Source organism: Rattus norvegicus, chromosome 14 (genome assembly GCF_021556685.1).
Source record: "Rattus norvegicus strain SHRSP/BbbUtx chromosome 14, alternate assembly SHRSP_T2T, whole genome shotgun sequence".
Taxonomy (NCBI): domain Eukaryota; kingdom Metazoa; phylum Chordata; class Mammalia; order Rodentia; family Muridae; genus Rattus; species Rattus norvegicus.
In genome coordinates, this window is record NC_141547.1 from 34856039 (window position 1) to 34996102 (window position 140064).

The window sequence follows — 140064 nt, forward strand, 5'->3', positions numbered from 1 at the left end:
ACCAATTCTCTCTACTTAGGCTCCTCCTGTAAAGGAAAGTAAGCCAACCTTCATAGTGCTTGTGTGATTCACGAGTGGGAAGCTCCCTCTCCCTCTCCCTCTCTACCTCCCTTCCCACTCTCCCTTCTCACACCCATGATAGGGGCCCCCTGTGGATTGTAACCTGCACAGCTGCAGCTCTGGAAGTATAGTTCTGACTGATCCCAATGCAGGACTTAAGCCTGAGTCATATTTGGGACTTCCCTGTAAACCTTCACTGCCTAAACATAGGTCTAGGCATTCCATCTCTGGGGATGCCCACAGGTCAGAATTTGAGAGGCTTGAGATTGAGACTATAAAATGTATAAGAACACATCATGCTGTGGCCAGGGCCCTTCCAAACTAAGTCTGGCTAAGATTGTAGACCCTTCCTCTCCTTCTACAAAACACCACGTGTACTCCAGATCTCTGCCTGAGGCACAAGATGGTCAAAAACTATCAGTTACCTTCCCCCAACACACACACACACACTCACACACACACACACACACTTGCACACTCACACACTTGCACACTCACACACTTACTTTATACAGTGGTCAGGGAAAGACCACAATAGAAGTCGTTCATTCATTATTGTTAATTGGGTAGGTCTGGATGATTTTCCTCTTTCTGTTTATTTATATTTTCTACCTTCCTCCCCCCTCCTTATATAATATATCTTAATTAACGTTCCCCCTCCATCTACTCCCCTTAGGTCCTCTCCACCTCCCCTCCCATTTGGATCTACCCCCTTCTTTCTGTCTCTCATTAGAAAACAAAGAAGCATCTAAGGGAATATAATAAAAATAAAATAAGATGAAGTAAGGGATTTGATAGGGGCATCCCATTTAGGGCTGAGGGTTCCAAAGTCTTTCACCCTCTACCTATTGTCTGCCTGTGGATCTCTATTTGTTCTCATCTGCTACAGGAGGAAGCCTCTCTGATGATGATTGAGCAAGGCACTGGTCTATGAGTGTAGCAGGATGTCATTGGGTGTCATTTTTATTGCTGTGTTCTTTTAGTAGAACAGTAGTATTTGGTTTTACACTAAGTCCCTGGGTTACCTATTCTCAAGTTCTTGGTCACCCAGTGCATTTTCCCTACTTTCAAAAATATTTTTTTACTTATGTAGGTAGAATTTAACAAGGACATGTATACCTGTACACACACACACACACACACACACACACACACAGAGGGAGGGGGAGGGGAGAGTAGAGGTTGAAAAAAGAGAGAAGAAGGACACTAGAAAAGAAGTCAAGTCCTAACATTTAGTATAGTATCTATCCTCAAGCGCTGGATTAGAGTCTGTGCCTCTCTACCCCTAATATGACATCATCAAAACCTCTTGAGTCTCAGGTAATTGAGAACACCAGAATTGTACTCAAATTCATCCCAGAGTCGCCACTGTAATTATGTGTTAATATTCCCTTCAAAAAGATCAGTAACAAAACACTCGTTTGCTTTTGTGTAACCGGTTGGCCTGAGAGTCGTTCTGTCCTGTGGGGCTTTCTTGAGCTCCTTGGACGTGCTGTGAGCATGCACCAATTGATCTTTCCACAGAAGAGCCCTCATGCCAGGGCTCACACTCAAGTTGGCAATGGACTTGAAAGTTGAACCTCATTTTTCTTTCCATTCAAACTTTAGGGATGTCTTCACAGTGTTTAACTTTTCTCCTCTTGTTTGAAAGAAGATGGAAATTACTTGACCAAAATTAATATGTTTGCAGTGAAAATTTATTATTGTATAAACTTTCAGCCTCAATTTGCCTCCATACATATAGAGAGAAAAAGTCAGGGTCCCATGTAGACTAACACTCTGGTCAAAAGGAAATCTTGACATAGGGCTTTATATTTCGGGCCTTAATAGGGTTTCTCCACTTGGCATCCACTTCGAGGAGAAGGAGAAGAAAAGAGGGAGGAGAGATGGCTCAGTGGGCAAAATGCTTACTGCAAAATTGTGAGCACCTGAGTTTAGATCCTAGCACCCACTTAAAGCCAGTCAGGGAGCAAATATCTGTACCCCAGTACTGGTGAGGAGACACAGGCAGTCCTGGGGAGTCACTCACCAGCCATCCCACTAAGTCAGTGAACTCCAGGTTCAAGTCTCAATCTTTTGAGATCCTGACTCAAAAAAAATTAAAATAAGGTTGGGATGACAGAAATAGACATGGCCATAGACTTCTAGTTTGCACATGTGCACATACACATGCATATGCAAGTGAAAACACACACACACACACACACATGAGAGAGAGAGAGAGAGAGAGAGAGAGAGAGAGAGAGAGAGAGAGAGAGAGGTACAACCTACTCCCACCGCACACACATACACACTAAGAAAATTAAAACAAAGTTTTCTGAAAAAGATGAGCTTCATGTTGGCGAGTAAGACAAAGCAATTTGTCTCTTTTTAAAAAGTCAGAGCTACACGTAAGAGCCACAGGAAGGGCCTGGTTAGGATGAAAACACCATTCTTTGTCCATTCTTGTTTTGTGCTTTTCCGTTTACTGTATTGTACCTAGAAACACCAAGAGTACAGTTCTCAATAAACACTAGCCTTTAAAACTGAGTGATATCAGCTTCCTGCCATGCGACAAGGAACATGGACCAGATTTACTTTCCTGCCTGGAATTACTTAAAAACTAGAGCACAAAAAAATCATGAAAGCAAGCTCTTCAAGATAGCAACACCCAGGTTGAAAAGGACAGTAATCACTGCAACATGAGAAACAAACAGAGTGAGTGAAGCAGAACTCCTCCCTACAGAGCTGGGGACCCAGGCTCAATGTGCAGTCTCCCTGAATTGAGGAGACAAAAGCTAAAGTAGGGAGAGGTCAAAGACTCTAGAGTTTTAGAGCCGAATATCGGGGAAGTACTAAAAGCAATCCTAAGCAAGCCATGGTCCAACTAAGAAAGGCAAAGACAGTTTGCCAAGTAACATAATAGTTAATGGTATGATAAACCTGTAGCCAAATTTGTGAGAAATTAAACAGAGAATACATGGTTTACAAAGTAGTTTTAGGACTATTCAAAGAACAATGAGGGGATATTGACAAGAACTTTATGTCAATCAATCCAACAACTGGGACAAAATAAATCACCAGTGCTACATGGGAAGCAATCCGAATAACCTTGTATCCAATATAACATTTTTATGTGTAGTTTCAAAACACTTCATAAGAAAACCGTAGGGCTAGATGACCTCAGTGGGGAGCTTGCCTAAAGAATATTAATTCTATGCTTCTTGGTTGGTTGCATGAAACCATCATTTCTGCATTACCAACCACAGACATAAGAAAATAATTAACTAGAACTATCTTTCATGAATATAGAGGTAAAAAATCCCAAACAAAACTTTAGGGAGTCTAAACTATGTGCTGAAAGAATGATAGAAGATGACTGAGCAGGGTGTTTTATCCAGAAATGAAAATTGGTTTGACATTCAAAACCATCAAAAATAATTCCCCATTTTTATAAACAGAGGGAAAGTATAGGATTATCTCAACAGATAAAAAAAACTATGTTTAACGAAATTCAACATGAACATCCATTATTAACTGAAACTCTCAACAAACTAGAAGTTTATGGAAACTTCTAAAACATTTACGAAAGTCCATAGCTAGCATCAAACTTCCCGGTAAAATACTGTTTTCCCTGCAAGATCAGAAACAAAACAGAGATGCATAGTCTTGGGTTTGTATCCAACTGTTGTACTGAATTAGCCAACTAAAAGAAATAACTACCATCCAGATGGAAAATAAAGTTCATAAAACTTATTATTCACAGATGGTTCAATCATGAAGTGCTTTAAGCCATGTTAACCTTGTGGAAGAATTCTTGGAGTTTTCACCATTTAGTCATTATGTGACCCTAAAGAAAATGTCTGCTGAAAACTAAATTGTAGTATATCCACACCATTAGGCCATCAAGTGGATTGCACTATTGAAACCCATTATGCACTTAATCTCAAAATAGTTATGCTGAACAAAAGAACCCATATACCACCAGCACCTACAGTATGATTCTGTTAATATAAAATTTCAGAAAGAACCAATAAGTTTATATTAACAGGAAACAAATAAAGGTTTTGCCTGAGAGGATGGGTTTGAGGAGAAGATTATAAAGAATGGGGAAACTTCAGGTGCCTTATAGGAATATCCACTGTCTTGATTTTGATGGAAGTCTCATGCAATTGCACATGTGCCCATATGAATCAAACTGCTTTAAGTGAGTAGAGTTTTCTTAAGGATTCAAGTCTATTCATAGATGGAATCAGTCCAGGTACTCAATGAGAGCTAAGCAGTTAAAATGTGCAGATGACCTATCAAGTATTATTGATCTTTGAAAAAGAAGAAGAGAGAATCCCATCATTGTCAGAGAAAGTGAGTGTAACCGGATCTTATAATGGAGTCAGACATGCAATCAGGGAAAGTGACCTCGAGGACATTATGTAAAATGAAGTACACAGAAGCAGAAAGGCATGCACTCTTTCTCTCATTTGTAGAAACTTTAAAAAATTTTAGCCTGAAAGTAAAAGGTAGTTACTAGACATTGGGGAAGGTACACAAATTAGGATAGGGGCTGGAGGCTATATTTGATCCATACATGCTGTTAGAACCATCACACTGCACCTCATTAAAATGTGGATCTAATGCCTGTTAATAAACACTTACAAAAAGAAAAGTAACTATTTAAAATACCTTTATAAAAGCCTAAAGTTTTTTAAGTGTGCCTGGTAAAAGATATCTCTATCATTTATCCACAATCAAAGTTCTTTAATTAATTAAATTTGTTCTCTGGTGATTCTGTACATTCTGTTTCCTCTCTCTCCTGACTCTCTCATATCTCTCTCCTTCCCATCGTCCCTCCTCACAACAGGTCCTTTTACTGTGCTCTGCTATTTTGTTTTGTTTTACACTGAAGTTATCCAAGACCATCTGTATGGCCATGAGTTTGGAACTGTACATTGGAGCCTTGCTGATGGGTACACCACTGAAAAAGAATAACTCTTTCTTCCTCAGAAACCATCACTATCAAATTACTATGCAGGGAAGGATAGGACCCCATGAGCTCCTCCCTGATCCACAGTGATTAATAGGACCTGCCTTTCACAAGCCCACTCCAACTACTATGAGATAAGGTTTTGGATGTCTGTGTGCCTTAAAGACAGCATTTCCCTGTCTTTGGACTCTTACACTCTTTTTGCTTCCTTTTGCATTACATTCCCTGAGCCTTAGTAGAGACAGTAGTACAAATGTTCTGTTACACTGCCACTAATGCTGAGATCCTTGAGCAGCCATGAATCTTCTGCATCCACTGCCTTTCACTGCAGAGAGCAGCTTCTTTGACCAAGACTGACAGTAGCATTTGTCTATGAATATAAATTCAAATATTTAGAATGTTCTTTGTTCACCATGTCAATTTAGCTAAGCAATACCAGTGAGTTTCTCCCTATGGACTATGACTTTCTGAAACAAAGAGTCTTCCCCTCACATTTACAATACCAGTCATGCACTCCCTTTGGTAAATCAGGCCTCATATCTACTCCGAGAGCATATGTTTATCCCCACAACATATGCGCCATTAGTATACCAGTGGACACATATTGCTTGACAGGTAAAAATTAAAGTTCATAAGGTTCACAGCTGGGTAAGACCATCGATGCCTTATCTCCCAACCTGTATTCCTTTTCTGACACCATGAAAGCTACCCATCTGGAAGGAAGCTTCCAGGTGAGTTCCAGTTTGATTTCACTCTACCTTGAGACTGAAGAGGGGTTCTTATCTAATTCTGATGGGCAATTAAGAAGAATAGCAATAACCTTTGGTGTTTGGAGGTCTACGGTACATCCTTCATCAACAGCTCATAAAGGTGTGTTCTGCACCTGGCACTGGGAATTTTGTTTAATGAATAGTGGCTTTTTTAAAAAATATTTATTTTATTTTATATGTACAAATATTTTTCCTGTGTGCATATATATGTGTACCATATGAATTCCTGGTACCACAAACTGGAGATCCAGATCCCACAAAACTGGAGTTACAAACAGATGGGAGCTGCCATGTTGGTGCTGGAAATTGAACCCAGGTCCTCTAGAGGAGTAGCCAATTCTCCTAACCACTAAGTCATGTCTCCAACCCCCAAACAGTGGCTTTTAATAACAGCATTATTTAGCTATAAGGGCTATCTCCCTTCTAAGTACTTTTTAAAGTGCATGCAGGCACGCGCGCGCGTGTGCGTGTGCGTGTGTGCGTGTGCGTGTGTGTGTGTGGTGTGTGTGTGTGTGTGTGTGTGTGTGTGTGTGTGTGTGTGTGTGCATGTGTATATATGGGAATGTAAAAACCTTTCAGCATGCTCAAAGAATATTAAAGGTAAGGACCAGACCAGTATCCCAGAAGCCTGACCTTGAGGGACCTTTGTCATTCAAATGAAGAACACAGGTTACCAGACATTGGGAACCTACACTGAGTGTAGGTTCGTCTTTTAATCAAAGATGGCCATTCATTTTGAATGCTAGCTTTGCCCTTTGCCATTTAAATAAAATCAACATTTTATTATTCATGTGCATGGGTGAGAGGAATCATCTGTATTTGTATTCATATTCGTAGAAGATTCCAGAAGGATAAATGAATTGGAAAACAGCAAGACAAATGGCAGATGGGAACAAGGACAGTGCTTTGACAACAGTTGAAAATATGTATCAAAGTGTTTCATTACATTTCAAAGTTTTTGAAGCCTCTGCTGAAGATCTCAGAAAATCAAGAAATTTCTGTTGATACTGGTAAAATGAAGCTCATTCAGGAATTTTGAACTAAGACTGCTGTCCACACAACCCCAAAACCAGCACAGTAAGCGTGATAAACTTTAAAGGTACTCTCTCTCCTTTTAGACACTTCCTCTAACTTTTTAGGTATCTGTTGAGTCTTTTTTATTTCAGTTCATTTTTCCGGTGTATCCTGCTGAATTTTCTGTCTTACTGTAACTGTATAATATGGATGCAAAGCCTTAATAATTTTATCCTGAAGATTAAAAATTATTGTTCCTATATTCCTATACAGACAACAAAATAGTATTCAAGACATTTGAAACACATACTTCTGTTTCTCTCTCCTTCTGTCCTTCCCTCTCCCCTCCTTCCCTGTTTTCCTTTCTTCTAGCACAGCATTAAACAGTGATTGTCAAAAATCCCTGGCAGACAAAGAAAAGAAATTAGAAGTTGTTTAAATTGTAATAATTGTTTTACACATGTGAAAAATGAGTAACTTTTTGAACTCCTTAGATGAGAAAAGAAAGACGAAAGACTAATAAAAATCACACACACACACACACACATGCACACACACACGCACACACACACACACACACACACACACACAAGGGAATATTAAATCTCATTTATACTCAAAGAAATCAGTACAGTCTATCTGAAAAACACTCGCCCGTGGTTGCCTGCCTCACTGGGAACATCTGAGCCTTCAAAGAATTTTAGACAATAGATGAACAGCCTCCCAAATGTGATTTAGAATACGTATTTATATGCATATATATTCATATGTTACTTAATGATCCAGGGCATAGATCCATTTTTGTCTAGGATTTAATTTCCTCTGGGTTGCCTTGATCTATCTAATTAATTTCCAGGCCATACACATGCGCAAACTGTGCGGATTTGGCAGAGAGTAAATAGAACTCCTGCTTTCTTCTTCATCCACTTAATCAAAGCTGTTGTTTGTTATTTGTTTCTTTGTTCCTCTGGATCATAAATCTTTCTTATTGGAAAGCCACGTATGACCTAGAGACATTGAATCCAGAATTATGTCCTGGCGATTAGTAATCAAAAGCAAAAAGCAGACTTCCTGGTTATTGTGGTCTTTGGGGAGCTCCTCCTTTGCTATAGAAAGCTACAAGGGAACCCTGGAGCAGTCAACTCCGTGCTGACACCTGCGTCTCGATTCTCTGTGTGAATCTAGTGGAAGAGGCTACATTTCATCTAAGATATCCCTAAATTAAGTTCTGCGAGATCCATTCTGGACAAAACGGTATATTGTGGGACACGCTACAGCTTTTTTTTTTTTTTCCGGAGCTGGGGACCGAACCCAGGGCCTTGCGCTTGCTAGGCAAGTGCTCTACCACTGAGCTAAATCCCCAACCCCTACACTACAGCTTTTACAGCAAGATGGGTTTCTGTTTGTTTGTTCTATCTTACTTACCTTTTTGGGAGCAGGTTGCAAGAGGGTGGATATGAAGGGACTGGGAGAGAAATGGAATTGGGTTGTGTGATATGAAGTTCACAAAAAAATCAATAAAAAAGTTTAAAATGTTAAAAAAATAGTGTTTAAATGAAAAAGTGCATACACCTCATAGAGACTATTAATGGGGACATTTCTGAGTACTACGTATTAGAACACTAAGAATGTTGTGGGTATTAATTAATTGGAACCTTGAACAAAACCACTACAAGGTAAGTATTGTAATAAACTCGACAGATGGAGAAGTTGAAATACAAAACAGATAATGTGATTACCTGGAAACACTATTAATTGTGGAGCCAGAATTAGATGGCAGACTGTCAGCTTAAGACCTGTTATCCTAAGACACTGGGGTCCACTTACAGAAGCCCCAAATTGTCTGGCTTCTGCAGTGCAGCTCCTACCCTGCCCCCAAAACTTAGAAAGCTGTACTTGCTTTGTGACTCTGTTTCTCTCACTTGCGCCCAAGTTTCAGACTCTAAACAACAGGTACGCTCTGGGCATTTTAGTTAGCAAAATGGATAGGGCGCCCCGTTTCATTGACCTACGAAATGTGCCACCCACAACCTGCCTGTGCACTGAAAAATTACCCTCGACTCTTCTGGGAGACTCCACGTTACCTTCAATGCTTTTGATGGGGAGGGGCTGGGGGTTTGTGAGTGGGGGTTTCTGCATCATTTCCTTATCCAAGCCTTTGCGAACCCAAGATCCACTCTCTCTTTTTATTTATTTAAGGTGGCCTCAGCTCCCCTGGCTGCTCTAAAATGCATTTTGCCTCATAAAAGTTGCCCTAGAGACTTCTAATTATTTTGCCTTCTGTCAGGAATGGGAAACTGGCTTCTGAAGACCAGTATTTTTAGGTGGAGATGGTAATAAAATCTGGCAGTCAGCATATGTGGATAAAAACAAAGAAGACAGAAAGGGATTCCCATCTTGTAAGACAAGTCAGTGACTGGAGGCCAAAGCATCAGTGGGCTTCGCAATTTCTCCAAAGTGCTTTTAAAGAGAAGGCGGTGCATGGCTCCTGCACAGGAAGAGAGCTACCCCACTTGACAGAAAGTGCTGGGATGAATTACCAATATAGGTCCGAGAAAGACAAGAAGGATATAACCAGGTAAAGGGAGCACCTACTGTGTGCTAGGTGTTATGCCAAATTCTAGAGGTGCAAAGTAACAAACATGGTGTCCTTCCTTCAAGGCACTGTGGTTTGTGGGACATGGGTTGCACTTATAACTTCAGTAGAAAAGACACGCAATGAGTTCTACTGTGGATCTACAGCTCTAGTTTTAAGGACATTCTGGTTATAACCCTTAATCAAGTGACACCACAGAAGTCTGATTCCATCTGAGCTGTCTCCTCAGGACCATAACAGCTGCCCTGAGATGTCCAATGTCTAGCTTCAATGGCAAGATAGACTTGCCCTTTGCCTAGGCAGCCATTAGGAAGAAAGTCTTTGCTTCTGTTCCCTAAACATTGTCCGTGTCTCTGTGGAGCTGCCACGCAGTTGCAGCACACTGCATCTGGGTTCTCCCCAGATAGAGTCTTGAGGGATAGCATTTCCAGAGTCCTGGACAAATACGAGAGCAGAGTCAATCTCTGTGGCTGAGCACAATGCCATGGTGGGCAAACATGCCCCCTTCTGGTCAACACCACAAGTCATCCACAGATACGCTCACCTTAACAACTGAATGAATGGGTGGCCTTGTGCCCAACTTCAGGTGGACGCATGCCTCCCAGCAACATCAGGTACATCACAGGAGAGGAAGCCTCAGATGCAGAGTCCAAAGCATCAACAAAGTAGGGGGAACCTACATGGGCATTTTTATCTTCTGTGTGTGAATCTGGATGGTCAACATGAGAATCTATATCGATGCAAGGTAAAGAAACCTTCCGATGTTTCCCTGATGTGCACCTGAAGTGCAAGCTCTCCTCAGCTCAGCCCAGTTCCACAAAGGATGCACACGATGTCACACCCAGCAGCCGGGCAAGCAGAGATTGGGTTTTGGCTTGTAAGACAAAGCAGGAGCTATCAGTCTCTCCCCCATTTTAAAGGATTGCTCTCTCTCTTTCTGTCCCTCCCCTCTCTTTCTCTGCCACACTCAAAAGTCTAGTAGGGCTGTTGCATTAAGACTGCCTAGCAATTCTCTCCTCAATTATTCTCCATGCCGTGAGAATTCTAAGTTCTAACTGGTCCGTGCTATTCTTGAGCTCAATCTCACAAGATAAGGAAATTCAAAACCTTGGGACCTACCTATCTCTCTCCCCTGGAAAGCTTCAAGCCATGAAGCTGAAGCAAAGGTTAGGACAGGTCTGTGATGACGAACTCAGCCCCCCCCCCCATCCTTCCATGGCACCGCCTCAATAGAATCTTCCTTCACCCCTACTAGTACATGTCTAGGTTTGAGCTGGGTGTGGTGTTATACATCTGTAATCCCAGCATTCCTATGGTGAGATGGCAGGTGGATGCCGGAGAATCCGCCAGCAGCTCACAGACCAGTTAGCCCAGAGGATGAAGATGAACAGAAACAACAAGAGACCCTTCTTCAACAAACTACTGACTCCAGAAAGCTGATCTCTGACCTAGACACACACACACACACACACACACACACACACACACACACACCGTATACACACAGTTGCAATAATATTCTTGACTGACTCATCCTCTTAAAAATAAGCTATGATTCAATTTCCACCCATTCCGCCTTGACTTGGAGCCAATGAATAGCCAACTATGAGAACTACAGCAAGGCAAGTTCAAGTTCAGTGAAGAAGGCAAGGACCTCCAGTGTCATTTACCCAGAATTCCCCCCTCCCTCCTCCTCATACTGTCTCTTCCTTTCTTCCTTACTGTTCCTAACTCACTTTTTTCCCTTATTTTTTCCTGAGGTTCTATCACTTAGTTTTCATATTTTATCTCTTTTAGTGCTGCAGATGAAACTCTCAGTCTCATCGTGATAGGGAAGCGCATAAACACCGAGCTACAACCCCAGCCCTGTCATGCCTTATTCTTTAAGATTTACTTTATTTATTTATTTATTTATTTATTTATTTATTTATTTATTTGATGTATGTGAGTCCACTGTAGCTGTCTTCAGACACACCAGAAGAGGGCATCAGACCCCATTACAGATGATTGTGAGCCACCATGCGGTTGCTGAGATTTGAACTCAGGATCTCTTGAAGAGCAGTCAGTGCTCTTAACCTCTGAGCCATCTCTCCAGCCCCCTACTTTTTTATTTTTAAGTTGTATATGTGTGTGTGTGTGTGTGTGTGTGTGTGTGTGTGTGTGTGTGTGTGTGTGAATTTGAATGTTGATGCCTATGGAGGCCAGCAGAAGAGGGCACCAGATCCCTTGGAGCTGGAGTTACATGTGGTTTTGAGCCTGCAGACATGGATACAGAGAACCAAATTCCAGCCTCTGAAAGAGAAGCAATTGCTTTGAACTGTTGAATCATCTCTCCAGCCCTGTTACCAGGACTCTTTAACAAGCAATGACTAAGTTAAAATGGAGTAAATTTTAAAAGCATAATTTTTGGATATTTGTTTTACATTTGATATTTGTGTGCAATTTTTGAAGCCTAGGACAAAGCACTCAAATTCTTTAGGAAACCACCACCTCTTTCCTTCCTTCAAAGGAGGTTGACACCCTCCTACCCTCCCATGCTCAGATCACTGTTGACTCTAGACACAAAGTGGTCTGCTTCCCTGAGCCTCATTCATTCATGTGTAACCTTTACACTTTCATCACACCCGCCTACCAATCCCTCTTTCATTTACTTAATGCTTGATTGAAACTCGCTCACATTTTAATCTCAGGAATGCTATAAGTAGTGGCAGCCTTGAGAACATTCAACAGTTTATACTTTAAAAAAAATAAAGGCATCTTAAATATAAAATTTTGAGGTAAAAATCTTGCATCCAAATCAAATCACCTAATGCGATATTTTACAAACAAGGAGCCAGTTCAATCACTCAGGAACCAGTCTCTGTACCTTGTCTCTCTGCCAGAAGTCATTAATTAAAAAAAAATAAGAGAGGGTTATGGTGAGTTTGTTATTTCTGGCTCAGGTGATGTGAGTGGTGGATGTTGAGGTCCCAGGTGCCAAAAGTGATTTATCGTCGCGCCCTCACTATACACCAGATGGAAACACGTCTGAGAGAATCCATTTCAGTTCTCTCTGTGTCTCTCTCTGCCTCTCTTTTTTTGTCTCTCTGTCTCTCTGTCCCTCTCATCTCTGTTTCTGTCTGTCTCTCCCTCTGCCTCTCTCTGTCTTTCTCTTTCTCTCTCTGTCTGTCTCTGTGCATATACGTTTGTGTGTGTGTGTGTGTGTGTGTGTGTGTGTGTGTGTGTGTGTGTGTGTGTGTTGAGGTAAGGCTTTTGTTTTGATTTTTGACCATACCATGTTGCCATTATCCATAGTCCAGCCATTGCCCCTACAGTTCTGATCGGAAATGAAAATATAAATGTTTATAGTTGCTAACAGGACTTCTATGAGATGAGAGACAGCCCATGCTCCACGAGATAGGTCCTTAAGGGCCAGAATGCTCCCCCACTCCCTGATCTACTTCAGTGCATGACAGAATGGCCTCAGTGTTTAGCAGCATCATTATTTACAATGGCTTCTCTTAAAGAGCCTCTAAACCTGGGTGGAAGACTGGAGTGTAAAAGAAAGCGCCTTTTTTATTTTTTCTACAGAGAGTCTCCTTGGAGCTTTTCTTGCTGGTTTGCATAACAGCTTTCCAAGAACAGTTATGGTTTCCAGCCTTCCTCAGCATTATCTAAGTACCAAGCATTTTCTGACGGGACGTCCTACCGGATCTGTTCTCCATAGATACACTTGGGGAAATATTCTAAAAACATTTACAGTATAACAGCAGCCAAGACTGAACCACTGTCTCTCTTCCACTTGGCCTGGACCCTGGTAGCGGAAAGGCTGCCCGCCGCTTGCTCCTTGGTGTTGGTGAAAGGGAATTTCGCTAAGAATCAGACATGCTCAGGCAGAACCAGGATAAACAGGGGGGGCGGGGAGACGCTCTAAGAATCAGCAACTCCCCTTCCACAGGAAACGGAGTGTAGTTCCTGAGCAAGCACATCTTAGATACTGGAGTCAAGAGGGGACAGAGAGCCCGTGCGTGGTGTCTGGAGCAGAGGTAGGGTCAACGCTCACGTACACTCAATAGCTGATGGAATTTGGGGCTTTTTCCTCGGAAGAGCAGACGTCCCACGCTGACCCAGCATGATGAAGAAGCCAAATATTTTCCTACAGCTAAAAATATAAGTCATATAGCGAGGTGGAAAGTTTTCAACCCCGTTTCTTCATAATGCGGGTGGGTGTTTTTCTTAATACTTTTCCAGTAAAATTGCACAGTGTTTCTCCACAGACGTCAATAGCAACCCCAGGGCAGCTGGTGAAAACCTTGGCAGGCAGACCATAAGTTAGAGCATTCCTCCACCTGACGTCACAAAACGTCTAGAGCAGAGTTGAGCCCAACGTGTGCTAATCCCCAGGTGGCTGTTACCCGTTTCTTACAGCAAAAGTTACAAGTTGTGTCTGCATTTCTTGGGTTTCATAAATTGTGGTAAGTAGAAGCCATTTCTTTGTCTTTTTCCGATGCAATTGAGCAACTGAGATCCCTACTCCTGATAACACAGAATAATTACCGACTTGTTGACGTGTATCCTCAGAGCCTGTGACAGGTTTATAAGTCCCTTTCACAGAAGTTCCTGTGCTTTAAGGTCAAAGCAGACTTGAGCGCCTACCAGAGTGACTTTTTAAAAATTCCCTTTGTATTTCTGGATTAAAATCTTAAACTTAAGTGAATTTCAAGTTTAAGAACCCAAACTCTCTGATTAGATAAAAAGAAAAAGTTCCGCCCAGTGGTGGTGGCACTTGCTTTTACTCCCAGCACTCGGGAGGCAGAGGCGGGTGGATATCTGAGTTCTGAGTTCAAGGCCAGCCTGGTCTACAGGTCGAGTTCCAGGACAGCCAGGCTACACAGAGGTCACATCCCAACCACCACCCACCCCTACGCCCACCTCCCCAAAAATAGAGAAGAGGAGGGGAGGGGAGGGGAGGGGAGGGGAGGGGAGGGGAGGAGAGGAGAGGAGAGGAGAGGAGAGGAGAGGAGAGGAGAGGAGAGGAGAGGAGAGGAGAGGAGAGGAGAGGAGAGGAGAGGAGAGGAGAGGAGAGGAGAGGAGAGGAGAGGAGAGGAGAGGAGAGGTTCCATAAATTTGGTCAGGTCAGCTGAGTCTGAAAAGCCTAAGGTTCCTATGTAAATCTCAAAGGAAGAGATAAGCAAACATCTCTGTTATTCTCTTGGCAGATCATCTGAAGAAAGATGGCTGCAACTAAACCCAGGCTCCTTGCAGTATGATCTCACTCAGGCTCCATGCAGTGTGATTCCCGCACCCAGGCCTCTCAAAGTGTGATTTCTGCCCAGGCCCCTTGAGCGTGATCCCCGCTCAGGCCCCTCACAGTGCACTGCGCCTCCTGTCATCAGGAGGAGTGTTGTTTCTCCAGTCCGTGTATCTGGGCTGGGCTTACTTCCTCAGCTGCTGGGATGTATAAGAATGACGGTGTTCTGGACTTTGCACAGTACCGATGTCCTTGTTCCTCACAAACAACCCAGGAAAGTTTGAGTCGATAACTAACTTGGTCATCTTCCTCAGCAGCCGTCACGTTTACATTTTTATATAAACCCTCCCACCCTGACTTCTCATGACTGACACTTGGCATTACTGTAGTAGCTTGGGTACAAGTATTGGTCTACTAGTGAGCTGTGTTAATGACTGAAGTCCCTGGTTCCATTAGGCTCACTGTATTGTACACTGGGCGGTCTTTACCAGATGTATCTGTCTTTACAATATTAACATGGCGCTCTTCCTGTCATCCCTACCCTCCTTCTAATCCCTGGCGGGCACTCATCAGAGGTGTCTCCCTTAACTCTAGAAAAAGCTGTTCCTGTGCTCAGTTTACTGAGAGAATTGACATTAGATAAGTCAAACTACATGTGTGGAGGACAAACAGTAAACACAGAGGCTAGGAAACGTCTGTCTGTCTTACTTTAAGACCTGAATCCTTGTTTTTAGCTAATGTTTAATTTGTGAACTCACTAATAGAGCTCACTATTAGAATTTCATGCACAAATGTATTCTATTTTATCCTTTTTATCTCTCCTTATCTTTCTCCAACTTTTGCTATGCCGCTCAGTATCAACTTCTCTCAGAATCTCCTATGACTCTTATTGTATTTATTATATCACACTTTTAGTCCATTAGTTTCACATGCACAGATTTAGGGCTGACCACTTAGTCTTGAGTAACCAACCTATCAGAGGAGGTCACCCTGGAGAAGATTCCCTCCCCTCTCCCTCTCCCTCTCCCCTTCCTGCCAGCTCTCGATATCTCTCTCTCTCTCTCTCTCTCTCTCTCTCTCTCTCTCTCTCTCTCTCTCTCTGTGTGTGTGTGTGTGTGTGTGTGTCTCTCTCTCTCTGTCTGTCTCTCTGTCTGTCTCTGTCTCTGTCTCTGTCTCTCTCTCTCACACACACACACCATCTCTCAGAAGCTACTGACATCTGTAGCTTTTCACTGTTTTAATGTTTATTTTCAGTTATGAGAGAAGGTTAGCATATTAGCATATGCACGTGAGTGAATGTATTTTTCCTGCAGAAACCAAAAGATCCCTCTGGAGCTGAAGTCCCAGGTGTTTGCGAGTCACCTGATGCAGGCGCTGGGATTCAAACTCGGGTCCTCCAGAAGAGCTTAATTTCACAGGGTAGTATGTGCTCTGCACTGACAAGCCATCCTTCCAGTTCTCAATTAAGGGGGTATGATGGTTTGTATATGCGCGGCCTGGGGAGTGGAATGTCATGGTTTGAATAGGCTCGGCTCAGGGAGTGGAATGTGATGGTTTGTGTATGCTCGGCCCAGGGAGTGGCACTATTTGGAAGTGTGATCTTGTTGGAGTAGGTGTGTCACCATGAGCGTGGGCTTAAGATCCTCACCCTAGCTGCCTGGAAATCGGACTTCCACTAGCAGCCTTCAGATGACGATGTAGAAATCCCAGCTCTGCCTGCACCACGCCTGCCTACAAGCTGCCATGTTCCCCCCTTGAGGATACTAGACTGAACCTTTGAACCTGTAAGCCAGCCCCAATTAAATGTTGTCATTTATAAGACTTGCCTTGGTCATGGTGTCTGTCCACAGCAGTATAACCCTAACTATGACGGGAGGTGGGGGGTGGGTGGGGCACGTGAACTGGCTCCCCTTCCGTGCTGGTTTGGTGCTGAGAGACTGTGAGTGCACCCTTGTCACAGTCAGAAGACATGTTCTTGCAAGAGTCCACCTGGTTCTTTGTAAGGGACAAAGTGGTAAGTCACAGACTACATTGTGAATAAGGGCTGAAGAAGACCGTGGAGTCCTGGGAGACACGTACAAATGAAGGGAGAATGGAATCAAGAGAAACCAAGGACATTAAAAAGGAAGAGCTAGTCGAGTTAGTAAGGCAGACAAGAAGCCCGGATATCACATGGAATGACAGCACAGGTGAGACACCTGAGAGAGCTGGGTGTCTGAACAACCCTGATGGATAAGACGATTTAATATGAAATTCTGTGCTGACTGTGCAGTGAGACAAGGCTCCCTGGGAGGGCCATCAGAACCCCTCGACCAAAGTGCTGCCACAGGCCACACCCGTGTATTTATGATTCCTGGGATGGGCGGCTCCAAGAAGATCTCTCTAAGCCTGTAGTCACATGGGGCTTGGGGTGGGTATAAGATTCAGAGTGCAAAGAAAGACTTCAATGAAGGGGGACAACAGAGTTGGAGGTGAACATGAACTTCTGAGTCTGAGGTGGGTGCTGGCCTTTATTTGACGTTTGGTCCAGCTGCTCCCATCTCCATCCTAAAAGTTCAGGAGACCCCAGATGACATCCAGGTTACATAACCATTGGGTTCAGTCAAGAATTTTCAACTGAAATCTCCCAGCTGGCTCCATTCAACCTGTCCCAGGCAAATGCAAACAAACCGCATATTTGACCCTGTATGAGGGAACAGACAGAATGAATGTGTGGACCCAGCTGCTTTTCCTATTAGAAAAACTTGTAATTCAAGATTTGCATAGTTAGTAGTTATATCAGGGACACTTGTGTCTTCTAGATGAGGATGAAGAACATAGATCCTTCATTTGCACTGAGCCAGCTTCTGCACATACATCTTCAGAGTATTGGACATTTGAATCTCAATCTCTTGTCACCAAGAACTACTTACTACACATTTTTAATCAGCGCGATACTGATATTGATGGATTTTCATAATTCACTTCTCACAGTAAATATTATTAAGCCAATAGTGGAGTTAGGAACTTTGTTCAACTGTGGTAATCTAAGATATGGAAAAAGTAATGGATTGATCATGTAAGAATTTATTCTTCCATGTGAAAGAGGCCTGGGGATGCTGTCATGATTCCAGAAAGTACCTACACCTCTTCTATAGTCCTGCTCCATCGTCAGCTGTGGCACACATCTTTAATGGGGCCACCTCTTCCTGAAGACTGCTGGGAATTCAACCAAGACAAGAGGAGGAAGGAGGGGAAAGGCTTATCTGTCCCTTTTACTGAAACTTTTTTTTAGAAATCTTTTGCCCAAGAAACTAGAGGGAGGGAGGGAACTGGGTGGGAGAGGCAGGAGGGGCAAGGAAAAAGGGGAACATGACCAGGTATTGGTGGGGGGACCAGGAGTGAAGCCCCTGAGGGCCAGCAGAATGAATGGAAATAAATAACCTCAGGAGGTGAGAGGTGGGGAGACCCTCTAGAAAGTACCAGAGACCTGGGAAGTGAGAGACTCTCAGGACTCAAAGTGGGGACCTTAGATGAAATGCCCATCAGTGGGGAGAGGGAACACCTCCAGTAGAAAGACGGCATCAAGTGAGGGATGAGGTTGCCATCCCACAGTCAAAAACTCTGACCCAGAATTGTTCCTGTCTGAAAAAACTGCAGGGTCAAAAATGGAGAAGAGCCCGAGGTAAAGGAAATCGAATAACAGGCCCAAATTGGTATCCAGCTCAAGGGGAGGCTCCAAGGCCTGACACTATTACTGATGCTATGATGTACTACAGGCAGGAAACTAGCATGGCTGCCCTCTAAGAGGCCCAACAAGCAGCTGACTGAGACCCGCAGATACTTATACCCAACCATGGACAGAAGCCGGGACCCCTGTGGTTGAATTAGGGAAAGGCTGGAAGAAGCTGAGGAGGATGACGACTCCATAGGAAGACCAGCAGCGGCAACTAACCTGAACCACTGAGATCTCTCAGATATTGAGCCACCAACCAGACAGCATTCACCAGCTGGTACGAGGCTCCCTGGTGTGAGCCCTCCCAGAGGGCTGCCTGGTCTGGCCTCAGTGAGAGAAGATGCATCTAACCCTTAAGAGACTTGAGGCCCCAGGGAATGGGAAGGCCTGGCAGGGTGTGGGGAGGTTTGGGGGTGTGGGGAGGTTTGGGGGTGTGGGGACATCCTCTTGGAGAAGAGGAGGAGAAATAGGATGAGAAAAATGTCAGAGGGCAGAATAGGAGGGTATAACCGCTGGACTATAACAAAAGATTAAAGCTAATAATATTTTTAAAAGTCTATGCTATTAGAAAAAAAAAAGAAAGAAATCCTTCTCCTGGTCCTGTTACAGATCCCTGGCCAGAGCACAGACATCAGTCTGCAGCCACAGCAAGGGAGACTCCAACACAGACTGACCAACTGGCTCAGGGTTCAGCTGAAAAAGCTGGAAAAGCAGAATGCTTCCAACAACCTGCTGTTGCCACCAGCTGTGGCTCCTGATTCGCTGACTGCTAGCACTTTTCCCATCTTCCACTTTCCTGATGCTATTCCATTAGTACCACATACTTTTTACTTAACTCGTATAGGGTGTGGTAAGAAGTCACGACTGGGTAAGGTGCTTGCCTGGCATGCATGAGGACACGAGTTTGACCCCCAGCTCCACATGGAACTGAGGACGATTGCATGAGCCTAAAATTCCAACACTGGGGAGTAGGTAGGAGGACCAATCAGTAGTTCAAAGTTACATATCAGAGTTCAAGCCAGCCTTAGCTACATGTGACCCCATTGCAGAAAAACAAAATTAAATTTTAAATTCTCAGGGAAGACTTATTCACTCCCATATTTTAGACTATTAGTTTCTACCAGAAGATGGTTTGTGTCGTTGTGAAATTGCTTTTGAGCACATTATCTCTAATAAAGTTGAGTTTTCTATTAACAAATATGGAACTTTATCTTTCAAAAGACACTCTCCCGTGTATTCCATTCAATAGTTTGGATGTTGAAAATCTATCAAAAGTCCATGTGTTGGTTTCATCTAGCAAATAGTACTACAGGGGAGTGCTGTGTGACTTTAGGAAGGGGAATTTTATGGAAGGTCATTAGGTCTTTGGAGGGTGCCTTCGAAGTGGACTATTAAACCTCTGTCACTTCCTTCATACTTTTCCTCTATGTTTCTGTTGTTGGTTGGTTGGTTGGTTAGTTGGTTGGTTGGTTTTGTTCCCTGGCCATGGCGTGAGTAGTTTTCTCTGCCACATCCTCTCACCATTGCTACCCAGCACTTGACTTGAGACTCAAACCATGGATCTGCCCCTTCTTAAGGTGGAACCTCCAAAAGACAAGCCAAAATAAACCTTTGCACTCTGTAAGTTAATTATCTCAGGTGTTTAGTTACAGAGCTGGCAAACAAACACATTATATACAGCAAAAAAAGAGAAAATAATATTTCATGTGTCAAAAAGGACTAGCTTACACATTAATAACTCATAAACACCATCCAAGGTGGCAGAAGAGAAAGTCAGGCTAATCGAACCTCAGGAACATCATGCACCCCAAATGATAGACACACAGACTTATGATGCCCGGTCCATCCTCATTTCAGAACCATCGTGACGAAGAGTTGGGGGAAGAGGGGATGTAAAATACTAAGAAATTATTCTCTCAGACACTGGATCAAACCTAAGTTTAACCCATAGGTGTAAACTGCATTAGGGGCAATCTGCTCCCCACTGATGGGATTGAGAAGTCCTTGGAAGCACATTCATCAATTCTAGGTCAATAGAGAGACTTTCTTTATTCCTATAATTAGAGAGAAGCCAATTGTGGACTTTCCAGAACTTGAAACTCTAATAACCAAAGGGGTCCACACATCCTGCTTACTTCTGTAACAGTTCCCCTGGTGCCTCATGTAAAGTACATCTGGTCGACCTTTCTATTCCCATTGTACAAACAATAAATGAAGGAGTCTTCTGAGTCATAACCTAGGAAGTGACAAGACTGGAAGGGAAGATTTAGCGTCTCCAGGCAGTTCTCTGCACAAAGCCAGTGAATGTTACGGGTCCGGATGCTTCCACCAAGAATTGCAAAACCAGCCTGCAGCAGGCCATGGATGCTGCTCTCTAGGGATACTGCCATCCCACTCCTCCCAAGAGTAAGCACTGGACTGAGACTGTCATCAGGCCAAGCCTGTCTGCCTCTGTGCTCCAGTCTTCTCCCCAAATATCCATTAAGCCCTGCTAAGGCTCCAGGCCCAATTCTCTGTGCCATTTCATGCCAGGGATACTTTGTTGGCTGTTTCCTCCATCCCACAAAGCTTCCCTGTGGCAGCAGTGATGTCTTCCACTAAAATCAACTCTTGAAAAGACACATACTGACTTGACTGGTGACAGTGTTCATTGCTCTTTCTTACTATTTACTGGAAACCCATATTGAAACCTTCATTGAAGCCAAATAGTTGCAGACCCAGCCACATTATCATCCAAAAAAGCATGTGTCGTTTCCTAACCCAGTTACAAGCCAAGTTCAGGTTCACAGGAAGCCCCCAAGGTCGGACACTGTTTCCAAGGCTCCAAGATAGAAGCTGTGTTCCCTTTAAGGTGGACTGGAAATATAGACTTGAAATGATGGTTTCTGAACCCACTCCTCTTAGCCTGTGGGCCCCAGCTGCTCCAGTTTCATCAGGGTGACCTCTTGAAGCCTTCAGATCTTATTTCACATCAGGCTAAGTCTGGTCCTGATTAACATTGTGGTGAGAGCATATGGCTGTCAGAGAGGTGGAGGCCGGATAACAAGCCCCTGCAGGTTCATGGGCGGGGGAGTCCATGAGCTGCCTGTGAGTTCTTCAAGTTGGGCCCAAATAAAACCCAAGCTTGTGCCCTGCCTGTGTTCATAGATTCAAGTTAATTAAATTTTAAATTATTAAAAGAGAGAGCAGCCACACAAAGGATTTGCCAAAGTATTAAAGTATGAATACTATTCAGACTCTGCTGTAATCTATTTTAGGAGGAAAATGAAGGTTGCGGGGCTGCTGTGACTATGCCTATTTTCCTAGATTTTTACATTAGCAGAGTAGAAAGCCTTCAGTGTTTGACCTTCATTGGACTAGACAAAGTATTTGTGCCCGTAAATAGTCCCATTTGATGTCAAAACTGCCTGTGCAGGGAAGAAATGGAGTCTTACTTCCTGTTATCAGAGCCCCAGGCCAGAGCAATCAGAAATGATGCCAGTTACTTGGCTCAAGTACGACGGGGATTCTATAGAAGCAGTCTCATTACAGAGAAAAGAGCTGGTGCATTGAGTTTTGTACCTGGTGTTTGTGAGTTCTTCCTGGCAAAACCAAAAATGGAGAATCCTTACCTCATAGTTCTAAGTTTTTCTTCCTAACTTTGCAAAGTATTTCAAAACAGGGTGATAGGATATGGTGAGATACTCTTGGTATGGTTGGCTGAGGGGAATGTTTGCTTTATTTTTAAATAAGCATTATTCTTTTTTGCTTGTGTGTGCATGTGCGTCCATGCATGCATGTGTGCATGTATGCATGTGTTTGTGTGTGTACATGCGTGTGTGTGTGTGTGTGTGTGTGTGTATGTATGCGCGCGCATGTATCTGTGTTTATGCACCTATGCATAGAGCTACCTACAGAAGTCAAAAGAGGATGTTAGATTCCCCAGGAGCTGAAGTTACAGTTAGTTTTGAGCCCTACATGTGAGGGATGGGAACAGAACTCGAATCTTCAACAAGGGTATCAAACACTCTTACCTGCTGAGTCATCTCTCCAGCCCCTGTTTGTTTTCTTGTCAATCGACATGATAATTATCTAGTTTTATGAGTTCAATGTGATTTTTTAAGACACATATATTGTATAGTGATCAACTCTAACAAATAAGCATATGTATTGCTTCAAATACTTATCATTCCTTTGTGGTGAAACAGCCACAATATTCTCTTTGGCAGCTTTAAGGCTGCTTTCAAAGTGTCTGCTCTCCTTCCCATTTAAAAATTAAGTCAAAACAAAACAAAACAAAATCCATAAAATCCTTAATGCACAATTCTCATTACTTTTCAAAAAAATTCTTCCAATGCATCTGTTAGGAAAACCTGTCTGGTCACAACCTGCACACTCTACTTGTTCTTCCAACAGTAAGACGAGATGCTGACCCAAGGTTAAAATCCTGGGGTGGCTGGAATGCCCATGACAGTCCATGGTCAGGAATGGCAAACCAGAAAATGTAGTGATCCAGAGACAGGGGATGGAGGGCTGTGTGGGGTTTCTCAGGGAAGCAGGGTGCTCAAGATGGGCCTGGTAACTTCCACAGCTGCTGCCCTTAAGTCCCGTGGTTTGTGCTCTCCATGCATATCTTCAGCATATGATTAAATTCACTTCTTACAAACATTCCATCTTATTTATCAAGAAAGATAAGTGTCCTAGTTTACTTTTCTATAGCCATGATAGAAAAGACACCATGGCCAAGGCAACTTATGGAAGGAAACGTCTTATCCGGGCTCCAGTTCCATGTAGAGTCCATGATCATCAGGATATGGAGAAGAGCAGCAGGTAGGCAAGCATGGTGCTGTACCAGAGAGTTTATATTCTGGTCCACAGGCAGGAGTGGGGAGGGAAAAAAGGGAGAGAGGGGAGGGGGAGGGAGGGGGAGGGAGGGGGAGGAGAGAAGGGGAAGAAGGGAAGGAGAAAGGGAGAAGATGATGATGAGAGAGAGAGAGAGAGAGAGAGAGAGAGAGAGAGAGAGAGAGAGAGAGAGAGAACTGGGAATGCTGGGAATGTCAGGAGCTTTTTGATCCTCAAAGTTACTCCTAGTGACATGCTCCCTCCTAATCCTAATCCCTCCCAAACCATTCCAACAGTTGGAGACCACACATTCAAATATATGAGTCTACAGGGGCCATTCTCATTCAAACTACCAGGGTAAGTCTCTGGAAAGTTATTTAATGTCCTTGAGTTCACAAAGAAGCCATGGGCAGAGCCAGGGTTAAATCCTTAGATCTGGCTTAAACCCAAGATCTGAGAAGGAGCCCAAAGATCAAACCACCCGATCCTGGTACCTAAAGGGCAAAGGGTTGGTTCTTATTTAATAACAGAGTTGTATGTGGCCAAAGAAAATGGGCAGATTGGCTGCCATCTCAGAAGCAGAGGCCAGTGTTCATGTCTTTGGTTCTACCAATATCTGCCACTCTTCTCCACTGACATTGTTTAAATATGGTTGAAGCATGTGCCCCAAAGGTCCATGTACTGGAGTTTGGTCTGAAGTACAGTGGCATTGAGGCAGGAGAACCTCTAATATGGGGGACCCAGTGGAAGACAATTGCTCATGACAGCTTGCATCATCATGAATGGCTTAATGTCGTCTCACAAGACAGAATAGGTCATGGGAGTCTGAGAGTACTTCTTGTGAAAATGTTAGCTGGCATATCCCCTTGAATCCTTTTCTGGAATATGTCATCCACCACTGCCACATGTACTCTCTCATCAAGGTGAGGCAATCCACCAAAAGGCCTTCACCAAAGTCCACCAGATGCTGGTGTCCACTCTTGCCGAGCTTTCTGAATTGTAAATCCTTATTAGGTGCCTAACCCCTGGCATCCTGTATCACAAAGCTGCAACACCTACCTGCTTCTCACACATTTTTTTCTCCTTCTCACTTCAAATACATCCCTCCTACCTACCCCTCCACAAGCATTTCCTTTTGCTCCCTCCCTTTCAGTATCACAAGAGGAACCCTCACCTGCTAGTAGAGTTAGAGTTAGAAGAGTTAAGTTCGAGTTAACTTGTGAGAGTTAAAAGAGTCTTCCCAGCTAGAAAAAAACACCAAAAGAAAGAAGAGATAAGAAAGATTAAAAGGGAGTCAAGTTGACCGTACGAATCTGTACAGTGATGCCCTAATGGAGGTGGATGTAGGTCATTTCTGCTCTGTCTCTATCCTCTTGGTTCTGCTATATCTACCAGAGCCCTTGGTACCCCTTAGCCCTGCATGAGATGGTCCTGTGGATGAGACCACTTCTCATTCAAGAACACACTCTGGGAAACAAGGATAGAAGCTCTTGAAACTGGAGATTCTGAGTCTCAGAGTAAAGTCTCTCCTACCCAGTTGAGATGCAGAAAGATCCTAAAACAGTAACCTACCAACCTTTGTCCAGGATTGCCTGAGAACAAAATGCCACTAAACCTCTGACATCCTGGGAGGATTTGTCATCCTCTTAAAGGAATATTGGCACTCCAGGTCTGGAGCTACTGACCTGACTGTTCACAGCCGGAAGGGATCATGGCACCTCATGCCTGAAGCTGTTATCCACTCCACTCGGAAGCCACTCTGGGATGGATGAGTGGCTTCAAGAATCATGGCTGACTAGACTCTGAACCTTCCCTTTTGGACACACAAACTTCTCTACCAGGATACTTCACACATTCAAGGGAAAACTATCCAGAGCAGTCTTTCTGTCATGACAGAGTCCAAGGTGGGCATGCATGCTTTCAAAGAAGACCAAATCCCATTTTGCTTGGGCTGGTCCTGAAAGGTGCTGGTCTAAGTCATGAGGGAACCATCCCTGGGAACAGGCAATATCTTCCCCTCAGTGTACCCGACTATCCCAAGTTACTTGGAAGCCCATGTTCCCTGGGGAGCCTAGGCAGTCTGCTATTCTTAAAGCTCCGAATGAGGGAAAGTGATGAAGTCATACCCAGCTGTCTTCTCTCAAAAAAGCTCGGAGGGGAGACTGTTCTGTTTAACATCACACTATCCTTGTTCCTCCCTCTACGTTTGCTGTGCCGCCCTCTGGGCTCTAGGACATCAAAGTTCAAAGGTCTATAGTCAGGCAGAGCCCTGGGGCTGAAGCTGACAGTGCAGGCAAGACTGTGGGACACTAGGAGCATCACAGAACAAGCCTGCTGGCCCTGGTGTCTGCTATTGTGGTACATGTGCACATTTAAAAGGAACAAAGGAAACACAAGGCATCATGGCAATAGTTTGGAGTTTCTGACAATAAAAAAAATGGGCCTTTCACCTATGGGGGACCTTGGAGAAAGGCCACAGAGGCCTCAGCTTACATTGAGGAGAGCACAAGTGAACAGCTTGTCTTAAGGGGCTCAGCAGACAGACTGTTCTCATGCATTATTTCACATGCAAAGGCATTGGGGGGAAAAGTAAGGTGCAGCCTTACAATCACACACACACACACACACACACACACACACACACACACACACACACACACACACAAACAAGTCAGTCATATCCCTTTACCTGAGCATGTGGGAGGGAGAGACAGGTGGATATCTGTGAGTTTAAGGCCAGCCTAGTTTACGTGAGTTTCAAGTCAGTCAGGGCCACTTAGTCTCTACATTAAAAGACAGACAGACAGACAGACAGACAGACAGACAGACAGACAGACAGGAAGGAAGGAAGGAAGGAAGGAAGGAAGGAAGGAAGGAAAGAAGGAAGGGAGGGAGAAAGGAAGGGAGGAAGGAGAGAAGGGGAAGGGGGAGAGAAGGAAAGAGAGAGAGAGAGAGAGAACACCAGGCTGGTTTGTTTTTCTATCTAAAAGCTTGAAGTACAACAAAATTCTGATGCTTACCCCCACCCTAAACTTACTTAACTACTTCTACATTTTTTACTATGCATAAGTAGACCAAGTGGGTGTCTCTTATCGATAGAAGCCGAAAAAAATTGTCAGACCCCCAAGAACAGGAGTTACAGGCAGTTGTGAGCCACCATGTGGATGCTAGGAATAGAATCCAGACCTCCACAAAATCAACCGGTGCTCCTAATTGCTAAGCCCTTTCTCGAGCACCTCTATTTTTCAAACATTAAACATCAAAACAGAAATGTGCTGGGAGTCCATAGCTGGCATTAAGCATGGATCCTCCATTTGTGGAAAGGGAAAAGGAAGACGTCTTTGGTTCCCACAGCTCTACTGCAAACATTGGCATATTTAGAAATTAATAACTATATTTGATGCATTTAATTCTCTGGGAAAGCGGATCTTAACAGAGAGGTGGCTTAGTGGGGTCTCTCCAAGCAAAATCTCAGACTGTGGAGTGCTAGTGTTAAGCTAATTTTGCTTAAGGCAACATAGTCCAAAAGATACACACTTCAAACACTCAGGCAAAGAGTGTACAGTAGAGCTGCGTCCAGCGGTCACCGGGCTCCACTCTGTCAGTATCTGTCTTTCCATCTTTCCAACACAAGATGTTCTCTTTCAATATGAATGAAGATATTTTACTCAAATAAGAGCCTCTGGCTGATGAATTCCTTCAGTTTTGCTCACTGTTCCTTTAAAAGATTAAGCACACTATTTTTAGAGCAGCCAGTAATGTCAGACTGACAGTTCACCTCCGTGATCAGGGTAGGACCTGAAACACCTCCAGGAATGAAGTGGCAGTTGACTGGTGGGATCCGTGCCTACCCACAGCCATGTCACCAGATATGGGAACTGAGCTAGGCATTGTTACAAACACACACACACACACACACACACACACACACACACACACACACACACACACATACATTCTTTGGTTTCATAACCACAGAGACAGGTTACTGATACATGTTATTTGATCTGGGATGAGAAAAAAAGTCACTTCTTGAGTTGGACTGTTTCTAGCAGGACTTCAAGAACAGACACAAATCACAATAGGTGTCCACCAGCCAAGCCGAGCTGGTTTGGAGACAATCAGGTACATTCAGAGCTTGGAAAACGCATTCCCATATTTCCCTAAGATGTTGACATAGCTCATCATAGATTTAGACCCTTATTTCTTGATACTGCATTAAAACATTACTACTGAGTTTTTGGCATCTAAAGCAACAGCTTAAATTGTCTCATTTGAATTCAAATGCTGATCTGTTAACTTCCCCTAGAGTAAGCTAAAAAAAGAAACAGAATAGAAGAAAGGAGGGAGAAGAGGAAGAGGAGGAGGAAGAGGAGATGGAGATGAAGATGAAGATGAAGATGGAGGAGGAGGAGGAAGAGGAGGAGGAGGAAGAGGAGGAGGAGGAGAAGAAGAAGAAGAAGAAGAAGAAGAAGAAGAAGAAGAAGAAGAAGAAGAAGAAGAAGAAGATGATGAAGATAAAGAAGAAGAAGAAAAGAAAAGGAGGAGGAGGAAGAAGGGAAGAAGAGGAGAAGAAGAAAAGAAGAAGAGGATGAGGAGGAGGAGGAGGAGGAGGAGGAAAGGGAGAGGGAGGAGAATGAGAGAGAATGAATCCTATTGAAGAATTTGGCTTAACTGGGGAAGAGGAGCACACTGTTCTCTTCTTAGGTGAGGCTTTCCAAGAACTTTGAAGATACCATTTAAATCTTTCTTGAAACCTCCTCCTCTCACCCAGGTTCCCTGCAGGCCATTGGATGCTGTGCAGTTCCAGGGCACACTGCTCTCAGAATGGTCTGTCTCAGGCGGTAACACTGCCACAGCTCTCGTGGTTTGGCCGCAGGTTCCTCTCAGCAAGAAACCTCACTCCCAGTATAAGTGGGCTGTGTCCCTAAGCAGCTTGGTGAGGACCGTTTTGCTTTCTCAATTGCAGTAAGACTTCCTTTTTGAAGGAAGTCTATTTTTATTAATACTATGTGTTTGGATGCTATTTACCCCAGTTCGTCCACCTAATTCCTTCCAGATCTAGTCCCCATTTTCTCTGCACTCTGTGCCAAGGTTGTGTCCTGTTTCTTCTTAAATGATCTACCAAGCCTAGTTTGTGTTACTCATAGCCTCATATACTCCGTTGTGCGGCCAATCCACTGAATTGTGATCAATGTACCAGAGCCACACCCCTGAAATAAAAGGATTTTCCCTCCACTAGAAGCAGCCAATTATCAATAGCTCTTCAGTGGTCAGGACTCTTGAGCCTCCCTATCCATGCTAGATGCTGCCTGGCTGGATCTTGTGCATACTTTTTTGCAGGAAACCACAGCTGCTGTAAGCCAGCTCCACATCTGTCCCTGTGTGTGCGTATGTGCCCTCCTGAGTCTGTGTGCACCATGTATGTGCAGATGCCTTTAGAGGACAGAGGAGGGCATCAGATCCTCTGCAACTGGTGTTAAGGTGGTCATTAGTCAATTCTGGGAATGCAGCCCAGGTTCTCTGCCAGACAGGAAGAGTAAAAACTAACATCCCAAGCAGTTCATTGCATGGCATCTTAGCAATAATTCGGGGTTGGTGGTGTTAGATTGAATTTTTAAAATACTAGATAGACAGATAGACAGACAGACAGATAGATATAGATAGATAGATAGATAGATAGATAGATAGATAGATAGATAGATAGATAGATGATTAGTTGATAGATGATAGATACAGAGAGATAGATGATTGATAAATGATAGACATATAGATTGATAGATATTGAGATAGATAATTGATAGACAGACAAGAAATACTCCCACCCTCACCCCTTTTGCTTAAGACATTGCTTCTTGGCCTGGAGAGATGGCTCAGTGGTTAAGAGCACTGACTGCTCTTCCGGAGGTCCTGAGTTCAATATCCCAGCAACCATATGGTGGCTCACAACCATTTGTAATGGGATCCAGTGACCTCTGGTGTGTCTGAAGACAGCTACAGTGCACTTACATATAGTAAGTAAATAAATCTTTTTTAAAAAGAATTTTAAAAGAAGAAATTGCTTCTTGAGCCTTAAGAGGATCAAACATATTCATCCTTTCTGGGGTGCTATGAAATAGTTGAGTTGTTTCGCAGATTTTCTGACAGTCTATATTTTTATCCTGTCCATTCATTATCAATATAAAATATGTTCCAAGTTTACAGTGAGCAGTTAAGCTAGTAATGATGTTGTAGATAAGATCTGAGGGCTGTTTTCTTTCTTGAACCATTACCAACAGCAAGCATGAGACTCTCATGTCCTAAGCAATATTGCCATCTAGTGCCTTCTCTCAGACATTTCCCAGGGAAATTCTGGGCCACTGGCCTGAGTTTCCTTGGGAAATGCTGCCCACTTGGACTTCTGTGGGGCAGCTACTCAGGGGGGAGGAGGTCACACCATGAAGTATTACAACTTGGACATCCTAAACCCAGCTCCCTACTGTATTCTCACGACCGGATATTCAACAGAAAAAGGTTGGAGTCAAGCAAAGAAACATTGAAAAGAGCTGTCATTTCCAGCTAACATTGAGAGCCACGCCTCTCCAAAGTTGTCTCACTCAGATGAGGGTTGCATGTGGCTCTTTCTTTGGAATCTACCGTTCACCACTAAGATGCAAATTCTATTGGGCTTTCAAAGAAGGGGGTGGGGTTGTTCATTAGGGAGCAAATCGAGTTCATTTCTGACAGTTCTGGTGTCACTGATATTTTTTCAAGGTAGAAGTCCAAACTGTTCTATTGAATGTCTGAGGGAATTCCAGTCATGGCAGGCCACCCGTGGGGCCTGATGTTCAGATGTCACCTTCTCTCATTTAGGATTTCCCTCTAGAGACAATGGAGTAATAACAAGCCTGGGCCATCCCGTGAACGTTTGGCTCCCCTCAGCATATGATAGCTGCTATCCGGCTACACTCTCGGGGAGTCATAATCCTAGCTGTGACCCCACACATGTTGAGCACAGATCTCTGCTATGTAAGGGAGCAAAGAGATAGAGTTTTCTCAACAACAACAAAAATTTATCCAACACTATGAACAAAAAATATTAACATGCGTATGGGAAATAAAATGGCATTCCCTCCCAGCCTTCTTTTATCAACAATCTAGATGTGTGGCCTATGATTTGCCGTATAATAAAATATGGTCAGTTTTCAGTGGTGCACATACATCTGGATTGAAACAAGTAGCTGAGTGCACTCATAGTTTTTAGGTTACACAGCCATGGCTGTCTAGAAAGTTCCAGGAAATACATTAGGCCCATCCTATCCTGTTTGAGGGTTAATAAAGCCTGACGCTAGGCCAATATTTCCCAATCTGCCTGTTTGTGCTGACACAAATGCCCCAGAGACCGTTTGTGGGCTTGGTAGGGAGCCCACAGATGGGCCGTCAGTGTGCATACCGAATATTTTGTCAACCATTTGGGAAATACTAGCTAATATTTTCATTGATTTATTGCACCTCTAATGTATCTTTTTTTTCAAATTGATGTTTTAACAAGCCTAAAAATTTTAAAGTTGGAAATATTTGAATGTTCCGTAAAATAAACGCATTATGCGAATCAGGACATGTGTGAATCTTAATGTGAAATGTCATTTGCTGTCTTCAGATCCACTCACATTTCACTTAAAGGTTAGATGCTTATATTTGAGGGAAAATGCATGGGTGTCAATCAGATGAGAACAACCAAAACCGGGAAAAGAGAGAAATTCAAAGAGAACCAGGGAGAAATTAGAAATGAAGATGCAAAGATAGATGGTAAGGGACTTAAACAAAGACATACGCACTGGATAAGTTCTGGTATCAGCAATGGAAATGGAGGGAATTTTATCTTATATGTGTATATGTATGATATATATATATATGTATATATACATAATATATATTGGAAAACAAAGATAAACATGTATAAAACACACAAGAGATTCCTGATTTGGACCTTTTATTGGGTAACCAGTTGTATTATTACATCTTTTCCTACTGTAATAAAATATTAAAGGCAGATTATTTATACTTAAAAAATAACTTTATTGTAGTTTAAGGTCCTAGCGGTCCCTGGGACAGAGTGTGATGGTCTTCTTGCTAACAGAGTCCACAGACAGCACAGAGCTCCACACAGCAGAAGATACTGAGTACGTGTATTCATGTCTCTTCTGAAGCCACCAGGACTGAATCATGCCCCACCCAATAGCACTGTCACCTCCTAAACACCTTAGTAGAACTAAGATTCCACCCACAGAGCACCTCGCAGTGGGAGTCAAATTTCACGAAGCACCACCTTGCAGTATGCACAGACTATAGCATTTTACTAGATGTCCAGTGTGGTTTATTAGACATCGTCACTCCAATATATCAATCTCTTGTAAAAGATAATGATTGCCATTAGTCAGCCTCATATTGAATTGTGGAAAAAAAATGCATCCTAAAGGCTGAAACTTGGTTTCTAAAATGCCACCGTGCAAGAGCTCTGGCAGAATCTCTCCAACAACTGAAAGTTGTGGGCTATCCTGTAACAGCAGCAAATGCTTCTGGAATGATAATGAAGGAAACTTGTTCCATCCCACCTCACACTCATGACCCACAGGGCTGGACAAATGCTGAGGTCTACACATCTATGGCAAGGCTCTGATCTAAAGAGACAGAAGTAGCATGGGGATGCCATCCCTTGATCCCAGTGTCCTAACAAGAGAAATGAGTTACTAAAGGACCTGACTCATCTTCCAACAGCTGCCCAACAATTCCTACGTAGCTTTTCTAGTGCCTTTTACAGCGCAGTTCAACACATCATTTTATTACTAAAATTCTAAAAGCACTATAACTCAATTTGTAACTAAATCTGCAACACACACACTTGTCAGTCACCCGGCAGAAGGAAATAGACTCCCAGCTTTGATGGAGAATCGTAGGTGACAATGTTATCCTTCATGCTAACCCCTGCCGGGCAGCTTTTCAAATGTGAAATTATCCACTTACAGTTCATTTGAAATGAGAAATCTGGTTCCCGTCTAACTCTCAAGGCCTCTGCTCAGTCCTGGGTTAAGGCTAAACTGCCATTCGAAATACCTTTTATCCAGGTGGCTCCTGGGCTCATTGTTCCATGATCTAATGCAGTTTGTGAATGCTAGTTTCTTTAAAGTTCCATAAAAGCTTTACCCTTAATTATATCTATGGAACTACTCGAAGCAATACCACTAAGAAATCTTCCACCAACTCCAACCCTACAGATTGACAGCAGCTCTCTGCCCACCATAGCATAGATGTATGAGGTACCTAGAAACAAAATAGAACGGTCAGCAAATGCCCTACTGTAACTTAAACATACAGTGAGTGGAGCGACCAGCTGTGCTAATGAGGCATGTTCAGACGATGTCCTATTCAGGGTTACAGATTCCAACACTGAGTTCTATTCTCGGGCACATATGACCATACTATTCTACCATTCTACCCTACTTTTCATAGCACTCACTCCACCCCACCCCAGTGTGCATGCGTGCGTGCATGTGTGTGTGTGTGTGTGTGTGTGTGTGTGTGTGTGACTATGTGTGGTATGTGTGTGTGTGTGTGTGTGTGTGTGTAAGTGATGTGTGCATGTGAATGTGGGTACACGTATGTATGAATTGAATGTGGAGGCTGGATGTCTTCCTAAATTTGTCTCCGCCTTGGTTTCCAGACACTCTCCCCACTCCCGCCGACCTGAGCTCACCCGTTCATCTTAGTCAGGTTCTCCGGGAGTTCCTGCAATGTGCCTGTCCCCACCCTCCCAGCACTGGAGTGAGATACAGGATGGACAGCCACACTGAGTACAAGAATCCAAACTCCGATCTTCATATGTACATGGCAAGGACCTGACCGAAGGAGCTGCCTCCCAGCCACTCCATGTTTTTAGAGATACTTGCCTGATAATATTTTTGAATCCTTCATTTGACAGGTAGCATTTCCCTTGCTCTATTACTGGGCCTTACTGTGTGTTTTGCTTTCTGCTTGTTGAGACAAGGCCACCCTATGTGGCTCAGACTGGCCACAATGCACTAGCCCAGGGCTGGCCTCAAACTTCTGGGAACCCTCCTGCCACAAGCCCAGCTTTCATCAGCTTCACGTTTTTATGTGTTCATATCTGTTCTTTATGACAATAAAGTTGCCGAGGAATACTAGACAGGACAGTAAACTCCATGAAAACCAGCCCTTTCCCTACATATCTATTGTATAGTTCAAAATCTGAGAAATAACATGTATTCCCTGCAAACAGGCAACCTGACACAGAGCCAGTGTGCTGTGTACCAATAGAAACAGAAGAAACGAGTAGGTCCTTACTCTTACATAAGTGGCAGACAGACGTTCCAGTCCTGGCTATTGTGGTAGCCACTGCAGTAATGTAGGTAGAAGACAGCTAAGCAGGTTCCATAGGGGGCGTCCTGAAGAGGTGAGAGCAGCAGTGCATAGGGAAACACAGCGGGCAGCCATGCTTCCCCGAGGAGCTGAAGCTATCCCAGGTCAACCTGCGGCAGGGTACAGTCGGAATTTACTTGAATGTGTGGTCGCGGTTCGCTTTCATGGATTAGTGAACCTGGTGGTAGGGGGCACCACCGAACCCTGGAAGGAGTCTGGAAGGAAGAACTCTATTGCGATTTTATTATTAAATGCCAAATAATAACACAAACACTCACGTGGACTCAGAGTACGAAACAAGAGCTTTGCAGCTTTCCGCACCCGCATACCGTGGGGACAGGACAGCCTTCTTTGGGTTTATGGATGCTTTCCAAAGGTTACTTTTGACTATTTGGCTTTCCCTGTGTGGCTATAGTTCAAATTTGATGCTTGGGGAATAGTTAGTGGCTCCATAGGATTCAGAGTAAATAACTGCACTATGTTTCTGTATTGGGTGCCGCTGCAGTTTTAACATGCACTCGGTTGTTCAGGAATGCTGGAGCTGTCTAAGTCGAGTTAGACTGGTTGTCACTCGAAATGTTATCAAGAATAGCCCAGCATCTCAAAAGTCACCGACATGGTGTTTTCCGTGCTGATGTGTAGCACTAGCTGTGACCTCACATGTGGATACTGGGTAGAATTGATCACTTAATGCTTTAATTTTACCTTCAAGGATGGTCCTTGCCCGTTCCTTACTAAAAAGTTTTAATAAAAATCCCTTACAGTCTGTATGGCCATATAGGTTGCACTAACTTCAGTCGATATTCCAGAATATCCAGAGTAAATGCTTTGCTATGTAAAGCAATGAGTCTGTTAAAATTAAAGAGAACGCTCACTTTCACCCAGTTTGCTCTTTCTATTATGAAACTGAGCTCAGAGAGGTCAGGTAACTTGCTCAAGGCGACACACCAAAGGGCAACAAACGTTACCAGGGTACAAAATGTTCCTTTGATCTTGTGATCAGCAGCTCATTCTGAGGCTTGAGTTTTTCCTCTTTGGGTGTGTGTCTGTCTGTCTGTCTCTGTGTGTGTATGTGTGCGTGCACGCATGCACCTGTGAAGCAAGGCCTCCCTAATCATACTGACAGACAGACATAACCATACAGACAGACAGACAGACAGACATGATCTGGGAAACTAAGGCAGAAAGATTATGAATTGAAGGCCAGCCTTAGTTTCCCAAATCATGGGGTTATGGCTGTGTGTCTTTATGATTAGCCAGGGGGAGGAGGGACCATTTGTGTGTGCTGTTATCCTGCACACACGCTCACACACACACACACACACACACACACACACACACACACACACAAAGAGGAAAAACTCAAGCCTCAGAATAAGCTGCTGTTCACAAGATTCAAGGAGCAGAGACTAAAGGAGGTCTCCACTCCCGCCCTCCAGCATAGAGCAAGATGCTTGGAGAGGTTGCATTTTGCATGTTTGTTCCAGCCCTAAAGCATCAGTTGCTGGTTTGTACTCTGACCTTAGACCAGCAAGCCTGTGGCATGTGTGTAAGGCTGGCCTGAAAGGAAAATAAGAAAAATAAAGGAACCTTAGTTATCTGGAGAGAGGAATAGTCCATTTCTACCATGTTTTGGACTCCCGACTACATCACAGAGAAGCAGTGAAGAAAAATTAACTCCAATTAAAAATCGGTAAACCAAGCCCCTTTTGGGGAGCCTTGAGCGCATGTCCTCTAGCCAGAGGGCTTTCATAGGAGGTCTTCGATTACAACTAGGTGGAGGGATGGTGCAGGTAAGCTTTATGCTTAACACGTGCATTAAAACTTTGAATCACTCCTTATTGGTAGAAAACAGCACTTGGTCAACACCAGCCTCAAACTGATATCTGATTGCAGCAGCACTCTGCAGGAAACTCTTACATGGCCCCATCTGGTGCGTCTTTTATTACGCCACATTGATCTATCTGTAGTGTGTTGCCTGCCTATGAACTGTTTCGTTTGTTAATTAAGCCTGCATGTTAGCTAATTGATTACATTTGCTAATTGATTGTGTATCTTACAAGAAAGACATAAAGGGGGAAATATGTGAGGGGGTGTTAGTTCTCAGGCCCTTGAAGCCATAGCTTTCAAATCTGAACTGATTAAATGGCATCTGTAGACAGAGAGAGGGAGAGAGAGAGAGACAGAGACAGAGACAGAGACACAGAGAGTGACAGAGAGACAGAGAGAGTGACAGAGAGAGAGAGAGTGACAGAGAGACAGAGGGACAGAGAGAGAGAGAGAATATCAAATAGAAAACCCACAAGCATTTTTAAAGAGAGAAGCAAGCTAACTAATTCTATCCTTTTAAATTCATGTCTTATTACTGTCTCCACGTACCCTAAGTGGAACTGGAATGACTTTCCAGTAAGTGGTATGGCTGCCTTTGAACCCTTAAGAGGGGATCAGGACACCAACTAAAAGCTTCTTGGGAGGCTAAACTCTGATGTTAACAATGGGAGTGTTAATGGCTGATCTGTAAACTAAAATCTCTTGTCCTTTCTTTGGGAGTCAGCTGAATAATAACTCTATTTTTGCTCCCAGAGTTGCTATGAAAGAGCCCCCTGGTGCTTCAGGAGGGGAAGTCCATACCTTTGAAATGGACTGTGTTCAAATGAATATGATCCTATATGCCTAAATAATCGTTTTTATGAAATTAATGGAATTTGCTCCTATAAAATAAGGTGGACTGCTATGTACCTAGTGTTACAAAGGCCCTGAACCACAGTACGGAATGCTCTGTGAGCAGTGATGCACAGAATGAATTGCCTTTTCATTTCATGTTTAACGAGGTCGGAGGCAGACAAGGCAGGTGGGTGGATACTCTGGGGAAGCTGGCTGGTCCAACTGCGGCAAACGGATGTGGCTGGTGGTTTTAATACCCTAGGGAGAAAAAAAGGACAGCTCATTACTATGGCCATGTACCGCACATTCTTCAGAGCTGCCTAACTGAAAAGAAATAACCAATCTTGGGTCACCGCAGTTAAATCTGTCCGTGGAGGTTGCTCTTCCTGTAACTCATGAGAGCTGCCCAAGCATCGTCAATGAAAGGGCCCAGGGATGAAATGAACGGTGCGAATTGGAGAGAAAAGATATTTCCCAAGAATAACCATTTTTTGCTCCAAAGTGTGGCGTATGCCAGAGAATAATTAAAAAGCAGGAAGTTTCCTCAGCCTTCGTTATCGCACTTACTTGCGAATGTACACCTTATTGGCGAAGGACTTCGACTCCGAGATACCTAGATGTGTAAAAGAATGATGCGGATTACACAAGCTCAGAGCATGGATTACCTAGACTTGCTTAGTTCTTAAAATTAGCTAATTAGTTTCTCTGAGGGGCTGAATGGCATGAGTCTTCCTAGGCTCGATAAGTCAATGCATATATAATTTGATTTAAATTATATTGTTGATTGGAAGTTGGGTTTGATGGCTTAATAGAAGGGAAACTTTTTAACATAATTAGTAAGAACTAAAATTATGACATTAAGCTCAAAACCCTGCCCTACTAAGGAAGGCTCTGGGCATCCAAGAAAGAAACACTTTTCAAATCTCACCTTCACTAAGCAGAAACTACCACCACACTGAGACTTCAAATCCGATACCAGCTACATGCCTCTTTCCTGTCCTAACGTCTCAAACATATTAGGTAAAAGGACAGTGTCCAAGACAAACTGTATTCTGTAAAATTTGAGGACTTATTTAAGCCTGAAAGGTAGACCAACAGTATTGACATTTTATCTTGTAGGTGCCTAGCTTTGTTGAAGGGAGAGACAGAGAGAAGTTGGGTCAGTCTCATCTTTGAGAATATATTTTATGTCCTCATCTACACTTGATGCTATGTCGTTCTCCCAGGCAAAGAATGATAGAGAAGGGGGTTCAGAAATGTCTCATGACTCAATGCAGGGACACTCCCCTTGAATAAAACTTCTACTGAAAGTCCAGAGTTCAAGCCTCCAGGGCCTAGGGGACTATCTACTAACTCTAATATGTAAACTATCCTGTCCTTGTGAAGCAAACACTGGGGATACACAGTCTCCTCTTGGGATAGAGAGATATCCCATCAGGAAGCTCTTAAGGCTCCCTTCTCATTTATCAAGTCACTAAATACATGAGTCCTTCCTTAACCTACTAAACATACTTATTCCTGAATATATGTGGTTACACTTTGTAAAATCTCCAAGAGCAAAAGGACTGCCTCCATTCTGTAGCTTTTCCAGTTCCCTGGCATTTCTTAGGTGGTTTTCTCCCTCTGTGACATCTGTCCATCCTAAAAGACCAAACTAAACACCAGCTTCTGTGCACTGCTTCCTCACCACCCCTGCATCTTTGCATGGTAGACTGTGTCATACCGTGCCACCCCTTGGATCTCCCAACTTGACCTGCATCACGATCCTCTTTGAGAACAAAGCCCAACACAGATACAAATAACCACGTACACTTAAAGGATAGCAGATGGGTATCGTGGTCCAGCCCCACATTTCACAGACATTGATTGAATGTTATTTGGTGAGTTAATGAACAAAGATGGGTCACCGTGATGTTTTTGGGGATATAAATACTGTGAGTTTTCAAAATGATTTTTATATAATTTTTCAAATTTAAATAGAAGATTAGTAATCTTTCCAAGCATTGATACACTAATTTTATCAACTAATTTTTAGCAACTAATTTTATCTTTCCTACTTTGAATTTGGGGACAAATTAATACCTTAACTGTCTTTTAGGAACTATTCCAGTTAAGGATCTCTATGTAATTTCCTCAAATTCATGTATGGATTTCTAAAGGAACTGGGGACCTCTGCTCAGATCCGTGACTCAAGTGCCCCATGTCCACATGTCCAACTGATATCTAACACCTTGCTCAAGGATGAAAAGAATAAAACTATTAGATAAGTAAAGTCTATTATTCCTTGAAATAATGAAATAGGAAAATTGAAGAAAAAAACAAGCACTTCTGTTTCTTTCTAGAATGCTAAACTTCTTGTCATAATGGTGTAAAAAAATAGAATGAAATGAAATCACGTAGGAAGTCAAATCAAGGCAACAGTCTCCCTTTCTACTTATGGATTTGCAATCACCCCCTCTTAGGAAAGCATCATCGTACAAGGTCGTCTGCAGGAATGGTTACACAGGAATGTACCGTGCTTATTCCGAAACGACTACGAGGACAGATGGGACTTAAGCTCCTGCTACGGCATCGCATTACTGGTCGAACAGTGGTCCACTGCAAAAGAGGAAGAGAGACAGAGAGAGACTCATGAGTCTGTGAGAGCAGATGTGGCTTACCACGGGCCTTAGTGGCAGGACAGCCCTTCCCTCATCACCAGTGTGAACAATGTTCCTCCTATTCTTTCCTGCAATGTCCAATATTTGCTGCAGTAAAATCCCACCATAATGAACTCAAGGCTGATTCCCACTCAGGTAAGTATTTCTCAGAGCGAGCCATTAGAAATCACGTTTGGCTTCTGGCTTGGGTGGTACATTCAGTTTAGATCTCTACCACCTCAATGCTACCCTGAGATCATATATATTACAGAAGAAATGTCACTGGACGCACTAAGAGGCCTCAGTTGACTGGCTACTGAATCCATATGAAGAAGATTCTACAGCAAATGCATGTGCTGTTTTAATTGTGAATCAATAAAAGGGTCAAGTGTGGGTGACACACATGACGAGAGAGAAGAGATCGTTGGAAAATAGCTACCCGACTTGAGCATAGTAAGTGTGACTGAGTTCCCTCCCTCCCTTCCAGACTGCACTCCACTAGTAAAAAAATTTCTAACAGAGAGTTATAAGGACAAGAATCCTGTTTCATGAAAATATTCTCTGTAGAGCACACGTTGTCAGAGAGACAAGGTCCGAATTTGATAGGCTCGGCTCTTTTGAATGAAGATAGTTGTCACTACAATGGTATTTTAACTTGTAAAGCACTCACCACTATCCTAAGTTTGTTTTTAATAAAGTGCCCTATCCCCTTTTATGTTCAGCCTCAAAGCAATTCTCTGTCACCCAGTTCAGAGGACAGGAACAGAATCTACCACCCTGGCTTTGTTCTGGGCAGAGGGGTGCCACTAGGAATACATGTGATTCTGTCTAGGAAAGGCTGGAGTAAATATTACATCATGGCATGTGCATCTCCAAGGTTTTGTGGCCATGAATCCCAGCACAGAGCCACACACACACACTCTCACACATGTGTGCACAGGCATATATAAATACATTCACATTCACACAGTAATACATATCACACACACACACTCTCACACATGTGTGCACAGGATATATAAACACATTCACATTCACACAGTAATACATATCACACACACTCTCACACATGTGTGTACAGGCATATATAAACACATTCACATTCACACAGTAATACATATCACACACACACACACTCACAGACACACCACACTCACAGAGACACACACACACACATAGACACATACACACACATACACACACATATAGACACATACACACACATACACACACATACACACACACACTCACTGACACACCACACTCACACAGACACACACACACGCGCACACACACACACACTCACAGACAAACCACACTCACACAGACACACACACACATACACACACACACTCAGACACACCATACTCACACAGACACACACATAGACACACACACACACACACACACACACACACACACACACACACACACACCCCAAAGGCTCCATTTGGGAGGCTGTTTAATTTTCCAAGATGTTCAAACCATCTATAAGCAAGACCTATAGGAAGCGCCCTTCCAAAGCCAAATGACTTTCTTCCCACTTCCTCTGTCCTGCTTCCCTCCATCCTTCCCTTCCACACACATCATACCAAGGAGAAAAAGGCAGAATAAATGTATAAGTTCCCCCAAGTGGATAACTGGGATGTCAACATCTAAGATGGAGGAGGTAAATGAGTCATAGCTAGCTCCACCTTCAGACCCAACATCAGCAATGAAGTCACTGCCGGGGGAATTACAAAGAATTGTGGGACAGCCCATAAATAAGCAGCCATTTCTCCTTCTCCTTTGTATGAGAGCTTATCAAGCAACTCTATCGACTTCTTTTATAGACTCTTTGGGTTTATAAATAGTCTCGAACTTGTGAAGCAAACTCTGGGGATGAACTGTCACTATGCAAGGCCACCGTACAAAAGCCCCTCTCTTGGTGACAGCTTCTCCCTTCATAATGACACAGTCGTTCTCCATGAGAGCAGGCCACACGTGATAAAAGACCAAGGGAGCCGTGAAGTCTGAGTCATAGCTGCGGCGGTACCTGTGGGAACACAAAGAGACCGAAGATAGTAAGAAACTGTTTTGCATACTGTGATCCAAAGCCAGGTGTGGCCGCCAGTGGGAAGGTAAGTGTCTTGTAGCATAACTAGGGAAACCCACCTGAAATGCCATGTCTGACTAAGCTTAGATCTAAACAGTGATCAGGCCCTCATTCCTTGGTTCAGGAGATGGTATGTGCTCTCAGACTGTTATAGTTCCTAACATTTCTCATGCTATTTCTGTGAACAAAACAAAGGAAATCTAAAGAAGTGTTTAAATAGATAAATTGAATTATGACTTGGCGGCCATATCCAAAGATGGGTAATTAACAGATCAATGAGTATCTGAATGAAAATGTTAGGATCTCTCTCTCTCCCTCTCCTTCTTCCTTTCCCTCTCCCTCTCCTTCATTCCCTCTTCCTCTCTCTCTCTCTCTCTCTCTCTTTCTCTCTCTCCCCGTGTGTGTGTGTGTGTGTGTGTGTGTGTGTGTATGTGCAGTTTCTGGGGAGAACCCTTGAAGCTCGGATTACAGTAGAAAAGTAGCCCATGCTCTTAACCACTGACTCATCTCATCAGGCTTCTCCCCAGTCTGATGACAAGTCAACCTGTTTGTCAGTGTCTTGATTAAAACACAATAAACTTACTCAAAGGCAGGCAGAAGGAAAAAAAGCCACAGGTGACAGTACCCGTACCCAATAGAACAGCTCAATAAGCCGGAGCAATAATGCAAGTGTAGGAAGATAATATTTAGTATGAACACATGAGGGTGTGGCGGAGGATAGAAGGTGTGCTAAGCATCCAAACAGAGGAAATACATGGTTTAGTCAAGGCACAAACAGCAAACAATAATAGCGAGCTTAGTTTTACTTAAAATGAGTCCATGATGTGTTCTGAGGCTAATTTTTAAAAAGTACTTCTATAACAGCTAACGTCATAGCTAGGGATAACTAAGGATGAAAAGGAGTCTCTCTCTGCTGCTCACTTCAGCCGGGCTGCCTATATCCACTTCTTTGACCCTCCGTTAAGAAGAAAACTCAGCAGAGAGCGGTGCCCACCCAAGGATCAGAGCCACTTGTCAAGAAGTCTCCAGCCCATTCCATTCGGAAGACTGTGGAGGCATGAGGCTAAGAAAGGAAGTTTGGTGTTTGCTTCCTGAAAAAGGCTGCCAGGTACCAAATGCTTTGGTGTGTTCTGTGACTTCCTAAAGCACACTGTCCCCTTCCTTGTGTCCACAGAGGATTGCTTTGGGACACAACAGACACCATAGTCCACAGATAGTTACATGCCTTGCATAAAATGGTCTCATAGATTGGGTGTGTGGTGTACACGTGTAATTCTAACACTAAAGAGGCTAAGGCAAATGGATTGGGCTTAAAGTCAGTCTGATCTAAGTAACAAGCCCCAGGCTAGTTCTAGCTACAGAGTAAGACTGTTTACAATATGTGTATACTACATACATACATACATACATACATACATACATACATACATAATGCTGTTATATTTTCTATAACCTATGGACCTCCTCCTGCATACTTCAAGTCACATCTAGATTACTTATAATACCTAATACAATATAAATAAGATATGACAACTATTACTCTGTACTAAGGAATGACAAAGAAAAATAGCTTATATGTGTTCATATTTTTTCCTGGTATTTTTAATCCCTGGTTGGTTGGCTCAACAGATAGGGACCTTTAGACACAGAGAAACAACAGTAGAATCAAATTCAATTGTAGTTAGGAACTCTAACTTCAATTGCCCAGCCATCAGGCACACAAGACAGTGGGTTTCCTCTGGTTAAAGGCATGTGATGGAGAGGTCCAACAGTGGTCTGCAAAACATGCAGATTACATAAACCAAAATGGGTGAATATCTGAGTGATACTACCCATATTCTAAAGAAGAAATAAATAAAGATAGAAAGTGGTAAGGGTTTCTGTAAAGAAAAGGATTCAACTTCAGGGCAATGTTCAAACATCCCGTTCTTCCAAAGTGGATATATGCTAAGAACAAAGACCTGAAAGAAACTAGGAATATCAAGAGAATAACTCAAACCAACCAGAAAGCCCATTCCTGTTATGAGACAAAGATGTGTGTCTCTCTCGTCAACAAGCTTGCAAGAATGTTGGCCAGCTACCTACCCTGAACTATGGCTTAAACAAAAACCTGGAGTTCATATTTCCTGAGATCTCACTAAATGCCTGACATCATCTTAATAGCTCCATCTGGTTATCCTGGCTAGCCCTCTACAGATCTGGGGAAGAGGCATTAGTATTCCCCATCCCACCACCTTGAAATAGAGGAAAAGTGAAGGACAGAAAAACAAAGGACTATGTCCAAGATCACAGAGCAACAGGATTCCAAGCTAGGCAGCGTGAAACCAGAGCTGTCCTTCTTAACCACTAGCCTGGCCTATCCTCTCAGACAACTGGTAATCTTGAACTACAGGCAAGACCTCGCCAAAACTCAATGTTCCCTTACTTCAACTTCAGGCTTCTTAGAGGAGTCTTCACCATGGGAAAATTTGGTAGACTGTAATGGTTCTAGACAGGAGTCCAGAGCCACCCTTTGCACACATCATCATGCATGAGTGTGCCTGGTGTTTGTGAACTGCAGCCTCCCGTGCCCTGAGCTAGAACCACTGCAGAAAATAGCAGAGTGTGGTGTAGGTGTATGCATTCTTAGCAAATGCCTGCACTGTACACACCACACTTTGAGAGACCTGGTCTACATTATGCAATAAGAACTGCTCTCTCAGACCACTGACCTTTGACCTCCACAGGAGCATCCGTCTGCACACGTGTGCACACACATTATACACCACACAGGGAAAAAATAAAATGTTAAAACTGTATTGTATTTACAGGGTACATTTTTTTTTTAGCAATCAATGCTCCAACCAGGCCCCAGGTATCTCCTTAGCTCACCACAATGCTAATGTGTTCAGTGAAGAATGAGCCCAAGATGGGGGTCCAGATGATGATACAGAGAAACTCATGGCAGGGGAGTGGCTATTGATTTCTCTACCCAAGATTTTCCCCCTTCATCTTCCTAGGGAGCAGAGACAGTGAGCGTCTTTCTTACTTGGCCTCGTTAAAGACTTCTCCATCTGCCCCAAATGCGATATCAAGGGGTGGCTCTAAGGACTGCATCGCAAAAGCAATACAGCAAATCTCCTGGATGAAGTCAGTGAGGAGGCAGAAGTCAACTTCCGGAGGGAATGAGATCTTGGGGTTGACGTTCATGGCACGGATCACATCCTGAAAAACAAAAGATGGCATCAGTTGGCTGCAGATATGTGACAAGAAGCTCCGGCATCCAGAGGATCCCAGCATCAACGGGAATGGGATGGGCAGTGAGGAAGAGTCTGTGAGTGAAAATATGTCAGTCCAGAAGGGGAGGCAGGTGTGCTACAGAAGCAGGATGCTGTTGCTCGCTTGTAAGGAAAAAAGAGAGAAGACAGAGCAGAAATGACAAGCTAACAGCAAGAGAAATAGCTCTTAGCAACCAAGGACGAGGCTCCTGGTGTGTATTAGTTCATGGAGGAGGGGCACATGTCCATGAGTGTACATATGCATGCAGGCACAGGTGGAGTCCAGAGGTTAATGACAGATGTCTTGATGGATCACTCAATCTACCTATCTCTGACCCCTTATGCTGTGATTACAAATGTGTGCTACTTCGCCCAGATTTTATGTATGGAGGCTGATGTTAAGATTCCACTCTGTGTATTTACAGGTTGTTATGAATGTTCTTAAGGAATGGATGTGCATAGGGCTTTGTATGTTTAGGTGGGCAATTATATCTTATCAATTGGATCAGAGGTTATTGTGTTGTGTGTTCTTTCATGTGGTGATTTAAGTTTAAGAGAGTGTGTGGCAGCTGGGACACTAAGCCGCCCCAGAATTGGGACATGTGTTTCTGGCAAGATAACTACAGATATCACGGGGCACTGTAGTGCTGGATCTAGAGAGGGTAAAAGACAGCATTCTATTTTATATAATTTTACAACAGGAACTTCATGCTTCGATGGCAGGCATTTTACAAGCTAAGCTATCTCCTCTCCTTGCTTTTCTTTTGTGAGTACATGTATGAGACACCAGCCAAAAACTTAGCTAATACCTCCCTACACCACAACATAAGCAAAATAACTTGTTTTTTTATTAAGTGTTTGCAGTGCACCAAGACTTCTGCTAGACAAATGCCCCGCCTCCTTTTATTGACCCCACCCATTATCGCTGTGAGACAAAGACCTCTATGCTCCCATCCAGAGATTAGAAAGCCAGGGCACTAGGGGTCTAAATGCATGCAGAAGGCAACAAAGCAGTCATGTAGCAAAGTCAAAATCCAACCGGCATTCATTTCCCAGAGCCCTCTCTCTTAATAACTAAGATGTTTCGGGACTGGAGAGGTGGCCTGGTTGTTAGAAGCACTGGCTGTTCTTCTCAAGGACCCGAGTTCAGTTGCCGGCACCCACATGACAGCTCACAACTGCCTCAACGCCAGATTCCAGGGACTCTGACGACCTCATACAGAGATACATGCAGGCAAAACATCAATGTACGTAAGATAAAAATAAATAACTATGTTAAAAAGAAGTAAGGCATTTAATTCCCCATCTCAAAGATCCGCCTGAAGGATATGGCTACAAAGCTCAGAACGTTTTCCTGTGAGATGTCTACGTGAGAGTCTAAGGGAGTGACCCAGTGGATAAAGCATCTGCTGCAGGCATGAGGACCCGTGTTGGAATCCCAACACTCACATAAACTCAGGGTGGCCATGGAAGCCTAATTGTCCTGGTACTAAAGAGGCAGGGACTGGAGAGTCTTTGGTTAGCCCAGCTAGCTGAAGGTACCCAAGTCAGCAAGCTCAAATCCAACAAGAGACCTTGGCTTAGAAGTTACCAAAAGAGACACCTGGTGTCAACATCTGGCCTCTACAGATGTGTGCACACCCTCACAGACACATGCAACACCCAAACACTTGCAGATACATGCAAAAGAAAGGAAGGAAGGAAGGAAGGAAGGAAGGAAGGAAGGAAGGAGGAGAGAGAGAGAGAGAGAGAGAGAGAGAGAGAGAGAGAGAGAAAGAAAGAAAGAAAGAAAGAAAGAAAGAAAGAAAGAAAGAAAGGAAGAGAGAGAGAGAGAGAAAGAGGAAAAGGAAACAACAGCCAATAGGGACCAGTGCTTCAAGTAATGTCAAGTATACGAATGGATTCCTGAGTCACCAGTATTCAGTAGCTGTCATCAGCCACATGTCCCTCCTCACAAGAGATGGAAGACTTACATTGACACTGCTTTGAGAGTCATATAGGTCCAGATGACAAACGATATAGTCAGAGACTGCGGTCTCAAAGTCATTGGATCCCACGTGTGATGGCGTCAGCATCTTCCTCACCCGGATCTTGAAATGCCTGAATGCCATTTTAGCTATGTGAAATGCCTCCTGTACAGGAAAACACAGCAGGTTAATCTAATGAGGAGAGGAGATTAAAAGGTTCAGAGAAAGGATCTAGGAAGAGTTCAACACTGCACCATCCTACCAGAGTTCAAATGACTAAGCACAGTTGGTCAAACATGGCTTTGACCCATGAGATACACGACTGTCAACTTTTGAAAGTATGTAGAAATATACATGACAATCCACTAATTTTAAGACAGGTGAGCCTTGGGATGGTAATTCTGAGGGCCATAAGCAGGACAATGCAGACCCATAAGTCCTATCCTATGGCCCCATAGTAATGCCGTAGTGCTAGCCAAGACATTAAGAGAAAACAATTCGGGGCTGGGGATTTAGCTCAGTGGTAGAGCGCTTACCTAGGAAGCACAAGGCCCTGGGTTCGGTCCCCAGCTCCGAAAAAAAGAACCCAAAAAAAAAAAGAGAAAACAATTCATCCCAGATTCCTGTTACAAACTCAGTAAGCCTTTATCCTGTACATGTTATGCAGTGTTTGCTGGTAAGACTTGGTTTCTCAAGGAAAATACAGTCTCTAAATGCATACAGCTTTAACCAAATCAATAAATGACTCTTAGTTACATAAACCAGGCTCTCATGACGAGCTGAACGGTAAATGTATTGACTTCACCGCCTACCACCTCTGTCACTTAATATTTCTACCACAGCCCTTTAAAAGTACAAAACAATCCTTCATTCCTAGTTCTTAGGCACAAGCCAGATGTTCTAGGAACAAGCCAGATGTGGCCCATACTTTGCTGATGTTTGGCATAAATTAATAGAGCCAGGATTTCTAATCTATCTGCTTTCCTATTAACACGATGTTTGGTTTTGTTTCTTCTTATAATGTTTATTGTTATAATGAGATCTTAAGATGCCGTCCACCCATAGGACTTATATTTAAGTATCTTTTAAATTTACAAAATTGGAATAGCCGACATTTGCCAGCTTTGGCAACTCATAAATAACTTAAGTTGAAGGGTGAGTTAACTTATCCTCTGGTTTTCTAAGACTGGCAGAAGATCAATAAGTAATAATCATTTAAAGCAATATCCCTACTGTGTGCTCATGTAGTCATATAGGGCAAAAGGCATGGTATCTGTCAGTTTAACATGGACACATTTGAGATAGTCTTGTGTTGTGTGATGGACAGGGCAGTATATGTCTGGCCAACATAAACGTTAATATATGTGATGTGTGTACGATATTTTTAAATCATGAAAAACCAAATAGTTACCAAATGTATATATAATGGAAGGAAGGAAGGAAGGAAAAGAAGGGAGAAACAGAACTGATAGGGAGACACAGAACTGATAGGGAGATGGGTATCCTCCCTCCACAGTGACTTCAAGATGCACGAGCATTCACTTTATGATCTCCCACCGCCTCAAGGACTGCAGATGTCGCATTTACCACTGTGGCGATGTAAATGATCCGCTGCACTGTCTCAGCCCTGTCGATGCAACGCCGCAGTAGGCACTGTGCATCCAGGCGGGCCTGGGAATAGGCGTCGCTGAATCGGGACAGGAGAGCTGCTTTGCGAGCCACACTGGACATTTTGGAACGGTTTGGGGACGGGCTTCTGATCTTGGCCACTGTGGTGCAGGGACTATTGGATCGGCTGTTGCTGTGGCTGTTGCTGTGGCTGTGGCTGCGGCTGTGGCTGCGGCTGTGGCTGCGGCTGTGGCTGCGGCTACGGCGGCGGCCACGGGGCCCGCGGGGGCCTCGGGGGCCTGGGCTAGGAGACCGGCTCCTGGTCTGCCTATGACTGTGGGGGAACAAGAATTATCAGGGCAAGACTGATTGACTCTTCCCCTCTTCCTGGACTTCCTAAACTAGTATTCCTCTCCTGGTATGCTTCACAGAGGACACACTAGCAGCACACACACCACACATATGAGTGGAGGAGGGGCCTGCGGGGATTATCTCCCCCTCTAAAAGTGGAATGTAGGCAACACTTTTGTCTCCAAAGGTTTCAAAGGCCTCCAGAAATCAGAACAATACCACATATTTACCCAATGAATTCAAATTTACAAAACCCTTTCATTGGGAGCACCTCAATTAATATTTTCAGTCAGCCCGCGTCTCCGGCTTTGGCTGTTGGTCATTTCACAAAAGGGACCGTCTAGGGGCAACTCCTGTAGCGAAGGCCAAAGTTAGCACTCAAGTCAGATGCTAGGAACTCATGCAGCACCCAGGTACCTGCTATCAAGGGCAAAATAAACTGTTAGAACTGTCAGAGCAGCAGCTCCAAGGCAAGCTCCAAGGCAAGGAGATCCCAAAGGAAAGTCTTAGGGGAAAGAACTAGGCAAGGAGCAGGAAAAAGCAGTCAGCCAATCAGCAGACTCTGCGAGAGAGCGGAGAAAGCCGCCTCCCTGTCTGGTATTGCCAATTCCCACAAGGTAAAAACTTCCAGCATTGGCTGGTCAGTACCAGTCAATACCAGTAGAGCACAGAGGAAAGCCTCCAAAGGAAGGACTCAAGGAGCATTTAGGTAACCGGGATAGTCTGGAGCCAGTGCCCGAGGGGTGAGGAGAGTAGAGCAAGACAGGTAATGCAGAGTTAGATGCCTGCTTGGCCCTCACCTAACACTGACATTCTCACCTGCCCCTTGGGTCATGACGAATGAGAGGGATTTCATGAAAATGACTTACACATGGCCATTAACAGAGTGAAAGAGAAAAGAGTACATGCCAGCCTGGTGGTTCAAACTGGAATCCCACCAGTCAAGATGTTGTGGCAGGAGGATTGCAAGTCAATCCCGACTATAGGGTGAGCTGCAGGCTACAACATGAGACTCTTGTCTCAAGAAAAAAAATCAAACAAACAATAACAAAAAAAGACAAACAAAAAAATGCAGTGTAGTGAAATGAACAGTTATCTCTAGTATCTAACTGGACTTCTGGAACATTCTTCCAACAGGTACTAGCCATAGAAGAGCTAGCTTGCACAAGTCTGGTTTCAAAGCTAACACATCCCCATCATAGCTTCCAGCCATTTTTTCTGGATAGAAAGATGCAGTTCCAAAAGGTAACCCCTTTACAAATGGAAGCGTCCCAGGCCACTAGGGGTTTGATTCCACTCTCTCAAACTCTCTCACTGTGCAGAGACTTCTACTACGAACTCAGAAGGAAACAAAATCAAAAGTACCCAAAGGTTTGTCAGACCTTGCCTGGAGACCACTTTTCTCAGCAGACAAGACAGCTATCTCGTCCTTGAGATTTTTCAGGTGTTTCTCATAGTTGGACACCACATCTTGGGGCCGTTCTGAATTTCGTTTGCCTGAAGGCCTTCGATCGGTTCTTGAAATCTCAGCGCGACGATTCTCTGAGGTTTTGTGGCGGGCATCCTCCTGGGCTTGAAGAGATTTGAGCCTAACAACAGAAAACAGACAGATGTGAGAAGGAAAGGGAAAAGAAGAGGGGGAATACTTTTCTAAGAGGTGGGGGAGGGGAACAGAAAAGGAAGAAAGGAATGGGAAAGAGAAGGAATCAAACAATTGACACCAGTCAGCATGTCATCGTCACATAGGAAAACTCTCTAGGCAATATATGTGAACTCATACAGTAGGGAAAGAACAAAATTGCAGAGCCAGGGGTCCTACCCACGTCTACAGCTCCCTGGGGGTTCAGAGGAAACTTTCTGAAGAAAGGCTATTCGGCTCCCCTGAGAACAAAGAGTGTTCATCTTTGTTGAACAAAACTCCAAAATCAATTGACCTTCCAAACTTAGTCCAACACTAATATAATCCCTTACTCCCCCTAGCTCGTTTCTTGAATAGAGAGTGTGAAGGAAGACTGTACAAGGCTAGCTGGAGTTATGGGCTTAATGGAGCAGGAAGATAAAAACGTTGGAAATAAAATTGGCATTCCTCGTTAAGATCCAAAGGGGTGTGACCACTGTAAAACAGAAGCAAAGAGAACAGTAGAAGAGGGGAGGAAAGAGGAGGGGCTGTTTAGGATGGAGAGAAGTCAGAAGCTCTGAGGAATTTAAAGGTGCGTGAGAAACAGCAGAAGACAGCTGGGTAATATTGCTCACAAATTCAAGATTCTGGGTCAACCGGGATGTAAGAGGTCAAAAGGAGGCCAGGAAAGAAAGAAGTGGGAACCACAACCACATCCTGATAAGCCTCCAGAGTGTGTTCTAGAACCAATTAACACTAGAACATGTGTGGATGCTAAATTAAGCCTAAGTGTGTGTGTGTGTGTGTGTGTGTGTGTGTGTGTGTGTGTGTGTGCAAATAAACTTCCTACTTGCTCCTTTGGAGGTGGGAGGGGGCATTAAAGTGAAGCTTCAAGGCAATCAAAATTAAGAAAAGATAAAGGACCTGTGCTTATTGTTCTTCTGTAAAAATAATCAGTAGGAACTTTAGGAACTAGTCTGAAGTCTAAATTAAGATTTAACAAAAGTTCATCCCAATGTTGCATGCAGCGTTAAAAGTTAGTGTCCAAGAAAGCGTTCAACAGGAAAAAAAAAAGATGCCAAAAAAAATTGAAAAGGATGAACCCATTTGAAACTGACATCTGCATTACTCTTTCCTCAGTGATCAAACAAAATCATGTAAAATAGAAAGGGAGAGTCCAAAGCCACAGAGACTCCACACTGCTCTTCGATGTTTCAATCTATTGTTTAGAAGAAATAGCAAGTGGAAACTGTAAGTACACTAGAACGGCAGGGGTCCTTCGTTCCTGGATACTATGCTACACTTTAGAGATTTCTTTTTTTAATTGTAACCATCTTTATTAAAGATACTTTTCATAAACAATCATGGTATTTCAGGCAAGACATGGGCAGACAGTCAACAATATACAAGAACTTTCAAATTCCCTTCTTGTATAGACTACCAAAATCAGAAATCCACTATAAAACCCAATGAAGTCTTCATTCAATGCTTTGAAAGGGGAAGTAGCTTAGAGTGAGGGTTGACATTCACGTTAAGGAAGTTGTTTAACAACTTTCCACAAGCCGACCCTGACTGTCAGGAACTGAACATGGCAGAATCAATCTGAAGATCCACAATCTTTTATAAAAGGAACCAGCGATCTTCCGAGAACACGCGAAGTCACTGCAAAGACCACATCGCCCAATAGACTAGAATACCAATTTTGGGGGTGAGGCTCCAACAGGTCTCTGGTTTTAAAGGAATTAAGTCTGTGTTGATGGTACAGGGGAAGGGAACAGGATGTAGAAATGAATTTAGAGTTTCCCCAGACCACAAGGCCTTTTTTTTTGCCTTGGTGGCCAGATTTCTTATAGCCAGTAAGACATTCTTGTCATGAGAAAAAAAAAACTAGATATTCATAAAAGCCCTACCTCATTTGCAGGGGGAATTCTCATATTGTAATAAATGACTGAAAAGCTAAACTCAATGTCTCAGTAGCAGCTGCAAGAATTCTTATAGGGTGTTTTTTTTCTTACTGTTTTTTTAGCTGATTTATCTCCTCTTCTGCAGCCAGGAGGGATATGGCTGATCCGTTTTTGGTTCCTTCAAGATTCTTTCCACTTTCAGTCAGACTGTAAAATAAAAAATCAGTAACTCAAACCAGATCTTTCCAAATTGGCAGACTTTCCAACTTGAGACATAGGTTATCTAGGGAACGTCTAACCTGTGTTATAAATTCCCCTTAAACAACGTCAGATTCTCAGCCCTCAGACCATTGCAAACATTATGATGGACTCAGACAGAAACATGCTATCGTCCCTTGCTTGGTCAAACACAGATTACAGAGCTAGCCCCTAAAAACCTGTGATATCTATCAGCTTTGCATGGTGAAGGATGAAAAAAGATGCAATTCTTCCCGCCTCAACCCGTTCATGTCTTTCACCCTTTCCATCCAGTCCTTGGGTAACCTCTCTATGTAAGATCTCCAGTTTACACCATACACCAGTTCTTATTGCTGCTTTTCACTATGGGGCTGCATTTATTTTTCTAGTACTTTTTCATCTTAAAAATAGTCACTTATCCATTATGGTGATTAGTTGTGGTGTATCAACCTGACTGTATTAAGAAACACTTTGATGAAGTACATGTTTGGAGAAATGTCTATGGGGATATTTTCAGAAAAGATTTCCTGGAAGGTGGGGGTCAGAGACTGTCCTTTAAATGGAGTCAGGAGCATCCCGTGGGCTAACTATAGGTAGGGAAAGAGAGAGACCACCAAAGGCCAGCACTCTCCTATCCACTTCCTGACCTGTGAAGACTTGACCAAGCAGCCGCCACCCACGCCTTATCCTCCCGTCATGCCTTCCTCTCTGTGATGGACTATAACCCCCTAAACCACGAGCCAACATAAATGTTTTCCACTAAGTTTCATCTTTTCGGGTGTGCTGGTTCATTTTACGTCACCTTGCCAAAGGCCAGAGTCATTTGGGAAGACAGAACTTCCATTGAGAAAATACCCCTACCAGGTTGCTTTTTTTTTCGGAGCTGGGGACCGAACCCAGGGCCTTGCGCTTCATAGGCAAGCGCTCTACCACTGAGCTAAATCCCCAACCCCCCAGGTTGCTTTTTAAAGGCCCAGCTCACTGCAGGCAGTGGCACCCTTAGGCAGATATGTGCTATAGAAAGAAGGTTGAGCAAGCTATGAGGAGCAAGCCAATAAGAAGCACTCCTCTATGGCCTCTGTATCTGTTCCTGCCACTAGGTACCATGAGTTCCTGTCCGAGATGAAGTTCTTCTAGCTGTAGGATGAAATAAACTCTTTCCTTCCCACATTGATTTTGACCACATTTTATCATAGCCATAGAAACCCTAAGACATCAGGCATTTGGTCACAGCACCGAGGAAAGTAACTAACACCAAAAATTAGTCCTAAAAAGTGGGGTCAGTGCTCTGACTGTAGGACCATAGTCACATAGTCATGGAACTGTTTTGTGAAAATAGTAAGAATGTGAAACTGCAGGCTGGAGAAAGAAAGCCCTATAATACTATAAGAGTTTAATAGGTCTCTGGGAGCTCAGAGGACCAGAATGGGGACATGAACAGTGTGGAGTGTGGAGTAGAGACACATGGACAGGTTCTGCTCGCAAGGTTTCAAACTAACAGGACTTCATTGAGAATTGGACTGGAAGTCATTCATATCATTCTGTCAAAGGATATGGCTGCCTTCTGTCCATGCCCTGAGGCTGAGTTTGACAGTGCATAGTTAGTTTGGTAGAGGAAATTTCAGGGCCGAGTACAATCCGGATCACGGTGTGGCGATTGCTAGCCGTGTGCCCCCAGATTTACAGTGAGAGTGGGCAATGGAGCATCAAGGCTCCATGCAATTTGCTAAAGAATGGCGAGAACCTGGTTGTAAGGCTACAAAGAGAAGTGTGCAGTTTACTGGGGGAGGAATTGGAAGCCAGATAAAGTTGAAGATGGGGCAGGTGGAGATTGAATACGGTAGCACCACTAAAGAGAAACTTTGGGACCATAGGAAGGTGCTTAGAAGACAAGATCCCAGCCAACAAGAAATCGTGGGTATGTCGATGCGAATTCATCTGAAAGGAGAATGCCTAAGAAGACAAAACCTTCAAGATAAGGCCCCACAGAAAAACAGCTGAATAAGAACCTGTTTTCGTTTTTAGCTGAGTTCAGCTGGGAAGGCACCTGTGGCTCAAGGGTGCAGGTTCCATGTCAAGACGGTGAGAGAATTTGGTGTTAGCAACATGGTTTGGTTTGGTTTGGTACTGGTATGGCAGGAACTCCAGATGCAAGAAAGAAGGAGGCATGAAGGTCTATACCAAGGATCCAGAAAACCACTGAGAGCAGGCCATGTGTATCAAGGTTGGCTTGTCAGTGTGAAGCTCCAGAGCGCACTGTGCACAAAACTGTGGAAGTGCAGCTTACACGGCAGGGAAGACCCCAGAACATTAGAGAGACCAGGAAAATGGGGCTACCTCCCCTAAAACCACTGGAGCGCAGATAATCCTTCAAGAATGCCAGATGCCACACATGGAGCCTCAGGATTTGGATTGGAACTGCTAAGTCTGTCTTGCTTTTATCTGGCCTTTCTTTTTTGCTATACTTCAGTTCATACCCTTAAGGAATGAGTATGTTTGCTGTGTCACTGCTGAAATCGTTGTAACTTGCTTCTTTGTTTTATATGGGTTAATGAAGTGCCTTGAATCCCAGAAAACACTTTGAACTTGGGCTTCTGAGCAATTCTAGAACTCTTAAGACTTTGGTGACTCTTGGGGAAGAACTGAATTCATTTTGCCCTTTGAGAGCGGCTTGAGACGATAGAAGCAGGATAAAAATCTTATAATTTAAAGTGGTGTGCTTGGGCATCAGGCTGACTAGAATCGGATTAGTGATGGTTGGTTTTTAAAATTCTCTTTTTACAAGTGTGTGCACCCGTCCATGCCACAGTGCACGCGTGGAGGTCAAAGGGCAACTTGTGAAAGTCATTTCTGCCCTTCTACGACGATTGCAGGTATGGAACTTAGATTATCAGGCTTGACCAAAAACACTCTAACCACTGAACAATCCTGCCGGACTCACCACACAATGTCAACTTGATAGACAATGGAGCATCTAAGGTATAGCTCTTTCAGGAGCTTGTCTGTGAAGGTGCTTCCAGGGACCATTAACTGAGAAAGAAGGAACACTAACATGGGCACCACCATCAAATACTCCTGAGGAAAGGAGGAAAAGGAAGGAAGCCAGCATAACACCAATATTCCTCTTTTCCTGCTTCTGTCCCCCAATCAAGCAGTCTTCGGCTTCCACAGGCAGGCATTACTGCTACTACATATTCCCTGCCATGGTGGAAGGCACCACCTTTCCTCCATGACTTTGCCTTTTTGTTAGATATTTGGACTCAGCACTGAGAAAAGTATTTTATGCACCCACATATCCTGAGCATTGGTACTACTCGTTCCCACCACTTTCTAAGCGCAATTTTCTAAACAGCTCAGTCAAAATTAGTATCCAGGACACTCTTGACTTCCATCAAGGCTCATTATCTTTCTCTAGTGAGAGAATTTCCATTTAGTGAGTGAAAGTGAGCTATACAACATTGGCTGAAGACCACTGATTCTCAGTGCAGCTGCCCTGGTACTGGGAAACATCACAGATTCACAGAGGGCCCATGATATCCCTGTCTTACCTTCCTAAAATATCTAGACTATTCCATCACAGCAGCCCTGAGCCTATGGACTGCAAGTCTTCCAGTCAAAGGATAATGGGGGGAAAGCAGTGGGATCCTGTAATGGTTTAGATCTTAAATGTATGCCCAGAGCTCAAGTGGGGTAGGCTTGATGTCTGGCTAGAAGTGCTACTGGGAGCATATGGAGTGTTACTACTTGGAAGATTCTGGAGGAAGACTCAGGAGCATCACCTTTAACGGGACATGAAGACTGTGCTCTCTCTCTCTCCACTTCTCAGCCACTATGAAGCTAGGCATTGTACTTCATGGAGCACTTCCTGTCACGATAGATATCCTACCTCATCAGAGTCCCAGGGTGAAGGGGCTGAGAATGCATGGACTAAACATTAAATCCATGAGCCAAAATAACGTTTCCTCTTTTTAAGATAATTATCTTAGGCATGTTGTCATAGCCGTGGAAACCTGACAAACGCAGATCTTCACTTAGAGAATGAGGCAGACTGGAAAATAATAGGATCAAGAATCCCTACCAACCCCACACATCCCAGGCACTTGGTCACTACCCCACCTTCGATGCCATGCTGTTGCCACCTGACACAACCCTCGAGCTCAGTGTTTTCCTCTCCCACTGAATACCACCTACGTTTACCTCATATTCACACCACAGACTACCAAATACATTTCTCGTCTTTACCCTCAGCACTTCTAGGTCCCCGGCACACGAATCCTTGTGAAAGATGAAATGAGTGAACAGATAGAGTCTAAAGTCTAAACAGTTGCTGGAGTAGAAACGAATTAATATGGCGTTTGCAAGTTGAAGGGAAGTTAGATTGTCCTAATAAAATTCGAATCTGTTACAGATTTTAAAGGCAAATAAAAAGATGATTTTTTTTTAATCAAGAGAGAACTGAAGAAAATGAACAGTAGCCGAGAAAATGGACCAAGAAGAAAAGTGCAGCCATGGAGAGGAAATACGTCCCCTCCTTAAGCACAATGACACACTCACAGACACATGTACTATTTAATATGTTCGGATGACATGAAGCATAGATAAAGAAAGAGCTACATTCTTGAGCTAGAAACTGTTTTAGTCAGGTTAATATATTTTATTTGAATGGTTTGTGGTGGATTGACTTGATTTTTTTTTTTTTGAGCAAATTTCTGAGATAAAAGCTACTCAGACTCCATCCTTTGGGAGATCTTAAATAAAGAACCAAAGAAGTGTTTAAACAAACTAAGCAAGATAGGAACGTGCAGCAGGTATCTACGTGAGTGTGAAAACAAGTCACTCAGAAGTGATCAAGAAAATGGGTGCTTGAGATGAAAGGATGCCTGGGTGTGGGCACTCTCCTTACAAAAATATCCACTCACCAGTGTGGCGATTTGAGTAAGAATAATAAATGCCCTTAGGCTCACATATGTGAGTGCTGAGTCATCAGGAAATGGCACTATTTGGAAGGATTAGGGGGTGTGGCTTTGTTGGAGGAGGTGAGTCACTGGGGGTGGGCTTTGAAGTTTCCAAAGCCCAAGCCAATCCCAGTGTCTTTCTCTTCCTGCTGTCTGTGAATCTAGATGTAGAACTCTGTTATTTTTCCAGCACCACGTCTGCCTGTGTGTTGCCATGTTCTCCACCATAATGACAATGGACTAAACGTCTGAAACCGTTAAGCCAGTGCCAATTAAATACCTTCCTTTATAAGAGTTGCTATGGAGATGGTGTCTCTTCACAGCTATAGAGTACAGCCCAAACGGTTTCCTGGTCCTGTCACTCATTAAGAGTGGCGTGAGACCCATTCAACTCACAAAAGGGAAGTAGGAAATCCCAGCCCCATCTTTGCTGGCAGACATCAAAACTCAACCAATTCTCAAAGTTTTCCTTTATAATTAGAGAAAACATAGAGCCCTCATCATCAGAAGCAGCTACCAGCTAATGTTCCAGGAAACAGAACCAGACAAATCCTGATTCAGAAGTTACCAGTGTAAGACACTAGTGTCCAGAGGGCACCAAGGCCACAAGGACCACAGGGCAACACAAGACTCCAAGTGACTCACCTTCAGGATGCCCAAGAATAGAGCATGGAGAGAGTCCCATAAAAAGCAAACCATCTCAGAAGGGAAATGGCCCTTTGAACTTAGTAGATGCCTTATACAAAGAGGACTATAATAAACAAAATAAGTCTGTGCCACTTAGCAATGGTGAACAGAGGGATCAGCTAACAAGGGTTCAAACACAGCAGAGTCCTTCAGAGGAACTCAGCTTTAGTGTGTACACTTGGCTGCTGCACAGATGTGTGTAGAGGTCTAAGCACCCAGAAGCACGCCTGGAGTCAAGCACGTCAAAATGTTGCCAGAGTGAGCTAACATGCTTTCCCCTTGACATTTCTATTTCTACGTATTTAAGAAGAAAATTTGTATTTTTTTCCACATAGAAAGAGGAAATGGAAATTTCATCAGAGAACAAGATGGAGAGACACATACTATTCCACCCCTGACTTCCTTGCTGTCCTGTCCATGGTAGGAATGAAGTGGATGCTGGGGCTTGAGGCTTTTTTGTTGTTGTTTTCAGTAAGCGTGTTGGATGCTTGCCTTCTTCGAGTTCAGACTCAAAGAGTGAAATTTCTTTGCAGTGTTTCCAGAAGCTTATCCTGATGCTATTATTTCTGCTGCCTGGCATTGCTTAACTTTGTGCGTGCGTGTGTGTGTGTGTGTGTGTGTGTGTGTGTGTTTCCAAGATATAAATGTTCCTTCAAAGAGGATATATACACTGTGACGGTCGATATTGTTCATCATCTTGGCAGGATCTAGGAGATAAGTCGGGTACATGGTGACATGCCTTTATGTCTTTTCTCTATCTCTCAGGAGGTAGAGGTTGGTGGGTCTCTAAGTTTAAGGCCAGCTCTGGTCTACATCTTGTCAGAAGACAATAAAAACCCACCACATAAACCTTGAATGTAAGGCTTGTGTGTGAGGGATCATCTAGCTTAGGGTAAATTCAAGTGGGAGTTAGTACCTGTGGCTTAAATGGAAAGGGAGAAGGGAGATGAGCCCAGTGCTGTCTCTCCTGCTTAGCTGTGGGAGCAATGTGAGCAGCTGCTCCCTGACTCAGCCCCCAGGCCTCCTCTGCTGTGATGGACTGTATTCCTTAAAATGAGCCAAAATAAACCCTTTCTCCCTTACACTGCTTAAACTGTTTCCTGTCAGATATTCTGTCTCTGTCCCACTTACAGTTCTTGACTGTCTGCCTTGCCTCATCTTTTCCCTCCTTAATCTTCCTCCTTCTGCACACTCTCTGATGACTAACAGATTGGTATCTAAAGATCTTTATTTAAAATACGAGCTGTCAAGGGAACACAGACAGATGTGAAGAAGACACACAGTGTATATACACACGCATACACACACACATGCATGCACACACACATACACACACACATACACACACATACACACACATGCACGCACACACAGGCACACACACACACACACACACACACACACACACACACACACAAGAACAATTCTTTTTGAAAAAAAGATAACTTGCATTCCTCTTACTCGTCTTGAACCTGGGTTGGCTGACTCTCTATGAACGAATCACCATCCGACTGCTGTTGTTCCTGATCCAGAGAACTTTGTCTGTTTTTACTTCTAAGTTGGAAATCCTGGAAAGGAAAAAGCAGTAATACAGACCTTGAAAATGATGCAGATAGAAAACAAGAACATGGTGCCAGGCAAAAGAAGCCATACACTGAAGAACACGGCTCCGTTTGTGTGAATTTTTACAGCAGGAAGCCTCAGTCAGAATGACAGAAACCGGAACAGTGGCTGCTCTGGAGGTGGCACAGGCAGGCTAGGGACAGGGGTGGGGTGGCAGAGGCGGGGGGGGGTTGCTGATGATTTGCAGATCTGTACAGGAATGAGTTTTGTATTTGTTCCTTGTTCAAAACGCATCTGCTGTGGGCTTCACTGAATATAAATTACAACTTGATTTTAAGCGAGGACTTCAAAACACCATTCTATACCATCTCTAGGCCCATAATAAAAAAGAGTGTGAAGCATGATCCTAACCTCTGCACCCCGAATAACACCCACAGGAAGTAAAACTCTGACTAGCCTAAGCCCTCAAAAAATACTAATGATAACTGGCATCTCTAGGTAGAAAGAGGTCTTACCGCGTGCCAGGTTCCCTGCAGAAAGAGAGAGTTGTTTTATCTTTGATACCTACTACATTTTAAAATCTGGATCCTACCATTAAATTGGCAGAATTACTGTCCCCTTTTGGCCAGTAAGCATATATAAACATAAAAGTTCACAGCTTTCCCAAGATCTGCCGGGCATACGGGTTTCTCTCCAGTTTGGTTCAATCCTCCAGCTACTGCTTCTTGGTCAGATTTAACTACTTTTTGTTTTTAGAAGGAATCTATATAAACCCATTTAAACCTTTGGAAGCAAAACTACCCCCTGCCATGATACACAATATAGCTATACTGTCTCTCTCAAGAGTACACAGATTAGAAGCTTGGGGCTTGGTGTGGCCAGGTGATAGGTAGGACCTGATGGGAGAAGCAATTAGAATATGGAAGGCCAAAAGTTCTCACAGGACCCTGGCTTGTTCTCAAGAGTTATTGAAGGAGTAAGCCTGGCTCTTCCCACCCTTCGGCTTCCTGTCTTGCGTGGGATCCATACACACTGCCACCAGTGGAAAGCTGTCTCCTGTGGGATGCTCCCTGGAGTCTGTACCATGCTGCTTGGTCTTTCAGACTCCAAAAGTATAAAGTAAATACGCCTATGTGTACATCAGCTACCCTGGAGGGAGCTCATCGTGACAACAGCAAATGAAATATGACGGATGCCTTAACTGTGGTGTATATTGTCTTTCCAGTGAGGGAAATTTAGATGATGTTCTAGAAGCTAACACTGATCGTTGAAAGTTCCCAGTCCCAGGCCCGGTGAGGACACTTTGCTTAGTTGTCCTATCTTGGAACACGGTGCTGTGTGAAACTTGGGCATCCATACCTGTATAGGACGGATCTCGGTCTGAATAATTTTTCCCACGCCTAGAGAGCTGAAGGAAGTCTGCAGCAAGGGCAAAAGGCGACTCTTGATTGTCTCCACACCCTCATTATGTCCCCCTAGGAGAAGGAGCAGGGAAGGTCAGCAGGGGTTGAGGGGAAGGAATCGTGACCAGAGGACACACACACACACACACACACACACACACACACACACACAACCTGCATAAAGCAAACCAAAGAGAAGAAGGGTGGGGGAAGCAGAGGCAGCTTTCACCTTCTTGGGCTGTCGCTGTGAGGATTGCAAAGAGCTGTGCCTGCACCTTCGCCACTTGTTCGATGAGTTCGATGCAACAGTTTAGATTTTGATCACAGGAGTTTGTCTGTAACATCGAAGAAACAGAAGATATCAGTACAATATAGTTTTGGAAGCCACCGTAGATAGACAGGAGCCTGTGTGATCCAGGGGTTACCAGGTTCTGACAGGCTCTGACAGAGACTGCTGGGCACCACCAAAATCTAGTCCCCTGGACACGTGGTCAGGATTGAACTGTGTGGCCTATGTAACTCTAGAACTGAGCTCAATTCACAATCTGGGGAATGGTGTGAACGTACCAGGCCTGGCAGAGAAAAATCACCTGAGGAATCCTGTTTCTAGATTTCCAAATCTGTCAGCGAAATGCAGAGGAAGCATGGGAAATCTCTAAGGGGAGAGACAAGTTTGACCTGACAAACAGTGGCACCGAACTGACAAATGGCTGCGAAAGCTCTTTTGTGGGTGTGTGAGTCACTGAGGTTTGGGGAATTATTTTCAGAGCAATGATTCTACTTAGTAGAGTCCCAAAAGAGAGAAAAAAATATAAATCCCCTTATGAACTGAGGACGCCATTTACACCACAGTACACACTGCTGCCTTGTTTATCTCTTTACCAATTGATTCGTCATGTCCTTAAAGTTTAGTTTCTAACATTGTATGTATATCGTCTACAACTCCTCTAACAGCAAGAAGATATTGTGCTAGGCAAGGGTACAGTGGAAAGCAAGACGATAGGAAATCCATGAAAAACGGTAGTATGAGGGGCATCAAGTCCACTGAAGAGCCACCATCTTGAAAAGCTGGGGAAGAGTTCTGAAGCCTGTGAATAAATTAAATCAACTAGATGGTTTGGGGAGGAACAGGAATGAGCACGGAGCACTCGAAGGTCATGTGGGCCTCTTAGTTTAGATTCCACTTGGACCATTGCTTAACGTTCATAGCTAAACCTCAAACTGATTCTAACACTGAAAAAAAAGGAACAAAACCACAAGCAACAAATCCCGTGGGCCCAAATTACATAGATTTATGTCAGGGCCAGGCACAAGTTACCCAGTCTTGCTGAATGGGCCTATTTCCCATCCCATACAGTAGAAAGGTAATACCCTGCAGAGTGTTAGGAGAAAGAATCTGTATCCAGCCATAACCAGCCCTTCAAGAAGCAGAAGGCAGCTCTGAGATGCTATGTAGCATTGTCAGAGCTTAGGAATCAAGCATCCCTGGGTTCAAATCCCATTCTCCACTAATAGATGAGTTCTTTTAGGAGAGAACATTGAAATGAGATGATCTGTATCCCCAGATTTAGGAAGCAATTAGCTTTTTCAGCTACCTTCAAGCATAGATCTTAAGTTAAAAGTGTGTCCATGGCATCCCACTACCTGCTTTCATGCTGTGCCTGGTGTCTAAAGGGGCATTTGTGCACACAACACAAATATTCAAACAGGATATCCCAAGACATGCTACAACATGCCAGCACCCCACACAAAGCATTGCATAAGACGCTTGAGTTACACATTATCCAGCCAGCTCCACCATCTGATAAACAGAGAAAAGACAGGAAGTAAATGCACTCTGTCCAGAACACGGAGTCTCCGGACTCGTTCTTCATTCATGAGTCCCAGACTCCTAGTCTGCCTAGAGCCTTGGACTGCCAGCCTGCATGCCAAAGTTACTTTTAAAATTAAATATGTTGGCTTGGATGAGTTCAGCAGCTGGTGACGTGGGTAGAGAACAAGAAGCAAATGGGCTGTAGATGATCACCTCAGACCATACCAATCAAGTGTTCTGTGGAGGCAGGAACTAGGGGCTGAATGAAACCACCTCTGAGGATGGGGAAGGGAAAGAGAAGAAGGGGGGGGCATCTCAAGAAAAGGAGCAACAAGCAACAGTAGGGTACCTCTCCAGAATGTGCCACCTTTATTCAAAGACCCAACAGATAGCCTGAACCTGCCAGAAGAAGGGTTCTGGGCTTGATCCATTTATGAAAATACCAACTGGACAGGCAGGTGACCTGACAAGGTCACAGGTGCTCCTTGCTTTACAAAACTCATTGTAGGGACAGATCTCATAGGGTTCACATCAGAGTGACTCTGGAGGAGAGGTAGCGTGTACAGTACAGTGAGTGGGGGTGGGGTTGGAGTAGGAGAGTACAACTGAAGGGATGTCAGGCTGAGGGGTGTTGAAGGATATAACCGTGGAACCCCATTGTTAATCACATCTGCATCAGCCAAGGTCCCATTGATGCCAGCGCCAGCATTACCAAAGGATAATGAGTTTTGGTATTGGCAGTTCAGAGTCCCAGCAGGACCCTCAGCTGGAAATAGAAACGTCTTCTGAGAGTCCCTAGCTAAGCCTCTACACCTCTCAGCACATATTCCTTACAGGATGAGTCTCAAAATAACCCTATACCTCTAAACGATCATCCCAGACTATATCAAGTGTTCTGTGCAAGCAGAAACTAGAGGCCTAATGAAACCAGCTCTGAATATGGAGAAGGAAAAGAGAAATGGGGAAGGGAGGAGAAGGGGAGAGGGATAAAATGCTTTACTACCAGAGACTCATCAAACAGGAAAGTAAAGTTAGGTCATTTGAAGGGAGGATGGCTCACCTGGACTCCACACTGCTTCCCTCAACCTCAGCATGTGAGACATGCTTCATACCACAACTCAGGAGACAGGATTGGGGGTGTGGCTTTGGATGGGGGAGAGTGGAAGCCCATAGAAGTGAGATCATGAGATCACAGGGAAGAGATAAGATGGGGAGGGTGCACGCAGGTCAAGAAGGAGGACCATCAGAAGTGGGCTGAGAAAGAAGGGACAGTAAAGAGCAAAACTAATAGCGACCAAAAAAGGGGAAAAGAGGAAAAGATAAAGAAAGACAGAGAAGCTGAGGGTGGTTCTGAAAGAGGAAGAGCAGGTCTCCACTATGCTGTCCCATGTACTTGCCCTCTCGGCCACTCCTTAGCTGCCTGACGATCAGACTGGTGCCATAAAACTATGGTCATAGGACATTTCTCTTATGGCACCCATAGACGAGATAGAGGTTCCATAGCATGATTCAGTTTGGGTAAGTCTGCACCATGATGCTAACAGTCAGCCAGCCAAGGGTGCCTTTCTCAAAAGGGACACATAACCATGTTTCTGGCAAAGGGATGATGAGTGAGAACTATGTGTCATTTAAGAGCAGAACAAGTTTGCTTCTTTCTCTGCAGCCCTTCTAAGTGACTCATAGGATGCCAGCTACACTCTCACAAAGTGAACCAAGCCAGAGACGAAGAGCTTCCCTGGGATTGTTCAAGAAAAACATCTTCCCACTGAGACTTGGGATTCAAAGAATTGTCCATTCCTGCCACTTGACCTGACAGTAGAGAGATGAGTTTACTGCTTAGATTGCCTCCTGAAGAATGTGTTAGTCTACTGACTAGGGAGTGATTACAATGGGCAGGGAGTCTGTTTGAATCCACCATGGCAACACCGACAGACCTCACCACAAAAACTATTCTAAACCAAACAGAAGGCACGCCTCAGTAAGATCTCCTTGTGTGTGGTGGTATTTAATACCGTGTTTTTGACTATTGTCACTAATGTAAGAGAAGAGTAATGCAGAGAGAAGTCCTATAATACCAACTTTCCCATCAGTCTCACTCACAAATTAAACATCCCAATCTTTCTTGGGGCTAGGGTTCCGTTGATAGAATGCTTGCCTAGCATGCGAAAAGTCCTGGTTCTATCCCTGGCAGCACATAAACTGGGCATGATGGCTCACATATATAATCCCAGTACATGAGAGGAGAAAGCAGGAAAGTTAGAAATTCAGGTTCATTTCTAGATGCATAAAGTTTGAGGCCAGCCCTAGGCTACATGAGACCCTTTTTGTTAAAAAAGAGCAAAAACCAAACAACATTTCTGAATTATAATGTCCTTGTATGTATTTGAAAATACATACTACTACTACTTTGAAAATATCATTTATATAAGATATGATAATGTATGCCTGTAAAGTCAGCACTAAGGCAGTGACTGCAAGTTAGAGGTTAACCCAGGAAATAACAAGACCCTGTCTCAAATAAAACAAAACAAAAAGATTGCCATCTAGCCTATCTTGAGATTAGACTGCAAAGGGTAGCATATCTACCGTCTGCCCCTGTAATTCTAGAACACACTTCTTCAGAGTCGAGTCTTGGCACAAATAACTCGGGTTAACTCCTTAGCCCACAGGACTTTGAGGGGAAACGGAAGCATCTCAGAGGGAAGAGGGATTGAGGCTAGGGCTGACCAACTGAAGGTATTCTAACAAACGGTGAATTTCAGGTGACATCGTCAAGCAGTAATTGTCATTAGAATTCAGCTCTGCACATAGGGTGATTCATGCCTTTTGCAGAAGTGACCAATACAGATGTTGGGCCATAAATTTCAGGAAGTTAAACTGCGTGCTGTCACATAAATCTTAAGGGACGTTCTTGGTGTCTTTCATCTAGTCTGCTTAATATGTCAGGCTGACTCACTTGTACATTCTGGTGCTTCAAGTACCATCTAGCTCTAAAGCCTTTTTCGAGATCCCCTTTCCCCATCACAAGATAACTAGAATGGCCTATATGAAACCTAATCCTAAGCGGTCGTCCTGCGTTGTGCTCTCAGGCTCTCTTTGGCTCTCAAGCAAAGGTTGAACTCCCAAACACACCCCTCAACGCTCTCTGACATCTGCCCAACCCTCCACCTCCTCTCCCTCATCCATTGGAACTAGTCCCAGCCCCTACCAATAATCCTACGTCTTACACATGGAGTTCCCTCTGTCCTTTCTCTTCTGCAGATTGAGGCTCATCGTTAAGATTCAGCTCTATTAGGGATGGAGAGATGGCTTCACAGTTAGAAGCTCTGATTGCTCTTCTGAAGACCCTAGTTCAGTTCTCACCTGACAGCTCACAGCCATCTCTAACTCTGGCTTCAGGGGACCTGGTGCCTTCTTCTGGTCCCTCAAGCACTGCACAAGTGAAACACAGGCAAAACACCCATGCACATAAAGATTTTAATTAAAAAATGTGGCTTCTAATGCTAATCCCCACACCGAGTACAGACAGGCACACCATATGCTCTGAAAAGGGAATGCTGAACAAGTAAGGATGCATTGAAAAGTCAGTGCCAAACTCACCGACTTACTGGTCATAACTATCTGTGGGAGGAGTTATTAAGCTTTTGGTAATTGCTTCTGTCTAGACGGTAAGCAAGCAATCTGAAAGCCATGTATCCAAACTAAGCTTAAGAAGACAATCTTTAAAGACACTTGGGAGGAGGCTTACACTAAGTTTAGCATCACCACCAGAATGGTAAACAGAAGCAGGACCACTTGTTGTTGGTTTCGGTTTTGGGTTTTTTTGTTTTTTTGTTTTTTTGGTTTGTTGGTTTGTTTGTTCTAGGAGATGGTTGAAAAGCACCGTTTTCCTGGAATATTTTATAACACTTTATTACACTGAAGTATGGGTAGGAGGCGCAATTGTGTCCCAGTGCCCGTGTGGCGATCAGAAGACCATGTAGGTGTCTGTCTTCTTCCACCATATGGGTCCTGGGGATGGAACTCAGGTCACACAAGGCTTGTCAGCACAGGATGTTACCTCACGAGCCATCTCATCTAACCTCAAGAGAGTTTTGTTTCTTGCACAACCCAGAAGACTACTAGACACTTTGAGATTAAAAATAAGCCAGTTTTGAGGCTTTAGGGCATAAACTGATATTCGAAAAGAACATCAGCTGTTCACTTAGAAACTGAGGCAGTGATTAGTCGTGGGTAGTGTATAGCTCGTGTATACTCCGGACAACTTTAAGAAATGAATCAACCTTTAGTAGAGATCCTATCACTTCTCCACACACAACCCGAACCATAGCAATTGGTTTTGTTTGAAATGTTTAGTTTCAAACCCGATTCCTGCTGTTGTTCTTGTTGTTCTTGTTGTTGCTGTCGTCGTCGTCGTCCTCGTCGTTTTCCATAGTGGGTAGCTGGCACTGAGGAAGGAGAAGCTGAGAAACTAAGGTGGGTTACACAGTGAAGCAGTGGTGGGGCTCCCCAAATCAAGGCAGAGACGAAGAGGATCAGAGAAGGAAACTTCATGAGGAAAATAAAGGGAAAGCTAAATGAGGTGTTAGCCAGAATCATCATAAGTTGGAAGAAACTTGAATGTGCATTGTTTCCCTCTGGAGGCGTGGCTATAATTGTGTTCATGATTCTAAAGGGTTATGCTTGGCTTGGGTTGTTTTTTTTTTTTTTTATGCTGATTCTAACTGAGCCAATATGAGTACACCTCGCAAAGTCAACCTTCCAAGTCAACTTAAACTTAAACTTAAAGCTTTAAATAAATGTAGTTTCCTACAGCTAAGATTTTAACAACTAGAGTTTTGCTGCGATGAATATACATCTTAAGGTTTAAGTCAAAATTCCCTGGTACTAATAAAACCTCTTTGGGGGATTACAGGACTGTGCTTAGCAACAGATCCAAACTGAATCTACACATAACAAAATATGAGATAGGTCAGATGTAAATTCAGAAACAAGAGGATTTAGATTTTTTTTTAAATGAGATCTAGAAACTAAGTTTACATATTGTTTAATTCAATCCCAACAATGGAACAGATACGGTGCTGAGGCCCAGGGAGGCTTGGAAATGTTATTTGGCTTGTTATGGCCACGTACAGACGAGAACCTAGGCTCTAATTCCCAACAAGTCTCTCTGATGACTGCTCCACGCCTGGATAAAACTCAGAGCCTCCTACTGAAGACATTTCCATCAAAGTGACCCAAGTTCAACATGTGGCTGTTGAAACACGGCCGAAGTGGCATTAATGAAGTTTGGAGTGTGTTTCTGGGTGTGACAGAATGCTGGTGACACAGTAATTTCTTGTCAACACCTCCCGGAAGCTGCTCTGGTACCCTTCTAATTGCCATGCTCACCAGCAGGCAGGCTAAAGGTTCAGCTTTTACAAGTGTCCCTTTCCCTATAATAACACCCACGTGACATTTAGAAAAGTTCACTCTGCTAGGATCCTGGGTATCCCTAAAAAGTGAGAGCCTTGTGGAAAAGCAAGGCGGGGAGGGTGCAGTGGAAGATAATTCCAAAGCAAGCCCAGAGAATGGAAGTGGCTGGCAGCTCCATGCTACCCTTCTGTTGCTAAGGCCGCGGGGTTCCATGGTTACCGAACTCTGGAGTCACCTCAAACCTGGTGAAGTGTTCCGATAGACTTTCTTCTTTGATCTGGGTAGGAGTCTGAGATTCCTGTTAGGGTCTCAAGAGCGATGGCTTTGCGGAGAAACATCACAGAAGCCACCCCCAGTCAAGGCTGTGCAGAGAAACTAAACAGAGTGAGCCCTGGGATCTCCCACCCTGACTCACCTGGTAGTCGTTCGCCCAGAAGCAGACTTTATCCTGCAGCGATAGAAAAGATTCACTTTGGGCCAGCTTCTTCAAGTTCTCTGCCATCGCGCGCTTTTTCGCGCTTCCGACTTCGGGAGATCTAGTAGTAGAGGGGACGAGGGGGTTGGTGGCCTAGTCTGGACGACGGGGTGATGTAGTTTACAAAGATGTTATTTATATTCTACACAGGCTCAGAACGCAGCTGGAGTGTCCATCCTCGCCCTCCGGTCCGACCGGGCAGGTCCCCCCTGCCCGGCGATTTTCTGGCTCCCCAGCAGCCGCTTGCCAGCCAGGCCATAAATACCCCGGCGATTATTAAACAAACCTTGACGTGGCGGCCGGCTGCCAAGGACCCGCGGCTAGCGTCCGAGCAACGCCCCGCCCCCAACTCCTCGCGCCTAGCCTTGGGACCTTGGGGACCCGCCACTACCGCGACCTCCCCCAACCCCCACCGTGGCGCTGCGGGCCCAGGGCGAAGGCATCGAAGCCATCGGAACTCCCTCTGAAGGACATCCAGACCTTGGGGTGAAGGTGGGGGGCTGTTATGGGACCCTGCGCTGGGCTTAGACCAGCCGGGAGAAGAGGGCTGGAAGACCGCAGGACACCTAACCTGGGGCTGCACCGGGCTCTGGGTGACAGTGGGAGTCTAGGAAAGCCAGTTTTGAGTAGAGTTTTTGGCAACCACTTCCTTGGCTCTTTCTTTATTCATCCACCCCTCGTGCCTTTAATTCTCCATTTGTCTTTGTGAAATTGGGACTCTAGTGTCCGTTTTTACTACTTTTATTGTGGACTTTGTTTCCTCCTACTCGGTGGGTCCGTCAGGTGATTTGTACTGAAAAGAAAGACACACACAACTACATGACGGGATCCTTGCCCCGACTGTCAGGTCTTCCTCAGCATGGACAGGTGCAAGCCTGTGTTGTGTGGGAAGTGGGGGTGGGCGGGTGCCATGACACTCTTGTCCTACTGTTTTCTGTGTCCGAACCTGTATTGCTCTTCAAAGGAAACCCAGTTTCTGTTCCATTTGCACGAAATTGCTTTTAAAACAGAGTTTCCGCAACGCTACAATTTCCCAGTCCATGAGTGTTTGTCACGCAAGCTAGAGGGCCTGATTTTGGATTCTCAGGACACGTTTTTCATTTTTGGTTTTTGGTTTTTGGTTTTGTTTTTTTAAAGCTGGCCACTGAGATAGGAGACTCCCTGGGACTGCTGTCTAATTAGTCTAGATAATGCTTGAGCTCCCGGTTCAGGCAAAGATCCTGTATCAAAAAAATAAAATTAAATTAAATTAAAAAAGGTAAAGAGATTGAAATATCTGGCCTCCACACATAAGGAGAAAGAGAGAGAGAGAAAGACAGAGACAGAGACAGAGACAGAGACACAGAGACAGAGCACAGTGAGACAGAGACACAGAGACAAAGACAGAGACACAGAGGCAGAGTCACAGAGAGAGGCAGAGAAATAGAGACAGACACAGAGAAAGCGAGAGAGACAGAGACAGAGACACAGAGGCAGAGACACAGAGGCAGAGACAGAGAGAGACAGAGAGACAGAGACAGACAGACATACGCACACACAGAGAGAGACAGTGAGACAAAGACACAGAGACAAAGACAGACACAGAGGCAGAGACAGAGAAAGACAGAGAGACAGAGACACAGTGAGACAGAGACACAGAGACAAAGACAGACACAGAGGCAGAGTCACAGAGAGAGGCAGAGAAATAGAGACAGACACAGAGAAAGCGAGAGAGACAGAGACAGAGACACAGAGGCAGAGACAGAGAGAGACAGAGAGACAGAGACACAGTGGACAGAGACACAGAGAGAGGCAGAGAAATAGAGACAGACACACACAGAGACAAAGACACAGGCAGAGACAGAGAGAGACAGACAGAGACAGACAGACAAACAGAGAGAGAGAGAGAGAGAGAGAGAGAGATTACTTAATTTTGTCCTTTATGCTTTCTTCCACTTAAACAGAAAAACAACCAACACCCATCAGTGGAAGAATCAGCTGGTTCAGATGGACGCCAAAGGCACGTTCCTCAGCTGGGAAGCACTGAAACCAAGGTTGCCTGTGTAGTGCCAATGCCTGCGTGCATTCTCTCTGGCCAGACCAGAATTATCTTCCTGCTCCATGCCCAGTTTGCCTAAAATACACAGAAAAATGCAGAAATGGTAGTCTTTCACAATTTTATCACCTTAGTAACTAAACCTAACTAATTTAAATACAGAAGAGAAAAACAAAGTGAATATATTGCATTGACCCAAATATCCCCCCTCCAATCCCAACCAAGATTTCTGTTATAATTACTTACACACAGAAGGTACCGCTGCCCTCAACTTTTTCTGCACTACTAGCTCAATACAGTGGCAAATACTCCGTGCTTCGATAACGGCCATTGAAGGGGAGGTCTTAGCGTGCACCGAGACACTGCAGAGGAGTGACATATGGTCAGTGTTGACAGATACCCTTCAGCCTCTCAGGAGAATGACATGGGACAGCATGAAGGCAGTAATGTGGAAATGGATCCTTTTCACACATTTAATAGCACCTACTGGGTTTCCATGGTGACCCACCCATCTGCCTCAGGTATAAAGTGAAGTCAGAATGGCTTCCTGCTCCTTGACAGCACACTAATAGAACGATAGATAGTGATTCCTCCTTCCCTGTCTTCTTGGAAAAAGATGACATTCAGAGACACTCTGTCAGAATGGAGGAGTCTACTAGGAAGAAACAAGAAAGTGGGTGCAGAGAAATAAAGCCACAAGGATAAGAAACAGCAATGTCCACTGTGACTACAGAGTCTGAGGCAGGCCAAGATTAATGTTTAATTCATGGACAGTGAGAAGGCAGCCAGGGATAGAGTCAGAATAATATGTAATTGGTTGTCTTAGAGACTGGAAGAGGTGGGACTAGCCTTAGGAAGAGCTCTTAGGAGGCAGAGAGTGATGGGAATGTGGTCTTCTCTGGGGTATTGTACACTGAGTGTGAAAGCAGATCTATGTCAGAGATGCTTACGACATTTTATATTCACGGAAAACAAGACAGTATTGAGTCGTCAAAGCTATTTGGTATTTATTGTGTATTCGATTCCTTCTGTGATCAGGACTTGGAGTAATATCTAATGATATACTCCACTCAGTTTGAAGGAGCACACAGTCTACTTAGGAGAAAATTATGTTAAAAGCATAATAATACACGATAAAATATTGACTCTCAAGTGGGTGTCATAGTGAACTGATATAATTCCAATTAAAATGAGACTGCTGTGAGAATTTGAGACATTGCAAGCACACAGCACCCTCCAAATATTTCAGATGTCTTAAAGCTTCAAAACAACATGACTAGCACTACCCTTGTGGTTAATTCAATGAATTGGTTCTCTTTTTTAAAAGACAAATGGGGGGAGGGTTGGAGGGATGGCTCAGAGCTTAAGAGCACTGGCTGCTCTGGCAGAAGACCTGAGTTTACTTCTGCACATGTCTGGTGGCTCACAACTGCAACTCCTAGGGGATCTAACACCCTCCCCTGACCTCCCCCAGCACCAGGCATGCAGGTGATGCACACGCATACATTCATGCACAAATAATATCAAATCTTAGGAAACAACAGCAGCCAAAAGACACAGTGGTGATGAGAACGACTGGGTGTCCTGTCAGCCATGCAGCAGCAACAAGGAGAGGAGACCCAGTCATCTTCAGGTAGCCAGGGGGCATCTGACTTCAGAAAAATCCATTATTAAAGTACCTGTGTGGAGACGAGATAAGAAAAGCAAAGTGAGGGTTCTTCTCTTCCTAGAATCTAGGGCGGCAGGCAGCTCTGGAAGACATTTAAGGAGTTTCATTATTGTGAGTGATTGAGACGTGACACGATTAGAAACAGTACCTCATACTGCTGATCGGAACTTTGGAAGGCTCTGAATAGAATGTGACTTTTGATGGGTTTTCGGGGACACAAAAGAGTATATCTGTCAGAGAAAGGGGAAAACACTTGGACACAGTAAACAGTGAAGCACAGGAACCCGGGATCAGTCGAAAGCCATGTTGTCAAAGCTGATACATGGGGTCAGAGCCAAGCTATTACACAGACACTGCCGAGTCTCAAACCTGTAGCTTGTGATTTATAGTCTTCCAGACTGAAATGCAGGTTTGTCTCAGTGATGGAGCCAAGCAGTTTCAGCAGTGGGGGAAGAAGACAGGGACAGGCAAATGACCACATAGATACAGCTTATATCCAAAATCAGACATGGGGCGAGGGGGACAGATTTGTTATGTGTCAGAGTATTTAACTCCACAGCCATCCTCAGAAGTAGGGAAAGCATTGAAGTTGGGTTACAAAAGCAAAATGCCCAGGCTACCTTCTAGAAACTATTCACGGTCTGAGGAACAGTTCTTGAGCTTTGGATGGTACTCAATTTAACGGACTGTTAGAGCAGAGAGCAACCAATGTGCACCAGTTACCTGCAATTCTTGTCCTCCTGGTACTGTGTGTCAAATTAGGTTCCTGAGGACATAATATAGTCAGCACATCTCCAATATTATATGATCAAACAACCTGTCTGCCTCTAATGCCTCAAAGAAAGTGCCAGACTTGACTTCACAGTCCTGGGGGAGCGGGGAGGGTAGGGGTGCAGCTAGTTTGGTTTAAGCTACCTAACGTTTCCACTTGATCTGCACCAAAGCCTCACCCACCAGCACTCTCGATGACATCTCTCTCTTGCATTTCGTCACAGCTCAGGATGGTACAGTATCCCAAAATGGGGAGTTGATGGAAGGTAAAGGCATGTTTTGGATTTTGAGGGCGTCCTTTCCGAAGAACTTGAGGACTCCCCTGAGTGCGTGCGATCCCTGCCACGCCCATGCAACCCGCGAGTGACTCACGGTGGCGAGTGACCGGCCTCCAGGGATCTGAGCCTACACAGACTCTTGCCCACTCTGGATTTCTTTCGGAGGGGTGGCGAGGGCGTGGCAAGGCGTGGCCATCCCAGGGTGTGAGCCCCACCCCCGTGCCAGAGCGCAAGCGCGGGCTGCGGCGGGCCAAGATGGCGGCAGCGGCAGCAGCGGCGGCGGCGACCGAGCAGGTCTGTGAGCCTGCTGCGGCCGAGGGTTTGGGAAGCCGGGTGGTCGGGTCGACCCCACAAAGGGCGGGGACGAGGGCGCGAGAGCCGAGCTGAGGCGGCAGAGCGAGGCGACAGGGCGGGGCAGCAGGGCGGGAGCTGTCCGCAGTCAAGATGCTGGCGAAGGCCGGGCTGGACCCAGGGCAGCAGCTCGGCCGGAGAGGGGAGCTGTCCCTCTGCGGGAGTGATACGGGTCATGGCCTGCGGAGCCTGCGCCTGGACGTGCCTCTCCGCAGCCAGAAACCATGAGGATAAAAATAACATCAGTTGGGGCTGGGAGGCTGCCCGATACCAGCCAAGTCGTGGTCAGCTGTTGCCTGGCGTGGATCGTGGCCAGGTCTTGTTTCTGTGTGGCTGGCGTGCCCGATGTGCAGACGGCCCTGATTTCCCCGCCCACTTTGGTTTCTCGGAGATTCAGACACCAACATAAAACTGACCGTTGTCTAGTGGATTTAAGATTACTTCTAAGAAATGCGTTATCAAATGTTTCCTGGTCTTCGTTGTAAGCGTAGAATAGTTTAAAGGCTTCCCCTCAAATATCAAGCTGTACTTGAGCATGCACATATGTGTATGTGCGTGAAGGGTATGAATACATGCTCGTGCATGTAGTTGCCAAAGTGACTTCTTATAACAAAAAGCTATTTTTGTCACATCTTTACTGTTGTTTCCCTTTATAAATAACCAGTAAGATGGTTTCTCTCTAAAAAGTCTCATTCTTCAACTTCAACGTGGGGAGAAAGTGAAGGAGTGAAGTTTATAATATTCAACTGAGGAATATTTTCTTAAGTGGCTAAGATTTTAGTGACAGATGGGTGTTAAGTTTGTGTTCCTGGAGGCTCGTTCTAGGGGATATGAAAAATAGACATGAAATCTGCTAAACAAACACCGAAGTCTACTGTGACAATAGCAAGTGAACTTGTTGGGAATGAAGCCATTCCTTGGTTTTTCTAGTGTACCCCTCAACTGTGGGTTAGAGGAGTCTTTGTTCTTCTATGGGTGTATCTTGGTGCTCTGAGGTTCTACTCTACTGAAAAGTTACAATGGCCTGCTCACTTGGCTACCCTAACCCAGAGCAGGGCTGACTGAAGGAAGCTAAGGAGAAACACACATTGGGCTTAATCTCAACTTTATGTTTGAGCAGGAAAGGTTGCTTTAGCCTTTGGGATCCCACTAACTATGTAATCTATTCTGTGTGGGAGTCACTGTAGACCCTGCTGTGTCACAGTCACTGGGTCCTGGCAGGTCTGCCTCTTAAAGCGTCTCCCCCAGCTTCACCCAAGGAAAACGCTGGTGTCTTCGTTTCCAGCTCTTCTATTCCAGTTCTCAGTTAGACTGTGAGTTTGTTTCAGTGTAAATGTCTTCAGTAGGGGCCAGCAAGATGGCTTAGTAGATAAAAGTGACAGCCACAGAGCCTGACAACTTGGTTCCTGAGTTCAGTTCTGAGAACCGTCATGGTGAGATGAGAGGCCCAACTCCCAAAGGTTGTTCTTTGACCTCCACACACATATATCGTGATGCATGTGCCTCTACTCCCCACAACACTAAATGAAATCAAAGGAAGAAGTGCAGAAGGGGAGGAGGAAGAGACTGGGGTGGGAGAGATGGGGAGAAGGAGGAAGATTGGGAAGAAGAAGGGGGAGGAAAATTAGCAGGAGGAGTGGGAAGAAACAGGAGGAAGCAGCAGCAGCCACAGCAGCCTCAGAGGCACTGCCCTGAGGATAAAGTTCATCTCGTGTATGGTGACGCTTTTGTTGGCTACCACATCTTTTCACTTCATTTTTCCTTTCATGTATCTGTCTAGCCCACCCTCGCTTATCTCCTCATTACCTCAAACCTCCATCAACATATCAGCAGGAGCCTGCTGACCTCTGTAAAGTGTTCACCTAGCATTCAACATGCTGAAACACATGTCCCGTGTGCTCAGAAACCTCCAGTGACTCCAAACAGAGCATAAGATTAGAATAGGGTCTACACACCCTGCTGAGAACTGGCTCAACCTGGCTCCTTTTTCCCCTTTTCTTCTCCGGTGTTGCCATGTCTGACCCGCCCACTCCTCCCATTTTCCTAACAACTCAGAGTGTCCCGGCTCTCCCGAACTCTGCAGCATGCCATGCCTACACTACTGACTCAGGCACCCTGACATATAGAGTGCATGTGCCATGGAACTCACAGTGCAGGTCCATAATACCTCCACAAAAGGATCATGTCCTCCTTCTTAAGTTCCAACTTACTGTGACGGCGCTAAGCATAACCATTCTTAGTGCCGTCTACAATAAGTGAATCGTCTCGGAGCTCTGGGGAAAAAGAACACAAAACTTGGGCAGTAACCATTCCTGCTGGTTTGCGTATTTTTATTACATAACATGATTACTTAATGTCACTTATGGTCAAGGTCAGAAGTTCTCAAGTTTTTCTTTTTAATCCCAGATTCTACTTATCCTCTTAACTATCTGTTGGTATTTATCATAATTAGAAGTTAACCTGAGAAATTATGAAAACAAGGAATGCTTGAGCAAATACTTTATTAGCTTTTAGAATAATTCTGTTATTGTAAATGGTCACACGGCCTCCGGAGACACCAGCATTCATCCAAAAGAGTGGGAGAGTAAAACACAAATCTTACTGTTGTTTTTAAAAACATTTCTGACATTTCAGACCCTGAAGAATATTCAGTTGACATCCGTCCTAAACACATATGCTCATGCACCTGCCCCTGAGCACTTGGAAAATTACTCATCTAGAATAATGCAGGCTTTAATCCGTTGAGTTGTAAGTAGCAACTGTGTTAATCATTCCGAATTCTTTTCATGTAAGTGAAAAATATATGAGTAAAAATCTAATAAATCATTAGTAAAGATATTATCTACTTCAATGTGTGTACGTACATGTATGTGCACTCATTATTAAAGATATTATCCACTGCAATGTGTGCGTGCATGTGTGTGTGTGTGCGTGTGTGTGTGTGTGTGTGTGTGTGCGCGCGTGTGTGTGTACCAACTCTGCCTGGAAGTGGGCTGTACCCATGTTGACAGGAGGATGACTGAAAGCAGAAAGTGTGCTACACGTCAGTAATCCTGAAACCTGCAACACACTGTGACTTGCAACTTATTCGTGGGACATCTACCAACAACCAGTTCAGCCTTCTTTAATTGTGAATTTGGATTTAATAAATGTGTCAAAAGGGGAGTATGGCTGTTGCATTCTGTTTTGTTTTTAGCAAGGTTCCAACGGGCCAGTGAAGAAGTCCATGCGGGAGAAGGCAGTGGAACGAAGGAACGTCAACAAAGAGCATAACAGCAACTTCAAAGCTGGGTACATTCCCATCGATGAAGACCGGCTGCATAAAACCGGGCTGAGAGGGAGAAAGGGCAACCTAGCCATCTGTGTGATTGTCCTCCTGTTTATCCTGGCTGTCATCAACCTGCTTGTGAGTAGATGGGACACTGCACTCTCTCTAGAGTTATCCTGGGGTAGTTTCATCTTTTTACCATAGATGGGAATCATAGATGGGATCATAGTTTCTGCTTAGTACTGTGTTTTGGGACAGTCTTATCTTCTGCTTCTCTATATGTGGTCTTCTCTCCCAGTGGACGACATAAAATGTTAGTGCTTGACATAAAAACCTAATAGGCTTCTCTCTCCAGTCCCACAGAAATAAGTAAGCAAACCTGAGAAATCCTATAAGATAATATAGCCATATATCAATCTCATCTAGAAAAACATTGATGGGTTCTCCCTTTAAAGGAGTTGTCTTTTAATATAGGCTGCGTAAAGTCAGTGGAAGAGAACTTCACTGTGACTTTATTGCCCTTTTCTCTCAAAAAAAAAAAAAAACAATTTCACTCAGTGTTGTTTGTAAAACATGAGCAGTCTAGTGGCATTGACAGTCCGTGTCTTATATGTAGTCTCAGCCCCCAGGGTCAAGCTGAAGGCTCTACCAGACCCATTCTCACTGAGGTTGAGGCCCCAGCCTCTGTTTTCCCCTGGATACTTAATGTTTCTTTAATATGGCATTGTAACTCTGGCGGTTAACCCTGGAACCCTCTAGCACCAGTTTCTCCATGAATGATACCGTCTGTTAAAAGAAAGCCAGTGAGTTTTCTCTCTCTTTTTTTTTCCCAGTGTTCTTGAGAAGGCTTTGGACTCCGTGTTCTTCCAAAACATTTGTGTCTAATCCCCCACTGAGATCAGAGCTGCCACAGTTTAAACAAAGCACCATCAGTCGTTCTCCTCAGCATTCTAAATTCACTGTGCCTTATATATGTGCTTACGACATCCCAACCCCCTCTCTAAAGTAACAGTGGCAGGAGACACAGTCGTATTTGAAGGCAGTGAGATGTGACCGAAACCTTCAGGCATAATTTATGAAGACAAAAGAAGAAGGAGAATGGCAGATAACTTATCAGTGTGTGTGTGTGTGTGTGTGTGTGTGTGTGTGTGTGTGTGTGTGTGTGTTGTGAGTGTGAAGGGTCACAACCTGTATTGGCAAAGTGCTTTACAGAAGCCAGCATTAGAAAGTAAGGGCCTTACCAACCAGGTTCAAGACAGGAATTGAAATAGATGAATTGTGGGAAAAATCTGTGGTTAATGAAATTCCCTGAGCCTCATTTCCCAGCTAAACAGATTCCCCTGCTAACCACAGCCAAACTGTATATATCAGACACCCTGGACCACCACATGAGCAAGTTACCATCCTGAAAGCCGGGCATTCTGACTGAGCACTAGAGCCTCACTTCCTACACTCCTTTACCTTCATCCTCTGCCTCCAGCTACTCCAAGCAGACCAGAGATGGAGGACTCCTCCCTCCCTGGAGAGTTAAAGCACCCAGAGGTAGAACACCACATGACAGTGAGATTTGACAGGGCCTATAAAAATCCTGCTTTCCCTACTGCAAAGCCCATAGGTCAGGGGCCCACCCACAGAGTCCTCTGTGGGCCTGCTGTGCTGGTAAATGCCAGCAGGAGGTGCTAAAGAGACAGGGTCACTCATTCTCTCTGGGCTTTTTACAGCTGCACAGTTAAGTAAGTGTACCCCGTCAAGGCTCAGGAGACTGTGAGCCTAACTATAAGAGCTGGAAACTGATGGAGACCAAAACCCACCATGGGCAAAGCAGAAACTTGGAGAGATGAGAAAAATGAAATGAACGGCAAAAAGCAAAAGCCCAAAGCCACGGCGCACACTCCTGTCACCCAGTCCTTGGGAGTTAGAGGCTAGCCTCCACCACATAGGGCATGAAAGGCTAGCCTGGACTGCATGAGGTCCTGTCGCAGGAAACTACAACACAAAGAACTCCTTAAAACTAAAATTAGCATCTTCAGAGAAATGTGATATTCCATCCATGAAACAAAAATAACGTGACACTCAAATGGTGCAATTAAATAAAGAAGTCACAGAAAGTCACACTGCGGCTAGAGAGATGGCGCAGCTGTTAAAAGCGCTGTCCTCTCTTGCAGAGGTCCAGGCTTGTTTCCAACACCTACATGGCAGCTTACAACTGCACAGTTCCAAATGACGTGATGGCCTCTTCCGGCCGCTGAGGACACTGCATGCATGGGATGCAGACACTGCATGCAGGCAGAACGCCCATACTCACAAAAAGTAAGCAAAGCTTTAAAAAGGGAAACAAAAGCTCTTCCATGGAGTCCTACAACATTAAACCATCATTCTGGGACATCCTAATAAAAGGAGGTTCCAAAAATGAGAACAGAGAAAGCATTGAAGGAAATAAATCAAATAGAATGATTTTAAGGAAATTCTCTGAAGCCCAGTGTCGTGGCAACAATCCTTTAATTCCAGCTATCAGGAAGTAAGGCAGTATCTCTGTGAATTCAAAACCACCCTAGTCCACAGAGTGGATTCTAGGACCGTCAGGGATAGAGTGAGACCCTGTCTGGACGAGAGAGAGAGAGAGACAGAGAGAGAGAGAGAGAGAGAGAGAGAGAGAGAGAGAGAGAGAGAGAGAGAGAGAGAGAGAGAGGAAGAAGAAGGAGGAGGAAGAAGAGGAGGAGGAGGAGGAAGAAGAAAGGAGGAGGAAGAAGGGGAGGAGGAGGAGGAAGAGGAGGAAGAAAGAAAAGTAAAAAGAGAAAATCCTCTAGAAAATTTGAAACCAGTCTGGGCTCAGTGTAATACATTCTAAAAAGAGAAGGCAGCAGAAGGAGGGAAAGACAGACAGACAGACCACACTATCACTATAAAATCTAAGAAAACTGTAAATAAGATATTTAAAACTTTTCGAGAGAGGTGAGAAAGGTGTTTTGTGGGAAGAATCCAAGCACAGGGTGTCCCTGGACCTGTTGTGAGCAATGGGAAGATCGGGCAATAAGGCTATGGCCTTCAGATGTCAGGTCTCAGAAACACATGTCTAGCCATATTGTCTCACATACATGAGGGACTGTATACCATCTTACCATACACATGTGCCAAACAGTTTCCTTCTAAATAAGCCTCTGTGCTACCAGAAGAAAGTCCTACAGCATGAGAGATGCAGACACAGGAAACTGGGCATCTCATGTTGGGAAAGCATGGGAGAAAGTTCACAGGTCCATCATGTGGGTGGCCCAGACAATGGCCAGTCCCCAGTGAGCAAAGAGACCAGGTGCAGGAAATTCACTAGAGGAGAAAGGCAGAACTGATATTGTCTGAGCAGCTTGAATTGCAGAATGTTTATTTTACTGAGAGATTTGCAGAAATATACAAGAGTTCAAGATTTAGTTCAATTTATCAAATAAAAGAAAATATTGGACTATGAAGACATAAATATTAAAAGAAGATTAGGGTATAGCATTTGGTGGTGAAGAATACTTACATGGTCAGTAATTGCTACACTCAGGTTTCACCAAGTCTGTTTGGAGTTCGAAGAGAAAAGACATAACAGTGAGCTCAAATTCTCATCTGCTAAAATAGGAGATAGAGCCTTAGTCGGCAAAGAAGAAATAAAGGATACACTATTTAAGAAAGGGAGATCGGAATAGGAAAAGTAACACTGCCATGTATGATGGACCTTCTGGCATGTCTGGCCCTTAACCGTGAGCCACCTTCATAAAAATATCCTCTAAGACGACCACCAGGTGGTGTTTTCATCTCACTGATTAAATGTGTCAGGAGACCTCACACTTGGAGAGCATTGCTGATTGCTTCCAGGTGTGTCTCATGGGTCCTCGTAAGAGTAAACATGCCTGTCTTTCAGATTACACTTGTCATCTGGGCCGTGATTCGCATTGGGCCAAATGGCTGTGACAGCTTGGAGTTTCATGAGAGCGGTCTGCTGCGATTCAAGCAAGTGTCCGACATGGGTGTCATCCATCCGCTTTATAAGAGCACAGTGGGAGGAAGGCGGAATGAAAACCTGGTCATCACTGGCAACAACCAGCCGGTACGTCTCCACACTGAGGGCATTGTGTGGAGGTAGAGGGGCGTGGACAACAGTTTTCACAAGAACCTACAGATGAAAGCTGGAAATCAGCATCTTCCCTTTTAAAATATGCATCAGTACACAAACTTACCCATAGTCATAAACACTCAACCGTCAGTGATATTGTTGGCTTTATAATCTTGCTGGAGTTAAGTACTTACTATTCCAGATTTTCCCAGTAGAAGCACTCACTGATGTAAGAATATGGAGATCACTATTTTCTCTTCCATGTGACAAAGCCATTGTAAAAGCCCCCTTCCAGTTCAGGAGGCCCAGATTCTGCGAATCAGGAAGAGAAATGCTACTTGGTGGCAGATAAGTCACAGTGGCTACTAAAACTCAGGCCTTTAACTGAATGAAACCTCAAGGGTGTTCCTTACCTCCACCATGGCTGTCTTAGGGCCCAGCCATGTTCCCATGTCCTGTGTTGTTGTACAGTAGGTCATGTATGAGCAAAGGAGTGTACAGACTTGCATTTTAGAGTTGTGTACCATCCAGAGTCTAATGGGCAGGTGCAATTAAAAGAATTTAAAGTTTGGCTCTTACTGTCATATTAGATTTTGTCTGTACTGTTCTGTGGTACTCCTAAAATCAACAGTCTTCATAAATTTTGTTTGCAGCATTCTTTGCAAACATACTGACAATGAAGCATTTTTCTCAAGATTGTTTTTCAGCAAGGGACAACCAAGCTGAGTGTTGAAAAGAACAAAACCTCCATCACCAGCGACATTGGAATGCAATTTTTTGACCCAAGGACACAAAATATCTTATTCAGCACAGACTATGAGACTCATGAGTTTCACCTGCCAAGCGGAGTGAAAAGTTTGAACGTTCAGAAAGCGTCAACTGAAAGGGTTTGGTTCATTCTTTTTATCATCGCTGATGGGGGAATTTGTCAGCAGTTACTCCCTGGGGGAAGGGTTTGGGCCACCTGAAAACATGACTTTGGACCATTGGAGGGCTGCAGAGCTCTGTCCTCAGCCTGCGCATGCACTTCCAAGTCCTCTCTTTATGTTAATCCCCACAGTTACAAACCTGCCCTTCATAGTCCAGAGCTGAGACGTTCCCTTCTCGGTGATAAAGATTCTCTCATTACCCACAAACCCCTTAGCATGTGCTTTCATTGTTAGATCACCAGCAACGCTACCAGTGACTTGAACATCAAAGTCGATGGGCGTGCAATTGTGCGAGGCAATGAAGGCGTGTTCATCATGGGCAAAACCATTGAATTTCACATGCGAGGGGATGTGGAACTAAAGGCTGTGAGTATCTTTTTTTCTGTGTGAATTTATTATTTTGAATAAGATAAGATAGACTGTGAAATGAAAGAAAATTATAAAATAATTTGTAAAATATCTCATTTTTTCAGAACATGTACAGTTTATAAAATCTGGAAGGATGGAGTAAATATTAATAATATTTAGCTAAGAATGGTAGAATAACAGGTGATTTGATTTGTAATTCTGCTTGTTCACTTTTTTTCTGTTATTTTAAAAGGAGGAAAAACATAACCAAACAGGCCTTCTGATAATTTCAGGAGATCAAACCATGTGTCCCTGAAGTAGCTGCTGTTGTTCCATTGAAGGTCATTCCTGTTCATTTCCAAGTTTTGTGTCCAAGGCTACAAGAGAAGAATGCTTGAATGGGGTCACACGCTTTTCTCTGACACCTGTCAGCTGTGAGGGAGGGAGTCTGTCATCACTGTGACATTACTTCAGCGTCACAGATTTTCCCAGAGCTTCAGTCAGTCTTACTTCATGCAGGGGAGCTGCAGCCTGCACCCCTCTTACGAACTTGCAGTTTCAGCCAGAATGGAGTTACGAGTGCCTCTGGGCACCTCAGGCTGCTTACCTAGGGCTGAGGAAATGTGTGTTACCAAGGAGCATCTGACAATAGCAGCCTTAAACCTGAACAGAAGTCAGGTTTCAAAAAGCGTTCAGTAATATAATTCTTAGAAATAATAAACTTTAGAAAGAAAAGTAGGTGTTTTGCTTTGACAGTTTCCCCCTAATTTCTAATATTGAAAAAAATACTCAGCTTTGTATGTCAGCTGATATCGATAGTTAGATTTAGAGGGTAAGCTACATTAGCAACAATTTCACCAAACTACTTTTTAAATGTTTCACTTTTATCTTAATTGACCTGTGATATTGTTTTTTATGTGGTACATTGTATGTTTGGATATATGTGCACATGATCAGGTTAGAGTAATCAGAATGTATACTATCCTAGACATCCCCAATGCTCTTAGATGAAGAGCATCCAAGTTTATCTCTCTCTACTTTCAGTACACGAATCCTGTTAACTTTACTCACCCCTATGCTACAACGTATTGAATGCACTTTAAGAAATATTTTCAAGAAAGTAAAATTAGATGACCACAAGATGGCAGCATAGAAACAAAATCTGAAACAGCCCTTAACGCTGCATTTCCTACATGCAACTTTCAGAATAATACTGAGTGTTTTGTTCTGAAAATAAGTAATCTCAGAAATAGGAAGCTGTTCTATTCCAAACATTCCGGGCAAAAGCCTTTCCATAGCAGTTGCCATTTCTGCCCCTCTGACAGTCTTGAGTGATGACCCCCCATGCTCACAACCTGTGTTGGCCTTTCCTGTTAATTGGGGTTCTCTGGTCCAGCTGCCTACCCCTTTCCCCACTTCCACACCCACAGGCATCTGAACTGCTCGGGTGTAAAGTCTTGATGCCCTGGCTCCTCACCAGACACGCATGTCTGCCTGTGCTCTGCCCAGCAGCCGCATGGGCAACAGGCACACTCTTACAGAGTGACATTTAGCAGAGAGAGGCGATAAGAAACCAGCACACAGGAAACTCTGTAGGGCATGAGGTGGGATACGTGCTACAAGGGAAGACAAGCGGGGAGAATAAAGGATGTATGAAGCACAGAGGCTCAGCTCCCCTGCAGGGAGGGCACCTGCAGCCCCTGGCTGCTCCTAGCCAATGCAGCATATGTGGGCCAGCTACTGCACTGCCTGGGGCAGCCTGGTGGCTCCCCTTTGCTTCATCCATTAGATATGAGCTACTTCTGTACCCAGAAACTATGAGGTAGGGTCTCACCTGTACCTTAGACTAGCCTGGACTCAAATCCTCCTGCCTCTCAAGTGCTGAATCGGAATGTGGGGGTGGATATAGATCTGTGTCACAGCGCCTGCTGCTGCAGAGGAACCTTTTTAAAAACCGTCTCTTATCACCCTCTAAGTGGGCTTTTCTTCTATTTCCAAATAACCCCCCACGTCTCTCCCCAGTCTTACAGGTCTGCCCCCATTATTTGTCTCACATCCTACTGTGTCCTTTTCCTTAGCCTCTGTGCTTCATACACCCTGAGCCTACATAACACTCCCCCTCACTGGGGCCCTTCCAGTCAGTGTCCTCCACTGGAGTGCCTTCCCCAGTGACCCACGTGGCCCACTCACTCACAGCTCCACTTCTGTTGGGATGTGACCTTATCAGGAAGACTGTCTCTGGTACCTTGTATAAACTACAGTCGTCAGCCACCCACTCTTTATTCCCCCCGCTCGTCTTCCCTTGTAGCATATCCCACCTCATGCCCTACAGTTTCCTGTGTGCTGGTTTCTTATCGCTTCCCTCTGCTAAATGTCACTCTGTAAGAGTGTGCCTGCTGCCCATGCGCTTACTGTCATCTCCCCAGTGCCAGGATGGTGTCTGCCAGATGACAGTATTTAGTAACTGTTAAATGGTAAAGAAGAAGGGAGGCAGAAGGGAGAGAAGTAGAAACTTACTGGTCTCTTGGGCGGCCGAGATGGCTCAGTTGGCCAAGTGCTTCCAAACAAGCATGGAGACATGAGTTTAGAACCATCGCACCCAAATAAAAAGCCACACATGACAGCGGCATGAGCCTATAGCCATGGTGCCAAGGCAGTAGAGGCAGATGGGTCAGACAGTGTGGCTGACCTGCTGAGTTCCAGATTCAGTGAAAGAGAGGCCTTGCAACAAGGAGCACGATATTAAAGCCATTGTCATAGACACACATGTTCAACCTCTGAGCTCCGTGTGCACACACACACACACACACACACACACACACACACACACACACGGTCTTAAGAATCTACAGATGAGAATGGTTCTGTAGCTATGAGTATAAATAAAACTTCAGTTTCTTTGAAGGTCTAATCTAATAAACTATATAGTTTTAATATGTAATTGAATTTCTATTAACTAAAATTAGTTTCCTATAAGAGAAACATAATCCCACCCCATTAATATCAACATCAGTCAGTAAAAATTCTCTGGAGTCAAAAAGTGAAAATTATCCAAAACTGTGTTATCAGTCACACTATGTGCAGGATGTGATTTGCCTAGTGCTTACAAGCTATTTGCAGGTTTGCTGATGCACAGTATGGGCTGACTAAGCGAGGAGTCGCCTTTGAATCCTTGTGTGTATTTTGGTTTTGCTGTGGCCACAGTTGTTTTGGTCACGGCTTTACTCTCTGACTGCTGCCTCTTCCTCTTTATGTCTCTAAGTCTTGTCTACTTTAGTAATGTTCTTCTGTGCCCGCTGGAGGAAGTGACTAAACCATGTTACTCTCCGCATAGGAAAACAGCATCATCCTCAATGGCACTGTGATGGTCAGCCCAACGCGTCTGCCCAGCTCCTCCGGCGGAGACCAGTCAGGCAGTGGTGACTGGGTGCGGTACAAGCTCTGCATGTGTGCAGACGGCACACTCTTCAAAGTACAAGTAACAAGCCACAACATGGGCTGCCAGGTCTCTGACAACCCTTGTGGAAACACGCATTAGAAGGAGCATCCGCAGGGCTCAGCATGTTCAGATCTAACTCGACCCTCCCCTTTTGAAGAATGCATGTGAGCCATGTTTCTACAGTTTGCGTAACTTGTAATTATTTTAACTGGGAAACACCACTGTATCTATTATGTGCTCTCCATATTTAAGGGGTTTTGAGTGCCTAAATTCTAATACAATTTAGTAAGTTGCACTGATATTCAAAGGACAGTTCTCTAAAATAATTATGAGAAATTAATAAAATCAAAATTAATCTTTGAAATGTTTTTAACATTCTACTATCTCTTATCCTAAAGGACAAAGGGCTGAAGCAGTTAAGACTCGCCATAGTAAGCCCTTGGTCATTTCTCGTGGGGAGAGATCCACTAGAGATGTTTGGAGGGCACAGGGACACTGTTTGTGCTCTGTCTTTGGCTTTTAAAGGGGAAGGCACAGATATTTTAATGCATTAACCCAAAGCCACATTTTCACAAACAAGTTATTAAAGAGCTTTCCATATATAAGTTTGTAAAAAGCTATGTTTCCTTAGTTTTGCACTAAAGAAAATACTGTCAGCTATGTTTACTTGGAATAATGATACATGTAAGCTTTTATAGTGTGTGGACATTAGACACAAGCACGGTTCTCACTCCTGTGACAGAAGCTGTCATCCCCAGGCCTCCTCTTGCCGAGCACTGTCCTGGGCACTGTACGCTGGATCTCTCTGTTCCAGCTGCACCTCTCTAAGCAAGTGCTTCGCTCCCAGCTCTACTCATCAGGAAACTGAAGGTCAGGGAGGTTCAGAAAATTGACCCATACTGTATGGTAAAAGATGGACTCAGGGTTAGAAGTCAAGTACAGTTCCAACCCAGGGGAACCTATTCCAAGTGTGTTTCTGCCTTTTTTACAACTACACTGAATTTTCAACTATTTAAAACTCTCAAAGGATGGGAAAAGCCAAATCCTAATTTACCTAACAGGTAAAAATCTAGCTCGTGTGCTACTCTCTAGTTAAAATAACAGTGCTAGCAAAACATGACCAATCACTGTCAGATTTTAAACTATCTTGAGCCAGTTCTAAGCTGTCATTCAATAAACCGGTCTCCTTGGTCTGCTTGTCATGTGAGAGCACCTGAATGAGTGATAGAGAAGCCAACACACTTTTCCCTAAGCCCTGGGGAAGCTCAGTGGAAAGGGAGGAAGCTAGGCCCCAGTAGGCACAGCTGTCCTGATGTTATTCCTCCAGTGTCCCATACGGCATCACCCTTTAGAAGTACACTGTGCCTAGAAATTAATATACATGAGAATAAAGGGTGCTAATTCTGGAGATAAAGCAGGTCATTTTAGCTAGGTATAAAACTTTTATCTCTGCTCCTCATCTCAGTCTCATTTTAATTACTTACAGCCCCCAAGCCAGTTGATTCTTAGCATAGTTTATACTTGATTTGAAAGGAATTTCTTGATATTATTAAGACACATGGGATGGGGGATGAAGAAACATAGCTCTAAAGTACAGTAGGGAGGTATCCTGGGCCTAGCTACAGAGATGAGTGTTGTAGTCTGTCATGGCCACTTAGAACTGTGTGGATAAGAAATCAATATATAAAACAATTTGTATTCAATATTGTCACAATTCTGTCAAATGGAAAAACTAAATACCTTATAGATTGTGAACTCAGGCTAAGGTAAGAGTTGACTTGAGACCTGACACTAAGTGCAGATTTTAGATGTAAAGAAAGAGAGCAATTTATACCTCTGGATATATTCAAGTATTGTTTAATAACTAAATAACGCTCAGAAAAATCATGCTTGGAATTCTCCTTTCCATGCTCAGTGTATTTTTAAATTGTACATTTGTTACATGTTCTATTTAAATTTGTTTTGAGAATTTCTTTAAATAAATATTTTTACTAAATCCACAGAACACTATATTACAAAGTATTATTTACTAAATGCAATTCATTTTTTTAAAAAGTGTATTTTTACATGTCTGTGAGAAACACTTGTGTTTTGATACATCTCCATTGAGCACTTTGTAGTTTGAGAATATCCTGATGCTTTGTAAAACTCGTGCTTACTAAGTATGGTATTTTAGACCACACTGTGGTAAACCCACTGACTGACACACTGACTTGGAAGCTCTGCCCAAGCCAAGCTTGGCGTACAGGGAAGCCGCACTGTTAAATCGGGCCACCAGGGGGCATATTCCCTCTCATGTGTTCATCTGTTTTGAATGTACCACACTGAGAGGACTTACTGCAGGCCTCTGGAAGGTAGATGCAGGAGGAACCCAGGGAGGAAAACAAACACACATTTAAAGTAAGGACAGTATTCTAGAGATGAATATCAATGCAAAGAGATAGAAAAAAATAAAAGTAAGATTCGTTCTGGATTGTCCAGTGGAGGGAGGGCATCCACAACACAAAGCAAGAGCTACCTGCCAACGTCAGCAGTCTTTTAATCGCTTTATTGGCAATCTTTTTGCATTGTGACAGAAGCAAAATAAACTTTGTGTGCTAGTTTTGATGATGAAAGGTAGAATTTCTACCTGGTTTTGATGAGTGTTTTTATAAAGGGGTTATAATTACTGTGTTAAACTTAATGAAGAGGAGACCATTGAAGTGCTGGTCATTATAATCTTTCGAATGACATCAAGAGGGACAAAGTTTACAAGTTATGCCACACAAAAAATATACCTATGTATTTCTGATTGATGACCTCTGTTTACAATAAAACGCTGAGAACTTGGCTATTGGTTTCTTCATGACTTTATTAATGAGCTTCTACATTAGCACAAACACACAGAATCTAAATATAGGGGAGGAGGGGGTGTTGAGACCTGTTTACTCGACCTTTCTGCAGTCAGAGGTAGAAAGCTGCCCATTCGCAGTTTAGATGCTCTCACCTCCTGGGCCTTATAAGAAGGCTTCTCCCCAGTGGCCCAGGAAATGGTGTGGACTCCGTAAGGGCAGAGCCCAGAGATGAAAGGGTTGGGCTGGCTGCAGAGCGGGTGAGGTGGGCGGAGCCTCAAGGGCACAGATTTAAAATCCACCCCTGGCTGGATCAGCTGGAGACAGACCAGTTAGAAACCACCTAAGGTAGGCCCCAGGGACGGAATCCCGGGTCTGATTACCTGAAGGACTTCACTCAGTTTCCAGTTTCTTTTTCCAATTTCCTAGAAAAGGATTAATCTTTTCTCTACTTGGGTTTTTCCTGTTACCTTCTCTGCCTCACTCTGACGTACACACGTCTCCAGTTATTTCTAACTGCTTCCTCGCACTTGAACCTGAAGGGATCTAAAGAGACACCTTCTCCTTAATCACTGTCCTTTCCTCTGGAGTGCTCTGTTTGTGGCGTTTGCTGCTGCTGCTGTTGTCTGGTTGGTTGATTGGTTTGTTAATTGGGGGGCTTTTGCTTTTTGTTTTTGTTTTGCCTCACACATTGACATTTGTATGTAATACAATGTTTCTTTACATCTTAGACATAAAATTATACTAATCTGCCTGTTTTTAGTGCAAATCTATCCACATATCAGTCTCTTCTCCTTGAAAGGACTATAAAGACCTTTCATTTATATCCTGTTTTAAAAATGTATCTTTGAACCCCATCTTGCTCCTCCCTGTTCAGTGTACAAACTTATGATCATTGTTTTTGTTTTGTTTTGTGTTTTGTTTTGCTACTATTACATCAGATTGGCATCCGGTAGTGTGCGCAATGATTGCAACCTTAGTGTCAAAATAAATGTCTCTCTGTCCAAGAAAACGACTTCAGTTTTTGGTATTGCGTAAGGGGGATGCTATCATTTACTCCTCGCTGAGGTAGGACACCTTTGCAGTTTTTGTACCTAAATTTAGATGCCCTCTGAGATATGGGAGAGTCAGTCTTGCATGAAACAAAAGTTTGGAAGTTACAGGGAGAATGCCCTTCATTCTGTGCGTTCATTTGTGAGAAAACATAGACAGCAGCAGATTCCAGAGCCTTAACTCTAGGAGGCGCACGTTGGGGGAGGGGGGAGATCCTTGCTCTCCTTTTGCTTTGTGTGCTAACAATGTGGATAGCATTAGCATTCTGTCACCCCTAATGGTACTGAATTGTTCCATCAATATTCACTGAGCATGGGGGGGGGGCAGGCAAAGGCTCATTGGCGACTGTGAGAAAGGCAGGTTCAGACCCTACGCACAAAGATGAGACTTGATGGATGTGCATGATTCAGACCGCAGCAGCGAATGGCATCGATCGGGGATTAGAGGCAGATTAGAAAAACCCATTTTACTGTGAGGTGGACAGACAGATCCCTAACCCAGACCACAGCTTGCAATTACCCTACAAGAGTGGCTCATCAGGGTTAGGGTTAGGGTAGCTACAGTCGGAAGTTTTGAATGACTACTTTGGGAATTTGGACTATAGGCTATTAAAGAAACAATTAAACTTTTTGAAGGAGAAAAATGCATGTGGAAAATGGTGTTTGGCTTGGGGTGGGGGAATGGATGATCCCTGGAGTTACCTACCATGGAGAGGAGGAGTGTGGGTGGTGGGGGGCAGGAAACCCAGCAAAGCTACTCTAGTATTTCAAACGTGACAGTGAGACCAGGCAGGAACGGGTGATTGGCGGCTGAGAAAAGTTGTTTGTATTCTGCTTTTGTCTTCGCAGGGTTTAGCTTAGAGCAAATCTCACGAGTGAATCCATTTCCCCCACCTCTTACAGGTGCTTTGCTTCGATCATTCAGTCTTTGCACGGAGTACACACTGCTTTCAAACCCCGCAGTTCCTCCCGCAGACTGAGAGGGGAAAGACTCGAAGTTTCCATATTTTATGACATCTCTTGGCTTGGGAGCAGAATGTCCTTTTCATGCCCCCCCTTTTTTTTTTACTTTGTGCATACTTGAAAGGTTTTAAAATCATGTGAGAAGTACCAAAAGCCATTAACATAAAGCATGTGGCTCTGGTCAGGAAAGGCTCCAGTGTCTGGTCTGTGACTGCACCTTGTGTGCACGCACCCGTGAGGTTCCTGCTTCAGTGCTACTGCAGTCGTTCATGTCATAAAGCTCAGGACGGTGGTGCTCTAGATAAGCAGAGCAGACTTTGCCCAATGCTGGGGACACTGAGCCGAGGCTTTGTGGGAGGAAGTTGGACTCACCAGAGAGCAGAGCACAGGCTGGAGGATACTGGGAAAGCAGAGGTAAGGCTTTGGTCAGTGTGCATTTCATGAAGACAGAGAGGAGGTCTTTCCACTAAATGTGTCTCCACGTCACTTCAGTCTGCAGTTACACCTTTTGGGCAGTTTCTTTTCAGAACCCAATTCCTAAGAAATCAAATGTTCACTTCGGTTGATAATTACGCGTGTTTTCTAAATCTTAAGTTGGAGATTAAATTTTCTGCTGTTGATTGGCTGTTTGGTCTTATACGTTACTCTGAGTGATCTGGTTTGTTTGCCCTTTCCCAGGCATTATGAAAGACTTCTACGCCAGAGTTACTGTCATGGTTACAGGTCTTTGCTTTGTGGGAACAGTGACAAACCCATCAAGAAAAAGCAGTCTTTCCCTCCATCAGCAGGATGGGGATCTTCTGGCAAACTGGTCTTCTACAAGACACACGTCCCAGAAAACAGACACCGTGGACAGGAACTCCTATTTCTTTAGAGTTCTCTTCCAGCCGCACACAAAAGAACGGCACACAAACCATCTGGACCGCACTAATCATCGCTTGTCAAAAGTGACCCTCAGCTGTCTCGCGCATTTGCGTGCTTTGGAGATGTTAAACCTTGGCGAAGATGTTATCCACTCCCTCTGCCTGGATCTGTCCCTGCCTTCTTCCTCACGGCAAAAGCGCCACAGAAGTCGCTTCCGTGGCCGACATCCCCGGCTAAAGGTGCTGCTACTTCAAAGGAATCAACTCGGTCCTACTCCTAAAGGTGAGCACTTTGAAAGGCTGGGTGAGGCAGAGAAAGAGTATGTGGGGAACTGACGTGTTAGGTCAACAAGAGTTCTGTGTTATGTTCAGTTTCAAGGGAGCGGCTGAAAAAGCAAAGCGGTGACCTAGCAAATACAATCGAGGCGTTTCCAGGAGGCACTGCCTGCCAGAGGAATTTACAATTAGTGCAGAATAATGTCCCACTTTCTCATTCACATTAATGTTGTAGGAGTTTGTCAAGAGACACCAGGACTATCTGGGTGCTAGATAATAATCTCTGATGTATTTAGTCTGGGTTTTGGTGGTCGGTTGTTTGTTTGTTTGTTTGTTTGTTTGTTTGTTTGTTTGTGAGAGAATCTCACTCTGTAGCCCAGGCTAGCCTGGGACTCCCTATGTAGACCAGAGATCTGCCTGCCTCTGCTTCCCAAGTACTGGGATTAACATGAGAGCCACCAGGCTTGGCAATGCTATCTATTCTGTTTGCTATATATACTTACTAATACATGCCAGCAGTGAGAAATAATGTATAAGGTATTTTTAATATATAATACAATTTAAATTGAACATTAAATATTTAAACTTTTTTTTCTTCTTGAAACACATTTTGTCTTTTTAGTTGTCATCCAAATGTAGACCAGGAATATCTCAATATTATAGAGTTGCATATAAAACTTCCTACTATGAAACCAAAACCAGAATTCCTTGCTGCAGCTTAAGCTGGGCCCTGGAGACAAGGCCTTCAGTTTTCTGGAACAAGGTAATTTCTGATTCAGAGCCCCAGCGAGGGTCTTTTCAGGGGAACAGACTCATCCCAGTCCTCCTCTTCCCATTCCAAGTCCTGTTCCTCAGCTGGGGCTGAATTTCAGAGAACATCCCCCTTTCAGACTTTCAGTTTGGAGAAAAGCCTTCTCTTTGTGCTTCTTCAAAGCCCTTTGAGGAAAACCCTGGAGATTCCCCCCTCTGAGGTTCAGGGCTCCTCTGCCTAAGCTTTCTAAGAGACGCGAAGCCCTGCTTTCTCCTTAGATAGAGAGAAAAAGGAATGGGCAGCTTGGGGGACACACAGGTTCATCGGGTGAAAAAGAAGTGAAGAGATCTGACCCTCCCTCCTGAGGACAGATGTGTTCTTCAGGGGGCTAAGATCAATGTAATTTCACTTCCGGGCCAAAGGTCCAGGGTAGAGATGGGCTTCTTCCTTGTGAGATTAAACTTCTGGCTTCAAGAATAGAAGAGGGGAAATGGTAAAGGAAACCATGGAAAAGCAAACCAAGTCACTCCTGCCTCTGGAATTCTGTTAGAACTCTGGCAAATGATGCCTTCAAGACAGGAAGATTTGGACCCCACAATCTATGTAACGTGTGGATCTAATTGGGCATCACAGTCATTTTATCCAGTCCCTTTGTGATGTGAGTTCACTGCCTGCTGTCAACATACACTTGAAGTTTGCCCCAGGTTGAATGTCCTGCAACACCCATTATTCAACTCTGACTAGGACTGGCCACGCAACCTTGAATGCCACCTCCGAGGGGAGGAGTTAGTGAGACGTGCCACTTGGGACATGTCCCAACTTCTGACCTGCCCTTTTCTCCTTGGCTTTTCTGCTTATATGCCTAATGATAACGTCTAGATAATGCAGATGCTCCCTGGTCTATAATCACAATAAACCCACGATAGGTCACAAACACCGCAAGTCAGGAATGCACGTATTATACATGCCTGTTGGAGTTTCAGGATTAAATGACTCCTGCCAAAGGCTTGTGTGTTTGAACACTTGGGTCCTTAGTTGGTGACACTGATTGGGAAGATCACAGAAATTTTAGAAGGGAACAAAAATCTTGCTAAAGGAAGTACCTCACTGGGGCAGACTTTGGGTCCCTTGCCAGTCGTTCTTCCTGCACCACCTTGCCCGTGGCCACGCCTCCTCGGCCACAGTGGGCTCTGGCCCTCAGGGACTGTGAGCCAAACCCCTTTTATCCATACGTTGGTTTAACTAAAATAGTTTATCACAGCAACAGGAAAGAAACTAACCAGGCACCTAATCCATCAGAAGTTGCTGCTTGACTCACCTTCCCTTAGACATCTCAGGACACCTACGTTAGCAGGCAGCTTGAAGAAAACTGTGGAACACAAAGTCCATTCTCTGATAAAAATCTTGGGTAGATAACTCATGTAACATTGAACGCAATATAGCAGGTGTGAACCAGGGGTTGTGTGACACACTTTCATACATTGTAAACAAACAAACAAAAAAAGTAACATTAACTTGAGTCATCATAAATCAGGCTCTGTAAGCTATATTCAAATTGCTAAGATTCTGTAAAAGATCCCTCACACTGCCGGAATGCAGAAAGTCATGCGTGCTCAGCGCGTGGCAGCCATTAATAGATGGAAAGGTAGTTTGGAAACCTGAAAATGATTTGCAAATATTGGTTTTTATTGCTCTCTTGGTGCAAATTGACAACAACAGTATCCTTAGAAATAAATGATTAATCTGCTTCTCTCTAGATCTCAAACTGTCTTTTAAAATGTTAAATAGTTCTTGCCATGAATGGGGTCCATAACCCACTCTAATTCATGAGCAGAGGGCGACAGCCCAGAAGCAGCTCTCAAGCAACTAGTCATGTAGCATACACAGCTTCCTAATGCATGGCTTGTATCTTTAAATAGTGCCTGTTTATATGACACTCAGAGAAGCCCCGTATTATAAAGTTGAAGCCCCACACTGACTAACATGTTGGCGAGTAATCTTGTGTGTTGAGTCTGCTGTGACGTCACCAATAAGCTTTATGTTGAGGAAGCACCCGGGTCAGGTGCTGGTCAATACAAAAGAGAAGCCAGACGTGGATTTAACCTTAAGGAACCGTCTACCTTCCACCCATAACTTTGGGATAGTTTAACTTAATTAACTTCTAAAAACTTTATTACTAACATTTAATAGCCTAAAATCAGCATACTGGTTTTTGTATAACTAACATATTACCTGAGATGACCAACTCAAAAAGAGGAAAGTTTTACATCATTGTTTTCAGCCCAGGGCAGTTGGTTCTGTTGCTCTAAGGCCTGTTTCGAGCTGTACATCATGACAGAAGCACTTGGTAAAGTGTCTAACCTTGTGGTATCAGGCCGTGAGAGAGCACAATAACTCCATATCTAACAGTCCCCTCCGTGGGCATGTCCTCAGTGGTCTCAACCCTCCTGGTGAGCACCATCTCTTCAAGGTTCCACTTCCTTTCAGTAGCTCTGAATTGGGGACTAAGCCTATAACACATGTCGTCTTGGGGACACATACCTGGGCCACAGCAATCATAGTTTAGAAATTTAAAGCAATGGGGTCAGCCCCTAAGTCCCACACCAAGCAGTGTTTCAGTACTTTATAGAGTAATTATGCTGGGGCAAACACCTTTCTGTGGTTCCAGGGAGGCTGACAGGTCAGGCTGGTATCCTCAGGTTAACCCACCCAAGTTTCAGAAACCAGAGGGCTGTAGTGAGATAAGAACTGACATTCGAAAGGAACAGAATTGAGCAAGAAAGCAAAATGCGGTGTTTTATAAAACAAAAGCTTTCTGTATTCTTTTATCCACCAGATTTGGATTATAGAAATACAAATAACCATTGTTCCCCAAATCAATTCAATTTCTAAAGACGTAAAATGTATGACAACATTAAGCTAAGAGGACCAGACTTTGAGTCACTTTCATACCTTGATCACAGTAAGGGAGGACACTGAATAAAACGTCTCTCCATGGATCATTTTAGACACTACTCCAATTTTTAGTACCTGGAGCATGAAGCCATAATTCCAGAGAGGCAATGTGCTTTGTTACCTTATGAGCACGTAGGAAGGTATGCAGAAGCTCAAAGTTCAAGACAGTGTTCACTGAAGTGGTGGCTAGACTCCGGGCTCCGCCCTTTTACTTACTGACCCTGATATGATTTCCAGGAAATAATAAGACTGTCTCTGGCCACTGAGATACTGAATGATTCAATTCCGTCCCTTCATATCCTAGGTAATCATCGGAATGAAGTTCTGTAGTTAATTCCATTTCCTCAAAGTCACTTCTGAGTTTTCTTCTCAGCATCAGATGTTTCTCTCTGAAAACATGGAATCTAACTGCCACAGGATGTCCCAGTACCGGCCAGCACAGCACAATTTTGTTCTTTTCAACTACCCATCATTAGTAGCTCAAATAAGAAGCATGTTTTCCCCACTTAGAAATGCACCCTGGAAACATGGATGGGTTAACTCCATCTTGGGAGACCTTATGTGGGCAAGGTCATTTATAAAAACCACACCAGTTCCTTAATAAAACAAAAATTTAATCTTCTAAGGCTGGAAGAGGTTCCTGATACTAAATCTCAAATTTACCCTTCCTGGGAAATCTTAGGTTGGCTTTGTGAGAGAAGTTGAATAAAAGCATCTTACCTCATTCTGTTTATTTACTGACCTTAAACAGCTCACTTAACATAAGTCTTACATATATATGAGGTATATGCAGGGTCAGCAAAGGTCACAGATATGGTGTTAAGAGCAGAATACAGAGTGGCATCGTATAAAATAGCTTAACACTGTTTGCTCCCTTTTTTTTTAAAGTATGGAATAGAGTTTATTTAGAGTTTGGGAGACTTGGGTGGGGAGTAGAGACAGAGAAAGAGAGAGAGAGAGAGAGAGAGAGAGAGAGAGAGAGAGAGAGAGAGGCCAGCCATGAACACATAGAGAGAGAAGGGGGAAGGGAATGAGAAGAGAAGGGACAGAGAGGGAAGAGGGGATCAGAGGAAAAGAGCAAGAGAGAGTTTGCTCCCTTTGGTGTTGATGGATAGCCCTGCAACTCTTACTGTGAGGCCCACCCCAGTCATTTCTGTCCTCGTTTCTTCTTTGATTTCGGGTACAGTAGAATATTAAAAGTTATTCAAATGATCTGCAAATGTTCAAGCTCTGTATGCAATTCAGGGTATTTCTCAATTGTGTGGACCTCTGTAGTGTTGGAGGCCCCTACCCTTTCTTGCCTGAAGCATTCTTTGATCTGTGCTCTCATGGTAAGCCATTCTCCCCTCTCCAGAGATGATCGAGCCATCACCACAGACATTTCTCCACACCCTTTGTCTACTCTGTCCTTCCCATTCATCTCCCCATTCAGCTCAAGCAAACACTGGTTTCTCTCCTGCATTGTGAGCTCACATTTATATGAATGGAATCATTCAATACAGACAGAGCTTGGCTTGCGCTGGTTCAAACTGAATATGTCTTTGGTTTTACAGTGATGACAGAACAACACCCAGTCCATAGAAACTGTACTTCTGTTGTAGAAATTTATTTAAATCCCGGATCAGGGTTTCTTCCCTGCCTTTTCTCCGATAAAAATACATATAGCCTTTATATTTTTAACAAGCCTTAAGCAGCACAATAGCTAGGCGACTGTCTACCCTTTATGCTGTTAAGTTCTACGTTCCTCTCCATAACCCCAGAGTTATTTCTTACCAGTTCCTCTGGACTGCCCTCAACTCCAACTGAGCAGCCCTCAGGACCAATGCTTCCCTTCTCCTTCCTTTCCTCACATTCTTCTTTTTTGTGGTCCCAAGCCTGGGAAACCTAACCCCCACCTATGTCTCTTCTACTCAGCTATTGGCTGTTGGCATCTCTATTCACCAATCATAATTAACATGGAGACACGGTCCCAGCGGCTATGTGCAGACTCCAAGTCTTGGGGGCCCAAACATTCCAATAGACAGTAAAAGTCAAAACCTAAACATACTTTGTATTTTGTTTTTGTTCCCCTGGGGTCTTTGATACATAATATATAGTTCTGCATGACACTGGACGTGGCAGAGTCATGGCTCCCAATCAGCCTCTTGGTCATGAGGGTAAATAGCCAATAACCGTGTACTTCATATTAAGCTATGAATGCTTATAATATTAATATGTAATGTTTTATTTGGTAGGTTAGTTATACTAAAGGCATTTTTGACATGATATATTTAGCCTATGATGGGTTTATTGAAATGCAAAGTCATTGTACATCAGGGGGCATCTGTGTGTACTTTCTGGTCCAGTCCAGCATCTTTATTTCAGTGTATTTATTTTGAGGTTTACTCATGTTGTCATAAATATTACATTTTTGTTGTTTTTTATTGATGAATATAAGTTCATCATTGACTGTTGGTAGATAGACTATTATGGGGGAGGGTCTAAATGCTGTAGTGAAGCTGGATGGAGAAAGATAAACTACTAGCCAGACACAGAAAGGAAAAGTGGGGTGTGTGTGTGTGTGTGTGTGTGTGTGTGTGTGTGATGCATATGTCGACTCCACATATTTTCCTCTATTTCTGTCTTAATGTGTTATGTGTATATAACATGAGGTATGCATGTGTGTGAGTGTGAATGCATGCCTGCATTCTGTGTGAGCACACCTATGTATGAGCGCGTATGCATGCGTATGTGCGTGCATGTGAAGGCCCAAGTTTGCCACCGAGTGTTCTAGTTCTATTTCATTGCTTTGATAAAACACCCTGACCAAAAGCAGCCTGAGCAAGAGAGGTTATTTGGCTTAACTTCCGAGTCACACTCCATTACTGAAGGTGTCTGGTAGGAACTCAAGGCAGAAATCTGAATGCGGAAGCCATGGAAGAATGCTGCCCACTGGTTGGCTTAAAGGCTTGCACTTAGATTCCTTACAGGAGCTAAAATCACCTCACCAGGAAATGGTGCTGCCCAGAATGGGCTGAACGATCATATATCAAGCAAGATAATCCTTCACAGAGCTGTCTGTCCACAAACCAACCTGATTAGACATTTATCAAATTAAAACATTTCTAGGATGTGCCAAGTATGACAAGTGGCTTCCTTGGACAATCTCCACCTTCCGTTAAGGCAAGGCCATTCACTGAACCTGGGGTGTTCAGTTTTGGCTAATGCACCTAGCCACCCTGCTCCAGAGATCCTGACTCGAAGCCCTGGTTGCTGAGTCTGCAGGTGGCCTACCACACCACCTGGTTTCTTTTCTATGAGGGCCAAACTCTGAGCTTTATGGTTGTGTAATAAATACTTTACCCACTGAGCCATATCTCCAGCCCTCCACCTTAATTTTTGAGTCTGGGTCTCTCACTTAACCCAGAACTCACCATTTTGGCTAGACCGGATGGCCAGCAAGCTGCCACAAGTCTCTGCCTCTTCACAATGGGGTTTTAGACTCACACTACCATGCTCAGATGTAATGAGAGTGCTGAGCGTCTGAACCCAGGTCCTCACGCTTTCCCAGAGCCACTCTATCACCTGGGCCACTTCCCAGCCCAGAGAAGTTCCAGTAATTCCAGATAAAAGCCTCAAAATGAGAAAAATTACCAGAATAAAGAAGAGTTCTACGTAGTGATAAGGAGGGTAATTCTTTAAAGATATAATAACCTGAAATATTCCCAGACATAAGTGCACTTAACAATGAAACATATGGATACTTGGAAAAAGGAAAAAAAAACCCATAGTTCAACATCCCTCATCAATAAATCAAGGAGACACGCAATCGGTAAGAATCTAGCTGAAGTGATAGTCTAATCAAAATGCTTGATCCAATTGGCATATACAAAATGATCCATCCAGAACTAGAGTAATGGCTCATAGGTTAACAACTCTTGTTGCCGGGACTGGAGAGATGGCTCAGCGTTAAGAGCACTGACTGCTCTTCCAGAGGTCCTGAGTTCAAATCCCAGCAACCACATGGTGGCTCACAACCATCTGTAATGGGATCTGATGCCCTCTCCTGGTGTGTCTGAAGAGCGCAACAGTATACTTATATTAATAAAATAAATAAATTTTTAAAAAAAAATAACAACAACAACAACAAAAAAGAACCCTTGTTGCTTTCACAGAAGACCTAAGTTTGATTCCTAGCACCTGTATCGCAGCTCATAAGCATCTGTGACTGCAGTCCCAGGAGACCCAACACCTTCTTCTGACTTCCATAGGCATCAGGAATGCACGTGATACACACACACACACACACACACACACACACACACACACACACACAGGCAGAGAGAGAGAGAGAGAGAGAGAGAGAGAGAGAGAGAGAGAGAAATCATACACATAAAATAATAAAATAAGACAGAAGTTGGTATCAAGGACCCTGAGGTATTGCTATGACAGAACTGACCATACTGTTTGTTGGAGGAATATGGAAGACTTTAGGACTTTGGACTAGAAAAGCAATTGGACACTCTAAATGAGGCTTAATGGGCAATCGTAGAGCATAGAAGACAGTGCTCAGGGAAGCTGTGGGGGCCCAGCTCAAGAAGTTTCAGAAGAGAACGTTAGTGAGTGGCTTAGAGACCATTCTTGCCATATTTTGGCAAGCATGTGGCTGCTTTTTGTCCTTGTCCAAAAAAAAAAAAAAAAAAAATCTGCCTTAGGCTAAACTGCAGCATTTTGGATCAACGGCATTGGTCGAAAAGATTTCAAGACAGCCTCATATTGACTGTATCTCATGGTTATCAGTGGTGACTCTTAAGCAGATCTGCAATGAAAAGGAGCATGGGGACAAGGAGAAATGCAAAGTGTATGCTTTGAGAAGAAAGGGAGCATCAGGAAAGGGAAAGCCTCTATAGCCACACTCAAGGAGGTAAAATGTTTAAAGAACACCCTGATGCTAAGTAGAATAAAGAGCATGGTGACCTCAGGGCAAGGCTCCACCCAGCTCAGCTTCCAAGTTGTGAAAAAGAATTAAAGAAAAGCTTAGGCAGTGAGGGCGGTGACCCCTAACAGGAAGCTGCTGCAGATGTCACTGAACAAGAGGCCAAGTAGAATCCACGTCAAGCATCAAAACTTGTTAGCTTCAGCCACGTGGTTCTGGCTTTAAGAGTGAAGGATACAGGAGTTGTGAGTATCTCCCTCTGCAGCTAAGAAGAGCTGCAAAAGCCAGGCGTGTATCAGGAGTGTCCCTGCATGGAGGCCCAGAGACGACCATGAGGCCTTGAAGACAAAGCCTCAATTTCACTGGAGACCCCAAGATGCTGGAGACGCCAGCATTGCCGGATGCATGCAGAGGAGAGCTGCTATCAGGGAGCGGAAGAAAGAAATGTGATGCAGTCGATAAAGATGAGAGAAGGTAGAGATCTGAGGAGCCCTTGACATCAGATCGGGACACACAGAATTTGGAGTTTGCCGGGCAGGTTTTACGTCTTGCTTTAGTCTAGTATTTCCTCACAGTGTTCCCTTTCCTCCCTTCTGGAATGGGGATGGATGGCCTGTGCCATTGTATGCTAGAAGTCTGTGATCTGACTTCTGATTTTGATTTTACAGGGAACTAAGTTAAGAGATCGCCTTGAGTCTCAGAAGAGACTTTGAACTTTGGGCTTTTAAACAGTGACAGACTATGACTGACACGGTGACAGACTTGGACTGAATGCAGTTTTGCATTATGATATCACTATAATTCTATAGGAACCAAGGAGTAGAATGTGGTAGGTTGAATAAGAGTGGCCCATAGGCTCATAGATTTGAATGTTAGGTCTCCAGGGAATGGCCCTATTTGAAAGGATTAGAAGGTGCGGCCCTGTTAGAGGAAGTGTATCAGTAGAAGTGGGATTTGAGGTTTGAAGATCCCATGCCAGACCCAGATCCTCTCTGACTGTAGATCTGTTTGTAGAGCTATCAGCTACTTCTCTAACACTATGCTGGCACGCATGCTCCCATGCTCCCTGCCATGATAATGAAAGACTAAGCCTCTGAACTAGAAGCAAGCCTCCAATTAAATGCTTTCTTTTATAAGTTGCCTTGATCATGGTGTCTCTTCACAGCCATAGGAAAGTGACTAATACACCCTGTGAGTTCTTAATCCTGTCTTCTCCCTTTTACATTCAAGTTCTCTTGGTATCTGCCCGTGTCTGTTTTGTCGTGTACAGTTTTGAGGCACAGATACAGGGTCATGAATAGTTAAGACATGTGAGCTTTGACTCAGGTCATTCTACCCTGTCACTGGGAAAGTTTATGCCTTGGTGTTTTATTTGTATATGGCAAGAAACCCCAGGACTCTGGGAACATTAAAAGTGAAAGATTTTTGAAGTGCTTAGAGTATAAAAATTAGGTGGTAGCCATGCCTTTAATCCTCAGGAAGCAAAGGCAGGTCGACCTCTGAGTTTGAGGCCAGCCTGGTCTACAGAGTGAGGTCCAGGACAGCCAGAGCTACACAGAGAAACCCTGTCTTGAAAAAAGGAAAAGGAAAAAGAGTGCACAGTTAAGCAGGACTTTCAAATAGTTGCTTCCTTGCCCATCAAAGCTAGTATATGCTCTTCCTCCATCAAGCTCCTAGAAACTTAGTTCAGTTAAGCACTGGGATATTTTAGGAAGCATGAATTCACATTTCTAAATAGGCCAGACAAGCACAAGAAATGTCAGAGAGCCTGTGGTGCTTCTCCCAGTGCTGCCTGACATGCCCCTCCCAGGCCCATATGTTTGCACATTTAAATGTGGAGGAATAGCCTCTGCACGAAGAAATGTGTCTTCTTTAGAGGTTGCGTTCAACTCTAGAGGCTGTTGACAACTGGCCTTCCTCCTCAGCCTCCTTTTGAATGCCCTTCGGCACTGTGGTAGAGCAGAGAAGGAGCTGAGTGAAGAACTGGGAAGAGTGGGAAGATGGGGCACTGGTGTTTACAAAGTAATATAGTATTTCTCACACATGAATGCTAACTAGTATCACCTTTGGCTTTCTCTCGTCACTTTCTGATATAAGTTTTCCTGACCAATTCTCTCTCTCTCTCTTTCTCTCTCTCTCTCTCTCTCTCTGTCTCTCTCTCTGTCTCTCTCTCTGTGTCTCTCTCTCTCTCTCTCTCTCTCTCTCTCTCTCTCTCTCTAGTTCAAAGAAATAATAGCTTTCTACAAGCTCATGCCCCACCTAAAGCAGGCTGCCTTCAATCAGTTACACAAGCTGGAGCTTATAATCTTTCCAGAGAAGCCAGAGATAAAGACTTTGTATTGACTCCTTTTAGCTAGATGATTTTGGATCTCTGTGTAGGCCAAACACTACACTCCAAGCATCACAAGGGTTCACATCATGCTGCTCAGGAATGATTTGACCATTTGATAGTCAGGACAGACAAACAGCTAACTGTATAGAGGTGTGGTGTGGACAATGAACCCACTCTGCCTAAAACGTAATATTCCTCATCTACCTGTCTTATTCCACCACACCGAGCTTCAAGGGAAAGTAAGGATTTGTTGTCGGCACCAAGAGCATCATAATCTTTTGATGAATGTTTGAATTTAAAGTTCTCTTGCTTAATCTATGTAACTTAATTGAGTATAAGGCTATCAATATGGTACAGACATTTCTGTAGTGAGAATTTTAGAATTTTGGCTTCTTTAAAAAAGAGAAATATTATAAGAATGTGTTTTTGTTTTGATCCCAGGTGTGGGGATATGGGGCTGCTTCGGACTGTCAGTAGCAGCTGACTATGATTTGCCTCGTGCTCGAACAGAGCACAGAGGTGTGGTTTGCCAGCTGCCGATAATTTCTGCAATTGTATGATATTTGGAATACTGGGAACTTTTAAGAGGGTATATAAATGCTAGGACTCAGATTGATGGGGTGTGCGGTTGTTGGTTGTTGAGTGGGTGGTTGTTGGTTGTTGAAGTTGGTGGGGGTTGGTTTCAGTTTGTTAGTGGTTGTGCTCAAAGAAGAAACAAGAAGACAAAAGTTAGATTCACAGCTCTCTCTCTCTCTCTCTCTCTCTCTCTCTCTCTCTCTCTCTCTCCCTCTCTCATCCTGTCCTTCTTTCTCTCCTATCTAATGAATGGGGGTAAATGGGGAGGAGGTAAAGAGTGGAGAAAAGAAAAACCCACAAAGTAGCAAAGCCCTACACATTTCAGTTATGTTACCCTCTCTCCTAATAATCAAAATAAACCCTCTGGAACCAAACCAATTTGGTCTGCTACACAGAAGTTAAAGACTGGTGTTTGAGAACAGCACTGAAGAAAATGTGAAATTGCAAGCACCTCCCTGGGAGACCCATCTGGGAACTGAGTTTGCAAGGCTGCTGTGACTGGCACCTCGTTCTCTGTCTAACCGTCTCAGTGCCAACAGGAACTTCTGCATACTTCCCAGAACAATGTAAAACAGGAAGGCAGAGGCTAGATCTCCATCTCATTCTCTCCCTGAAATGGGAAGGCAGAGGCTAGATCTCCATCTCATTCTCTCTCTCTGTGAAATGGGAAGGCAGAGGCTAGATTTCCATCTCATTCTCACGCTGGAAAGAAAAGCCTACCTGCCATCTCTTTATCTTTAAAAAAATCTAAGAATACTTAAAAATAGTCATAACACCAGTGATACACAGTTATGAGAATGGATGCGGCTAAAAACAAAGATGTGCACGTGTGGGACCTAGAAGTACAATAAGAACCCGCAGTGAGGACTTCGGCTTGTTTAAAACCCCAGATATCTCCTGTGAACATGTTCTTGCTTTAATCCTAAGAGTGGGGTAAGAGGCTGCTTCACAGCAGGTGCTTATGATTTGTCTCGTGCACTGGCAGGGGCGTGATTTCTGCCAGTTGCCGATAGTTTAATGCTGGGGACTCTGGGGAGGATGTTAACCGGAAGAGCCCCGAGAGAGCCTGTGGAGGCTGCTGCTTCCCCTGCTCTTGGTCCCTGCTGTTGGGGTTTGTCAAGTGGTCATGGGCAAAGAGCTGAGAGGAAGAGGTTGGAGGGTTCCAGTGAAGACTGGAATGGCCCCAAGAAACTCAACACCCTTAATCAGCAGGAAGTAGTCTAAAGAGCCCCGCATGCCCCCTCTCCCCTCTAACCTTCTTTCTCTCCTACCTAGTATCGGAGGGTTGGAACGGAGGTAGAGGTATAAGAACCAATAAAATAGCTTTGAAAAATAGCACCTACCAGAACCCTCCAACAGAACAAATGGGACAAACAGGAAGGGATGGGGGAGGGGTAGATGCTCAACATACAGTATACACCTGCACAAAAATATTCTTATGTACTACAGGACCATGAAGAGTGAATATGCACAAGGAGAACCTTTTATTTTAAAAAAAGCTTTAAAAAATGAATAGGAAAACTTGAAAATTGGAAGAATCCATTTATATAGCTTCTGGGTGACTTTTTCCTGTGCTAACATAGGCATATCATTTGGTTTTACTCATAGTTAATCAAATTAACAAACATCTGTTCATCACCTCACTTAATCATAGTTCGATTTTTTTTTAGAAGTTGATTCTTAGTTAAAAAGAGCACACACTAGACTAGCGAGGCAACTCAGCAGAAAAAAAAAAGTGCCTGCACCCAAGCCTGACAATCTGAGTTCAAATCTTGGGGCCCCCATGGTGAAAGAAAAGAAAAAGACAGTTATCCTCTGTCCTCTGCACATGCATTGCACCATGAACATAGAAATATAGAACAGACAAATAAGTTAATAAGTGAATGTGTGATTAAAATTAGCACATGATCATTTGAAAGAAAGAACCAGTGTACATAAAGTTGACAGAAAGCTTTTTCAATCTCCTCTTCCCTCCCTCAGCCATCTAACAACACACTGTCATGACTATTAATAATTTGATTCACCTCCTTACTTCTACCTACTCAAAATGCATACCTACATATGCTTGTAATGTGTATCCCCCCAAGAACATTGTGATGAGAGTCTATACACTTCGACTTCATTTTTTTTCCCTTCCTGTTCAATAAGTTCACATGCTGATTGGCCCTGCTTTCTCTTAAGACCACTTATTTTTTCACAGCGTGAATACACTCTGACAGCTTCCCACCCGAGAGCCATTAATATCTCCGGTTTTCACCACACTCCGTGCAGCAGCAAATAGCCCCGGTTTAGGTTTTAATCTGCTTCTCCTTTTCACAGGACTGTGGAAGCTGAAGCCACTGTGCAGTCTGGATCTGTCATTCAACAGGAGAGTCGGCATTGGGCTGTCTGGTTTTCATGGCTGCCTGCAGCTGGAGAGCATCTATTTAAAGAACAACAAGATCCTCACGATTCACCCAGAAGCTTTCAAAGGGCTCAAAAAATTACAGGTTCAAAAATCTATCTTACAACCATCCTAAATATCCAGGGTTGTGGTAAACTAGATTAGAGGGCTATTTCCTTTTAAATGCCTCCGTGTGCAGGGGTTGTTAAAGTGTATGTCTATTTAAGACCTCCTGAAACAAATGAAGTCTGTTGCTCAAAAATTAAAGATCACAACCATGGACACGAACTTAATAAGAATTCTCAACAGCAAGAAGTCACATATTAGGTTGAATGTGGCTGTGCTGGGAAGGTGCCTGCCTAGAATGCCATGGGCCCTAGGTTCAATCTCTAGTTGTAATCTGGGGATGGGTAGAAGTAGGAGGATCATTCAATTCAAGATCATTCTCAGCTACATACCAAGTTCAAGGCCAGCAGGCAAGGAAGGAAGGAAGGAAGGAAGGAAGGAAGGAAGGAAGGAAGGAGGGAGGGAGGGAAGGAAGGAGGGAAGGAGGGAGGGAGGGAGGGAAGGAAGGAGGGAAGGAGGGAGGGAGGGAAGGAGGGAGGGAAGGAGGGAGGGAGGGAAGGAAGGAAAGAGGGAGGGAGGGAGGACAGGAGGGAGGGAGGGAAGGAGGGAGGGAAGAAGGAAGGAAGGAGGGAGGGAAGGAGGGAGGGAGGGAAGGAAGGAAAGAGGGAGGGAGGGAGGACAGGAGGGAGGGAGGGAAGGAGGGAGGGAAGAAGGAAGGAAGGAGGGAGGGAAGGAGGGAAGGAAGAAGGAAGGAAGGAAGGAAGGAGGGAGGGAGGGAAGGAGGGAGGGAGGGAAGGAAGGAAGGAAGGAGGGAAGAAGGGAGGGAAGAAGGAAGGAAGGAGGGAGGGAGGGAGGGAAGAAGGAAGGAAGGAAGGAAGGAAGGAGGGAAGAAGGGAGGGAAGAAGGAAGGAAGGAGGGAGGGAGGGAGGGAAGAAGGAAGGAAGGAAGGAAGGAAGGAAGGAAGGAAGAAATTGTTATATTACTTACCAAATCAAATTAAATTCAACTCCAATTTTTCATTGACCAATTGGCAAGGAATTAAATGTGTTCTTTGAGAGTTTGAAGGCAACCTGGTCTACATAGGGAGCTCCAGGCCAGCCAGGGTTACAGAATGAGACACTGTCTTAAACAAGCAAACAAAGAAACAATACTACCTGCCCAGGCTCTTGCACAAACTGGACCATTTGGGAGGTCTTTCTGAGCCACAGAGGCCCATGATGAGATATCACCAGCCCAGCCCATGCTGCTGCTGGCCATGACCCACTAGTTTTTATGTCCAAAGCAAACATGGGCAGTAAAATCAATAGTGATCAGTGATATCAGTTCATATGTGTGTGCACCACTCACCACACACCACGTGTCACTCCAAACACCGCTGGTGTCCATAGTAGGGCAACATGAAATTATCTTTTACCTGAATAATTTTTATAAAATTATTGAGGTGATATTTTACATTCCATTTTTCAAACATAGCCCTTGATCTCTACTGCGTGTTTTATATCTCCACATTTTAATTCTCAGGGCCACATGTGGCTAATGGCTGTCCTACTAGGCAGCCTGGACAGAGATCGTAGATTGTTCCTCAGCATTATATAAAGTACTATTAAAGATAAGCTTCCACTGCTCCCTTCTAACCACCATGGCTCCCTGAATACTCCTCACTCCTCATGGAAGCCAGACTGAGGAAGCGGTGATGAAGTGGGGGTTGGGAGTGGGGTGGAGTCCAGTCTAGACCCTCCACCTCGTCACAAGCAAGTTCCAGGGTCTCTGTGCCTCAGTCTCCCATCTGTACAGTGATTCCCTGCAAGAACGAGCTTAAAACATTGCCTGAGGTGATTATAGCTGTTCTGTAATATACAGATCTAACAGTGTGACTCCACTTGCTTAGAACCCTTACAGCCAGGGCCTGACCCCTGCCTACCTCTCCAGCCTCATTTCAAGCTGCTGTCGCCTTGTGCATGAATGCCTTGCCTGAGTACACTTCGGGTCTCTCCTACCCGAGAAGAGCAAGGCCATGAGTTCCCCCAGCTTCGGTTGACTGTCACTTCCTCGAGGAGGTTTTCCTTACTCTCTTTTCAGAAGCCTTCAACATGGCTCCGTGTTGCCTCACTGCACTGGTGCCAGCAGAGTTTGAGCATGGTTACTTGTTCATGTCTACCTGTCCTCACCAACACCGAAGGGTCACCACGTACTTGCAGAGCACACATCATCCCTGATTTTGTTTCCTAGAACTAAGTCGGGTGCCTTTTCAAACACCTGTTGAATAAACAAAGGGATGGCTAATGGGAGAAGCTCTGGCGTAGCTGTGTTCATTGTCTATCAATGCAGCACGATTTACCTAAATTTAACTAAAATTGCACACATAGATCACCTTACAATGTCTGTGGGGCAGGGATTCAGACTTAGCTTAGCTGAGGGGGTGGGGTCCTCCAGCTGATGGTCACTCAAGGGACGTCACTGGTGTCATGGCTGCACTCACACCTGAACAGCCACCTAAGTAAGGTACGCAGGTTCAGTCCTTCTTGGGAGGTTGGACTAAGGGCTCAACTCCTTATCAGCTGTTGGGTTAAGTCTGCTCTCAGGTTATTGCCCTGAGGTGCTCTCTACCAGACTGACCATCTTTCTTTGGAAGTAGTAGTCTCTCTGGTGTTCTCTGCCCTCCTTAAGAAAAGTATCTCTATTTTATGGAGGGTCATCATGAAAGCAGCATCCCCCTGTTGCTGCTGGAGATGATTGGCTAGAAACCGAATCAAACGGTCCACCTACACTGGAGGAAAGAAATTGCTTAAGAGCCTGAGTGCCAGAACATAGGATTATGGGGAACCACTTTGGCTTCTGTCTGCCCTGGAAGTTATTAGAGCAGAAAAGCCCCACTTCGCTTAGCGGTGCTCCCCACTTCTCTTGGCGGTGCTCCCCACTACACTTGGCTGTGCTCCCCACTACACTTGGCTGTGCTCCCCACTACACTTGGCTGTGCTCCCCACTACACTTGGCTGTGCTCCCCACTACACTTGGCTGTGCTCCCCACTACACTTGGCGATGCTCCCCACTTCACTTGGCGGTGCTCCCCACTTCACTTGGCGGTGCTCCCCACTTCACTTGGCGGTGCTCCCCACTTCACTTGGCGGTGCTCCCCACTTCACTTGGCGATGCTCCCCATTTCACTTGGCTGTGCTCCCCACTACACTTGGCTGTGCTCCCCACTTCACTTGGCTGTGCTCCCCACTTCACTTGGCTGTGCTCCCCACTTCACTTGGCGGTGCTCCCCACTTCACTTGGCGGTGCTCCCCACTACACTTGGCTGTGCTCCCCACTACACTTGGCTGTGCTCCCCACTACACTTGGCTGTGCTCCCCACTACACTTGGCGGTGCTCCCCACTTCACTTGGCGGTGCTCCCCACTTCACTTGGCGGTGCTCCCCACTACACTTGGCGGTGCTCCCCACTACACTTGGCGGTGCTCCCCACTTCACTTGGCGGTGCTCCCCACTTCACTTGGCGGTGCTCCCCATTTCACTTGGCGGTGCTCCCCATTTCACTTGGCGGTGCTCCCCATTTCACTTGGCGATGCTCCCCACTACACTTGGCGGTGCTCCCTACTTCAATGGCAAGAGACTGGCAGGTTGTGAAGGAGCCATACCTGGTTATGGGCACATGTATATGTGGAATTTGTCCTGTGTGTTCCCTCCTGTGCATTTTATTCTACTTTATAAGTCTTCAAAGCTCAAGGTTAAAAATAGCTATAAATCAACTCTGAGCATATTGGGAAGAAAGCCATAATCCGCAGCTCACCAGAACTGGGAACCCTCTCCCAATCCTGTGCTTGGCACTCCCTTCTGTGCTGTTGGCAGTAGCTCTAAATACTGGCGGTGGACCGTGAGGAAGACGTTTGGTGCCAGGGAGCTGCATATCACAGCGGTTGGCTTCTCCCCTCTGGAAGATGAATTTCACATTTGCCCTGTTATGTTCATCTTCCCATAGGGGTACCTTCCCGGAAGCCAAATAGATTTTCAAAACATAAATCCATCAGCATACTTCAATGGGACGAAATAAGTTTCACTGACGTTTCAAATTAGCTTTTCTTTTCTTAATCTTATCTCGGTCTCCTTCGACACGGTGATTTGTGCTTTAATACACTACCGGTCTCCCGGCCTTCCCGGAATATATGTACCTTTCAAAGTCTGCAGGATGGGGATTTCTTTTGCTAAACTGCATTCCACTCTCATCTTTTCTCCGAAATTATTCTTTCTGAATTATTTCCTCATTTCCTTCCCTCCAGACTGGCTTGCAGTGCCATGATTTGTAATTTTTTTTTTAAAGGCTAAGATGCAAAAATAGACGAAAAAAGAAAATGTCTGCCCAGAGAACATGATAACTCACTGTGAGGCCGAGGCACACAGGGCAGAAGCTTTTGACCCAGGGCAACGCCAGGCCAAAGCAAACTGCTTTCCCTCCCAGTCCTGACCCTCTGCCTCCCATTTTCAGCAGCCTTCCCTGCACATCAAAACCACATAGCTAGCCGCTCAGGACAGGGAGTCACCCTCATTAAGTTCATGAAAAGCTCAACCCTATTTCTAGTGATTTTTGTTCATGATGAAGTTTGGTTGTTTCTCTTCCCTCATCTCAAGAATTTGTATAATCTAAGATACGTATTTAAAATTTGGCCGTGGTCAAGGTGCTGAGGGAAGGGGATTGGCATGAACTTGAAGCCAGCCTGGATCATACAGAGAATTTCTGGCCATTCTTGGTGGACAGGTGAAAAATTGTTGACCTTGGCAATACGTGAGCTTTCTAGTTGTCAAACGTGTCCTCTTTTGTTAAAGCAAGGTTGGCATTTTCTGTTTTTTGATCTTCTGTTCTGTTGTCACCACCTGTCCAAATGTCTCCTTCAAACTAAATGGTAGCTCAGAGAGGGTTGTTTTGGCACGAAGACACACAGCTATGAGGCCAGAAAATATTGAAACTCTGTCCTCTAAACCTGTGGAACCCCCACTCCCATTCTTTGAGACAGTCTTAACATAGCTCAGGAGGATGGTCTCAAACTATCCAACCTCTATCTTCTGACCCTTCTGTTTGTATCTACTAGGATTGCAAGTGTGTTCTACCACACCAGATTTACAATGAGTACATGTGCTAACCCAGACCCCTAAACCAACTACGTTCTGTGTGGAATACACTGTGTGGCTTAGCTGACTTCTTCTCTGTGGAAAAGGGGAACTGTGGCAGTTGTTGGGAGACTCTGAGATGATATATAGAAAGAAAGCACTCAGCAGAATGCCTGGCATACAGTACACCAGTATAGCACTAGTCACAGTCAGACATAACGTAACTTACCCTGCCGTGTCATGTACTGTGGTGTCCAGCTTCAGCACAGCCTGCCCTGACACTGAGCCACTGAATCATTTCTGTCCCCTGGTTCCGCACACGTTTCTAACTCTGCGGGAGACCTGCGTCATCTCGTAGATACTGAATAGCCAGACACCAATGCACAGAGAACCATGTGCTCCTACCTGAGATAGTAAACGCAACCACAGTTCTCCTGGGTTCCACGGCCTTCTCAGTAACCATCCTCTGCTGTTTCCAAGAAATTTTCTGCTATTTTGAGAAATTCTTGGCCTGGATGCTATTTCAAACAGTAATAGCGTGTGCCCAGACTGACCTACATTTGTTTTTTCTTTCAAGCAGGTGGTAGACCTCAGAAGCAGTGCACTGACCACGCTTGTACCAATTGTGACCATTGCTCTAGAATGGCTCAACCTGGAACTTGGCTTGGCTGATAACCAGTGGCAGTGTAATGAGAGCGACGCCAACTTCCAAAACATCGCCTCTGTATCCTGGGGGGAAATATGGAAAGCCGTCTGCAACACGTCTGTGGGTAAGTGAGGGGCATCTCTGTTTTCTTTTTTCTTTTTTCTGAAATGGTTCCATTTCTACCTGCGAAGTGAATATAAGAAGGCAGTCTCCTTAAAAGTAGTGACAGGCTTTTGAAAAGGCAAGGACGCTAGTACCTACCTGTCTTAGGTACCTCATCGTTCTATTGCTCTGAAGATATACCGTGACCACAGCAACTCTTATGATGGAAAACATTTCACTGGGGTTGGTTCACCGTTCAGAGGTTTAGTCCATTATCATAAGGTAGGAACCATATTGGTGTGCAGACAGACAAGTTGCTGAGAGTTTTACGCCTGAGCAGGCAGGCAGCAGGATGAGAGTGCCACCCTGGGCCTAGCTTGAGCATGTGAGACCTCAAATCTTTCCCCTAGTGACCTACTTCCTTCAACAAGGACACACCTCCTAATAGTGCCACTCCCCATGAGCATATGGGAGCCATTTCTTTTAAACCACCACGTGGCTACAGTCAGCACAGGGCTGGGTCACAGGACAATCCCTGCCATGTCAGCATTTCCCTTGGCTTCTTGTGGTTTTTTTCACGTGGTCAAAGAAGCAGACAAACGAATCAGGTCTTTAGCTAGAAAAGAAATCTTGCCTAGAAGCTTCCAAAATATCACAAGGTCATCCCAATTCTTAATAATTGATTAAAGAGATAGCTTTAAAGTCTGAAACTTTAACACTTATTCCAAATGCTTACTATCTTTTACAGTATGACCTCTGTGTAAAGAACACATGCACAGAGATTCAAAAGGAAAGTTACATTTGATCTGATCCTCATCCCTTTCCCATGAGCAGATTATACCATGGAGATGGGACAAACTGGGAAGGGTTTATCCCCCTGCTACACTAACTATCCTGAAAACAAGATTTATGAAAAATAAAACACCCTTGACTCTGACCTATTTGGGTCTGCCATTAAAGCAGACGCAAGGCCATAGCTACCAAGTTTAGAAGACATTCTTGAAGAGCAGAGGGGTAATGATCAGCTAGGACTGGCATTCTGAGCACAGAAGGCACTTTGGATATTTTACTGTTTACCAGAACTGGAGAATAGTTATAATACTAACACTATTACACACATCTAACAAATAAGGCACTAGAATAAGGCAGGTGCAATAGAGGTTCAATAGAATGTTCTAGCAAATGCGAAGTAGTTGAGTGTATGGAGGAAGGAAAAGCCATGTGTTAGCCTTCTCATCCTGCTTCTTCCTCTATGGGTGTCAGGGAAGCAGGAAGCCAGAAACACAACCTCCTGGGCACATGAGAAACAGGCTTATACCTCACAGTCTTACAAAAATGTATGCAGAGCCCTATGCACACTGTGGACATTGAACAAGAATGAATGAATGAATGAATGAATGAATACATGAATGAATACATGAATGAATGAATACATGAATGAATAAAATTACTTCTCATCTTATATATGCTTGAAAATATAGCTAGGTAAAGATTGGGGAGGATTCACAGGAGTTCTGGAAGCCTGAGGTCATTCCAACATCTCATCAGTGTATTTTTCTATCTCCCTCTTGCAGAGAATGAGAAACCATATGTGGAGGCTTCCCAGATCAGAATTTCCAGGGATATACACCTTCCTCGCTCTCCTTCCAGTGACTTGCAGAGCCTCATCCAGAGCAAAGCAGAGAAGCCCCGGGCAGGAATGGACGTGCACCTTTCCGCTCTGGAGAAGAAGGCACAGGTTGGCTATGGTGATCTCAAAGGGATATGGCTGCAGTCCCCGATGGAGCTCAGAGACTCCCAGGGTGGCCCTGTCACTGACAGAAAGGATGACAAACCCCCAGACCTTGCCCTGGCCGTCTGCCTGTCAGTGTTCATCACATTTGTGGTGGCTTTCTGCCTGGGGGCTTTTGCAAGACCCTACATCGACAGACTACGGCAACAAAGATGCTTGAACAAAAGGCCTGGCTCAGAGAATGCCTACTCAAACGAGGGTTTCCATGACGACGTGGAAGCTGCCCAACATGTACAGCACCAAGGGACAGATCTATGCCAAACTACCCACCACCTAAATCTTTTTGAGAACCAGGATCCTTCCTGGGGGACAGAGGCAATCCCACATGGTGCTGTCCTATCAGAACGGATGCTGGGAAGCAACGGGATGGACCCCAGTAGTCAGCAGAGCCCAGGACAATTCGAGGACAGCGGTGAGGCAAGAAGTGGAGATGGCAACATGTTTCCAAATGGCCGTGTAGTCCACCCTGCAGTCCACGGGCTTCCAAGCGCTGACGCTCAGAAGCCGATTTCACCAGGGCAGCATCACTATGACGTTCCTGAAGAATCACTTTATGACACAGTGGCCCAGGAATATTCTCTCCTTGACAATGCGATGGATAGGTCTTCTGTTGCTGGCTGTCTGGGAACTTTCCCCAACTCTATCAATAGTGGTCGGGATGAATTGTGCCCTTCACAGCCAAGGGATGTTGTGGCTTCCTTCTCCAAAACCCTAGCACATATGAGCACTCGAGAGGCTGAGGAGAGTGTGGAAAGGGGCTTCCCTGAACCTTTGGGAGCCATGGGCTCCCAGATAGAATCTTCTGAGGAAAGGCAAGTGAGCAATTCCATTAGAGAGCTGGCCACACAACAGGCAAGCTTCCAGGAAGTTGATGTTGAGGAAAGACTTGCCCATGTCTACAGTGAGGCCCTATACAATGACACACCCTCCCACATGCCAAGACACGGCAGTGGCCATGATGTCGCCTCTGCTACTGAGGAGGCTGTGCAGAGAGATGCTTCCTTTGACCCTCATGATGACTTGGTGACCAACTACGAGTCTGATTCTGACGAGGGCTCTTTGTTTACCCTTAGTTCTGAGGGTTCTCAGGACACAAGGAGCTTGACTGAAGAACAGGCATTTGTGGAGAGTGGTGGGGACAGCCAGCCCCTCCCGAGCAGGAACTTGGGGGAATACAAGGACAGTGTGACATCAGCAGAAAGTGTTGAAGACATCACGTCACAACAGACTCTAGAGAAGCGTGAAGCGCAAGAAGCTCACCTCGGAAACACTCTCATTTCTGGTCCAGACTCTTGTGTGCATGAAACACATCTGGAAAATGACTCTAGCCCCCTTGACCCTGAGAATGTACCAACATGGACCCAACCCCCAGACCATAAGCTAGCACACCATGAGACTCTAGGCACATTTGTGTATGGTGACATAGGGCCCCAGTCTGAGGCAGTAGACTGGCTCTACTCCCTTAGAGACCTGGAATTCCCAAATATAGATAGTTCACCATCACCACCATGTTCTGATCAAGATCCCTCAGATCCTGAGGAGCATGACACCAAATAGAAGTAAACATGGCAGCCTTATAAGCTGGGGGATAGAGCGCCATTGGTAGAGTATGTGCTCACCATGCACAAACCCCTGGGCGCAAACCACAGCACTGGAGACATTGGGCACACTGGCACATACTGTCAGCCCAGCCTTTGGGAGGCAGAGGCAGGAAACAGGCATGAGACTGAAACAGCTCTTGCACAGCAGATGATGGAATGTTCTGGCAAATGTGGGCTCTGTTGCTCCAACAGTCAGCTTGTGAGAGATGTCAGCCCTACCAAGACCCCGTCTCCCACTCAGATTCCAGGACCACATCCTCAACTCCAGTTGCCCAAATCTGCATGGTCATCCTGGAACCTAAAAGCTATATTTTTTCTTCATGAATATGCGCTCCAAAATTCACTATTTTAGTCAACAGTATCACAGTGTCCACCCAGTAAACCCATTTACAGATTTTAGTCTTGACTACTATTTCCTACATCTACATAGCCTCTAACCCCGTGGTTCTCAACCTTCCTAATGCTGTGACCCTTTAATACAGTTCCTCATGTGGTGGTGAACCCAAACTGTAAGCCTAGATTTTTCAAAACCTACTTTAATTAGGGTTCTTAAACACTTCAACCTCCCTTCTAGCCCACCAACCAGAGGTAGTGGAGAAAGAAGGTTAATAGGAAAAGGGGGTGACCTGTTTAGAAGTAGTTCTTTGGGACAATTCCAATCTTCGTGCTCAGGATATCAGCAACCCAGTCCAATAGCAAGCACAAAACATCAATCAGCAGCAGCAGTTCTATCTGGCAAAAACTGCAGTGCTCTGCAGAATTGGCAGGAGTCAGCAGGAGCAGCGAGAATCAGCGAGAATGCCACGAGAAGTTCTTTGGCACGTAGCAATGCAGGAACATCCCCTCCCTGTCTGTGCAGTTATATTTATATTCTTTCTAAACATCACGTACCTTCTCAAGTGTCTGCTCCAGCAAAGTATCAAATGCCCTCTCAAAAGACAGTTTCCAGAAAAACATCATGTTGCACTCTCACGAGACAGCTTCCAGGAAGACGTAACATGACAAAACTGAGTTTACAAAGAAACCAGAAATTTCCACTTCACCCAACCGTAAAATTAGTTATTACTTCATAACTATAATTTTGCCACCATTATAAATCATAATGTAAATATCAGATATACAGGATATTTGGTATTTGACCCTTGTGAGAGGTCATTTAACACCCCTGAAGGGGTCGTGACCCACAGGTTGAGAACCACTGTTTTGTGTTTGGGAACCACAAGCATAGTGTGAGTTCTCGACTGTCTGTGTGAGGGCACAGTTGGCGTGCAGTCTGGATCTGGGCTAGATGATCTGCACTGAATTAAGGTTTGCACAGAAGAGGAGAAGTAATAGAGTTTGGAGGAAGGGCCCAGAGAGTACCCAGTTCACCTCATGGCATCACTGCTAGTCCTCCAGGATCTCTAGCTCCTCAACAACTCTTTGGAAGGCTCAGGCTTGACCCTCCTGCCTTCTCCTTTGGCTCCCATTCCTTTGTGAGAGTTCTCAGGTCTCTGGGCTTCAGCATACCCTCTCTGCTAGCATTTTCTGTTTCTGTAACTCTAGCTCTGAAATCTCTTCAAGGTTCTATGCTCACATCCAGGTGCCTATTCAATTTCAAGGTGCGTGTATCCACACTGAAGCTTTTTCTCTCCCCCCAATCACTGCAACTCTGGTCCTTCACACCCTCATTTCTCCATTCAGACAATGGCTCCATCCAGATACCTAAGGATTACCCTGTTGAAGTATCTCTCCATGATCCCCAGATTTAACATATTTGTCATTAGGTACAAACAGTTCAGATGCTAAATATCTATGAGGTCTCCTCCATCTTCCCTATCCGTTCTGCCATAACTTTAGGCCTCACTTGGTCACTCCCACCAGATCTGTCACAACAACACACAAACTACCTCTTACAAATTCTGTATTAACTGAGAGTCTTCAAATAAATAGGATCTACAGAGTACCTAGAGACCAGTAAGGAAGGGTTTACTGTGGGAAGATGACATACATGATGGAGACACAGACGTCTCTTGATCTGTTCTCCCCATGCCGGTGCCCATGTAAGCCACCACTCCAGTCCCATCCAGACAATGAAAGCTAGGACTACGTGGATCTAATGCTGTGAATCCCAGTCTGAATCCAAAGCCTTGAGAACCAGGATCACTGACATCCAAGTGAAGTGGGGAAAATGATGGTATGATGGAGACCTTCTAATCTCAAGTGGGCTTGACTCAGTGGTCAGGGTCAGTGTCACGGTCACCAAAACCTCTACCAAATTACTGATATTCCAGGTTCTTTGGGTTGCAAACTTCACAGATGATGAAGATGACTTAAGGACCTTTGTTATATAAAGAGAGCAAGTACAGAAAGTAGAAGGGGCCTCGGGAGAAGGTCGCCTCTGAGGGTCTTTGTCAAAGAGTTAATGAGACTTTTGACTAAAGAAGTAAACAAGTCTTTGAAGTGACTGGGCTGAGGAATAAGAAGAGATGGGCTGGCCCAGCGGGTCCAACCACAGGTCCCACCACAAGTCCCTACAGAGTGTCCGTGTGCCTCTCCATCCTTGTCACTGGGCTGAGGTTCTCTTCAAGGACCAGGTTCTCTTCAAGTTACCTCTTCATGCATAGCTTCCAGACAGCTGTGCTCTTTGGGTTGCTATGCAATTGAAGAAAGATTTAAAAAATACATACATACATAACCTAGGATATGAACCAAACTGATATCTTCTGGCCAACACATTTCTGACATTTCCAGTCAGGTCAGAACAAGAGCGTTGCTGGCTCCTGGTCAGGACAGAACAGGTTAACTTGGTAGGTCTCACCCTAACCATCTGTCAGGTTTCTTTTTCCTCACCACAAGGGTGAAAAGATGGAAGGCTCCAGCCCAAGAAGTGAAAGCTACCCCTCCTTCCTCTGCCTTGCTCTTCTTGGGCCTCTGGTAGACAGGTTGATGCTGTCTCTCACGTGAGGGCTGTGTTCTTCATAGGTCTACTGGATCAATTGTTAATCTTTTCCAGAGACGGACACTAGGCACACACAAAAGTAAAGCTTTGCCTGCTACCTGGCCACCCCTTTGCCCTCACAACATAAATCTACCACCATACTCTCTGTCCTGCATCCTTCACAGCACAGACAGCATGGCTGCTGAGACACAGATATGACCACGTGGCTTTCCCTCCAGCCTGATAAACTCCACCTAACTCTGTTTCCAGACCTTTGTCCATGTCACATCCAACTCCTCCTTCTGACCCCCTACCCCATGAGCGGCCTCTAGCTGACTCTCGCATCTACACAGGGCTCAGCTTTCTTGTTACCTCCTTGGGGGAACTCTTAGGCCCTAGAATCAGTCGGATTCCCCTACTACAACTCTCATTACACATTGTTAGCTTTCACAAAGAAAACACTTACCGCATGTACAATTAAATAATTGTACGATCGGCTGGGGATTTAGCTCAGTGGTAGAGCGCTTACCTAGGAAGCGCAAGGCCCTGGGTTCGGTCCCCAGCTCTGAAAAAAAGAACCAAAAAAAATAATAATAATAATAATTGTACGATCATCAGCTTAATATCTGTCTGCCCCTTTTACACTAAAAGCTTCACGAGAGCAATAAAAACAACAACAAAAAAAGAAACCACACGTGTCTGTCTCTCTGAGACTTCGCATTTAGTAGGTTCTTAATATCTGCATTAATTGAATAAATAATGAAAGAGCAGCCTCTGTAGTACAGACCAGGGCATTCCATGATCAGCTCCCGCTTCTCATACGCTCGCTTATCCATTACATCCTGCCTGGTTGTGACAATCTGAACCAAGCCTTCCAGTCATACAAATTCTCATGCTTACCAATGCCAGCCTATGTAATGGCATGACTGAGCTGTGCTGCAGCCTACTTTTTGTGTCTGGTGTTTCCAAGACCCAGCATCTGTCTACTCCTCATTCAAGACTCCACTCAAGGTGCATCTCCTCCATAAGTCTTTTCCTCCTCATCCCACCCAGGTAGAAATGACCACTCCATCCCTCACTGGGGTCACCACAGCTCCATTCGTCTTGTGGAAGCAACAAGACTTAATAAGGCTTGGTGGGAACACACTAGACTCTTCTATTAGCCAGTCTCCAACTCTTAGTGGATATTGAATGTCCACTGGGGTTTCAAACTTTTGGTGTCCCAGAACCAAACCGTCGATAGAGATACTTAGGAGAAGCAGAGGGAGTTTATAGAGAAACAATGTTTATCCAGGAGCAGAAAGCGGCCAGAGCTAGGAGGAAGTTTAGAGGTTCAAGGTCAAACACTGTACAAACTGCTGTGAACTTTTATATCCCAGGCTTTGGAGTCATCCACACAACAGGGGCCTTTTCTGTTTATGCTCTGTTTGTTACACACACGGCAGCCTTGGTGGCCAAGAGCCTCTAGTCTCTGTGCCAACTGTTCCTTTAATATGCTAATGTTGACCTCATTTACCGTGCTACTCCCCTGCCTCACAACAGTTGGGTAGGATTCAGCTTGAATGTGGAATCTAAGAGGATGACAGTCATCCCATTGCTGGCACTTATTCATAAGGTGAAAACCTGCTTTCTGCTCGAGAAGCTCACAGAAAATTGTACACCGGGCTTTGTCTCTATTTGTTCTCCTGTTTTCTTCCCAACTTCCAAGAAAAGCTCTCACAGTGCAGCAGAAATAGTTCAGCACCACGGCAGTCTAATTGCTCAGCGAGCCCCTAGGCTTTGTGGAAACACATTTGACCCCCTCTCAGTGTGCCTGCTGTCAGCTTGGCTGGGACTGGAAGCCTTCAAGTCCAGATTTTGATACTCAAATCTCAGCCTGAGTTCTGTGGAGCCCTCTCACTCGACTTCTCATGTTTATTTCCTCTGAGATTATGTCTCCGGTTCTGTTATTCCCCCAGATGACTTTTAAACATCTTGATTCGATTCAGATTGCGCTTTTGCATTTCTATAGCACAATTTTATTATAACAAATTATAAGAAATATACATTTATGTATAAATGTATAGCAAATAATATAACAAATATAATTTTGTTTTAAGAAAATTATAACAAATTTTCCTCAGCCTTACAGTCCCATACTAGCACGTCTTAGCCCAAGAAAAGCTTTAAAGAAAAACCCCTGGTTTTTACCTTCCTCTGTTTCCAAAACCGTTACATAAATAAGTCTCAGCCCTGGTCATGAATCACTTGTCCTTTACTGCCACCTCCCAGTGAAACCCCTTGGGTGTCTGACTGGCAGCATTTTCTCTGCATCCTCTAGAAAGGTAGCAGGTGCGAGGTCTGGGGCTCCATGTTTCTTCTAGTGAGCGGTTATTTTGAGTGACCATATAGGGCCAGGACAAAGTCACTGGAATAACCAGGAAGACCAGAAATGGCTACAGAGAACAGCAAATAAATGCAAGCCAGCAGACAATCGAACATTTCTGGTCATTTAAAATATAAACCCTACTCTTGAGCTACGGTCTATCCTTGAAGCATTTTCAGATCAAAGGAGACAAAGCGAGTATTGTGAATAAAGAGGTTTGATGAAGGTCGGTGGTGCTCATAGTAGACTCCGCTGCCAAGCAGAGACAAGCGACCAGCCTTCAGTCCCTGGTCTCAGAAGCCCATCTGCCAGCACAAAAGGGAGAAAGGGCCTCAGCCATTCATTTTCTGGGAATCTCATATTTCATATTCCAGAAGTTCAGAAAAAAGACCTACAGCTAGCTAAATCCCACTTTTGCACAACCCTTGTCCAAATTTTATGTCCGGATGCCCACTTTAATGTTTCTCTCCTAACTCAAAATTCTAGGCAATGTGGGCAGCAACAGGGTTACTGTATCTTAAGGCTTTGCACACTCTTATAATAACCCGGCAAATAGCAACGCTCTTTAATCACTGCAGCCAAGGACATCCCAAACATAGACAAGAAATCAGCTTTGATTATTTGTGTGTGTGTGTGTGTATGTGTTTGTGTGTATGTGTGTGTGTGTATGTGTGAGAGAGAGTATGTGTGTATGTGTGTTTATGAGAGAGTGTGTGTGTGTGTAAGAGAGTGTGTGTGTGTATGTGTGTTGTGTGTGAGAGAGTATGTGTGTGTATGTGTGTGCATATGCATATGTGTGTGCATATGCATGTGAGTGTGCATGCATATGCATTGCATGTGCATGTGTGTGCATTCATAGGACTAAACATAAATAGCATCTTTGTTTACTTCAGTAAATACATCCTGGATTTAAAGTCTTGTTAGTTAAAAAGAAACTTCTCATTACTTTCCTTTGGCTATCACTACTGACTAGCTTTTTACAGCTCAACCTAATTTTAATTCACCATAATTTTGTTTTATTTTTAGATGTTCAAATGTTCACAAAGGGACCCATAGGCTCCCCTCCCCCCACCATCACCACCTTAAGCAATTTTCTGTGTCTTTCTCTGTTATTCCTGAAGTATTATTGCTTTTCGGTAATAAATATTTTAGTGCGGTCCAGAATGTTCCTCAAGAATGGAAATTGCTCTCGCTCCAGGGAGCTCTGCTTTCTTTCCTTGGAGAATAATGACTTTGGGTTTTTTCTGCTGGGAAATTTGCATCACCTAAAAGGCTCACTTTGTAAATCACACACTACAAGCCAAGGGCAGACTAAGTAGAGGAGACTACTGATGGGGCGTGGCCTCAGGAGCAGAATGCAGATTCCCTTGGAAATCTTTGGAAATACCCAGCAGGCTGGAGGACGAACCCATAGTTTTAAAGTGCACATCAGAGGTTGGAGACTTAGCTCAGTGGTAGAGCGCTTGCCTAGCAAGCGCAAGGCCCTGGGTTCAGTCCCCAGCTCCGGAAAAAAAAAAAGTCTACCTTTAAAGTGCACATCAGAGGCAGTGAGGGAGACGGCTCAGTTGGCAAAACGCTTTCGGCACACTCAGGCCTGAGATCCCAGTGCTGGGCAGGAAGAACAGAAGGGTCCCTAGGCAACCTCTGGGCTAACACACACATGCACACACACATTCACAGAAGCCATTGTGTGGAATACTGACCCAGTTGGAACAGAGCCATGGGATGCTTGGACAATGTACACTGAAGAACTCAGTATAGGAACTCCCTAGGCATGAAACCCAAAAGTGGCCTGGCATGGGTGCACTTCTGTGGGGTCCCCTGGGGCTTTTGTATACTCGTTCCTGAACTAGTTAAAATTATGGAGACACGCTGATGAAGCTATCAATCTCCCTCCCTACACCTAAGGCACATCTGCTCTTCCTGATCCTGAACTGACCTGCTTTGACCAAGGGGCAAACAGCCACAGTGACACCACAGGGCTTCTGAGACTATCAGGAGATGATTTGCAGCTTTGACTGGGTGTTTTGGAATGTTCTGGATGAGCCAGCCACTGTGTAAGGGTCTTCAGAGCCCAAGACAACCAGGCTATAAGGAAGTGCAAATTCGTCCTCTGCTTGGGGTTGGGGACATGAAGAGGGCATGTGTCACCAGCTGGCTATTGATCCAGACAGCCTAACTTGGGTACTGTTGGAGATTGGTTCTAATGCTTTAATTCTGTTGGGAATCTGCATGCCCAAATGCTAAAGATCCTTGACACCCCAATTGGTTTTTGACTGATTAATAAAGATGCCAATGGTTAATGATTGGGCACAGGACGGGACACTTAGAGTTGCACAGGCAAGGATGCAGAAAAGAACGAGGGATATTTGCCTTGACTGAGGTAGAAGGATGGGACACAGTAGCGGCAGGAGATAAGACCTACCAGCCATGTGAGATTATGGGTCAGTGGCCAATGGCCACTTCCCCAGTTGGGCCTGAGGTAGCAGGGGAAGGTTAGGTTGAGCAGTGCTCAGCCTTTGATGTAGCCATGGCCTTTAAAAATAAGCGTGTGCATGTGTGTGTGTGTGTGTGTGTGTGTGTGTGTGTGTTTCATTCATGGATCCAAAGATAGCTCCTGGGCGAGTGCACGCATGCAATCTGCCAAGAGCCAAAGTGGTGTAGCCAAAATTCACTGGGTACCACCCTACATTTAATTATGACAATGGTTTCTGCCATGGCCACAGCTGACCATAGATATGATAATGTCTATATAATGATAATTTATATTAAGAATAAAGTAGCTCATTGTCAGTGTAAAACACAGTTCTCACCTCCAAAGGAATAAGAGGTAGTTTATTCTGAGTCAAATGTAAGTGACTATGGCCCATGATCCCAGACTCATGCCGCTCCAGACAGCCTGTGGAAGTGTTACACAAACTTTTATAGTCACAGAAAAGAAGAAAGTCAAAGAGCGAGGTATATACCAAACACTCCGGACCATACATCTGTCAGCTTGTGGCAAAGAAGAGACATCCCTACTTTGATTTCAGACATTGGCTGATGGCCTGCTTAGCTTTGCGGTTGGCGCTCTGCTGAGTTAACACATTCCTTTACCTAATAGTTAGAAGGATGTCAGATATAGAGAAGGGTGAGGAATGGCTACTAAAGATGGCCACCAAGATTCTGGATATGTGATGTTGATCTTCCCACAATCGTGAAGTTCTGTTGAGCCAATCAGCCAAGAATCTTCAAAGTAAACGTGGCTTCCTTTTTATTCTTCCTTCTCGGAACTTTGGTTTGCATCATCAGCCTCCAAGCTCTGAGAAATAACATCGAGTCGCTGAAGCGGCTTGGTTTGTTTACGCACAGCTAACCGTAAAATAGGTCGATATTGTTCTGGTTGATCTTGACTGTCAGTTGGACAGACTGGGAGTTGTCATGGAGTTTAGTGAGGCACATCTCACATCTGTGATGCATCTGTGGAAGCATCTCCAGGGATGAGTCAATCACGAATTCTTAGGGCTCTGACCTCACGCCTGGGCTTTTCCCACAATGGATTAAAGTGTCTTGGTGTTACTGAGAGAAGGAGAAAGATGAGAGGTGGGGTCTTGGTGGAGTCGGCAGGCCATTGGGGGTCCATCCTTGAGTTTGGAGAAGGAGAAAGATGAGAGGTGGGGTCTTGGTGGAGTCGGCAGGCCATTGGGGGTCCATCCTTGAGTTTGGATCTTGCCCTGATCCATCTCTGTATCTCCCTCCGTCCTTCCCATTATGATGTGAGATGTTTTGCTCCTACTATCACAATGGACTGGACGAAGCTTTCTGAGACCATGAAGCCAAAACAAATCCTCCCTTCCTCTTAGTTGTTTACATCAGGTGTTTTATTGAAGACACGAGGAAAAACTAATGTAAATATACAGTGCTAATTATTAAAACAAGGTACGAAGGCACAATAGCCTGGAGTGCTGAGTTGGGGGCTGGGCTACGACAGGGGTACAGCTGGACATGATCTCCTTGGCACGCATGAGTGCACGTTAAGATCTTCTGTGAGTGCACATTAAGATCTAAGTTTAGCCTCAGGTTTATCCTGTGATATACCTAACACAAATTGCACTTCCCATCCCAGACACTGATTTTAATTCCCTTTCTTTTACAATTCACTGAGCCAAGGTCAATGAAAGCTCCTGGAAAATGCAGCGATTCCCATCCAGCCTTCCACAGGGCTGCTTAGCTGGAGAACAGCATTGTGCAACAATGTTGCTGATCCAGAGCTACCTTACCCCGGAGCGTTTTAGACCTTCAAATAGCCAGTGAGTGCCCTCTTCTGTCCGAGGCATAGCATCTTTGTGACTATAAGGTAAATCCTTTGGAATGCATAAACAGACACCCTAGTTTCCAATCAACCAACGGACTAAGAATGCTATCAGATAGAGAGTCATGTGAGAGGAAGAAACCTCAAATGAGAAAATTCCTCCATAATATCTGGCTGTAGGCAACCTATAGGGCATTTTCTTTCTTTTTTTTTTTTTATTATTATTAACTTGAGTATTTCTTATATACATTTCGAGTGTTACTCCCTTTCCCGATTTCCGGGCAAACATCCCCCTCCCCCCTCCCCTTCCTTATGGGTGTTCCCCTCCCCACCCTCCCCCCATTGCCGCCCTCCCCCCAACAATCTAGTTCACTGGGGGTTCAGTCTTAGCAGGACCCAGGGCTTCCCCTTCCTCTGGTGCTCTTACTAGGATATTCATTGCTACCTATGGGGTCAGAGTCCAGGGTCAGTCCATGTATAGTCTTTAGGTAGTGGCTTAGTCCCTGGAAGCTCTGGTTGCTTGGCATTGTTGTACATATGGGGTCTCGAGCCCCTTCAAGCTCTTCCAGTTATTTCTCTGATTCCTTCAACGGGGGTCCTATTCTCAGTCCAGTGGTTTGCTGCTGGCATTCGCCTCTGTGTTTCCTGTATTCTGGCTGTGTCTCTCAGGAGCGATCTACATCCGGCTCCTGTCGGTCTGCATTTCTTTGCTTCATCCATCTTGTCTAATTGGATGGCTGTATATGTATAGGCCACATGTGGGGCAGGCTCTGAATGGGTGTTCCTTCTATGTCTGTTTTAATCTTTGCCTCTCTATTCCTATAGGGCATTTTCTTAATTGGTGATTGATAGCACAGGCTCCAGCTCATTGTGTGTGGGGAGTGGGGAGGGGGTTCCATCCCTAGGATGGTGGTCCTGGGTTCTATAGAAAGTAAAAGCCATGGGGAGCAAGACAATAAACAGCACCCTTCCATGGCCTCTACATCAGGTCTTGCCTCCAGGTTCCTGGCCTTCTTGAGTTCCTTCCCTGACTTCCTTGATGATGGGCTGTGCTGCGGAACAGTAAGAGAAATTAACCTTTCTTCCCCGGTTGCTTTTGGTAATGTTGATCCATCACAGCAATAGAGACCCTGACTAAGACAGGCTACACAGGGCAATGCTTTCCCAACATCAGCTACCCAGGTACTTAAAAACCACTGAGGCTATGGCCCCCAGGTACTGCTCAAATCAGCAGCTGACCTTGGCATTAGCCATGTGATGCTAGTTTTCTAGGTACATAGGGACAGTTACAAGATTATAAAAGATGCAGGCAACATGTGACAAGATTAAGGTCCCTGCAGCTGGTATGCATAAAGCTATGTAGCTGTAGCTCAAGCTGCAAGAGGCCTCAGTGTGTTGAAGACGCTGATAATGTGGAATGTCTGAGGAGGAACGCCATGGACAATGTGTAGAGCCAACCAGTATCGAGATCATGTGAGCAGGGCTGTCCGGGCTCACTGAGTCTCATCCAGCCAGCATGTGCCCCACACAATGGGAATGTAGCTACAGAATTTAATGTCTGTGCTACTGGGTTTAGGTCTTGCTTTTGTTCAGTCCTTCTTTCCTGGTCTCCCATCTCTCCTTGTAAAAAAAAATGTTTTTTCTCCCAGCCCCTGATCCCAGAATGAAGATTCCTGAGACTAATTATTTATTAACAATTAATTATTAACAATAGCTAATTATTAATTAATTAATGCCTAGGCATAAGCTTCAGCTTTTTCCCTGACTTACTCTTAATTTATTATCTCTTTTATTCTAACCTTGGTTCAGCTACGTGGACGGTTTCCTCTCCTTGGCTTCTTACATCCATCTCCTCAGAGTTCTCGGGGTGAATCTCTCCTTTATTCTAACCTGAGTGTATCTATCTGCTAGTCAGTTACTTCTCCTTCAGTACTCACCTGCTTCTTCCTCTGTGTCTGGCTGGTGAATCTCTCAGCTCTTACTATGTCCCAGAATCCCCACCCTCCTTTGCTGGATGTCCCACCTCCTATTTCCTGCCTCAGCTCATTGGCCATAAGAGCTTTCTTTTATTGACAGGTGATGCTTATGAGAGATTCTCTCTATACCTCCTCTTTGGGATGGGGGTATTTACACAGTGACATTATATTCTGTAAGTATTTTATAGAGAGACCCATAGCAAAAAAATTGCCTTACATCTCAGAAGAAACAGAATCTGGATTTTTTCCCCCCAGAACTATCAGAGTTATTAAGGTTTTCAAGATGGCCTAAATGCATTCTTTGTTATGAAATGACTAAGAGCCTTTGGGGATGGAGGTCAGGTGGATTATGATTTGAATACAGAATGTGTCCCGTGTGTTTTTGAATGCTTATTCTCCAGATATCAATACTCCTTGAGAAGGCTACAGGAACAGAAGGTTCTAGAAGTAGGTCACTAGAGGTGCACCTTTGAAAGTCCATCAGGCCCCCAGTCTCCTCGCTCTCTGCTTCTTATTTGTGATGTGATGAAGATGCTTCTCTACCCCCTGTTCCTGTTGCCATAGCATTCTGCCTAAATGCCAATAACCACAGGCTTAACTTCCGAAACCAGGAGCCAAAGTAGCTCAGACTCTTAACTGGTTTCCATCTGGGTTATTGGTAAAAACCAATGCAAAAGTAACTTAATTCAGACACCATAGTATCAGTTGAACCTGCCCCCTTCTCTAATATGTTCTAAGCTGTACCCAGAAAGGATGAAAAACATTAAAGCTGGGGGCAAGGTTACGGTTCCTGTGCCTTACAGAACTGCATAAATATTCTCTACATGGTGAGTTCAAGGTCATCTGGAACTAGTAAGATGACACTTAGATTACTGCACGCTGTGCCCTGCGGCATCTATACATCTGGAACATACAAAGTGTCCTGGTTTCTTTAATTTATTTTTTATCAATTTGACACAAACCTAGATATATTGGGGAAGAGAAGATGCTTAATTGGAAAAATACTTCCTTCAGACTGACCTGTAGATAAGTCTGTAGGGATATGTTCTTGAGTAACTTTGGAGGTTTAAGAAGTCAGCCCACTGTGGGTGGTGCTGCCCCTAGGCGGGTGGTCCTGGGTTGTATAGGAAAGCCGGCTGAGCAAGCCATGAGGAGTAAGCAGTGCTCCTCTGTGGTCTCTGTTTCAGTTCTTGCTTCCAGGTTCCTACCTTGACTTTCTAGTTTCTGCTCTGATGTCCCTCGGATCCCCATGGTGGGGCATGGTCTAAGAAGTCAAGTCAAGTAAATAAGCTCTTTCTTACCTCCCCCCCCAAGGTGATTCCAGATAGCGTTTTATCACAGCGTTATTAGAAACTGTGACTAAGAAGGGGGTCAGGATCAAGTCGGATACCTTTCTCTTGCCCACTGTACTCTAATGTCACATCTGGAACCAAACTCAAGGAAGCAAAATTTCATGAAATCTTGCCTGTGACTGGTTCCTTTCGATGGAAGAGTTGATTGCTCAGATCTACTGAAAGTGGCTACACTGTTGCTTTAAGTAGACGAGGAGAGCCTGCAGAACCACCTCAGCCCATACATTGTCGCTTTAAGTACACAAAGATTGCCTGCACAATGTCTTCTAACACTGCAGTCATTAACCCCCTTATTATGACACACTCAGTAAAGAGTCTGCAGGGAAGAATGGGCCTAGGAGTTGCCAAAATTATCAAACTACAGCTTGGCATAGAGGTTAGAAATGCTTCCAAAGTCAGACGGAAAGGTCCGAGATACATGTGTGTGTGTGTGTGCGTGTGTGTGTGTGTGTATGGAAGGATGGCCACTTTTGAGTACTTGACATTTTCTATAAGTTCTTTATTTTCATGTGAAATGAACCCTTCCACTATGAGAGACAGCCTTAATAATACCAGTGTAAATATTGCTGTCATTTTTTTATATCTCAGTAATGAATTTCTACCTATGTGCGCCTATAAAGAAAACCTAGAGTTAGATCTTCACTGACTGTGAATGCATTATGATAAAAAAAAATATTGCTTTTATTTTAAGAGCTGGAACTCTTGCTGGACGGCACAGCCAAAGTTAATAATACACCTTGTGGTCACTGAAGATTGCTCTCCTACTGTGTTCTTGGCTGTTTGTTGACCTTCCTTGAAGAGAACAAAGGATCAATCAGCCTTTTTTGCCCTGAATTTCTCATGTTATCAACTTTTACAACCAAAGCTAATGGCTAGCTTTGATCTTAAATCATGTGTGATTCTGTGCCTCTAGACCAAGAGTAATTAATGCATGAGTGTTTGAAAGAGTGTTATGATCATCATTTGCTGAAAAGAGCAAATGTAAGTTGAAAAAAATCTTATAAAATAAATATCTACCATAAATGCTGAATGCAAAATGTACAGGCATTTCTTGATACTGTCTGTGATACTGAATGTTATTTAGGTCAGTTGTGGCCAGTTGGAGTCAGTAACTGAATCCCTTGTTTAAAAAAAAATCTTTTAAATATTTCTGGAAATTATTCTGCATCCTTTCCTTACATGATTGTTTCTATACTCTTCAATAAAATGAAGAGTAAAGCCCTTTGTTAGTGACAGACACACAGGGACAGACTCGCTCAAAAGTCTTCAGGCAGACACAGATTCCAACGCATAACCAACAGCCAGGGATGATAGAAGACACAGGGAGAGCAAGAAGAACATTCAAATCTTGCTTCCCCTTTGATATTCTCTTAATGCAACACAAATGCATTATTGGTGGCTGTAGTGGCTGTTCCTGGTTGTCAACTTGACTTTATCTGGAAGGAACTACAATACAGAATTGGAGGGCTCACCTGTGATCTTGATCTTGAGGCTGGGAGATACAGGTTTCTGACCTGGATCTTGACATGAAGATCTTAATGCATAGTGGTTATGAATCCCAGGAGACTAAGGCAAAGAGAACTCTGAGTTCAAGGTCATCTGGGACAAAGCAACGAGCCTCTGAGTTACTGCCAAGTACTACAGACAGGTTTTAGATTTTCTTTAAATTAACATTTTTCCCAGAACTTGTTTTCTTGTCTTTACATATATTTTTCTGTCTCTGAAAAAAAACAGTATTTATATTTTCCTCATATACATAGATTGGTCTGTTTGTTTGTGCTTAAGACAGGGTCTTGGTACATAACCTGGATGGCTTTGCCCTCACTGTGTAGCACAGCCTTGCCTCAAAAGGATGGCAATCCTCCTGCCTCTGCCTTCTGAGTTCTGGGGGTAAAAACATAAACAGCCACTCCTGATTCACAAATCTGCATATAATAAATGTTATACACGCTTACTGGATACCGACAGAAGACATTCATAACCCCGAGAAGCCTAGGGGAAGGCACACAATGTCAAATGTTTTCCATCCGAACCAATATTATTTATAGTTGTTTCCAGATTTTTCAGACACCTTGTCAGTATGATAATTGCCTTAACATCAATTCATGGCTGTTTATCGCTCTGCCTGGGTGCCCTCTTCACATCCTTCAGCACTTAAGAAGTGAACTTGTGATGCAGGCCGGTGGAAGGAGATGTGAGAATTATGCAGAATAAGAATGCATGGCCTCTGAACAACAATGCCAAGCAACCAGAGCTTCCAGGGACTAAGCCACTACCCAAAGACTATACATGAACTGACCCTGGACTCTGACCTCATAGGTAGCAATGAATATCCTAGTAAGAGCACCAGAGGAAGGGGAAGCCCTTGGTCCTGCCAAGACTGAACCCCCTGTGAACGGGATTATGGGGGGCGGTAATGGGAGGAGGATGGGGAGGGGAACACCCATATAGAAGGGGAGGGAAAGAGGTTAGGGGGATGCTGGCCAGGAAACTGGGAAAGGGAATAACATTTGAAATGTAAATAAGAAACACCCAATTTAATAAAGACGGAAAAAATATAAGAAAAAAAAAAAGAATGCATGGCCTCTGCCTCTCTGTTTTCTGACTCACTCTGTTTTCTTTCTCACAGCTGATGGAGGACCTGAACTGACACCCAGGGTGGCATAATTCTGGCTTGAAGCAACTCCCAGTGGAACAGTGAGATTAGTCTGGATTAGCCAGCCATTAACAAGAACCTGTCCTCAAGACGAGGAAGCTGAATCACAGGCTGGCACATTTGGTGCCCTGGTCACCAAGTCAGCTCTTATTTCCACCCAGAATTCCCTTGGAATCCCTAGCATCAAATGAGTCCACCCCGTATCCTCCCAGCCACTGCCCTTGCTGTTCGCCTGCCTGCTGGCTTTCTGCTTGACAGGGAACCCTGGCATGGGGTGATTTTAAAAAGACTCTTTACGGGATGTCGCAGCATGCTGCAGACAATCCTTCCTGGAATAAGCAGCTATCTGTGGTGGCAGATGGTCCTGATTGCCCCCTCACTGTGACAGTGACAGCTAAGTCTTGCAGGTGGATGTCATCTACAGTTCCCAGCCTGAACCATCATGTTCCTGCCTTCTGAAATGACCTTGCAGCGCCTACCCACTTCAAAAGCTAGGGCTTCTGCCAGCTTCTCCTTCTCCTCCTCCTCCTTCTCCATCACTCCCCTTCGGATCCAGGGAGCCCTTCCGGCAATGAGCCCCCCACTGGTTTTCCCCCAGGTTTACCTGGACACAAACTCCCAGGCAGCAGCCTCAGCCAGAGGGAAAGTCAGCTGGCCCCGCCCCTTCCCTGTTATTTTTAGCAGCTCCAGTGTGTTTGTTGGGAATTGTTCCTGTCTTCAGCAGTTGCAAGGCAGCTAATGGAGGCCCCTTTCTCTCTGACACCAGTCTGTCTGCCTCCTTATCCACATCTCTGCCAGCCCAGCATGACTGGCTTTACCCAGCAGGCCTTGCTCCTTTCCCAAGGAAAGTCTGAACAGATCAGAAGATGCTGAGACAGAAAAATGTTCCATCAATTCCCTCCTGTTTCCTGAGGGAGACATTTAGCCAACAGTTCTGACTGCAGCTGTGATTTATTTTGTTTTGTTTTGTTTTCTTTTTTCTTTAATTCACGCCACTGGATTCAGGAAATAAAGATACAGGCTTCCCAGGTAAGTTTGCGTTTCAAATAAACAATGCCTTCTTAATATTTAAGCATGTGCCATATATATCAGGTGTTTGCTTATTTGAAATTCAAACAGATTTTATTTTATTTATTTTGCCTGGTAATCCTAGTTTAATATTCAAGCAAACAAACTGGAAAAAGGAGAAGAAGAAGAAGAAGAAGAAGAAGAAGAAGAAGAAGAAGAAGAAGAAGAAGAAGAAGAAGAAGAAGAAGAAGAAGAAGAAGAAGAAGAAGAAGAAGAAGAAAAAAAAAAAAAACCTGTTCCATGCAACGTGAGAGCCATTTCTGCAGTTGCAGGAGGTGGAGAAAAGCAAGTGTCGTGAGCTTCCCTTGATGCAGCAAAGATGATAATGCACGTGGCATCGGGCATGCGTGGCTGCAAAAATGCCTCTGCCTTTGAACAACGATTTACACAGTAGTGAAAGCAGAAATTCACTCACACCCAAACCTGCGTGGGGGGTCTCAGAATACCAAGTCTTCCCCCTCAATTGCCAAGGAAAAACTAAAAGTGTGACAAAAACCAAATATGTGTAAATGTGATTGGTCTCTTGCCTCTTGGTGTGGTTTAATTCTCTTCAGAAAGAGGGGGATGGGGATTCTGTAAAACTCACACAGTTTGCAGAGAACTTTCCTGAGAGTCTTCTGATCTATTAAGTTCTAGTTCTGGGGGGGCATCGGAGCCCATCCTTCAGCTCCCTGTGGACCTAATGGCTTCAAGATGCACCAGCTTTGACTATGGCTGACTCAAAAAGCTAGAAGAAATTACCTTCCTCCACTGTATCCGCTCTGCTACACTTGTAAAGTGACTCTGCCTGGCTGGGATGTAGCTCAGCTTGGTGAAGGGCACACCAGCACGCAGGAAGCCCTGGTTTAATTCTCAGCATCACATTAACTGGAAGTGGGGTCCATGCCTGGAACCCCAGCACTTATAGCATTTAACATTGCAATCCCAGCATGCAGGAAATGGAGGATCTGAAGTTCAAGATCCAGCTTGGCTATATGTGCGCCCATCTCAAAGAGAAAAAGGAAATAAAAACCATACACTATCATAAGCATCTCTCTGGCTAGCTAAATTGTGTGTGCACACATAGGGAAACACTCTAGCATTTGTCATTCAGTCAAGCTGAACACTGCTAGGTTGCACAGTGCCCCATGTCCACAATGCTCCCACAAACCCAGGGTGCAGGTGGGATGTGAAGAAGGCAGGATGTAGAATTAGACAGTTTCGCCATCAGAGAACCCGGAACCTTAGCATTGGTGGGAAAGACTCCCCAGAAATACAGGCATGAGCTGTTGAGGAAGATCAGCTTTAGGTTTGGGAAGGAAAGGATTGGGGGTGGGGGGTGACTGAAAGGCAAGGGAGGTGGAAGCCCATTGCTACACTGCTGCCCATATCTTAATACACTTCATGGATTTATGCAGAAGGAATGTCACTCTATCGCTTAGACTAAACAGTTAAATAATAACACTGGCATTGCATGCAGAAGAAAATGGGCACACATGGGTCACTAAAGAGAAAATCAATTTGCAAATTCATGAACAAAATTCTATTTACATTTAGTTAGGGAGACCCCGCAACTCAGGACCATCTAAATCTACAGATGAAAGCAGGTGGAGCTTCTGTCTTTGGGTATGTAATATTACAGAATTCAATATGTGAGCAAAATCCGACATACTGGAAGACATGGAAATTTGCATTCATTTGTATATGAATAAGATCGCCATAATTCCTCTAAGAGCATTGCGAATCCTGACCCAGAGGCAAATGCATAGTTGTCCTTGTTCTCCATTAAAACAACAGAGACATTTCCACGGGGTAGCCTGAGCAAGCTGCTGTCCTATAGAAAACCATCTAACTCAGTGTGACGGTTTGCATGTGCTCGGTCCAGGGAGTGGCACTACTAGAAGGAGGCCCTGCTGAAGTAGGTGTGTCTCTGTGGCTGTGGGACCCTCATCCTAGCTGCCTGGAAGCCAGTATTCTGCTAGCAGCCTTCAGAAGAAGATGTAGACCTCTCAGCTCCTCCTGCACCATGCCTGCCTGGATGCTGCCATGTTCCCGCCTTGATAGTTATGGACTAGACTTCTGAACCTGTAAGCCAGTCCCAATTAAATGTCATCCTTATAAGAGTTGCCTTGGTCATGGTGTCTGCTCACAGTAAGACCCTGGCTGAGACACTCAGCTTCTCCTTTGACTGACAATGCTCTTTGCTAGTTGTCCCAGCCATCTCTACCCTGGCCTTACCATACGCTGTTCTCCTTTCTACACTACATAGAGTGAATTGGCTTTTTCTGCTCCTGGTGCATCATATTTGCTTCACCATCTTCTCTTTTTTTAGTATAGAATATTTTCTTCATTTACATTTCAAATGTTTTCCCCTTTCCCAGTTCCCTCTCCAGGAACCCCCTCTGATATCCCCCCACCCACTGCCTCCATTAGAGTACTACCCCACCTCCCGCCCTGGCATTCCCCTACACTGAGGCATTGAGCCTTCACAGGACCAAGGGCCTCTCTTTCCATTGACAACAGTGGTAGACAACAGTAGTGGGCAGTAGTGGACAGTGGTGAACAGTGGTGGACAGTGGTGCACAACAGTGGTGGATGAAAGTAGTGGGCAGTATTGGATGGTGGTGGACAGTAGTGGACACCAATAGTGGACAGTGGTGGACAGTAGTGGACAACAGTAGTGGATAATGGTAGTGGACAGTAGTGGACAACAGTAGTGGACAGTGGTGGTCAGTGGTGGAAACAGCAGTGGACAGTAGTGGACAGCAGTGGGGGACAGTAGTGGACAACAGTAGTGGGCAATGGTGGACAGTGATGGGCAATAGTGGACAGTAGTGGACAACAGTGATGGACAGTAGTTTACAGTGGTGAACAACAGTAGTGGACAGTTATGGACAACAGTAATGGACAGTGGTGGACAGTAGTGGACAGTGGTGGACAGTGGTAACTTCCCAACTCTGGTCACTTGGAAAAGGAGTCTCAATTGAGAAATTTTCTAGATCAGATTGGTATCTTTTATTATTAATTGATGAAGAAGAGCCCAGCCCACTATGGGTGGCTCCATTCCCTGGGCATGGGCATGTAGTCCTGAGCTGTATCAGAAATGTAGCTACGTGTGAGTCTTTGAACCAGTCAACAAATAATAATCCCCCATGGTTTCTGTTTAAGGTACCTATTTGCTTTCCTGCCTGACTTATCTTAATAATGGACTATAATCTCTAAACTGAAACAAACCCTTTCTTTCCTTAAGTTGCTTTTGACCAGAGTGTTTTATCACACTCACAGAAAGGAAAGTAGAACGCAAATGAACCTTTAATGGAAGGGAACTGGGTGTGGTGGTTGACTCACACTTATAATTTCAGGACTCCAGGAAACTGAAGTGAAAGTACTGTAGTGGTCAGCCTAGGCCACATTGTGAGGTCCAGACCAGCTTGAAGTATATAGTGAGACATAGTCTGAGAGAGAGAGACAGAGAGAGAGACAGAGACAGAGACAGACAGACACAGACAGACACAGAGAGAGACAGAGACAGACAGACACAGACAGACAGACAGACAGAGAGAGACAGACAGACAGACAGACAGACAGAGACAGACAGACACACAGAGAGACAGACAGAGACAGACAGACACAGAGAGAGAGAGAGACAGACACAGACAGACACAGAGAGAGAGACAGACAGAGACAGACAGACAGACACACACACAGAGAGAGAGACAGAGACAGACAGACAGACACACACACAGAGAGAGAGACAGACAGAGACAGACAGACAGACACACAGAGAGAGAGAGAGAGAGAGAGAGAGAGAGAGAGAGAGATTCTGACACCTGCTATGTGAATGAACTTGGAGGCTATCAAAGTGAGCTGAGGTGGTGACAGAGACAAATGCTATGTGATTCCAGTTACACATAGCGCCCAGAATAATCAAGCTCATGAAAATGGAAAATGTCAATTGGCAGGGCCTGAGTAAGGAGAGAACCCAAAATTATTTAGTGGATGAAGAGACTCAACTTCTAATGTGAGAAGGTTCTAAAGAACCACTGCCCGTGTGGTGGTTTGACTAGGAACAGTCTGCGTTGGCTCGTGTTTGAATGCTTGGCTCATGGGATGTGGCACTATTAGGAGGTGTGGCCTCGTCGGAATAGGTAGGGCCTTGTCTGAGGAAGTGCGTGACTGCGGGGATGGGCTTTGAGGTCTCCTATGTTCTAGGTGTGCCAGCATGGCACACTGTCCCTTTCTGTTGCCTGCAGATCAAGATGTAGAACTCGCAGCTGCTTCTCCAGAGCCATGTCTGCCTGCACGCTGCTACACTTCCCACAGTGATGACAGTGGACTGAACCTCTGGACCTATAATCCAGCCCCCCGTTAAGTGTTGTCCTTTACAAGACTTTCCTTGGTCACGGTGTGTCTTCACAGCAACGAAACACTAAGACAGCCTAACAATGTGAATACAGCAATACTACCAGCCATTTCCAACAGTAAGGATGGGAAAGTTTATGTTGTGTGTGGTTCACAAGTAAAAACAAATAAAGCAAATAGAGCCACCAACCTCATTTTTGAAAGTAAAACTTTCCATGAGTATGTCACATCTCAGCAGGCTGACAAGACCATCTTGACAATGGGCACAACCTCAGGGCCTACTTGGGAACCTTCCAACCAATGAGCTTTATGCTCACGGTGCAGGCTTGCAAAAGGACAGAGCAAAGCATCCTGGACCAGAAAGGAGCACAAGTACTATCAAGTCAGCTTTGTGGGAGAAGCCTTGGAAAATGTCCCAGGCAGGGGAAGCATGTTTGTCTCTAACCATTCTTGGCTCTAAGAAAGGATTCTGGAAACGCACGATTTAATAGATAGATGACGGATGAAATTCTACTCTTCTAAATGCTAGGCTCAAATCCGTTGAGTGGTGTTTGCCACCTCCTAGCACAGGGATCTGGCTGAAGTACCATGTCGATGAGAGCCTTTCCAGGTAGAAGAGGTTGTGCTTGGATGCCAAAGTCTTTCACATTGCCAGGACCACTGGAGTCAGAATAGTGAATACCACTTCAACACCAGCCCTGTCTTTGAGCGTCTTAACTTCTGAAAATTCCCCAGTCTGCTGCTGTGGACCAAAAGTATAGTCTGTTCTAGCTGGTTGTTGAGAGGGCGCAAAACGGCCTGGATGAATATCAGGGGTGAAGGAGGGAAGGAGAGCAAGCCAGCAGCTAGCCTGGCTGGAGAGCTGGGAGAGAGTTACAGTAGGCTATGGGCAGGGAGGAGGAGCCTATTGGTATTCTGTCTAAGCTCCACCCCCACAGCCCGGGAACAGCCAGGAATGCTCCGCCCCACAGTTGCCTGGCAAAAGCCGGCTGTGCCTGACTATAAAGGGGGCTGCTTGCCCCTCCTCTCCCTCTTGCTATCTTTGTTCTTCGCTCCTCTTGCCCCCTTCCCTGTCCCTTCTCTCTTCCCTCCCACCTTCCCTCCATGTGCCCATGGCCGGCCTCCTTTCCTCTCCTCTCCTTGTCTTTTCTCATTAAACCTCTCCACGTGGAACCATGTTGGCTTGGTGTGTTCTGTCCGGGCCTGGGCCGAGATTTAAACCCTAAGAGAGCCAGACTGAGAAAGTGGAAAAACACTTTTCTCCTTCCCTCTTCCCAAGGGCGCTCACTCGAGCCTGGTATAAATAATTAACCTTACAAACTTTTAACCTAAGGACAGCCACCGTTCCTCCCACCACTCCAGTAGAGCTTATACAGGATTGGAAAGCATTTTGCATTTTTTGGAAGCCACCGAGCCAATAAAACATCTGGTTGCTTCAGGGGAAAGTTAGCGTTCATACACATTCAACTCAGCAATGTCCCGGCACCATGGGTCTTGACCTGGCCTCTGTGTGACCAATCTCCCTTCTTCCAGACAGAGATGAAGAGCAGCGATGAGGGAGGGGACCACCTTGAAAGCCTGCTGTGGGTGGAGCTCAGTGCTAGGGCACTTGCCTAGCAAGCTAAAGGCTGTAGCACACAAAAAGAAGAAATAGGAAAGAAAGGAGAGAGAGAGAGAGAGAGAGAGAGAGAGAGAGAGAGAGAGAGAGAGAGAGAGAGAGAGAGAGAGAGGAGACAGGCAGAAAACCTTCCATGGAGAAGCTCTGGACTTCATGGTTCAAACCTCCCCACAGCTAGTGCCTAACTATGCCCAGTTAAACAGTTAACAGTTAAACAGTTGAGACATATAGAAAGCATCACATTGCTAGAACAGCAAAGAATTAGTGGGTGAGTCAGCAGTAGAATCCAGTCTCCTGCCCTAGTGGCAAGGCTGTCTGGCCATGCTGACTTGCTATCCCCTTCCTCCCGTGAATATTTCCTCTTTTGATTCATTCACAAGACACGTGTTCTCAGATGCGACTGCAGCATAGTTGGGTTTGAGAAAATTATCCCGGCAGTAGGACGCCGAGCCGAGCTGCAGGACCCATTATGATGTTTATTGGGTGTAAAACGATTCCCCTCAGGGTAGCAGCTATGCCAAAGGGGAAGAGAAGAATGAGATGATGCTTGGTTTGTTTGCTACAAGAGCCACTGGGAAAAACACGTGGTTTTGTTTTTTCCATCCAGGAAGTCTGAAGAATCAGAGATCAAGATTAACAACCACTTCACATCCAGCCGCCAAAAGACCAGTCAGAATGCTTCAGAGGAGACAGACTCCTGATTAGAGGCTTCTGAAGAGAACTTGCTAGAGCCTGACAGAGTCCTTACAGGACAGTGGGGAAAACTGCAGGTAATACATAGAATTTTCCCTTTACCATGAAGGGCACCGCACAAAGAGCATCTCTGTGAGATCACTCGAGGTCAGGGGGATAAAGAATTTTATCCTATTACTTATTAGCTTTCTGTGAGCCTTCCAAAGACAAGGACTGTGATTGCGTTGGTATGATTTCCATATCCTCCCATATGCTTCTGAGCAGCCTTCTGCTCTCAGCCTTGGTCACTCAGAGGAATCCTAGGCTTGACCGAGGCCATGCACACCTGGTCATTTAGTGCTTGATTTAATATCCATGAAGTTCCATGTGACTCACTAGAATGAGCTTTGGACTGCGTTCTAGTCACAGCCTTGACCAGTGACCCAGTGACCTTGGCTTTTATTACACAAAAGTAGACTGAATTGTTGCCATTTTTCCCCCTTGCTCTAAAAAGCTATGATTCCAAGACACTTAAGGATTTTCATTCCCTAAAGGATACCCTCCGGGGCAGAGGCTGGCGAAGCGAAACTAAGTTGCAAATAAAACACCAATAACAAGAAACATTCCCTTCAAGCTTATTGCTGCCTCTACAGAGCAAATATTTTGCCCATTGTGAAGATTAAATGGTGCTCCCATCTGAGCTTCTCTACGTCATATAGCTGTGCCTTGTCCTGAGTGACTCCATCTTGTAAGACAACAGTATGCTCCATTGGGAGAGCCAATGCTCGGCAAAAAGATTGCACGTTGTTTGTGTGAGTGAACAGTCACTAGCTCGACAGCATAAACACAAGGTACAGACAGATTGAAAACATTCACACAACTTAACTCTGACCTCTCAGGACTCCACTCCATACAGTACACAAGCCAAACCTATAGTTGTGTTATCCCCTTGTGTGGGACGGTAAAGAAGAGACGCCCCCAAGACTGAAGGGCAGCAAGGACACTGACCCTCCCCTAATCATTCGTCTCATACCTCATTCAGAAAACTGGCCACAAGTAAAGGTCCCGCCCCTCAGCCTGACCCATAGCCTACTTCAAATGACACTTGAGATGGCTGCTACCCAGATGTCTATTAGACAACTCTGGGCCCTAAAGAGCCCTGAGGCAAGTCCGTGGAGACTATGTCTGCACGCTGTTGCGAGAGGCAAGCGCCATGTGGTCTGAGTGAATGTTAAGAATATGATGCTGTCATTTCTGACCCCTTCAGGGTCCTGTTACCATAAGCTGCCTGAAGGATAAAGTGACACCTCTCTCAGTAGCTAACTATAGAGGAGGCTGACTCCCTCTCTGAGTTCCTTGGCCATGGCACAGACCGTTCCTCCACTGCTGCATACTCTCTGGTGAGTGTTTGTGGAGTCCAGTGAGAACGCCAGCCGGGCAGCTCTCCCGTGACCTCTGAAATTCTACTAGCTCAAACTCACGCTTCCATATTATATTGGATACCTTAGTGGCGTTCTTACAGGTTTGAATGGCATTCAAACGCAGCTGCTCTGTTTATGGCCTTTTCCTCTTCAGAAATACCCACTGTGATGGTGTGTATAGGCTTGGCCTAGGGAGTGGCATTCTGGGGAGGTGTGGCCTTGTTGGAGTGGGTGTGTCACTGTGGGCGTGGGCTTTAAGACCCTCACCCTAGCTGCCTGGAAGTCAGTATTCTGCTAGCAGCCTTCAGATGAAGATGCAGAACTCTCAGCTCCTCCTGAACCGTGCCTGCCTAGATGCCTCCACACTCCCATCTTGATGATACTGGACTGAACCTCTGGACCTGTAAGCCAGCCCCAGTTAAATGTTGTCCTTTATAAGACTTGCCATGGTGTCGGTATCTGTTCACGGCAGTAAAACCCTAAGATACCTGCCTTCCTTGGATTTCCAGTCAGCTGCTGGCCTTGCAGTCTGGGTCGTCTGACAGACTCAAAAATAGCTGAATTTAAAGATATTTCTGGCAGCTCATCACTTCCCATAAAGTCCCCAAACGTTGCCCATAATAAACCGACTGAGTAAAATTAAGCAGTGGGAAACATACATTGGAGAACAGGTGAGCAACTACGAAGAGAAAGTTCTTGGATATTAAAATAGGCAGTGGACCAAGCTGAGATTGGTGGTGTGCAGGGCTTCGGGCTTTCCCTGC

General features: G+C 44.5%; 3 protein-coding genes and 2 long non-coding RNA genes across 21 annotated transcripts; 3 read left to right on the plus strand and 2 right to left on the minus strand.

Moving 5' to 3' along the window:
- Positions 1–36386: 36386 nt before the first annotated feature.
- On the minus strand, positions 36387–68460 carry Spata18 (spermatogenesis associated 18). 8 transcript variants are annotated; one of them, XR_015636525.1, is made up of 13 exons: positions 68174–68389; positions 60760–60865; positions 60487–60602; positions 59026–59132; positions 51797–51892; positions 49546–49752; positions 47792–48146; positions 46211–46369; positions 44009–44184; positions 40747–40920; positions 38761–38844; positions 36814–36859; positions 36387–36504 (listed from the first exon to the last, which is right to left on the minus strand). XR_015636525.1 is itself a non-coding variant. In NM_001393794.1 (13 exon segments), coding segments are annotated over 13 exon segments (1671 nt in total). In that variant the 5' UTR covers positions 68261–68460; the 3' UTR covers positions 36387–36496.
- LOC134481743 (uncharacterized) lies at positions 67840–70278 on the plus strand. 2 transcript variants are annotated; one of them, XR_015637396.1, is made up of 3 exons: positions 67840–68142; positions 68384–68725; positions 70177–70278. It is a non-coding gene; the product is annotated as an uncharacterized LOC134481743 (long non-coding RNA). The 2 variants fall into 2 exon arrangements; XR_015637397.1 differs by having other exon boundaries at positions 67952–68039.
- On the minus strand, positions 68805–73140 carry LOC148001312 (uncharacterized). Its single transcript, XR_015637398.1, has 4 exons — positions 72892–73140; positions 71948–72019; positions 70515–70630; positions 68805–70346 (listed from the first exon to the last, which is right to left on the minus strand). It is a non-coding gene; the product is annotated as an uncharacterized LOC148001312 (long non-coding RNA).
- An 85-nt stretch (positions 73141–73225) lies between these two features.
- Positions 73226–88242, plus strand: Sgcb (sarcoglycan, beta). Of its 2 annotated transcripts, none has more exon segments than NM_001191068.1 (6): positions 73226–73280; positions 76534–76743; positions 80504–80689; positions 81391–81582; positions 81859–81990; positions 85307–88242. In NM_001191068.1, coding segments are annotated over 6 exon segments (963 nt in total). In that variant the 5' UTR covers positions 73226–73241; the 3' UTR covers positions 85511–88242.
- A 259-nt stretch (positions 88243–88501) lies between these two features.
- Lrrc66 (leucine rich repeat containing 66) lies at positions 88502–118097 on the plus strand. 8 transcript variants are annotated; one of them, XM_087582488.1, is made up of 6 exons: positions 88562–88590; positions 89184–89310; positions 90936–91403; positions 105245–105414; positions 111060–111249; positions 112802–118097. In XM_087582488.1, exons 3-6 carry the CDS (start codon positions 90941–90943, stop codon positions 114574–114576), a joined length of 2598 nt encoding a protein of 865 aa, XP_087438614.1. In that variant the 5' UTR covers positions 88562–88590; positions 89184–89310; positions 90936–90940; the 3' UTR covers positions 114577–118097.
- Positions 118098–140064: the final 21967 nt, after the last annotated feature.

Coding starts and splice junctions, on each gene's coding strand:
- Sgcb (XM_087584316.1), top strand. CDS start 76,564: ATGCGGGAGAAGGCAGTGGAACGAAGGAACGTCAACAAAGAGCATAAC. Junction 80,690..81,390: donor TCACTGGCAACAACCAGCCG/GTACGTCTCCAC, acceptor ATTTTTCTCAAG/ATTGTTTTTCAGCAAGGGAC. Junction 81,583..81,858: donor AGAAAGCGTCAACTGAAAGG/GTTTGGTTCATT, acceptor TTTCATTGTTAG/ATCACCAGCAACGCTACCAG.
- Lrrc66 (XM_087582484.1), top strand. CDS start 90,941: ATGAAAGACTTCTACGCCAGAGTTACTGTCATGGTTACAGGTCTTTGC. Junction 105,415..111,056: donor AAGGGCTCAAAAAATTACAG/GTTCAAAAATCT, acceptor TTTTCTTTCAAG/CAGGTGGTAGACCTCAGAAG. Junction 111,250..112,801: donor CGTCTGCAACACGTCTGTGG/GTAAGTGAGGGG, acceptor TCCCTCTTGCAG/AGAATGAGAAACCATATGTG.